Here is a 144,179-nt window from a genome sequence, read left to right as displayed (position 1 = left end):
CCAAACAAACAGTCAGGCTCCTAAACCCTGAACACTCTGTGGTGATCATTAAAGGAATTGGCGCACTATTGGCTGTTATGACAGGGGAATTCTCTAGTTATTTGGAAATATATGTTTTTCCTGGATATAAACATCTTTCGGATTTATACACCCATTTATGTTACCCTGCACCATGTAATGGGGAAAGTCAGTAAATTATAAAATGATTTTGAAAAGCTAGTCAGCACATGTTCAAAAACATATCATCACGGTCCCTGGTATAGCTCCCTAGATTTATTTACAGAAACAATTCCACAGATGGCATGTAAACTTTTTAAAGGAAGGCAAGAAGGCAGGCTTTGGACATACCTTGCATGAAATTCACACTGCTTATTGCTTTACAACTTCATATCTTCCAAATAAAAGAGAGAAATTAATATGGTAAAAGCTGAGATTCAGAAAGGTAGTGGCTAAATTGATTTCTTCTGCATATTGAGGCATATAACTCGGAACTGCTCTCTTATAGTATTTAGGAGACATGGAAAGTGTTTCTGGCATCCCTCACTGGAAATTCAATCATTTCTAGTGAGCTTGCTCAGAAAAAATAGCTTGCTCCAAAGTGTCTGGGTGTGGCTGTTTGTACACGAACTCTGTACTTGCAAGTGTCCACAAGTAAGTGTCTGCTATCACCCGTAACACAGACCTATGAATCCAGAGACACTGAAGACTTCCATGAAAATCGATTTTCCACTGTTACTTTATGTTTTAAAAATGTAGACTTTAGAAAGTCTAAACTGGTCTTCTTGGACCAGTTGATCCAGTTTCTGTGGAGAAATCCATAATAATGCTTTATATCTTCCACAACATGCCCTGTGTAATTACTGTTTTTCCCGTGTCTAAAAATCTAAGAATAAAATTAAAAAAAAAAAAACAAAAACTTAAAAGGTAGGGGGAGATATTTAAATAAATATCTCTGTTGAGGTTGTGGTAGTTTATATATATTCTATTGAAGGTTGTTCTTTTGTGCTTTCTTTTCCCTTGAAAATGCTGTTAAGTCTTAAATATTAGCAGATGAAAAGACAAAGCCTGTTTCTTCACTGCTTTTCACCTTATGGAGCTGTGACGTGAAACAAACAAGCAGGAGGTGTCAGACATCACTTAATCATGATAGGAGCACAGTGAACTTCCTGCTGGGCAGAGTAATGCCTGTTCCAGGTGTACATTAATGGAGAATCAAATGAATAGCAGTCCAACATGTTTATTTGAATTATCTCTGGATGGATTTTCTATTAGCTATTTCTTTGTCATTTTCACCAAGTAACTTTAACACCTGCACTGTATTACAGAGCAGAATATATATATAAATCTTTACCAGGCAAGAGAATTGGTGCCAGGTACATTTCTAAGACAATGCCATTTCCACAACTTTTAACAGAAGAACGTTGCCTCAGGGGTCTGTGTACCATGGCCCACCCAGCTAGCACCATATCACAACCTGTGTTAAATCATTTATAATACAGATGAAGCTGGGAAGAAACAGTTATATTGCTATCATCCACCACAAGCTGGAGTGTAAGGAAAATCCCATCAAGCCCACTCCTACCTGTGCTAGATATATCACCTTTGAAACAACAAAATGTACTCCTGTTGCACATTGTCACTTTCACTGGTTCTGAAAATCACATGGTTGTTGAGATCACAGTGGTAGCTGCCACAGGGAAGCAACAGCTTATGCCAAGCAATTCTTGTATATTACCATACTTGTCATATAAAGACCAAAATTCATAAACAGTGAACTTCACAATTATCATATTTTAGGGAAAACACTTTTGCAGAGTTGCTGGTGCAGACTTGGGAGGGTTGTGCTGCTGACACTCCAGCAAGCTTAGAATGGAAACGTAATTTTAGAATTTAACTTAAGGAAAACTTTTGATTTATTATTATTTAATTTAAGTTTGGCAGGATCCAGTTTGGGAAGAATGCACATAGGTTCCATATTTAGATAGGATATATATGTGCATGTGTTTATATTTGTATACATATATAATTACATTAATCTAGTATCTACCTCTGCTATAAGGAATGCATACAGCTGGGGTTTCAAGTATGCTGATAGATAAGGCAAACCTGTTTTACTGTGTAGTTCGATTGTTCAAAATACAACTGTTTTTACACTGTGTTCAGTGTTATGCAACCTAAACAACGGTATGCTTCCTTTATGTATGACGTTTTTGAGTGTTGGTATTGACATCATACTGATTTCTTCTCTCTCTCTCACTCTTTTTTTTTTAATGACATTTAGTCCCTCTCTTATCCTCTTATCTATTCTCTTGTCTAACTCTTAGAAGTATATTTTTTTGTTTGTTTGTTTGTTTGTTTGTTTTGTCAATTCAAAAGGAAAACCAAATCCCTCCTGACATATTGGCATTTGAAAACTGCAAAAGATTTTATGAGCTTTGCGCATTGATATGCCACAACTGGTGGTATACAACACCTCCACACAGTAGTGACAACCTCGTTCTGTCACTGTCTGAGAGGATGAAGGAGAACAATGAAGATCACTTTATTCTTCACAAAACACAACACAAAATATTTCTGAAATATTTTTTGTTAAAAATATACTTCAATAACAAAATACAATTCAACATCCATTTTTTTGAAGGTAATCTCATTATTCCTGCTTAGTCAATTTTTATTGCACAGTCTCTATGATGTAAAGTGCCAGATATGTCAGACAACCTTATAGCAGCCCAGAAGATTGCTGAAAGCAGAAACCTATGATGAAGAAGTGAAATCACCTTTCTAGGCATTTTTTCTAGGTTAATTCTCATCCAAGCACTGCCTAGGCTTACTCTAGCCTAACTCATTAATTTGCACAATGTGCAGCTCTGACTTTCCTTACAGATACCCTTATCTGTAGGGAATTGAAATGCCTAGCGTCTGTTTACAGTTTTGTGTTAAGTTTAATCCAGGTTCATCAAGATCCACTTTGTGAATTCACAGACTGCACTAAAAGAACGCTTTGTCCTCTTTCCAGAAGACAGACTCCAATACATTTAGCATGCCGCCAGCTAGCCAGACATGTCATGAAACAACAGCAAGCTGTGCTGGAGAGACCTTCAGGTCATCCTGAGTACCCTCTGCCTCCTTCAGCAACATTATCAACCTCCTACACCTTTATTGTTTCTGCATAACTTCTTAAATCTAGAAACTCCTCAGCCTTCCTTGGTGATCTACCCCAGTGCTCTAAAAGCTCTCTGTAATATTCACGAGGCTTGTAGAGACAAGGGAATGATTTAAAATAATCATTGGCATGTATGAAAAGTAACAGGGAAACTGACATGCAGGCACAGCCAAATGCTTGCCATTAATATGTGTAAGGTTTGGAAATTGTATGCCTGTTCTCAGACCCTCCCCTTTGCCTTTCTGTATAGACACAAAAAAAGCCAGCTGGAACATCTTGCAATTTTGTGCAGAAGATCATCTTACAAAATAGTGATCTGTCAGACTTCTGCCAGAAAGGCAGACCTCTGCTAGGTTCTCTTGTTCCAAGTCATCACCAAGTAACAGGTTTCAGAGAAAGCTGAAGTTTGCAGGAAGTAAACACTTTTTAAATTTATTCCTGAATATTAATTAATTAATTTTAATTAAATTCCTGAGGCTGAGGTGAAAATAGTTTGAGGTTTCTGACATGAAAAGTAAAACCAAAAAGTAGAATGCTCATAAATAAAGCAAGACTTAGAACAACAAATGGATTAATTAAGTCAGGTAATCTGTTCTCCCCTTTGAACTAGTTAACTGTGCACTTGCAGCCAAAGTTGGAAGAGAAAGGGACAAGCATGATCACAAATAAAAAGGAGAAGCAAGAAATACAACATAAATAAATGAACAACTGCTGCTGCTGCATTTTTCCTCAGTCCAGGCACTGAGTCCAAACCTGAATACAGATTGGAAAAGAAATCAGTAAGCCAACTTGTCATTAAAAGAGAAGGGAGATACCTTAAATTCATGCTGTTCATTAGAAATTTACTTTAACTGTTTCTTAGTCATACAATATATAGTCTGAGTTAGACAGTGAAAGTAACCCTGTTGTTTGCTGGTGGAGATCTTCACAAACCAACTCTGCAAAGGCCGTTTACTGAATGATTTCTTTTGCAGATTTGTGTTCAGTTCTGAGGCTGAAGGAGAAGAGTATTGGAAAAGACAGTGTGACTGCTGGCTTCTGGTGTTTTCTGTTTCTTTTCTTCTATTTCTTTCTTTTGCAATGTGTTGAAGATTTTCTGAGTTTCCATATTTCTCCTGTTTACGTCTAAGATCGTTCAATTCAGAAATTTAGTAACAGGACAGGATTTGCCTGAAAAATCCATTTTCTGGTATGTCTTTTTTTTTTTTTTTCTTAATACAGAAATCAAAGGATTGTCTCCATCAGCAGTAATTTATTAGAGCACAAAAATATTGTCTCATGGTTCTGTAATCTTACCATTTTTTTTTCTAAGTAAAACCTGAAATATGTTTACTGTCCTAAAAATAGTTTGCTTTTTTTTTTTACAAGTCAAGTTCATGATATCACCTTGTCATAGAATTAAGTCTGAGCTGCAAACATAATTATAGATCCAAAATATATAAAAGTGTATTTTTGCTGATTTTTTTTTTCATCCGTTTTGTTTTCATATAGATACCAAATCCATATGGAAACCTTTCCAGAGGTTAACCTCTCCAAATGCTAAGCTAAGTCATTGTGTTCCTTGCTGTGTTTTGGATGTTAATGATGTCTTCATTTACTGTAAGTGAACTCAAGAATCCTAAGCTCAAATCTTAGTCAAGTAAAAATATGCAAATGTCACTTTAATATACCATCTTACACTTGCAGATCACAGTTTTACATCTGCAGATATAGACATATAAATTTGGAATTTAAAAATTTTTCCCTTTTATATCTTTTCAGTAAAAATCAAAAACACCCAGTACCACTATTAATTAGAAAGAGAGGAAGTAGGATTTAGTAGAGAAAAAAAAAATGCAAGCAAATATCAGAGAATAATCTTTTTGGTGGTTTAGAATTTGTGGGTGAAAAATTGCTAGAAAGATATGATGCAACTAATAATACTTTATCCTCAGTACTCATGGCTCAACAAGGCAATCAGTTTCTTACTAAGCAGCTTTCTCTTCCCGGACAAATTCCAGATCCCTTAAGGTGTAGTAGAGTGTCACTGACTCAACACATAGAACTGCTGGAACAACACAAAATGACTAAGAAAAATGGTCCATATGAGTTCTCCCTGTTTTTGTAAGAGGATTCAGTATAGGCACATGATTTTCATTTATCACCTATGTATATGAATATGGTTCCCATAGTTTGAAGGCTCAATCCACTTGGCAAATCACTGGCTTTGTGGGTGTTGCCATTTCTCCATACATAATAAACCTTTTCATGTGAAAACATCCAAAACTGTAAAAGCAAAGACTGATTATTTACAAGAATCAGTGGTGATATCTTTTCCAGACAGATAATTCATCAACATACCTAAACTTTCCAGGAAAATTTATACTGTCCAGTTTAAGATCAAACCAGATGCTTTCTGTTTTTCCAGAAGCTTTTTTTTTTTTAACACCTTTTCAAGAGAGAACACATCATCTACTTTCACTACATTCAATGTATTTTTCAAGAAACTGAACAAATTTCAACAAATGTAGAAAATCTGTTATATGTACCTGAATCCTGAATTTAACTAAGTCTTTTGATGTTTATATATTTTGTTCTTTTGTTGCCTACATCAATCTTGCTCTGTCAATTAACTGACCACAGAGCCCATGACCACTTGCTAAATAATGTGGAAGTTTGTAACAGCTGCCCTCTTCATCTATTTAGTCTTTCAAATTTTTTTTTTTTTTTTTTGGTACTTGGTCTTCCTATGTTCTTTCATGAATTTATAAGCTTTCTTTTTAAGTTTTCTCCTATGTAGCAAATTAATTAGAAATAATCTCTAAAAAAATAATTAAAAATCTGTTTTCTGCTATTATGATTTCTGATAAATAATGTCTATATCTAGTTTGATACCTTTTAGTATTCTGGGGACACTTCTATGATATCTATTTAATTAATCTGTTACAAAATACAATTCTTCATGAATTCTTAATCCTGAAAAGGGATGTCTTTTACAAAAAGAATTCTGATGCATTTACATTTCAGCAGCATTGATAATCAACTGAGACATAACCCAGTGAAAAAGGTTGTGAGATTTCTTTTGAAAAGATTACAGAAAGAGGATTGCTTGGTTGATAGCACATTTGGATGCTTTTGTGTGTCAAAGTTTTTCTGTTGTAGTTCTCATCTTTGCAATAGGCCTGGAAACCACTAACATTGTCATAGAAAACTTAATGCACAATGACAGCCCATAAACTGTCCTGCAGCACATACCTAGGGCTATTTTTCAACATCTGTGTATGAACATTCTTTTTTCCTTTTAATTTTCTTTTCTGCCTGAGTTTATAATTTATTCATAAAAGACATAGCAGAGCACAAAAGCGCAGACGTACACTGGAAACTGATAATGCAGTTTCTTACACTAAAAAAAAGGCAAAACACATATGATAGTCTTGGCTATCTATCATCATAGGCCAGGCAATATACTTCATCTAGTAATTCCTGCACTGAGTTTATAAAGTTTGTCTTTTAAACATTAACTGGTGTCAGTGAGTTAACAATAAATATCATCAGCCTTCAGTTGATCATTCTGAATTATCTGAATATCAGCATTCAGTTATTTTTAATGTGAATTCACACAGACAATCCCACTAACCAACCAACCAAACAAACAAAACACTGAAAAGTGGTTATATAAACAATTAACAATAGTCATGTATTTACAGGATATAACAAAAGACGGGCCAGGTATCTGTCAGGAGAAGGCAATGCCATATTAAAAGAAGTTTATTTTATTTTATTTTATTTTATTTTATTTTATTTTATTTTATTTTATTTTATTTTATTTTATTTTATTTTATTTTATTTTTAATTTGGCAATGGAAGAGTTAATTGTTTGAAGGGTTAAAAAAAGAGCAATGCAATTGCATTGAAACCAACAACATTTAGACATGTGCATCTATAGGAAGTTTGCTTATGCAACCTTAATGAAATTATTGTGTCCAAAGTTCTTTTTAATAAAATACCTCACATAGGGTTTAATTGTGTCTTCAAGATTTTAGCTGCTGTATATCTAATACTTCATATAGCTATGCTCAGAAGAGATGAAAACAGATAACTTTAGACTGCTAAAATGTTCAAGGAAGGTTCTAGTATGGGAAAAGGCTTTTTGTTTTTATTTCCTCAATTTTCAAAAAAGGAAGACTACTGAAATCCAGTTATGTATGGCTGTGTCCCTGGGATGAATGCCAACTAGTGGCTCTGTCTCTTATCTTCTCCTTGGACTTCTAGGGCTTTGAATTTAGTCTGTGAAAAGTTAGTAGGAAACCAAGTGATATCACTTGTATGCTTTAATCTAGTCTACCATTTATTTTCCCTCAAAAATACTACCTCTGAATCATACCTGGTTTCTCACACTGCCATGGTGGTCCTAGGCTGGAACAGAAAAATGGTAAGTTATGTTCTCATGTTATTTTGGCCTACTTCCCTGCTCTTAGCAATGAGTTAGGCAAAAACTCCAACATCTGTATCCTTTATCCTTTCCCCCATATACTTTCTGAGATATTGATCCTTCTAAAAACAGAGAGAAAATAAAAATCTTGGTTTAAAATTTTGAGGATCAACAAACCATCTCCAGTCCGTTGTAATAAATTATTTGAATGCAAAAACTTCTTCAGGGTATAAAATGTGTTGCTGAAGAAAGCCAATATGCAAAAATTTCAAGAAATGGTCTGTAAAACAAAGCACAAAAACCAATTTTAATCTAAGTCAGTTCCAAATAGCAAAACTGTCATAAAGTCAGTCTATCCACAAACCTTTTTAACCTGGAATACAAAACTTTAGTTTTTCCTGAAGAATAAAAAAATCAGCAAAATTTTATTTAATCTGATTTCAGTATAAATGCTGTTGATCCTTAACCACACACATAAAAGCAGCTGAAACTGTCATACAGCTTTACATAGAAAAACACTATTGTTTTGGTGTTTCTATGAACATCTGCCCTGAGGTAGGTCTACAGGTCTGGCCGTGGACAAACAAGTTTGGGAGAAAAAATGTTCTGCCTGTGCTGTAGGAATATGATGTGCTTTCAGGAGAAACTAAAGTAGACATGGGATTGCTAGATCCTATCTTCTTAAGTGTCCCAATATCCAATTGCCACAGGCAACCTGAATAATACAAAACAAGAAGTAACATAAAACAAGTGTAAACTGGTCTAGAAGAACAGGGAAAGAAACAGGGAATGAGTGTTTGCATCAGTGGTGGCATGAAGCTCTGAGTTGAAGCTGGCCTGAGCCTGGGAATCCACATATCACAGGAACTCTTTGGAAGCTGTGTTGCTTTGTGTAGACATATGATGTGAAGGGTGTCTGCATGTATAATTCAAAACCCATATTAACCAAGCCTAGGTAATGAAGACTTGACTATGATCTTGTCAATAATCATGGGCTTAATGATGAACTTCCTTCCAACTATGTCAAGAAGGCCTAAGAAAGCTTTAAAGTACAAACAGCCTTGACTTGTCTCTTAATTCCATCCTTACAAATGAAGGTTTCAGGAAGGGTTAATTTTGAGTGAACTCAGCTGGGAGCACCTCACTGTCTTCAGTGAGGTGCAGAACATTTACAATAGCAGGGAACTTGGTCAGTGAACACAGATAAAAAAAGCTCTTGTGCAAACGGAAAACAGTCTTCACTAACATATAAATTTTATTTAAAGCAGCAGCCTTCTCCTTCTCTTATTCATGTAGCTTGCCTACATGATTTCTGAGAAATTGTAATTGCTTTACTAACTGAATTCAAAAGAAAGAGAGCTATTAGTTTTTTCTTTAAAACTAAGAAAGCTGAGACAGATAGAAAATGAAGATTCCTTTTCCAGGCAGATGGTCATAAGTAAAAGAAGAGAATTACTGCAGCATGGAAGTTCAGAAATTTTGAGTGGAAGGGCTTAGAGCAACTTTCCAAGGAACCCTCTCAGAAAACAAAATGAAAAATAATTAAAAAAAAAAAAACACTTAAAGGTAACTGTATGAATATACCTGCATATTGAAGATTATAAAGGTTCTCACTCCATTTGTTATTCTTTTGAAGGTATTGTTTTTTCTCTTACCCATTTCCCAACTTTCAAGGAAGAAACATCACAAGGTAAAGAAATACATTGCATTCTACTAAAATACTGCTTACTGGAAGGCTTCATACAAAACAGGCATGAACATATTGTTAGCAACAATATCCAAACAATGGACACCATTATATGTTCATTCCTCTAGCTTTCCTTTTTATGTAGCCATGTTCATCTGCCAGCCAGCTATTCAAGAGAGAAAATTCGTTAGAATATCCTTTATAATGAATCTGCTGAGATCACATTCGTTACTATTCTTGGTAACTATTTCAGCAACATAAAGCAGACATCACTCTGACTTACCCTTCTCTGTTATGCTTGGGGGTCTATTGTACTGTTAAAACAGAGAAAAGCAGTAAAACCACACCTATTTTAATGTTCATATAAAATATCGATCTCTGTTGGAAAAAAGTTTTACATTTTTAATGCATTACATAACATTCCTAAATTTAGTGGCAGAGGTTGCAGTTTACATTATTTTAATTTATTTGTATTTTGCAAATGAAAAGAGAGTTTCTCTTTGGTTTTTATAAAAAACTAGCAAAACTGTTGAATTGTCCGCATCTTCTGGGCTCAATAAAGAGCAAAAACGTTCATTTAATAACCAAAGCAGTTTAAATTTCTTAATCAGTTCATAGGTATTTGACAGTCCTCTTCAGTTCCTGGATATAGACAGGGACCTTAGCTCCATCCTGGAAAAAAAATCGGTATGTACCATTTCCCAAGAGCCTGATTTGTATAGGCAGGTACTACAAAATGTCCAAGAGATCCGAAGGATCAGGGGACTAAGCCTATGAAGGATGCTGATGAGGTCATAGCCTCAATCCAAGCATAGCTCTTGTAAAAAGTATATGCTGGTGTTGGAAGGCTTCAGCCCTTCTTTCTGACTCTTTTTTCCTCCTCTGATTTTTCTCCCTTTTACATTTGCTCTACTGACTTAGAGCTGGTACTTAACAGATGTTAATGATATCTCCTTTATAAAAGGCAATGGCAAAGGTGAAGCACAGCAATGCATGGCAAGGCAAGGCAAGGGAATTTTCTTCAAAGAATTGCACAGTATTTCAGAAGGGAATTAAACCAAAGGTATTGATATCCTTGAGTTGCGGCACAATAAATGTAGTTATCTGCTTATCATTAGTTTTACTAAAAGATAAAAACCTTTTAAAGCTTTTTCCACTTCAACTTCTGTCATTTACACTGCCCCCGCTTTTCTTTTCTTTTTTTTTTTTTTAAATCACTGTCAGCAATGTACATGAGAAATACTAAATAGATCAAAAGGGAGCTTGGCACAAATTTTGTGGAAAAACACTACACAGTGCTTCAATTAATTAATAACTATTTTGGAGTGGGTGGAACTGTGAGATGCAGATGTCTTTGTGTGCTCTAAAATTCAAATATGCAAAGTTTTCTTTAATTCAGAAGTGTTTATAAAGAGAGGAAAGTCTGTAAGATAGTATTACAGCTTCTTCTGAATATTTAGTGGCCATGTTTATAGATGCCTGGTGAAGTACTATCACTATAAGTGCCAGGTAATCTGCATAGTGATGTCATAGATTTGACTAAGCTACAATTACTGCTTTTCAATATGCTACAATTGGCAGCCCTCTGTCAGGGCCAGAGGCCACATTTTCTGAACAGAGTGCAAGTACCTAGGCAAGCCCTAAGATCAAGGACACTTGTACTGCTTGCTTCTGTCCCATAGATGAAAGATGGAATGAGTTAAATAATCCTATTTGGTCACTGGACCACAGCTGCAAGGGATCTAGTGAAGTCAATTACAAAAATCTTCTTACCATAAGATATGTGCCCTGTGTAACTCATTCCTAATTTCTTGACCAAGCTTTTAGAAACTTTATGCATTACATACTTGTCTACCACTCAGCCAAGATCAGACAAACATCAGGAATCAAATTACAAAAACGTCAAAACAAATTACTTCTCTGTAACCCATGACTGAGTCTATCAGTAATAGATAATGACAGGCAGGGATTCAAAGTTAATGCCTGTAAAGAATTGGCCTTCTCTATGTAGTCCATTTGTTTTCTCCATTCGTTTTTCCATATTTATTTATTCCCTTTATGCGGCTTGCTCATCTGTGCATTATTCATAGAGGCTGCGAGCTCTCTAGGGTGAGTCCATCTCTGTAGGAAACATAGCAGAATAGGGTCCAACCAGGTTTTGTAGCTGCATTGCAAGGAAAACAAACATGACTAATAACAGGATTTAATTGCATTGAACATTTACATCTTAAGAACTAATAAAATGATTGACTAAGCTATTCTATTTACTTAATGTAGTATAATCACAGATTTTGTTGTTTCTTCTCTGACAAGTGTACTCCTCCATATGTTGAGATTCTGGAAATCCCACAATAAAATGCAGGTATTTCAGATCTTTTCATGTTATTTAATGAGTTCAACCCACAGTACAAAAGGATTTTTTAAGGCCTGCAATATATGACTGGTTCATTACAGAAACCTAAACATCATATAACAGCATTTAAGGAATTTACAAGGTAAGTGGGAGTTTCAGTATCTTGTTCTGAGATAAAGCTGTCTTGTTAGGAGAGAAAGATTGTTCACTGCACACTCTAGACAATGGCCTCATGCTTATGACAACCTGAAGTATCATAACTATTGATTTCTGTAGTGACTGTGTGAAAAACTCTATAGCATTAAAGTATACTTTGGGAGAAGAGCATCACCAAGAAAGAATAGTTTACTGAATACTGAGTGTAAGACACCAAATAAAAGGTCAAGAAGAGAAAGGAAATTCACAAAACCTTGTAACATATTTAGATTACGTAGACATCCCTTCTGTTCAGAAATAACACCTTTTGTGTAGACTTGATTTGCCTACAATGACTGCCTTTATTCCCTTTCAATATATATTCATCACAGGTGGTCATTTCTGTTAAAGAAAAAAGAAAAAAAAAAAGACATGGAGGAGTCTGGTAAAGATTTGTTTAATTTACATTTCGTATTTTTTATGTTGCCCTTCTTACAGAACACTATTTTGGAAAAGAGGCTGGTGGAGAGCAGGTCACCATTACTCAGGGACAGGCTTAAGCAAGTCTAGCAAAATGGGGTCTCACTGGGAGGCGATGGTAATGTAAATAATAATAAAATGCTAACAATTCTGCCTACCAGTCTTTCTTCTTCAGGATATTACTGTAGTGCATCTGAATGTTCTTTGACTGGGCCAATATTTTTTGCTTCCCTATTATGGGAACTATTTCCTACACATTTGTGACTTTCCATTAAGAGAGACATTAAATGATTGAATACATTTAATCTTAGTTTTGGTCAGCAAGAGTCAGTAAATTGCTGAAGATTTCTTTTTAATTCCTGGTTTTACAGAAGCTTCAAATCAGCCAAGAGAAAATACTATACAAAACTTTCTTTCTGCAACCTTGGGAAAGCCATACCTCTAGTCATTTACCTACGTGTTAAGAAACCATCCAGATGTGGTTGCCATAAAATTTATAACCAGCACCTACATTTAATTAAAACCTGACTACAACAACAGAGAAACAGTGGGCTTTTCCATGAAGCCAAGTGGAATCTGTGCATTCTGGTTTATAATTCAATTTTTATAGTGCCCTTTTTAGAGGAGACTCCCTTCTCTTTCTTTCCTGTCTGTCTTCGATTATTGCTGGGCTAGTGCCATTATCACAGTCTGTGCACTGGAAGACCAAATCTGCATTTACGCAACACCAAGGAGCTGGTCCAGCTCCTCAGTCACTCCAGACTTGCTTCTGACAGCATGCTGGAAGCACAGACCTTGCACAAACTGCCAGTAAAAGCCAACCTTCCCAACTGCATTCTTTTTAAAGCCACAATTGTTCTCATTCATGACTGAACAGCTCAACCTTCAGTTTAAATGAAAAAAAAGAAGTCCAGGCTACATTAAACAGCTTCCAGACATTTCCTCCACCCTCAGAATATTTCAGTTCTATCATAAGGATAGAAACGGGTATGGTTGTTATTATTCTCTCCAATACAACAAAACCTCTCCAATGAAACCCAGCACAATATTTCTTTAATCATTTAAAAGAAACATATTCTGTATTAATACACAGGATTTGAAAGACATAGTAGTAAATACACACAAGGCATAATTTTACTGCTAGATGAATAGGTGATGGATTAGGTCTGGTGACACTTCAGCCTCTTTGGTAATTTTCATTGTGATCCCACATTGTTTTTCTAAGTTACATTCTGGGCTACAAAACAATGCAAGTGGTTACAATTTATTTTCATTTTACTTAGTGTTATGCTAGAAGAACAGTCAGCTCCAGGAAGATGTCATGAATGGAAGTGTTTTTAACACAATGACATCTAGTTAGGCCTTTTCTCCTATTTCTTGAATATGTTTCTTAATTTATCCTTTTGCTATAGTTACTGCCTAAAAATATACTATCATCTTCCAGTGTGCTAGAAAAAAAAAAAAAAAAGAGGGCATGGTTGTTACCTGGGAAACACAACAACCTGAAGTACAGGGTAACTGGACAGTTAAATTGGGGAACTAAAAAATCTGTCTAATTTAATAATAATAATAATAATAATAATAATGTATTTTATTTCACCTGCTTTCATTTTTTTGACATTTTTGTATTAGCAAAAGAAAAATAGGGATGTAGCACTTAGATTAATTATATTCCCTGATACAAATGTAGACTTGATACATTTAAAATCAAATAAAAATGTTTTCTCTGCAGTGAACCAAGCCACTTGACAGAAATGCCCAATATCAACATTCAAGTGTACTTTAGTGTTTTGTGCCCCTGTGGAAGTGACAACAGAGAGCAAAACACTGAGACCTTCCTCCATAACACAGGGAAAAACTAGGTAGATTCAAGCACAATTATGAAAAACCCAATCTTGTGAGTAGGGAGGCATTTACAGGAAAATGCTGAGTCTTCAGTCCTGCATTCTGGTGTTTAAGTGCCTTTATTATGAGGAAAAACTCCTTAAAAACCAGAAGCCTCTGCTAAAGGTAAACGCAAAGCATTTTTTCATTAAGTACAGCCCATGGAGGACATAAAGACAGAAAGTTTCTGTTGAGCACATTCCTGGACAGAAATAATCCCTGAGTGTGGGAGCACTGAAAGTCTCCTAACCTGGAAGGATTCAGACCCAAAATGGCCACGAAGCCTGAGGAGGGAGCAATCATCAGGCTCTGCACTCAAGCTGTGCATAAAAATCCCTTAAAGCACACTACAAGAGGAAGCATGAAGAGACACAGTGACAGTGTCACTTCGTAACATAATTATTAGGACATTCAGCTGGGAGGCACAAGGGCAGTTATGAATTTATTTTTGCTATCAAGGCTGCAGAGTCGAATCCTGCAAAGTCAAACAGCTGCAGCAATAAGCATTTCTGTGAAATGTACAGGCACCCAAGCAGGAGATACATACAGCCCTGGAGGCTGAGCTACTTGAGGTATCCAGTAGGAAATCCCAACACTAAGGAGTTGTCCTATGTCACTGGGACATACTCTTGTCCCAAAACATCAAAATGTTTGTTCTGACGAATAGAGAACCTGTCACAGATATCTCTGGGAGATCTTTTTTTGGTATGATCTGCCTAAAATTAATTTTGCCCTTTATGGACAAAATCGAGGAGTTAGCATCCTTCATATCTAATGGCCCAGTGCTTCAGTATCTAGATAGGAAGTCATAAGGAAGAACAACCTTGAGGACCAACGTCTCTTCTTTTTTTCTTTTTTTTTTTTCTTTTTTTCTATAAAAGCAGAGTTCCATTCCCCATTTGCTCAAGTATTAAAGCATTTTATGCATAGTGTAAGTAGCATTGACTAGTGAGCAGGCGAGTTCTTTCCTCAGTGGTACATCCACCAGACAGGAGGTGATGTTAGTTCAAATCTTGACAAGCAAAGAAGAAATTGAACTGGATACTGCACAATTTGGATGAATTTTCCCTCTACTATAATACTGGAAAAGCCAGGACCCACTGTTTCAGCCACAGCCTTGAGAACATATCTATAAGACCAGTCCCTTGGACAACATTAGCAGAAACATATTGAGTTCTGCTGGGACAGTCATGGACTAAATGTACCTATTCTGGCTTGACAGTGGAAGTTACATGCCTATGAGGTACGGTGGCAGCTGAAGGAGAGTTCTGAAAGTTTCATGAGTGCATGATGCTGATGGGAATTCCTTGATGGTAAGGAGATGTAAATTGGCTTAGAAAATCTGTACCAAATAAGATGAAAAAAATCTGCTATTTTAATCCCTCCCAAAAGAATAAAATAGCAAAACATTCTCTATCTCCACCTAAATTAATATGGTGGATCCTTATTGTTTTTATTTGGTGGACTAATAATTACCTTATCCAAAAACACTCTTCCCTCTCACCCGTTCCTTCCCCATTGCCTGTTTCTTCTATAAAGCTGGGAGAAACATCGTTTGTTCCCACAGTACTGTTCCTTGGGTCATATCATATTCAACCAGTGTCCCTCATCCAAATTTGAGCTGCACACGTCTTTGAGGTGCCAGAAGCCTAAAACCTATGGACAATGTTAAATAAATAAATAAATAAATAAATAAATAAATGATTAGGCAAAGGGACAGTGGGAGAGAGGGACGATGTCTGCAGTGAGCTGAGAATTGATCCCCTCCATTTCTCTCCACGCTGTTAGGAAGGAGGGATGCTCAGAGTGGTTTCTTCAAACTGTTCTCAGCCCTGGTACTGCTAGAAACGGATATCTGATAAATGCAAAGCTCTGTCCCCCTTCCCTGCTACCCCTACCCAAGCTCTTCTCTGGATGCTAGAAGGGGACAAATTCCCTCTTTTTCTTTCTCCATGCCTTCCTTCTAGTAGGATGGATGTCCCCTGGCCCACTCTTCTGCCTGTAGCACCCTTCAGCAGCTCTGATTAATGTTGCCAGGTCTGTGTGCAAGGACTGGCTTCTTCCAGAAAAAAACATAGACATGGGGCCAGTTGTTCTGCATGCAAGACCCTGAAAGGTAGTAATGTCTTCAGTATGTGGAAGTTGATTAAGTTCTGACTACAGGGAAACATAACTGTCTGTGTACTTGGAGGTAGTAAGAAGAGAGGTTATTAAACATGGTATGAGGGAGTTTATTAGGAGTAATAGGATGGAATTGAAAAAGCAAACACTTGAACATATGGAAAAACCACCTGACAATAAGATCAACTCTAAGTAAGGAAGGGTAGCATAAGGAATTGGTAGAAAACACATTTAAAATTAGACTTAACACCAGAAAATGTGCTGTGGGGAGCATGCCTGTGCTGGCACAGAGATGTGCCAACTGATCTAGTAAATCTCTTCTCTCTGCACCTACCATTCCCCAATCTGAAAATAGGTTGAATCACAACAGACACAGACCCTGAATAGTGAGACTTCATGCTATCTTTGATATCATCAGCATAAAAATTTTATCTCTTTAGTACATGTTACTTGCTACTGGACATTTTATTGCAGACTGAAGTTACAACTGCCATAAATTTGGTTTGGTTTCTTGTGCCCTTTCCAGTCCAACTGGCAATGTCAAAGCAATGGTGAATTTTGGAGAGGGTGTGTACTGTTGTATTTCTGTTTATTTCAAAGTCAGACAAAACCTAGGAGTGTAATCCAGAGGTTAACAATCAAAGCCCATTCAAGAGCATCTGTAATTCCCTTGAGACAGACATTTGGTTCTGATTCAAAATGACAACTTGCCAGAATCATCTAAAAGATGAAGAGAGAACACTGGGAAGTGTGAGTCCATGTGAGTGAAGGCAGATCTGCAAGTCATGAAGATGAAGAAAAACAAGGGAGACGAGACTGTCTTTTTTTGCAATAACAAAAGCCAAAGATCACCTTACCAGGAGTGTCATATTTATTTCCAGACTTGCCATCACCAGTGGTTTTGTCTAATGATTTTATTATGCATCTAGTCTTTTCTGGATAGGGGATTGTGTGTGAAAGGAAACCAAGGTGTGTGATATTAAAAAAGAAGGTCACTAAAACTATGCCTAGGGTGTAGGAAGTACAATGAATATGTTTAGCCTTGCTTTCAGCATAAAGGGAAGAGAGCTGTCAGGAAAGTGTGGTTTGGTTATTTTTACAGCTACGTGGCTATTACTAAACACAGCATAGACACCACTGACTGGAAATACCCACCCACCACCTACATATTTATTGTGAAACCAAGGCAATAGCAGAACACACTGAGGCTGTTGTTATCAAGTCAGCTATAAATATCAGAAATCCTCTCATCCCCTCAAAAGCTGTGTGATTCAGCTAGACAGAGAAATCTCAATTCTCAATTGGTGCGACAAGGCATATATAGGTCTATGGAGGCTTGAATTAACTATCAGACATTGCCTCACGACACAAAGATGCATAGATTTTTCCACTCTCCTTTTTGCAATCTCCCTGCTTAATCCCACACAGCAGTTTCAGTGAAACCTGATAGGTCACTGGTGGGTTGCTTCCTACAACTCCTGTTTTCTTCCTCTGCAGTATCAAATGTGGTGGCTAAATCAGGTTTAAATGTCTGGCAGGCAAATACCAGAAAACAGCAGAAGTTTGTGGGAAAATATTAATAGCCATATTGATTTTAATGACTGAATAATGCTTTTTAGGAGGTAAACATGGAAATGCCTAAATCTATTGCTGAAATTCTGTATTTTTAAAAGGTTTTCTGGTTTTAGGACTAGATATTTACGTTTAAAATATATATATATATGTAACTCTATTTTATGTTGTTGCATTTTTCTACCCTTGTATATGGACTCTGGGGGTGTCTGACCTTTTGTACAATTTTTGTATACAAATCAAGAGTATTTTCCTGTGTAAACACACATACAAATGAGGCAAATGGAACCATTTCTGTTCCCAGCCACCTGCTCGATCTCATACTTTCAACAAAGAAATTACACAGCTGAATATAATCTCAGTGGAATTTGATGCATTTTCATAATAAAATCTTGGCTAAGAAATTCTGAGTTTGTATTTATCATCATAATTTTTATGGTCTTTGGCAGCAGTACATAAGGAAATCAAGGAAGGTCAGCTTCAATATTTCCCCCAAATTATATACATTTTCATTGTGTGATTGTAGAAAATATTGTAAGTAAAATACCATGGGGACGTGAAAAAGTAGTTAATCAATATGTCCAAGACACAATGGCAGGTGCACGCTAAAAAGCTTTGGAAAAAGATCATAAGTGAAAAGAGAAAAAGAAAATCAGGAAATAGCAGAAGTTTTGGTTAGCTCTTCTGCAAGTGACAGAGAAGACCACCGTTTTTACCTCATGATTTTGAGTTATGTTTTCAGTGAGTTTGTAAGTGTAACAAATTTGTCTTCACTAACTACTATGTGATCTGAAACATCTCATCTATTTTCCATTTTCATATTTTTCACATACGTGAAAGGATGTCAAAACGGGATACTCTTAACCATTATAGAATGCATTCCTAAGTGATTGTCAAGAATTCTCTCAAATGTGCAGAAGTCTTTGGTGACTCAGCTCCATCATATTTTTTATTTTTCATTTTAACAAAGATGTATAGGAATGGAAGCTACACAGTGTCCTTTTATTTATTTATTTATTTATTTCCTACTGTGCTCATGAGTCATGTGGTATTACCAAAAGGTCCATTAGAGAAGAAAAAGGGTTTGGAGGTCAGGAGTCTAGGAGTGCAGGCTTAACTTAACATTTAATTGAGTGACCCTCAACAAGTCATTTTATCCTTCTGCCCATCCCACTGCCCTCATGACAGTGATTTGCAATATATAGGACACTGAAGTTTCTTGGTGGGTGGCACTATTGTTAATTATTTGCATGACATATCCAAGAGCTCTGGCCACAAAGTCAACCCATCTGTGTTGAACACAGTACAAAACAGATAAACACACACATACAAATTGTAAAATCATGTGTTAAAGACAAAGCAACAATAATTCATAATGCAAACAACATTAATATTATCTGTCTTTCATGACTCTTGCACTAGAAAATCCCAAAGAAATAAGAGCATTCACAATTAGACAAATAGATGAAACATCCACTAAAAATGACTTAGTCACAACAAGTTCCCTGCTCACCAGCAGATTGTTTTGAGAAGCTGCTATCTGGAGTGCTTGAGGCAAAGCAGCTGTTTTCAGCTACCCTCCTCCACAGCAAGTCCTGCATATGTTAGGCTAGGATACGTGGAGGCAGCTAATGCCTGTATGAAATCACTCCTGAGCGATCAAACATCTGAGTTTTGGTTTATTTCATAAGGCTTTTTTTCATTAACAAAGCCAAAATGTCATACTCTGTTACCATAGTCCTTCCCACAAAAGGATTATAGCTGTCAAGTTTATCAGGGTTCTTTTTTTTTTTTTTTTCCCTAACAGTGCCCACATTTCCTTCTCTTTACAGTATGGTAAAACATTAATCTTGATTTTCTACTAATCAGTTCAAGGATTTTAACACTTAATACTTTATGTGTGGAAAGCAAAGAACTGTCAGCATGATATAATTAAATTCTCTCTCATTGACCCTTAAAATGTTTAACAGCACCTCTTGCAGTCACATAATTACAGCAAATTGCAAGGAAAGCTTCCAAAGTCGGTCAAATCTCTTGAATAATAACTGCATTCTGTATTTGCGAAACCACAGCTGTTAGCATTGCTGTCGAGATATATTTAAAAGACCTTGAAAGAGCAATAACTGTATAATCACAGCAATATTCAGTAGAAAATCCTACTGACATCATTGTAGGTTTGTTAGATAGCAGATATCTCACTGCAAAGTATTTCAATTTTCCATTCAGAACACATTATCTATGATTTAATAAAAATGAATTATTAAATGTTTTCTCTCTGGCCTCAATAACCATATGTATACAAACAGATATCAATTACAAATGTTTCTGATAAGCAATATTCAGGGAAGTATCAATGTCCTAGACCATGAAAAATGAATACCACCTCATGCCATTCAGAAGTAAGATTCAGGAACAGAGGTATGTAAAATTAAATATCAAAACAAGCTTTAAGGCTGCCCATCCTTCTCATAAACAAGAAAGGGAAGTCAGGGTGTCAATTGTCTGAGTCCTGAGAGTCCACCACTTACGTATGAGATAGTGCCACCTGATGATATTTGAATTATAGACAATCCAAATGAACATTTTTCCCTTTTAGTGTTAATTTAAGATAAATAAGCCTCAGTTTGAATCCCTATATATAGGATTTCATGGACAATTCCATAGTGAAAATATATATATATATAAAATCATTTTTTCTTTACTCAAAAGCCCTCTTTCACAAAGCGGAACTTCCACGTAGTGACAGCCAGCATCACAATACACACCAAAAAAAGCCACAGATATCATAATTTAAAGTAACTGTGAGAAGACATTAGTTTTCCATCTGCATCCTCTGCTGGTCCGTTTCCTGGCTAGTGACTTCCCAGAAACTCCTTCCCTCTCTGAGTCCTCCCTGCAAGACTCACCATGCACAACTAATTCACTAACCAGTCAAAGCAGAGGACCTGCTTTTCAGGGGACCTCAGGGCTGAGCGAGAGCAGCCGCCCTTCTTATTCACACCAGCAAAGCTCTGTTCTCCATAAATCTGATTTCCCTAGACCTTTCCTGCTGATCAAAGTATCGCCCAGTGACAATGTGGAGCAGAAACAGAGGTTTCTTGGCTGCTGGATACAGACATGACAGCACTCGAGGTTAACAGATGTTTTTGCTTTATCAGAAAATGATCTCAGCTTCCACCCTCTAAATTTCTCCTTCTAGGGGAAAATCAGCCCAAATCAGTGGAGCAGATATTTGAGAAGTGGGAGGACAGACGTGTTGCCTTTCATCTAGGCACCAGGAGGAGCCCAGGCCAGCTCTGGCACTTCCCTCTCCCCTTAGTGCTGTGAGCATTCAGGACAGGCGAAAACCATTTTTCTCTTTCTTACTCCACGGTATGTTCAGGGTGGTTTCCAAGGCTGTGATATGCTTCCCCATAGAGCAGCTGGGCTGGGGGCCAGCAGTCCAGCTCACAGTCCAGAAATGTGATTCTGATTTGGACTTTGTTAAGGGTAAGGGAATTGCGCTTTAGCTTCCTCGGTGAAGAAGGGAGCCTGGCCAAAGACTTTGTAACACAACTCAAGTGCAAACCCCAGGGCTAGAGAGCATAACACGATAGAAGGAGTTTGGGCCAGCCTCGTTTATGTCACTTGCAGCATTGCTATGTCCTGCAGCTGTGCCATGACTGAATTGCATGTAAATGCTAATAGATCACCTCTGTCATGAAAGGTCACAGGGACCGTTCGACATACAACCTGGAGTCAGTGGCTCACACCAACCTCACAGCTGTCTGCCTATAGTTTGGAACAGGATTAAAAGTGCTTGGGGAGCAGGGAGAGAGGCTTGTGCTGGTACATCCCACTCATGGGGGCCTTTCTGCCAGGAATCTCTAACTGTAGGAGAGCAGAGGGGCAGGTAAGCTCCCTGCTCGAGAGCATTGGCTCTTGGCAGGCTCGGAGGGATTGTGGGTGGGTGGGGGACTGGGAGACTCAGGAAGCCCTGCAGCTAAGGCTTGGCTACACAGCTTTAATTATTCAAGCTGTTTGTGTTTTGCTTATTTTCTTGATTGTTATATGATTATAGAAGAGATTTATTTTTAATGGTTTATTCCTTATCCTCCCAATTTCCTTAGAAAGAGAGGAACAGAAGGAATTTAATAAAAAAAAGAAAGGAACCTGAAGTACGTCTAAAGTCTTCTGTCCTATAGGCTCTGGATTAGAAAGAGGTTAAGTTACTGAGAGTACGAACTCACAGCTGCAGTTAGGGTTCTGAGAAAGCAAGGATATGTGTTTCCTAATTAGACCATTGCATTGTATAGAAATAATCTCCAGTTCAGGGACGGAGCCCAAGTCTCTCTATGAGGCTCTAATCCCCTGAGCTTTTGCTAGCCTTCTCATCCAGTCACGCTAGATCCTTGCCCCTACAATGTCACCCAGCTTCAAGAAGACACACTGTGAAATGAAAGCTGAGAAAGAAAATGATGCTCTCTGGAATTCTATTTTCATTTCTTGGGTAAGTAATCACTTTCTCTTACAAAAAATGACAATAACACAATTTTCTTGGGAGACTGTGCTTTCATAGTTAACTCTACCAACCTGTAAGAGAGGACTTGAGGCTTTTATTCTCAATCAGAGGGAGACTTTCAATGTGCATGTCCATCTGCCAAAGCCTAAGGAAGGAGAGGAAATTCAGTCCCGTGACAGCAGAGTGCCCATTATTTCTAACAGTAGCACTTTCTTTCTTTTCCACAGATCCACATCTAATTTTTGACAGTTTGCCAATCATCCAGCAATTATTACTATATGGCTAACTGAGTACCTCCTTTTGGCAATTCTCCTCAGGCCAAGAAACCATCTTCTAACTGTGCTAGCCGTGTGAGCAGAGTGGCATTTTGGAGAATCAGGATCAGTTCTTCATTTGCAGAAATCTCTAGGAAATTCATAACTGCATGTCTGCAGGCTGAGGCTTCTATCAGTGTTCTCCTCTCAGGAATCACACTCATATCTTCACTTTGTAAGTTCCTAGAAAACATGGATCTTTCTTTCTATTTTCCCAGGATTAGATAGGATCTAGATATATCTCAAGGTAAGATCTGACATTTTATACTTGGAAAAAAAAAATATATCTTTATGTAGAGCAAGTACAAGTCCTAGATTCATTTACTGAGTAAGAATCTAGATCACTTTTTTTTTTTTTTAAGCGTATCCCTTTGGGTATTCAAATCCCATTTCAAAATTTTTCAAATAATTGTCCTATAATTTATGCTGACCTATGCTTCGCTTCTGACCTTTACTGCTATCAACAGACTTTCATTCTGCAAACATGTGGGCACAGCATTTCACCTACAGGAAGAAAAGAGAGATGGAGCAGGTAAGAAACAGAGCAGAAACTATCTTAGGGCTCCCAGAGGAGTTTTGTTCAATTACCAGCAAAAACTAGTTATTAGTTATTAGCCTGCAAAACCAGTTGCTTGCTTACCCTCTGCATAATTTTTCTGTTGTTTTCTCTGTGCCTGGGTATGGAAAAAGATTTAGTACCTCAGACTCTAATAATTTTTTATTTCTTCCCCCCCTACAGTATTTCTACATAATTTTATCCCAAGAGTACTGGAAAACATAAAATCTCACACAGCAATCAAAGCTTTAAGTACATGAACATACTGAGACGCAAAGGTACCGGGTACATTTACCCAGAGGAAACACAGCACAGGTAGAAATAATGCAGGTTCATACTATAAAAAGTTACTACAGTTAATGACATTAAGCTATCTATTTGTGTTTGGAAGTAAATTCCAACTTACAACTCTGATGCTGCACAATGGATAACTGATAGCTAAGAAGCAGAGTCAATTTTTACACAGTAATGCATGTGTTTATTTAATTTATCCACAAGTCAATTAAAAGCAACCAACTGAGAGAGGGCTGCAAGGAGAGAACACACAACTGTGCACTTGCATCCTCCAGAGCCAGGGAAATGCAGGGTTCCTGGCAGAGCAGTGAGCTTTGCTGCCTGCAGACATGGGCAGGGTGAGCAGCACCTCTCCCCCAGCCCCAGCTCCCTCCAGATGCAGGGACTCGTCTGGAGACCAATCTGTGCCATTCAAAAGGCCTGCTCCTGGGGAGCAACATGCTAAAAAACAATTTTAAAACATTTTTCCTTCTTAAGGAGGTTGCTTTTCCATCCAAGAAGAGGCAAACTAAATCTCTCCATTCAAGTCCTTTCAGCCTCATTCCTTTTTAATTCATTCTGGCTTTGTGACAACTTCCCTTTCCTACCCTGGTGCTCTTTTAGATCTGGTCTCTTCCCCCAGCTAGCTGTCAGAGCTCTGCTTTCTCTCTCTGGCTGCTATTTAACATCTCAGTGCAAACCCCAGACCACAAGCTCTACACCACAAGTCTTTTTCTTTTATTTTTTTTCCCTTGGACCATGCTTACAGACTCTCATCTTACAGAAAGAAAATGGAAAAAGGCCACTCCTTACTTTGGCTCCCATATTTCTGCTACTGTTATAGAAACGGTCTGCTGAAAGACAGCAGAGACACCCTGGTGTTGGGTTCTTGCCCCCGCGGTGCTGAGCAGCAGCATTTCACTACAGAAGCACTCTTAAAACTATCCTTCCAGGCTGTGCACAGGTGGTTGGCAGTCTCCTAGTGGGGTAGCTGATCTGTGTCATCTAGTGGCCTAACAGCCCTCTGCCTTCCCTGTGCATTTGCACCTTAAGGCACTGCATTGCAGGAGAAGATTTACTTTCCTTCTAGTTTGGAAAAGACCTTCAAGATCATCAAGTCCAACCATCACCCCGATCTACTGAGTCACATCACTGAACCAAACCCCTTCGTGCCATGTCCACATATCTGGGCAGCCCGTTCCACTGCTTGACCACCCTCTCCATGAAAGAAGTTCTTCCTAATGACCGATATAAACCTCCCCTAGCACAACTTAAGACCATTGCCTCATGTCCTATCATTCGTCACCTGAGAAAAGAGACCAACACCCTGCAACCTCCTTTCATGTAATTGTAGAGACCGAGGAGGTCTCCCCTCAGGCTTCTCTTCTCGAAATTAATCAGCCCCAATTCCCTTAGCTGCTCTTCATAACTCTTGTTTTCTTGTCCCTTCACCAGCTTTGTTACTCTTCTCTGCACCTGCCCAAGAGACTCAGTATCCTTCCTGTAGTGAGGGGCCCAAAACTGAACACAGTACTTGAGGTGTGGCCTCACCAGAGCAGAGTACAGGAGGACAATCACCTCCCTGGTCCTGCTGGCCACGCTATTCCTGATACATACCAGGATGCTGTTGCCCTTCTTGGCCACCTGAGTACACTGCTGGCTCTTATTCAGCTGGTAATTGACCAGTACTCCCATATGACCCATACTCCAATACTCCATTCTGCCAGACAGCTTTTCATCCACTCTTCCTCCACCCTGTAGCGCTGCATGGGGTCGTTGTGCCCCAGGTGCAGGACCCAGCACTTAGCCTTGTTGAACCTCATACTGTTGGCCTCAGCCCATCAGTCCAGCCCAACCAGAGCCCTCTGCAGAGCCTTCCCACCCTCAAGCAGATTGACACCCATGCCTAACTTGGTGTTGTCAGCAAACTTACTGAAGGTGCACTCAATCCCCTCACCTAGGTCACTGATTAAAATGTTCAACAAACTGGCCCCAGTACTGAGCCCTGAGGAATACTACTGGTGACCAGCTGCCAGCTGGATTGAGCTCTATTTGCTCTATTTCAGCCCAACCATCCAGACAGTTCTTCATGAGCAAACTGTACAACTGTCCAAACCAAGAGCAGACAGTTTCACCGGGAGAATACTGTGGGAGATGGTGTTAAATGCTTTACTAAAATCAGTGCAGACAAAACCCACAGCCTTTTCCTCACCCACTTAGCAGGTCGTCTTGTCATAGAAGGAGATCGGGTTAGTCAGGCAGAACCTGCCCTTCTTAAATCCATGTTGCCTTTTTCTGATCACTTGATTGTCCCACATGTGCTATGGGACAACATTCAGGATGATCTGCTCCATACCCTTCTCTGATACTGACGTCAGACTGACAGGCCTGTAATTCCCAAGATCTTTTTTCCTGCCCTTCTTGTAGATTGGAGTCACATTTGCTAGCCTCCAGTCAATTAGGACCTCCTCAGTTAGCCAGAAATACTGGTAATTGAAAGTGTCTGGTCGAAAATTTCCACCAGCTCCTTCAGTACCCTTTGGTGAATCTCATCTGGTCCCATAGACTTATGAACATTCAAAACATGTAGGAGGTCACTTACAGTTTTCCACTGGGGGCTTTCCATAGGGGCTTCATCTCTCCCTGTCATCATCTTCTTCACCCAGGGGTCTAGGTACCCTGAGAAAAATTGGCCTTACGAATAAAGAATGATGCAAAAATGCAATAAATATCTCATCCTTCATCACTAAAATCTCTTAGCAACTTCTCTGGGAGACTATTGAAAGTGAAAAATAGAAAATTTCATTCAGGTTTGTATTTTGCTTTTTTTTTTGTTGTTGTTGTTGGTGGTGGTGTTTTTTAAGGGGGTGGATTTTGCTTTTTCTTCACTGCACCTTGGTGTTAGTCCACCCCCTTGGTGCTATTTTTCCCTTCAAAATGACTGATTTACACACAGAGCTAACAGTCATTGTTTCATTCAGTTAAAATTGAAATATTATGATGTTGACCCACTATGACTGGCTTAATGAAGATGGACCGGCAGACATGAGAAGAAATCTATTATCTTGCTTTTGTGAAGTGCTTTGAAAGACCTGAAGTATTACAGAAAAAAAGCAATGCTTCCAATCATGTTCAAGTACAAGCTAAGCTTATAGGTGCCATTAGTTTAATGATAAGTCTATTTTTCAATGAGCAAGGACAACCTAAAAGGATAGCAATGCATATCAGCATCACAGTCTTCCTAAATCAGATGTCATAGCTACTTGTATGACCTCAATATACAAGAGTGAGTCTTTAATGATTACTCAGTTAAACAGCTACAGAGTTCTCATCTGAATAAAACTATGATTGCTACCCTAGGTTAGAACTTCTTAGAAAATATCAGAAAAACAAATTTACCTTGTTTTTGGAAAATGGTCCCACTGGATGACTCCCCGTTACATGGACTATATTTTGCGAGCAAGATGTACCATACTGACTAACGGTAATGATGCTATCACTTACTTCTAGAATCACTAGTGTTTGCAAACATAAACATTACAGAATATATATTTCAATTTTAAAATATAAACTTCAGCAGACTCACACAGATAAGAGAAAAAAAAAAAAAAAGTCCTGTGACCAAAGTCTCAAAACTCTTGAGCCTCCTTATGCTCTTAAATCCATACTTAGCACCTCAAAGGAATGGTTGATACCCTTTGTAAGTAGAGACACAGCTTCTCGAGATGTCAGTGCAAATGTCTTCCTTCTAAGGAAATTTTGAAGCTTCTTGGCCATTTACTTAAATTTTCAGTGCAGTCTCCATCTCCTGATTCATTTATATTACTCTTTTAGAATCAGGACCATCAGAAGGAATCAGAGCTCTTGGTGCATTACAGATGTACTTGCTATCTCACTGTGCCTTACTGTGCTTTTATTGCTATGTATTATACTTCTAAGATTTTGATTAATAGCATTAGAATGCATACTTTATTCAAAACACCACAAGCTGAAAGCGGAGATCACTTCTATGTACAGTAGTATAAAACTATTAAAGTGTTTTTAATAGTGCTGTAGCTCATTTTTAAAGAAAAAAATCTTTTTTTTTACAAGACACAATGGATTATAAATTCATGTTTTTCATATGAGAAGAGGGCATTCTGTGATCTATGAGTAAAAAGACAGTTCATAGGGGATTAATGCTTGCCAAGGTAACTAAAGAAGAGCCCAGCTTTTCATCAGTTCAAACAGGAAATGAGAGAGGAAGTCTGTTTTGTTTTCCTGTGTTTTAAGATCAATTCTTTAACTCCAAATTTAGTAGGGTTTGGAACTAAGCCTGGTTGAAACAATTGAACAATTTTCTATTGTTTAAAAATAAATACAACAATTCTGGAATATAATATCATAGTACTTCTGTGGTTATTTTATTCCTTAGCTTTTTCCTCCAGTCACCAAAAGGCCAAGAACAATTCAGTTCGGTTCTGTTAATTAACATTAGCCAAATACTTCTTGACTCTGTCTGGAATGTTGTTGGCTTTTTTTTTTTTTTTTTTTTTTTGCATTACATGACATTTCAGAAGAGGGGTATTAAAAAAAATGGTGTTATTACTGTATGTACATAAACAGATTGCTAAATAAACAAGGTGTGTGTATATATATATATAAATATGTATATATATAAGTCATTACTTGGAAAGGGCATCAGTCATCTTCTGTTTTCCATTAAATATATTCCAGGCCAATTCCCATGGCATGTTTTTCAGTTGAGGAAGAAAGACGCACTCTCTGTATTACTAAAAGCTAAAGTATCAAAAGGAATTACTCTGTTGACATGAGGAGCCCTGCAAGAGCATTATGGTAGTTATACAGCTGGGGTGCTTGAACAAAGTGGGGTGGGTGCGGACAGCTGTACATCTTCAGACAGATTGCAAGGGTCTGTCACACAGCCCAGGGAACAAACAAATGCACGGCTGCTGCAGCCTTTGCCTTGAACGCTCTTCCTGCCTGAGGTAACTTTTTCTCTTCCAAGAGGTCTTGCTGTGCTCCATTCCTGCCTGCCATGATGAAAGAGTTGGCTGGCAAGCTGACCACAATCCTCCTTGCACTCATGGTTCCTGGAAGGGCTTTTTGGTGGTGATGCACTCTCTGTCTACACTCCAGTTAGCTGTACAGGAGCTTCTTAGCGCTTATGAATCATCCAGACAGTCACAGCTGGTGGAAATGCAAGCACAATGTTACATGACTTCGCTATCTGCCAGCTTGTCGCATCACCATAGCAAGGACCGGGTGGAAATGTTTCTGGTGAAACTTCTTCAACTGACAGAGGCATATTTTGAGCAGCATCCAGTACTCTTTGGATACAGCACATATCCAGCAACACTTAAGCACACCCATTTTCTGCCACTCAGTTTGTGAAGAGCTGGGTCCTACACTGGTTACTGCCCCCTCCCCAGGCCCAAGGCCATGCTACCCTTCTAGACCCGAGAGAAACAAGGCTGAATGGCATGGCCATTTGAAACACTCCGAGGTGAAAAAAAAAGAGTTTGTGAACTACTGGAAACTTGGTTCAACACATGGAACTGGATGAAGTAACACTCTTCCTACCATGAGCTGTTTGACACAGAAGATCAGGTTTCTTCCAACTGAAAATCCAAAGCTGTCTATAGAGACCACAAATTAGCACCACCTTTAGCAGAAGAACTTGCTTGTCATGAGCTACGAGCATGCTGCGGTTGATGTTACAGTGTAGTTAATTTCATGACTACAGGCCTCCATGAAGTCTAGAGAGGCTAAACAGCCCTCAAAAATATTTAACACAAGGAACTGAGCTAATTCCTTTTCTCGTTTCAACTCTGCTGAGGTTTTGAAGCTAAAGCTGTGAGAATAATGAATTTATTAGTTTGTTGGTTGTTTGGAAAACTTTAAAACTGAACTAATTTAAATCTAGAATAAATTATTTATTCTTTAAAATAAAGTAAATTTTGCATATTTTATTTTCTTAACTTCTGGGAACAGTTCCAAAAATGTCATTTGGGATGCATGCAAAACATTGATTTGAAATGTTTAAGCAAAAGACAAAACTTTCCCCTTCCTTTTTGGTCTCCTCCACAAAATAATTCAAACGAAACCTTGAGTCCTTCTAGTGTCATATAAGACTCCAGCTACAAGATTCATGTAGAGAACTTTCAAACCAAGGAAATGTTTCCTCTTCCATTTCTGAGATGCTACTATTCTTTAGTTTCAAATACTCTCTCTACCCCTAAAAGCATGTATCTGCCTTTAATCAACTACTTTATGGGTGGTGGGGTTTTTCAGTTGGTTTTGCTTTATTTTTATAGAAGTAAGAGGAGAGATAGTGTCAAAGGAACGGAGCATTGAAGATCTTTTATGTTGCATACTCCATTTTTAAGTTAAAAAAAAATGCTATGGTGATACCATGAAAAAATGCAATGCAGCTTTTGTTTAGCTTTGTTTTTGTTTTCCCTCCTTGCCATAGATAAACAGATAAACATTTGTTATGTACTGTTACATTTCTGTTAGAAAAGTTTAGAGGTTATATATTTTTTCACTTATCCTCTTACCTAGAGACACTCTTTTTTTTTTTTCCCAGCCAATTACACATGAAACCACTTACTTACTTCCCCCAATTCCAAATATGCAAAATTAGATAGATTGGATAGATGAAACCAATTACATTAATACGAAAATTTGTTTTTATTCTTAAGCATTGTATCTTAAGACCTTGTCTGAAAGAGTTTTAATTAAAACATACTAGTGGAAATCCTTTTAAAGACACCAGCATGATCAGGCTTTCTTTTTTTTTTTTTTTTAATGCTTTGGTCTATTTCTCACTCATAGCCTTTCATATGACTCATAGTAGTGCGTTGTTTCAGTCTGCAATTCATTGCTGCTATCTCCCATAGCACCTTGACAAGAACCAGGATCTTAGATTTTTCTGATAGAATAAACAGAAGTGAACTCCTCTGCATGTCACCCTCAGGGCAGTAGGGAAACAAGGCTTGAATGTGAAGCAAGCACTTCCAAAACAATACAGGAAAATACAGCTATGGATGTCTTTAAAGTGAACTAGCTAAAAGAAGCCAGTAAGTGTAACAACTTTTTGGCAATAAATGAAACTGTGCTGTAACTCAAACCTGATTTTCAAGGTGGCTTTTATTTTTCCTTCCAATACATCATATGCTATGGCCCTATACAGAGAAAAACAAAAACAAACAACAAAACAACAACAACAAAAAAAAAAACTCCACACTTTTGGTCAACATATGTTCTAAAAGTCAGTGACTGTTTCTGTAATCTTCTTGCAGCTTCTCTCTTTTTAGCTGCTTGAACCTATGCCAATCTAAGATCAACCAAAGAGATTTAGAGAGAAAGAATTTATGGACTGAATTATTTCAAGTACCATGAAATGTCCTTCATTCAATGTATAGAAGACACTAGAAGCTTAAAGATATTACAAGGTAAATTTATCCTCTTTTACTTTTTTATTGTATTCACTACTATTGTTGACAATTTGAAAACAGAAAAAAATAGACACAGACTCATGGCAAGTTAAATAACTATAAAGAGAGTATGTTTCTGTAGAGCTCAAGATTTTAACACTAGAATAATAAAAAAGTCTTTTTTTAAAGAAATATATTTGAATGGCTGACAAAAATTATCACTCCATGGTTTGATAACTGAAGTTCATATTTTATAGTCGGAAATAAAGTAAGAAATTTGTAACTGTTGCCTACCACCACAAGCCCAATGGAAGTTTGTTTCCCAGGATGATAGGTTATCATTTGTGTGAAGCCATTTTACTCTGTGCATCCCTGGGTTCAGCTGCTGAACTCGTTACCCATGCAAAGACATCTACTCTGCTGAAAATTTGCTTATACTGGAAGATTTACTCTTTGACATCTTTCTTGCTTAATACACATCCAGGAACAAAAGCACCAAAAAAAGCCCACTATTTTATAACTTTAACACATCTGTTGCTTAAAAAATGTGACATTTCAAACTTCATGCAAGTTAATATATTTCATAAAAATACTTACTAATTTTGAATGTAGATAAAAAAGATACACTATTAACTCAGCTGTTCCTTTTCCGCCTAGTTAAACACTTCTTTTGGGGGGAATAAACCAGGTTTTTAGACTTCTGTCAAAGACTTGCACTTCAATGTGATATGAAAGGTAGAGTTAAGAGTACTGATGAATGACAACAACTCACAATTCCTTTTCAGAAATAACTGACCCCCAAATTGTGGCATAGGAAAAATGAAAACCCCAACATGTCACTTTTTTTTTTTTTTTTTGAGAGCACACCAGTAAGATCTGTCTAGTACAGCAACAGAGGAAGGAAAACTTAAGGATCACTCACTATGACCTGGACTGAAGTTTCGAGAAATGCCTTACAGATATCTCGTCTTCACTGTCAGACAGACATACAGCTGGTGCTCTAGCTACTTTTTCTCTATTACATAAGTTTTGACGGGTGGGTGGAAGAGAGGAATAGTTTCCAACTTCCTCTCTTTTTATTCTTATTCAGTACTTGCCAGTTTTAATCCCCAGATGAAGAATTTAAAACAGCCCACCTTCCTGATATTTATTTGTTCGGATAGTATTACCCTATTTTCAAAATTAAAATATTTTACGTCAAAAGATTTGTTATTTTAAAATATCTTATTCTTAAACTGAATTCACAGAATTTCTTTATTCAATTGCCAAGTCAATGTAGTAAAGCACTAAAATTTTAAAAAATTAACACATTAATTTCAAACCTGTCATATTTTGCATGTTAATCATCACCAGCTGTATAAATAAAATCTAAAATAGTTAATTACAGGGACAATCTACAGAGTCTCCAGACTTCACACACATGTTCACAATCCAAGAATACATTATCTCAAAATCAGGGGTCAACAAGAAAACCTGACTAAAGAGTAATGGCCACTCATGTATGGATGGCCTACCTTGAAAGAAAAAAAAAAAAAATCTCCCTTCCTCAGCAGCCAGGAAGTGAAATTAAAAAGACCTGTACCCTAACAATGCTTACTCAAGTGATCCATCACCAAACTTTCCTTCCTGCATCACCAAAGTTTTGCTGGGGATTACATGAGTCACAGGCCCTTCATGTCAAGATATTAAAATGGGTTCAGAGTGTGCTATTTGAATTTTGTGTTACTTCACAGCATTTTGCAAGTCTTGCTTTCTAGTGGCAAATACTTGCAGAGAAAAGAAAAAGGACAGTTACTCTCAGTTGTTGTAATTCATTTTTAGCTCAAATAAGCAGACCTAGTGTTTTTCATCCACTGTTCAGCTCACAGCAGGGAAATATTTCTCATAGATCACTTGTGTTAACTGGCTGACTTACTACTGCTACATGCATGATGACAGACTGGCAGGAAGAAGCGAGTGTCATGGCACAGGAGTGCAGCACTGTTTCAAAAGAGAGGCTAATTAAAAAAAAAACACAAAAAAAACAAACAAAACAAACAAAAACAAAACACACGCACACACACACATATATAACCAACATACACAGCAAACCACAAATGCATTAATGTGGAACGAACGTTGTGGTTCCTCAATAATGCATTTAATTATATACAGCCAGCTAAATTTTATTAACACAAAGGACAAAACAATTTACATGCTCCTATTTATTTACCAGTAAATATTTACCATCTTTTTTTTTTCTTTTCCCTCCAAAATGTGTGACTAAGTTGGGTAAAAGCTTGACCAAAGAATAAGAATGGAAAATTGAGTAATTTAATCAGCACATCTCAAAAACAAACAAACCCTATTAATCAGTAGAAATGAAAGGTGCCACTTATGAAGGTTTTACTCTATTAATAAAGTCTAGCACCCCTACTTCAGTTAAATATTTTTACAAATATATCAATTACAAGATGCTCCTAGATAAAATTGAAATTTCTTTTTAATTGAGAAATTAAAATCAGGTCAGAGAAAGTATTATGTATTACACACACAATTTGAAACGCTTATTTATAACACTTCACCAAACTTAAGAAGCATTAAATGGCTGAGAATCTTGTCTTACCAAACCTAACTCAAAAACTGAGTTAATGCTTAAATTCCTAAGAAAACTGGACTTGAAAGCTGCCGTGGAAAAGCTGAGTCGTTCTAAAGTCCAATCTTAATATTTGCTATACTGTTTGGTCACACACTTAAAGCTGCTGAAAGAGAACAGATTTGGTCCTGCACAATGAGAAGGCTTATGATAAGAGTCTGAGCAGGACAAGGATCTCAAGGCTGACACACTGCACACTTGAGCAAGGTGCTGTTTTCTTCAAGTGATTGACACGAGGAGCAGCATTTGAAGCATAGCGCTCTCCTATGCACAGCTTGTGCTTGCACAGAAGTGAAGAGGATGATGGCTGTAAAGCATTTTTCTCCTTCTCTGACTCAGGGGTTTTAGTCTCAAGTATTTTCTAATCTAGACTAATTAATGGCTAGAACTGAAATAAACTCTGGCTTCTGAAGCTCTCTCATTTTACACAGTATTGGGAAGGAGGGCAGATTTTACAGCTTGGCAGCCACCACAAAGAGCAGCAAAGAGGCTAGAGCAGGCATTATTTTCTCTACAGCCTTTAATGATAGAGCAAATAGCACATGTACAAACAAAGACTATTCAGGCACAATTATTTCTTGAATGTAAATCCGATTCAAGCTTTCTTGGTTTTCCAAAATAGCTCTCTCTTCCATTTTTTCTTCTTTATTATCAAAAAACACAGTATGGACAATGTGCTGGAGACAAGAAGGAACAAATCAAAGATCTGCTTGGTTAGTTGTTTAAGCTGAAACAGACTACGCTTTACAAAAATTCCTGTGATATACCCTGATAAGCTAAGTGAATCAGTGCAGTAGAGACAGAGCATTTCTACAGTGCCTTAGAGCTTCACACAATAGAAATAAAAGATCTCTGCATTTTTGGTACTTACAGCAGCAGGTTACACAGCAGTTTTGGGATTTCCCTCGGAAACTGCAGCGGCCTGTGGTCCTAAGTTACAGGTTCAGCAAAAGGTGCTTGCTCTCAACTGCCACAACTCTCTGTCACTGAAAAAAGCACAGCAAATCACACAGAAGCAGCCCAAACTGGTATAATTGCTCCATGTCAATCTAAGACTTTTCTTTTTTTTTTTTTTTTGATTACCCACTTCACACAAAGTATAATTATATTCAGGTTTTAAAATTTAAAAATTACAGTTACCACTTCTAACCAACGAGACTGCTACATCATGTTTTTAAGACAGCAGCTGACATGGTTGTACCATAAAGAGGGGAGAGGATTTTTTCTTTTTGACACTCACAATAGTGAGAGTGTCATTACAGCAGGCAGGCCATGTTGGCACGACTACATATTAGCAGCAGTGAGGGGACTCAGGGCGCTTCTCTTCCTCCTCCTCCATCCTGTGCTGGGTGCCTGTGGATAGGGGTGGCAGGGCTGGGCACTGACATGAGTGTCTGTGGTGGTTGAGGACTGTGCAGGGAGAGATGGGGGTAAGGTGGGACCCTGATGGATGTGGGGGTATGCTGAGGGATGAACAGGGGAGGTGCTGTGGCACAGATGTATGGTATGGGGGGGTTCTTGGAATGCCCGAGGGACGTGGGGGGGGCAGAGGGATTTGCAGCTGGCTGGGGGATGCCTGGGCTGAGCAGGGGAGCCTGTGGGATGGAAGTAAGGTTTGGGGGTCTCTTGGAGTGCTGGAGGGTGTTGAGTGGAAGGTGAGGGAGCTAAGGAGCTCTGAAGGTGGGGGATGAGCTGGGGCTTCATGTATTTGGGATCCCTTGGGAGGGAAGTAAGATTTGGGAGTTTCGTGGACCACTGGAGGATTGTAGGGGGAGGGAATGAGGAAGACTTGGGACTCTAAGGATGGCTTGAGTTGGGCTGGGGCTGCCTTGCGGTGGGCTAGGTGAATGCAAGGGTTTGGGATCCTACGGAAGTAACGTTTGGAGGATCTCTGTAGTGTTTGAGACTCATCAGTAAAAGAGCGCCCTTGGTGAGAGGGGTGGCGCTCAAGGTGTCTAGGTTGACTGAAGGGTGTGAGGAAGGTTGCTCTGGGGGCTTTTGGGACTCCTACTGAGGGGAAGAGAAGAAGCAGATGAGCTAGATGTATGTAATATGATGAGCGGAACAGGGTGGGAAACAGTCCTATGGTTTGTGAGCTGCTGAAGAAAAGAGCTGGTGAGTTTCTCAGAGACTTCAGGATAGAGGTTGTTGAGAAGTGCACATTCCTGGTGGACACAAAGCAGGCTAACAGTGTCCTGGGCTGCATTAAGGAAAGCATTGCCAGGAGAACAAAGGAGGTGATCCTTCCCCTTACCTCAGCACCGGTGAAGCCACTCCTGGAGCACTGTGCCCAGCTCTAGACTCCCCAGTACAAGAGAGATATGGACATACCAGAGAGAGTCAAGCTAAGGGCCACAAAGACGATCAAAGGACAGGGAAAGGCTGAGAGCTGGGACTGTTCAGCCTGAAGAAGAGGAGGCCCAGAGGGATCTTATCAATATGTATAAATATGTGAAGGGAGGTTGCAAAGAAGATGGAGCCAGGATCTTTTCAGTGGTGCCCAGTGACAGGACAAAAGGCAAGGGGCACAAACCAGAAGATCGGGAAGCACTTCTTTACTGTGCAGATGACGGAGCACTGGTTGCCCAGAGAGGGTGTAGAGCCTCCTTGAAAATCTTCCAAAGCCACCTGGACATGGTCCTGGGCCATCAGCCCTAGGAGTCCCTGACTGAGCAGGGGAGGGACCAGACAGTCTCCAGTGGTGTCTTATAACCTCAACCAAACTGTGATTCTGTGATGCAAAATTCAAATAAAAGAAAGCAATACTTTCCATACCTTGTCGCTAGATATAATTAACATTTCTAAAAATGCATGCTTTAGCAAGTACACCTTTGCTTTAAGGAAAATTTGCAAGAAGTTGGATAGATTCTCTAGAACTACGATACTGAAGCTTAATCTTATTGTGCATTCCTATTCTGCATGCCAAACCCTAACTGCAACTTGCAGTAAACAGGTTTCACACTCCAAGGAGGATGTGGGGAGTGATGGTGGACAGGGTTCTCAAACGTCACTCTTGGCCAGCTTTAACTATTGTTACAGTTGGTAATGTCTTTGTGATTTTTTTTTTCATAAATCTGAAAGATGGTAAGAAAAAAAAAAAGCCATGCACATAATAGTTATTAATTGGGAAAACAAAAAACTCAAGAATCACAGCACCTGTTTTTACTCCTGACCTATCCAGCTAAACAACAGTAAAATTCAGGACTAAGATTTGAGGTAAGTCTAGGACCCAAGGGAATGGTGTCAAGCTGTGACAGGGGAGGTTCCGGCTGGATATCAGGAAGAGGTTTTTCACTGAGAGGGTTGTCACACACTGGAACAGGTTCCCCCGGGGACGCAGTCACGGCACCAAGCCTGCCAGAGCTTAAGTAGTGTTTGGACTGTGCTCTTAGTCATATGGTCTGAATTTTGGGGTAGACCTGTGTGGTGCCAGGAGTTGGACTCAATGATCCTTGTAGGTCCCTTCCAACTCAGGATACTCTATGATTCTATTGCTCATACTAGAGATTCCACGTACTTCTAAGAATGCAACTTTCCAGTATAGACTCCTCCCTTTCCAGTCCAATCACATAAACATTTGTTAGTGAAGTGCCCCTCACGCTGATTTTCCACCCTACTTACTACTGAAGTTTCCTGTTGTCACAGTTTAGAATTTTCCTGGAGAGAAGTAGAAAAATATTTGGGTAAGCTGAAAAAAAAAAAAAACACAATTCAGCTTGATGAAGCTTTACAATATTCCTGGTTTACAGGATAAATATGAAGATTGACATGGATTCACATGCAGTATATTTTGGAGAGTAGGTAGAAAGAAGTAGAAGAGAGAAGTGAAAGCTATAGATTTCTACGGAGACATGCTTTTTACTATCCCTGTGAAAAGCAGCTTGAAAGTCTGAAGGCAAGAGTTCACAGATGGAAGAGTTTGATATCTGAATATATACAGATTCACAAACCACTGGGCAAGATTCAGAGCTGCAAAAGTGACAGTTGCTTTCAACCACTTCTTATTATACTGTTACTACTTAACAGTGAAATCAAGAGCTAAGATGTGGGGCTAACACTGAATTATTTAGCACGTCATAGAATAGAGGATTCTTGTCAGACTGTTTCAGCATTTCTTTTTACAGTAAAAAAAAAGGTTAATGAATCATGCAAATGAGATGGATTTGGGGTCAGCGAGTAATACTACAAGAATATGATCCAGGGAAACAAAAATAGACCAGCAAAACTTACCTGCCCTTCATTAGTGAAAAAACATATTTAAAATGACCTTTGTTGGAGAAGATTCTGAATCACAGGTAAATCCAAAAAACATACAGTACTCAGCTTAAAGTAAACGAACAAAAACTCTACAACATGACAAACGGCTGGGGTAAGAAATAGATGCCAAACCAAATTCTTTACAAATACCAAATTCTTGAATGTTAGCAAGTGTCCTGGGTATGTTTTAACTGAGCAGTTTTTTGATTCATGTCTAAGACATGACTAAAAGCTTGCCAGGGCTTATTGCGGTGTTCTTCGCTTTCCATTACCAGTTTTTAAAAGCACGTGACAGTGCTTAATGAGAGAAAAATGCCAATGCACACAATATAGATTTAAGCCAGGCAGAAATAAAGCACAAAACTGTTAAAAACCCCTTAAACTCGTCCCTACTGTATCCAGTCAGTTCTATACCTACATATTTACCTCTGCAAGATTAACCTATCTAGTGGGTAAGAAATAAAATACAACTGGACCAGCAGAAGTAATTTAAAACCAACAGCTAAATATTTTTTGGTAAAAGCAGACTTTTGAAGTTCTTGATAAAGATGGAAAAAAAGATTTAGTTTAGTGTGCCTGACATCATAAGAATATTTTTGGTGTTAAGAAATGATTGCAAAGATTGAAATGAGTGTTCCGGACAGCGTTCAGGTCATTAAGTTGTGAAAATGTCAAAGCAGCTAGGGTCATTTAATCACAGTTTAATGAGAAGTCCAAGTCAACGCTTTTCAGTATCAGATCACTACCTGAAATTAACTGGAAAATGTACTTCTTGGTACTACTTCTATGCCAACTGAAGTATTTTCCACCACTTGTGTCTTGCTCTGGAAAGACTTAACTCCTGAGAAGAAGGAACAATTGTTTTTCTACTCCTCTCCCTTTCATCAATTTTTGGATGAAGAACCTGTACCTCCTCCCACCATAAATGGAAGCAAACTAGGTTTAAACATTTAAAAAGTTATAAAGGTTTATTAAATGAATCCAGATTTGACAGATATTACATAAATTAAACAGCAATAAAATTTTACTAGGGTTTATGTACAGATCACAGTGATTTTCATTGTGCAATGAGGGCTGACTTTGTAACTTTGAACAGTACTTATACATGTGAGCTACAACAAGCAACCAGCAACATACAACATTAGTCCAAGTTAACCTCGCAAGTCTAGCGTTTCAAACTGGTTATGTAGTACACAAATGCCTGCTATCATTACCACTACTTTCTACCACAACAGAGTATTTATAAAGCAGTCAGGTTTGCCATAGAAAAGTGCAAAACATGGGAAGTCTGTACACAGTACAGTACAAAAAGAAATCATGCTACAGTCATTGAAAGCTGAAAAATAACTCTATAGCATAGGAAGCACTGCATCACACCTCTTCTGAATGGTAAGCAGATGGGCTGAGGAACAGCCATATCTTAATTGCTATCAAACCTGCGAAATCCCTGTTGATCCATTTAAACATAGTTCAGTACCTATATTTTGATCAATTAACAATGACTTTTCTACAGTGGAAGATCACATTAGTTAAAGCTCAGTAGCACACATATTCATTGATCAAGCTAATATACAGGAAAATCTACAGCATGTTCTCCATTTAAATCATGAAGCATTTTCATCATTTGGTTACAAGGCAATTAAGTTTACAATGCACATTTATCACTTAAAACCTCGAATTGGGCAATTAAAAATATATTTATATAAAAAACTCAAAAATAAAGATTGCTTTTTTAATGTTTAACATTCTCGTTCACCAAAGCAGAATATGAAAGGCCTATGGGCTCTTGCAAAAAAAAAAAAAAGTCCTTACGCAAAAGTCTATATGCAAAAACACATGTTAACAGAAGCAATCATAATAAAATGAATTTCAGAGAACAGAAACTTCAATGGAAAATAAAAAGTGTTCTAGCTTGCTTAAAAAAAAAATAAAACCAGAGTCCTTAGTGCAGTGTGTATTTGGGAACTTCTACTTGAGCACTCAGACAGAACTATGTTAGTGGTCCATGAAGTCCCAGCAAAGACTTAAAAATAAAACCAACTCACTTGTGCAAATAAATAAAATGGGAAGGTAATAACAGCTCATTAATTTCAAGATTATAGAGAAAACTGATCATTTAAGATAACATTTCAAAAACAAGGTTTCTTATTATTTTAATTTAAAAAAATTGAAAGGAGTTTTGTACTAGAAAGCATGTTGACGAGGTCAGTAGTTAGGCATATGTACACATGGCTCTGAAAATAATGTGAAGTCAACAGATTAGCATTATTAAGAAGATTTTACTTGATTCTTTAGTCTCTATCATAGCGAGTGCATCCACTGCCAGCAATGGATAAGAGTTGTAGAAAGAAGATGTACTATTTTCTGTTGTTCAAACACTCAAAACTTCTGACCACCAATGTAGCACATTAATCAAAGGCAACTTCATTTCCTCAGCTTTGAAGACCTAAACTCAGTGCAGTTTTTAAATTTGAAAAACAAAACAAAGCAAAACCCTCATATTTAGGACACTTGGTTGTTGCAGTACATATGTTTTTAAATAAAAAGCTGCTTTTGTAGTACTCAAATTCCATAAAATACTGAAAGCTTACACTTAAAAACAAAAAAAAAAAACCCACAAAATTGTGCTTTCTTCTCTTAGACAATGTAAGCTGTTTTTACATACTTCAGTTCCTCCAACTGGTTTGGAATAACTAACTCCACAGATACAAATAAAGTAGACCAGATTCATTTCTCGGGAGAACAAGGTAATTTTACCATGTTATAAGTATAATTTTCTATGGATTTTCCTGTATTTTATTATATATAACTACACAGCTTTCACTGATCGTCAGCTGGGGCCATCAACTTGTGACACTTCATAACATCAGGATGACTCTGTAATGTTCCAGAGCTACTGCTCTGAAGTAGCACAATTTTGTTACATATTGTACATTTTTGCCAGTTATACAGTCTCTTTAAAAGGTTAAATTTGATAAAGAAATAGATCTAATAAGCTAGAAGTTGTAAGCTCTCAAAGTACATCTACTATTTTACTACACCTCTGCACTGTTTAAAGAAAGACTTTCTTAAACAAAAGAAACTGGAGGTAACTTTTCCATCATGAGACCCCAGCTGTATATCTGTCGTAAAGTTATAAACACGTTAATTTTATCAGCTATTAGTAAAATGCCTTCTTTATAAGCATTCAGAATTTAGCTCAGAAAAATTAATCTTTGGCCTACATTTCTTATGGCATTTTGGATAAATATAGAAAACTGTTTATAGGAGAAACTGTCTGTGTCATCTAATTAAGTAGTTTTATGTAGAGCTCTTAGTCACAGTTGTAAAACTCCAGTGAGCTGATGAGCTCTGGGGGAAAAAAAGAAAGATCTAAGCATTGTAGCTTTCCTAAAAGTCAGATAAAAATACAACATCTAATGCATTTACTTTTTGAAATCAAAGCACTTCAAAATCAATTTCCCTGCATTAAAACAAGAATCATGATATGAAATATGAAAAAATCTTGAATTGTATACAATTTACCTTCATGTTTACGCGTATTCATATACACAGATACATACAGATGCACATACTGTTACTTGGTGCTACTTAAAATGAAGCAGTCTTGCAAATACTTCCTAAATACAGTGTATTTAATCTGCTAGAAAGCTGTTAGTAAAGTATAAAAAAAAGATTCCTTATGTCTAAGGTTTGAACTCTGTACATGTGGAATTCCTGGCAGTGGAGACTTTAGGACATTTCCAAAAGCAGAAGCAGAAAATTCAGGCTCTAATATATATTTAGTGTTACCTCTTATATTCAGAAGTCCCAAGCATTCAACAAGCATGTCAATAATGGAAAAGGTCTGTTATGGCTCATGCTTTACATGTGAAGAAGACAACAAGCCTGAGAGAACACAACCCCTTAAAAGCCAGTGAGAGCCCTTTTATGAATATGCACTGAATTGCATGTTTACAGATAGTTGTTATGTGAGGAATTACTTTTCCAGACAGTCTACTTCACTCAATATCCTGGTTTATAGAGACATCACTGTAACAGAACTTCATTGATTAGCCATTAAGATGTATCTTAATCAACAATAAAACATGCCCTTGTCTTTCTGCTTTCAAGTACTATGGTTGCAAGTGTGAGGCATTGGAATTTTTAGGTACAAATCTTATTTAAAACTTAATTATTTTTATTTTATTTTTTACAAAGAATTATAAAATGTATATAAGATGATGAAAAACTCATTTTTCCTTTTAAGATTTTTATCCCTAGAGAACTTCTTGAAAAACATTATTTGAAAAATAAAAATTGTAGACTCTGAAAAATACAAAAATTTACATCTTTGCACAGTTCCTGTGCTTTAGTTGTATTGTATTCATTATATACATATACACTAATTTGTGCTTTTAATTACATAAGTTTAGTATAAACTTATAAAATTAAGTCTATGAGTTAACTATGCAAAAAGGATCTGGGAATAGCAGGAAACTTAACTAAACCATAACTTAAAAAAAAAAAAATCCTAATATACCATTTTAGTCAGTCTACTTCAGAGTAGACTATCAATATTACAATTTACTAAACTAATGCCGAATGTTTACAGCTAAAAATTATTCTTGCCTGCCTCCAATTCCTTAGATATTTAAGATATTCTCATATTCACATCTGAATGCAGTATCGTTCTCATTCACAAAGGTGGTCTTCATTGAAATATGAAATCCATTTTTCTTCAGACTTACTCTTCGCTTCAGTTTCCTTCCAGTTTCTAAGAGAAAAAGAGGTGAAAAAAATATAAAACACAACACAGTGCATGTGAATTGAATGTAAATTATCAGTCTTTCATTGCTGTAAGACAGAATCCAGGGTATAAAATTATTCTGAGGAACAAGGTTGTCAGATTAAAGTCTTCACTCTTAATACAAAAATCTCGCAATCAAGAAATGAACGTGACTGTTATGTGCCAAATCAATCTAGATATCTGCTTTTAACAAGCTATTGAAAAAATTTTAAGGATGAAAGGACTTCAAAAAATATCTCTAAGTGGATCACTATCACTATAGAAACAGCAAAGCCTATGATATAAATTATCTCTATCATTGGGCAGGCTTGCTTTACAACATATTATTTCAAGTTTACTTTATATCGTCTATTACTATGGCCAATTCATATTGGTTTTAAGAGCTGTATGAAAGCATTAATCACTATTATTAATCAGAAGATGTAATTCCTGTACAAGGCTCTCACTCACAGACTTGCAACGTTTTGAAGCGAGCTCCTGACATTTGGACATACCTCGTCCAGTGCATATGTAGCATTCAGAAGTTCTTGAAAATTTCTAGATCTTTAGGGGGTACTGGAGGCATTTTATTCCAGTCATCTTCAGGATAAGCTTCAAAATTGGAAGTATCTCCATCATTAGATACTTTCGGCACTATAGGAGGCTAGTCAGAAAAAGCGCAAAAAGAATTTAGTACGGTTTCTCAATCAGCCACACTCCATCACATTAAAGCAGATGTTCTGTAAAGAACTAAGAAAAAGAATGGGTGGTGGTGGTGGTAGGGGTGGTGTACATACTGATAGAAGTTCTTCTCTTTCACCAATATTGATTGGTGTGAGAGAGAAAAGCTTACAGCAACACAGTCAGGTTCCAAAGCTTTATCTGCAGTTAAATACTGTGGTTAAAGGACACTTATAATGCAGATACTTATTTATTTATTTAGCACTCAAGCTCTAGCTGCTTTGGAAATGGAAATTGACTACTTCAAAATATTATTGCAATTAAGCTTCCAGGCACATTCTCTTACAGCATAATCTGCCACTTTCTTTCCTCACTCCTTACCTCTCTGATCAGCTGGCAAGGAGCTTAATCACCATCAGATCCTTCTCAACTAAAGAAGGGTCATGATAGCAGTGAGGGTAATTGCTTTGTAATTGAAAGAGAAAGCCTCCTCTTCTCTTCATTGCTTTCAAACAGGCTGATTGCTTTGAAAGAGGCTGAAATGACTCACTTGTGCTTGCCTCACACTACCTAATGTGCTTTTTCCTAGCCTAGCAGTAAATCAAAGCATGTAAAGAAAGTGCTGCACTGTAAAAAAAAGTTATTTCACAAGGATGTCTGTAAAAGCATCTTAATTCAAATGGATCTTTTTAAGAAAACTGGAAGTGCCAAGGGAAATAACTGTTTCTATCTCTTTCCTCAGAGGATCCTTTGGACTTCTAGCATTGCTCGCTTCAGCTTCAGCTGTAGTATTGCCCACCAGGTTCACTGTACCTCTAGTGCCTTGTCTTCTATCTAGCATCAAGACTACTCTGACTCTCTGGCCACAGGAAGGAGATAAACCGCCTCTCCAGGACACTTAATCAATTAGAGGATTTACCGTAGGATAAAAAACTTTTCTTCTTTCAAGAGACCTTCAGCTTTCTATCCCCTTCTCAGTGACATGGAAAGCTTAAATATCATCATAAGCCAAACAAACCACTCTAGGTTGAGAACACCTTAAGGACAACCACCAAACTGGCCAAGAAAAGTTACATGACAGGAAAAACTACAAAACAAAGCAAAACAATATTCTCCATTTTCTCAAAAGCCTGTCTTCCAGTCTTCCGTCTCTAAGATCTAATCTGATTTTTTTGGCTTCTTAGTTTGAAACAATGCCATTAGCAGGTTTCCAAATGGAAAGAAAGGGTCCTTACAGACAGTAATGACCAAGCTTCAACCAAAAGCAAAGCCCTGTTTTGGCAACATGGCAGCCACAACATACTGCACAGATACTTAAGAAGATGGGCAGAATCAGCTCTGTTCCAGAAGCTCAGCTTCTACTCGTGTTTAAGCAGTTCCAGAGAGACAATATGAACCAGGGGTACTCAGGACAGTGCTCCAGATCCTAATCCTTCATAACCACAATCCTCCAGCGTACCCAAACATTTTTGATACGTGCAACTGCAAAAACAACTTGAAAATGTATTTTCAAAGGTTCCTACGCTGGGACAACTACCCAAACTGACAGAAGACTTCAGAAATGCTATTTCTAAAGTAACGGGAAGATGTAGCCTGGCCTAAATCCACTTCAGTCTGATTCTTGCTTTCCAAAAAGCCAAAGAACCTCAAGGCCTATAGAGAATGGATCTTCAAGAAAACTCAGAGATATCTGCTTCACCACAGAGGATGCCTGATATTCCTGCCTCTCTGTAAGCATACTGACAAGAAAACAAGTTTTGTGAAGTGGTACAGAAAAAGAGAGAGAGAAATTAAGACTGACAGAATTATTTTCTCTCCTCTCTCCTAGCCTTCAATGTTATTTGCCTAATACTGACGTTTGAGATCTTATCAGGACTGTGAATCAATGTTTCATCTGTACAACAGGACAATTCAGACTTTTTAAGAGAGAAAGTGGAGCACCGTATCCATTATTTCATATTTTCCACCTTTTCATCAGTATGTAATAGACTAAGATTTTGAAAACTGACTCTGCCTCTAACAATAACAAAGTAAATTTCTGAGCCAATTTATGTCTTTGATCTGAAGTATAATTCAACAGCATCTCAACTTCTAACAGTTTAATTCAATCATCACAAAGAATAAGAAACAACATTTTGAATTCATAATCTGAATGCTACAGTGACTTTTTTAAAATAAAAATTTTGCACAACGGGTGTTTGTATCCAAGAATAACATTCTGGTTTTTAATACTATTTGTTTGCTATCTATTTTGTAATAGAGTAGATTGTCGTAAACTTCAGAGTTGAAATACTTATAAACATATGATCTCACGATTTGTGTTCTTTGCAGTTTTTCATGACCAGAATTTACAGTAAATAATTTGAAAATTGTGTCTTAATTACAATGCCACTAGGTAAAACATCAACTGGATATAGCAATCCCAACATAAAAAAGAAAAGAAAAAATCAGCTACAGTGTTACTTTAGGATGTTGTCTACAAGAATACATCAAGAACATTTTCACCTCTAAACTATTGTCCACAAACACAATTTAAAATAGCTACCCAGAAATTCATTCTAAGAAACTCATGCAAAGAAAAGTAAAACCAAACATGTAATCAGTACTGCACTGACTGTATATGGCAACCTATATTACTAAAAATCACTGCTATAAGAAACCGTACTAGTCAGAAATTTGAGGAAGGAAAGAAGGAAGGCAGTTTTACTTCCAAAGATCTTTAAAAAGCATTTTTACAGTGTTGATAGCTTTTGCAAACATCTGCCCTCATATAACACTAGAATTCAGTGCTGTTAAAAAGTATGTTAGAATTACATTCATAAATCCTTCTCTCTCACCTTCTCTCTTCCTCCTACTCCCATATGCTTTACATTTTATTAAAGCATTTACCTGAGTTGAACTTGGCAGAAAAAAATAAAACTCAGAGTAAAATATTTCCACATATATACACTGAAGAAAAAGAAACAACAACAACCCCTCATTCCCTACAACAGCAATTACATACAAAACCCTACAACTGAAGATTAAAGCTCATTGTATGTAATGCTAATCAACTTACTTGAGCAGAACAAACTAGGGTTTTTCTACCTTGCTACCTGTAAGAGTATCATAGACAAATTGCAAATAGACAATCAAATAATATCATTCTGTACTGTAAAAGGACAAAAACGCATATAATTATTGATGTTGGCATATACTGCTCACGCATGCATGTGAACACACACAGAGCAACAAATCCTCAACAGAATAGTTTAAATGAACAATTTCTTGTTGTCATGTCCTGTCCAGTATTTTACAGAATGTACCTTTAGTCTCCTTTGAGGTACAGCATCCCAGTCTATAGACCTGAACCATCGATGTCTCTTCACATCATCTGCTCCATTCTTTAAGAAAAAAAACAAACAACCCAACCATTTAATAAGTTATATGTATGCCAAGACAAGCATTTCATCCTAAGAACTGCGGCATCAAAACAGGCTAATGGCTCATTTAACTTTATCTCTTTTTTTCTCAGGTGATAATCAATAAAAAGAGTCTACAGGATAAATTTAGTGTTACTTCCCTAACAGATCCTGAGTTCCAGCAATAGTCTTTTTTTTTTTCTTTCAGCATTTTTCTGACACAAGGGGGATGAAGATTAGCCATTAAATACCTACAAAACCATTCACTGCAGTTCTATTTACTTGTTTTCTCATGTGTTTTAGAGAATGTCTTTTAGTCAGACACATTTTCTAGAGTAAGAATTATTTTTTACATTAATCAAGAAAATAACCGTGGGTTGATGGTGTGCAAAGTAAACGTCAAGGCCAGGAAATACTTCTACCAAATATTACAGATGTTTAGTGCTGAAAACAAGATATTCTAAATACTGCTGTAAAAGTACACATATAAAGCCATTTGTTTTCATTTTAGATAAACGGTTAAAGGCCTTATTGTCTTGTAATGATTACTTTCTCTTGGCTAACTTGATTTTGTACAAAAAGAGCAAAAACATCATCTGTTTTTCAAGATAAAACATTGTTCAAGCACATACTCATTCTCAAGGATCTAAGCACTAGGGAAAAACTGCAGGTTCTCTGTCTCAGGCCTTGTCACAATTTTAATGCACAGCATTCAAGCTACCACCACATCCAACCCCATGGAACAAAAAATATTGTACTTTTTCTTGTTGTTGTTTATTTTTATTTTGTTTTTCAGTTTTACATGGGTTGGGACTATCCGTGCACCTATCCAAAAAGGCAATACGGAGAGTAATTTCTCTCTCATTGAATGTTTCATCAGAAAATGTCCAACCAGATATAATTTTTTCTAAACCAACTTTGGTTACAGAAAAGGATCAGACTTAATACTGGCCCACTGCCACCCAGCCCCAAAACCCCACTTCAAATTAAAACAATTTTTGATTTTGACGTTTTAGCCATTTATAGTAAACAAGCTAAAAATACCTTAAATAACCACAGACTAAAAAACACAAAGGCAACCAGCCGCATTCATCCCCTGTCACCCCCCCCTCACCTGCCCCCAAACATGTTTGATTAAACCAAGGTTTGTTTTCCTTTGAAACTATCAAAAGATAAGAATTTTCATCGGCCAGTAACTTCCTAAATTTTGAGTTTGTGAAGGTCTGATGTTAATCTCCCTCCTCCCAGTAGAAAAATACTGCAAAAAGTTTGGAAAGGTAAGGAAAATACTTATTTTCCAGCTTTTCTTATTAATTAGTGTAAGTTTGTGCTGTAAAAAAGGTTCTGAAAAGGAACTTTGGAAAGTGGGTTCTAGGGTCTGCACTTGCATGTTCAAGGAACCTGGGTGACTACATCTTTTACCTTCTTCAGCTATGTGCAACCTAAATCATGCTTTGCAACAAAAATCAAACTTCTGACCAATCCTGGCCAGAGGAATGGAAATTTTAGCTGTCTCTAAACAACTAGAAGATTACAACAGCTAATTTAGGTATCCACAACATTGTGACCACAGCAACCAACAAACACAGGACTAATGTATTCTGCTAGAAGGGTGTATTAACCTACAGTAATTTTTAAGGTGCTTTGTCTAGTCTGTTAATGTACCCAAGCTAGTTCACATACAGCTAATTTCTCACAGCACAACCAACCACCGCTGCCACATAGCCGCAAAATCAAGTAAGCTCATTGTCTTCTTGACATTAGAAGCAGTATTACAACAGGTCACCTCACAGAATTCACAAGATTGCTTTTTGTGTCGCCTTGGCATATCACAGGTAGAGATGTATTTCTGAGGTACGTTGGGATGCTACCTGAGACCTGTGGGCATAGCTTTGTCTTTTAAGCTATTTCCTCCAGAAGTCAAATTGTAACAGGAAGTTATTTGCCCCAGTGCAGCCCCACAAACAAACTGTCAAGACAATGACTATACATCACGGTACAGAAACAATTTCTATATTCTTAAAATAATCAAGCCTCTAATTTGTTTAGCGTTCCTTCTGGGATTAAACAACTCCAAAAAAAGAATGAAGTTATCTGGCTCTCTGGAGGACTCACAGGACATAGCACTGTGTGTCTAGTCTAATGCAAGTCTTCAAATGTACAAAAACAAATAGAATTGGTTGGGGGAGGGGGGGAGGGAGGAGGGAAGGCAGAGAAGACTATCATGAAAAATAGAATTAATCCAAACATTATGAGTACAAATTCCAGAAATGAGGAGTTAAAGTTTGCATTTAGGATTGCACAAATGAAGTCATGTATGGGAAAATGTATCTCAATTTCATGCTTATAAAAACAAAAGCTATTCTAAATCTTTCCTATAGAATTCTTTCAACCTTGTGCATTACACCTAACGTTTTATGCTTACCTTCATATTTCCTAACCGTCTTGTCCTATCAACCACAAGCAGCTTCTTAATAAGGTCTCTGTAGTAAAGAAAACATGTCCTCTGTTAAATATAAGTAATGTGTATTTGAATGTCATATGGATGTTACAGAACATAAGCATGCTTCACTTTGGCTAGTTAATACTGTGTATAATTTACCCATTCATTTATTTTGTATTTCAGAACAGTTAAGAGTCAATCATAAAAAGGAGTAAAGTGTTCTAAAAGGAACTTGCAACATTATCTCAAGTTTTTTTTTCAAACAAATAACACATTTTTCTATTTCCTCCTCCCCAAGTAGTACCGTATCTTTCTTTGTATTTTTGTATTTTGCTGGGCATTCCAAATCTCAAAATGGATCTCAAACCTATTTGGCAGAACACAACTCTAATATATACATATATTTATATATATAAATATATATAAATATATATGAAATAGATAAAGTCACACCCTCAACTTTATACATTCAAATCTAAATTCTGCAACAGTTAAATATTCAGAGAGAACATGGAAGAGCTGGTCATCTGTCTAAAATTAGTAAGATCTGTAAGTTTTCATTTCACTGAAAATAAGAAGCTTCCTCTGAGAATCTAGTTTATTGAACAATTCTACATTAACCTAAGTCAACCTTTTAAAAAAGATGAAAGTAAGTTTAGAAACACAAAGACTTCCATTTTAAGAGCAAAGCACTTTAAGCGCCAAATAACTCCAACACAAATCAAAATGAGCATCACAATTTTCTGAGTGAGCTTGATTACTTAGAGTTGGGAGAAAATGCATTTTCGTATTTCTCAAATATTTATCTTCTATATCAATTATTATTTTGCTATATATTTTAGCACAGTATCATTCTGCTTTCTTAAGCTAACAATGTGATAAAAAAAAGTTTAGCTGCTACCATTGTTTCTACAGCCTCAAATAGACCTGAAAGATGAAATACTGCATGACATGCTGCAGATCTAGAAAGTATGTCTAATTCTGGTTTTTAACTCTGCAAAAGGTTAAACAAGCATGTTTGCAAGAAAAAAAAAGGCAAGCATTAATGGCACACCTTTCCCTCTCCACCCTTGGTTATAATACCTACTATCCCCAAACAAAAACAGTATTATGTCTTGTATCCTAGAAATCGCTCAAGTTGTATGCATGACGAACATATGAGCTCACAGAAAATGTGCTGAACTGTTTCAAAAGCTGTTGTATTTGGCAGGGATATAGTTCTAAAACTCAACTAGAGAAAAATTCAATTGACAGATACATGGAGGATAAGGAAATCAAGGCAGAAAGCATTTTTTAAACCTTCATGATCATTTCAGAAAATCCATGTTTGGATTAGGTTAAATCATGTGACTAACTTCTTTTATATTGACCTTCTGGGAAATACCTCCTTCTAGTTCTTCATTAAGAAGACTATTTCTTATTGGAAAGGCTATAAAAATGGCTATAAACAGTCTTTTCAACTGAAGTAGGACTGAAAATGGATCCAGAAACCCAAAACTAGATTCACAGCCTATATGGCCAAAGCTAAATCATGGAGCTTTTCCAGTATAACTAGAAAACATTCATCAGAAATTCATCTTGGAAAAGCAAAGCTAAACTCAGTGATATGTGTTCTCACTAAAGATAAACACATCTGCTGCATTCAATAGAACAAATATCCATTAACTTGAATAAAGAGATAGTTGAGTGCTTCTTTACTTTGTAGTTTCTCTAGAACAATTTTGGAACTGTCACATTAAAATCAGTTGAATAAATATGTTGCTGTATATTTGTGGGGAATGATTCTACATCAAGGCCATTCCAGGCTAGCAATCATTAAACTGCTGTAGCACTGATGTTTCATTTGGCATTTTTAAAATCTGTCTTTGCAAAGAGAAGCTTACAAAAGCAGAAAAGAAAAAATATAAAGAAATAATTCACAAACTCACTAATAGACAAAGAAATAGGTGGAACATAATTAATACTTAAGCTTTATCGGAAGTGAAGTAATGCAAAACTCTGCTGACGACGCTAATTTCAGAATTTCTAGTTCATTAATTTATCATCATCTTTGTAACAGAAACTGCTCTCAGCAGAGATCTGCACTAGTGGTCCAGTGTGTTAAGGACTTGTATATGGGGCAAAGGACTTATATAAAACATCTGATCAAATAGCAGGAAAGTTAGCAAAAGAGACACAGTAGAAAGCAATTTGAAAAGAGACTAGCTCAGGCCAGAAGAAACAGCAGATCTTACAACACTGCAAGAGACAGCGATCACACAGCAAGAGGGAAAGCAGAAGTGGTACAAATTTGAAATGTAAAATATGCATGTGGAGGGGCAATGGGGAAGAAAAGGGGGGATAGAAAAATGTTAACAAGTAAATTTCTGTAGTACATCGAGGTAGGGAAGTTTCCCAGGGTTCAACAACAAGACAGACAGTTTTGCTGCCTAAAAGCAGAGTTTAAGTTCAATTGTTATAAACACTGTATAGCATTAATACTTTGAAGACAGCATGGATGTGACAGATGGGACACAAGACAGTCCTCATACTTGCTGAGATACCAACTGTTAGGAAGAAGAGAATGAAAGCAAAAGGGTTGTAAGGAAAAAGTAGACTGCCTTATTGGGAGAAAATAATCTTAGCAAGTGCTTTAAGCTAACAATGCAAAGATGTTAGACTATTCAGTTCTGCATATTGTGATTTAAAAGAACTTTTAAATCACAAAAACGGTTGAAGAACGGTTGCTGGAACAAGAGAGACAAATTGTGCTCACAACTCACAGCAGGAAAGCAGGTGAAGCCAATGGATGAGATCACCCAAAACTGAAGTGTTAAAAGAAGAAAGTCCAAGCCAGAATCCCACGAGACCCCTTAAAGGCAGGAGTGTAATGGGAATGAACTGCCAAGCACAAGTTGAAAGAACATCTGGATAAGAAAAACTAGCAAAGAGGTATATCAACAATTACGTTGATTAATGTATCCTACAATTCATTGATGGTCGTGTCTAGTCTGAAGAGCAAAGCCTGCATATACATGCCTACTATCATAACTAGGAATCTTTACAGCATCAAGGTGTCCTCTGGATAGTAGAGCTAAGTGTTGGTCTGTGAATGCTGAGTCCAAGCAGAAACTAACACATCTCTACTTTTAAATGCTTTCACAAGCTGATAGTGGTAAGACCCTAATTTGAGCTGTTCACCTTCTGGTCACGCTCTTGTACTTTAATGCACACAATATGACTGGAGATGCAGTCTTTTTCCTAAGTCAGACTGGGTTATGAAGACCAGACAAGACTATCCTCATTGGAAAAAGGATAAAGATAGTAAGGAAAAACTCTTTTAAGAACAGACACGGATGACAGATGCTAATCATCATAATCTGATGTAGATAGGCTTGATTCAGTGAACCTGATGATTCAGTGGAGGCTTAAGTAATCTTCCCCAGACTATTAGGTTTGCAAGAGAATTCCTGAAAGTTCAGAATATATAGGACAGATTTTATTAGATTTGCCATACAACATTTTATCTATCAACCTAGTGGTAACATTAAGCAAGTGCCATCTCTACAGGCCACTTCAAAAAGATTAAGCTGGGTATGTAAGAATAACTTCCAGCCTTCACTCATTCAAGTCATCTCTGCTTCTGAGTAGAAACTTCATGAAGTGCTTCACTGCACTTCAGAGCCTCTAATATTTACTAGCGATTACTTCTATTATGGAACCTTCAATTAGGGAATTTTTAAACAGGGGAAAAAAGCATTTTATCTGCAACGTACTTGTAATGATTGAAAAATATGATGCTTGTCTATTTTTTATTCATTTTTAAAACTTCATATCAAACTGGGGCCCTGCTATTGAAAGTGCAGTTTTACATTGAAATTTAGAAGTATCAAAGACTTCAAATAGTTGTGTCAGAAGTGATTTAACTGGTACTTATACATACAAAGGAATAGTTTAGTGTCCTCCACCTGCCCATTTAATTTTTATTCATGCTAAATTACCTCCTCATTTTTTCCTCCCACACATAAACCTAGCATCAAAGAGCTTTGTGCAAGGTGGAAAAGTATTTAATATTCAAACAGAAAAGTATGAGACAGATACAACCAGCCTGAATTTTATCTCCAGCCTGAAATCTATCAGACATAATTTTAGATCACATTTGCTTTTGCAGTTGAAGTAAAACATTTTCTAACATGGTGTTCCAGAAAATCAGAATCTGGTATCTGATCTATGAAGATCCTTCAGAAATAATGCTCAGGAAGTATTCAAAACATAAAAGACAGTGTTGGGAGTCGCAGACTTACTTTACATATAAATCCAAATGCCTCGGGAAATCTATTTTGCCAGCAAGAATCTTCTGATATATACCAAATGGATTGTCATCAAAAAATGGAGGAAACCTATTTTAATACAACAAATTTTTAGAGGTTAGAAAAAGAATTTGCAAGAATCCTACAAACATTATGATGTTATAGTAATTCTCCTCAGAAATAACTGATCAGTTTTTTTTGTAAGGCTTCAATCATATACTAACTTGACAAATTATCAAACCATACTGAGGCTGTTATTGCAAAATAGAAAACATTTTTGTACACATTCAAAATAGAATTAAGAATGAAGAATTACAAGAGAGCTATTTGTTACATTAATACACTCAAAAAAAAAGAAACTTTCAGTGTTTAATTAAAAAGTGTGTCTGCATTTACCTATAAAATCCAAGGCTATACTTTCCAAAACAGCACCACCATTTTTTATCTTGTACTGTAACCACAGACATACCCATATTAACTAGCCTCCATCCAAAGTGTCAAAGACCCCACATATGAATGGACTGTCCAATGCAGTTATTTATTGTGCTTCTTTAATTCAAGTACAGGTTTTGTTAGAGAAGGTTTAAAGGAGACAAACTGTTCAGAACCTGAAAGTCTATCAAAGTGTAGCTACCTTTTTTGTGTTGGGCCAGATAAAATACTTATTTCATAAGCTCTCCAGAATGATCATCACATCAAGATGCAATTAGAATTCTACACTTCTTATTTTCTAAAGAGTTCTCTGTAAAGTTACAAGGTAACAAATACACTGCTTCTTGTCTCACACCTACAGTAAGAATTGAGATAAATTTCTGATTCCTGCAAGAGTCTTGGAGTGTACATCAGTACATGCTCAGCTTAGACCAAGTGCCAAGAGGTTTTCAGAATCACCATTTTAGAAGTTACCATAGAAAATATTTTAGGGGAATGGAATAACTAACCATTCATTCACTAATCTCAATCCCACCTTGACTTCCATAACATGACCAAAGTATCCCTTGTATGCTTCTGTCTCAAAACTTTTACAAAGTAGAAAATGGGATTTTGAATATCATCTCTATTAACTAGGTCCAAACACTACTATGGTCCAACACTTAAAATGTTAGGGAGATGTGAAAACATTTTATAAATACTTTCTAAGACAACTAAACTGTGTGCAAATGCACAAGTACAGTGCTTTAGAATCACTGGTAGCACAAACAAGGGTGAACACATTTCTTCATTTCATATTCTTTCCTTGATTTTATGTTGCTCAAAGTAGCTTATTCCTCAACAAGTACTATACTTTATTCCTACCATGTAAATGTTTTCAGAAGTACCAAGTGCTTCTTTGTTTAGCTGATGGTCAAGTGGATTAGCATTTCCTTTTATATACTCACAGACAGAAGGTCATACTTCAAAGCACAGAAAATCATAACTACCAAACTATCTGGTTAAGAAAAGACTGAATAAATTTTTCTATTGTTCAGAAAGCTGAGTTTCATTAAGAAAAACTGAATAGTCTCAGCTGGAAGGAAACTGGATAATATAAGAGTCTCAGGAAAAATGTGTGTTTATAAATTCTTGCTTTGACAGAAAAGAACATGGAAAACGTGATAGATTTTTAAAATGGGTAAAATTTTTGCACACCAGAGACTATCATGTGAAATTTCTTTGTTAGTCGTGCAACATCTATGTCCTTCACATTCTCCAAAGCAGTGAAAAATAGTAGACTCAATTTCCAGTTTTGTATCTGGTACGCATATTAGCAAATCTAATTGCATAAGTCAATTAGAATGAGATCTCAGAACTACGTAGCATGAAGGTGACAGTTTCAGTAAGCAGACTGATGTGCAATGCAGATTTTTTTTCCTCCCATCTCCGCATATTTTATATACTATTGAGATGTATAATCAAGAAGAATAAGGAACTTACGTATGCTTTTATATATTTATATATGTTAAAATTGCTCATTGAAAATCCTAAATTACTATGTAATGAATTCTTTAAAGAAAGCAAATCACACTTAAATATGCAAAAATTTAATGTCAATACTGCTTAAAGTGTATTTGACCTGTATGCAAAATAAGATTAGCTTAGTAAGATTAGGTGGTTTTCAAACTCAAAAACCAACCAACTTGACTTTGATAATACGTGCAAATGATCAATCTGCAACACATTGCACAGATTTCTGACAAAACAGTGCAAATATTGTGCTGAAAGCTACCCTATAAATCAACTAAAAACCCCTTGAGTTTCAGACTGTCTTCACACCACAAGGCAAATACAAACAGCTGCCTTTTTTCCACAAACTGGAAAGAAGCTAAGAATTCTCTATATATGGGACAACAGCTGCAAACCATTCCTTTTGCTAACTGATGCATAACAATGGCATTGACATGGGTCTCAAAGTTAATAGATACTTTTAGCACTGAAGAAGAGATGCTGCAAAACCCCAAGGGAAAACCATACAGGTCTGAGACTATGAAACTGTAGACACAAATCATTATCTACCCATAAACAATAGACCAGCAGATCACATATATAACTACTGAAGTGAAATCAGAACAAAGTCCTCATTAAATAAGAAAATTCAGTTAGCTATGTTTCTGATAACAGTACAATCAGGATCCAACACATTTAGCATGTTAACAAGTATATTTTAATCTATGGCAGATTGTAACAGCACACGATCACTCAAGATATACAGATTTTTCAACTCTTTCTATTGACAGTTTGTTTAGTTTGCTTAGATTAACTCAATAAAGGACTGATGTTATAATCTGTTTTGGAAAGATTTCTTCTCACCCTGAGTTTTCCCTGTTCTTTCCCCTTCCCATATTTGCTATCTTAAACCTAAATGGGACCTTGCCCTAAATCTAGAATGTGCAGACCTTGAATTCCATGGGTCTCTAGGGATTAAGTTAGAGAAATAATACACTGCAGAACAGGAAAGTGCGGTTTTATTTTGTTTGTTTGTTTTTAAATAGACTATTTCCTTACACACACATCTCCCTATTCTTTTCAATTGCTTTTGGGGTTCAGAGAGTAGCTTAAGGAAATAACTACCAAATGTTTTAAGTTATTTATTTACAGTCAGTAACTTAGTCTTGAAGTCAGGTTTTGTTCACCTTCAAATAATTTTCCTGTTGTTGAGGTTTAACCTGGCAGGCAGCTAAATGCCACACAGTCATATGCTCACTCCTCCTGCCCCTGCCCGGTGGAATGGGGGAGAGAATTGAGGAAATAAACAAAACAAAAACTCATAGCTTGAGAAGAACTTAAGACAGAACTGGAAAGGAAAATAATTATGATAAAGGAATACACAAAACAAGTGAGGCACACTGCAATTGCTTGCCACCCACTAACTGATGCCCAGGCAGTCCCTGAGAAGTTGCCACCCACAGCCAACTCCCCCCAGTTCTATTGTCCAGCATGACCCCACACGGTATGGGATACCCCTCTGGCCAGTCTGGGTCAGCTGTCCCAGTTGTGTCCCCTCCAAGCTCCTGGTGCACCCCAGCCTCCTCACTGGCAGGGCAGCATGTGAAGCTGAAAAGTCCTTGCCTCTGTGTAAGCACTGCTCTGCAACTACATCAGTGTGTTATCAGCATTATTGTCACCCTAAATCCAAAATGCAGTCCTGTACCAGCTACTAGGAAGAAAATTAACTCTATCCCAGCTGAAACCAAGACACCCATTTCTTAAATCTTTCCTTAGTTTGAAGGGATTAAAAAATACTAAAACAACTAAAAAAGCCCAAACAAACAGAAGAAAAAACACAAAGAAATACTTATGACTGTTTTTGCATTAAAAGTCTTGATAGTAAATACCCAGCCACATCTTGAGTTGTTAAGTAAAAGTGCGTTAAAACATTGCTGCTGACAATAGCCGTGAAAAGCTTGTAAAATGCTAAAAGCAAAACCCTTGTATGATATCCTGCCCTCTTAAAGAAAAGATGGATAATACAGTCTCTGCTCCCCCAAGCCCCAGTCCATGAAACCCCAAAATCTTAAGAACAACCAGATTTTGACAGAGGCCCCACCCAAACACTAAAAAAGTGAAGCACTGAAGCATATATACATCATTATGGAGAGCATATATACACACACACCTTTATTAAAGCAGAAATACTGTAGTGATACGCAGGCCGTTACAAAACCACTTGCAGCAGACAGCTGCTCTCTCAATCAGCCAACGTAAGATCTCAGTTGCCTTTTAGAAATGCATAATTTACCTCTATCAGTTAAGAATCTCAATAGCCAAAGTGTTTGCATTAAGCTGGGAGAACTAAGATCTCATCATACCATGTCAGGACAGAAGATTCTACACTTTGAAATGTCTGCAGCTGCTCCCCCCCCCCCCTTTTTTTTTTTAGGTTAAGTATATGACCATCATACTTCAGTGCCGTGCAGTTTTGAGGTCTCACTGACTCCAGAGATGAGAACTTGTTTGAATATCAACTGTATTCTGTATGTTAACTTTGGAAAATATGTTTCTATTACTACTGTAGTAGAGAGAATCCTACCAACCTCAGTAAGGCACGTAAAGGAAAAACACCCAATTTGCACTTACACTGGGACTGCACAGACAGAACAGAAAGCTGATATTCAGGGGTCCCACCAAATCCTGTAGCAGGAAGTGAAATCGGTGACTTCAGGTGGCAGACTAACTCCTGTGCTAATGTTACAGCCCCAGACGCTTTTGTCTTCCTGCTGGCTAGTACTAAGATTAGTGGCAAAAAGGCTGCTGGGAATCTCATGTTCCCTTCATCCTGCTGAGAAGGGAACAAGAGACTCCCACCCTTACAGGTTGCTGTGGAAGAAAGAAGAAGCCTGGCCTCTGCACAGATCAGCCTACACAAAGTACCAACTTCTTATTAGATCAGTCAGACAACCCTGCCTGGGTCAGTATTAACCTATTAGTACCTTTCCATGCTTTTTCTGCACACAAATTGCCTTGAGATTCTAAGCAAACATATGTGCAAAACCTTTAGGACTTTAAGAAAGCAAGCATCAGGCAGCAGTGCTGCCATGGGATACAGTTTTGATGGTGTTAGGTGGGCTCCTTCACATCAAACCTGCGCTGTAGATTGGAGCTCTGAGGCAATCATCCATCAGGACTTGCTTGTCCAAACACCACAACCCTGAGCTGATGCCACTGCATATAGAAAAGGAAGAACAAGTCCATGGAGGATGTTTTTGTTCCGACTTCGCTCTATGCGGTTGGAGATCATAGAGTCATAGAATCACTAAGGTTGGAAAAGACGTTCAAGATCATCTGGTCCAACCATCACCCTACCACCAATATCACCCACTGAACACCTCCAGGGACGGTGACTCCACCGCTTCCCTGGGCAACCCATTCCAATGCCTGACTGCTCTTTCTGAGAAAAAATGTCTCCTAATTTCTAACCTAAACTTCCCCTGGCACAACTCGAGGCCGTTCTCTCTAGTCTTATCCCTAGTTACCTGTGAGAAGAGGCTTGACCCCCAGCTCCCCACACCTTCCTTTCAGGTAGTTGTAGAGAGCAATAAGGTCTTCTTGAGCCTTCTGTTCTCCAGACTAAATAACCCCAGTTCGCTCAGTCGCTCCTCGTAGGACTTGTGTTCCAGAATGAAAGGTCATAATGACAAACTGGCACACAGCCAGCATGTGCGAAGACACCAAGCACACAAGAATCAGTACCCTGACACTGAAAAGAAGTTGTAGAAACTATAAAACAAATTGAAAATATACCATTTCTTTGGAAGCTGTGAAAACCTTGCTTTCAGCTGCACTTCAAGTCCAAAACAGTTACGTATATTAATGACAGAAAAATCTCTCTTTAGTTTTATTTTGTATCTTCTGTGAATACTGCTATGAAACAAATTTCAAAACACCAGAAACAACATTCTCCCCACCAGTTATCCCAGTAGTAATGCTGATATGTGGTGGTTTGTTTTTTGTTTTTAAACACAGCTTCCTGATTCCTTTCGTAAGAGACAGAAATGAAACTGATGACATTAATAATAAATTTCACCGAAATTTGCTCTTCGGAGTATCACAAATAGAACTAGTAAAGAATCAGAACCAGTACACATACACTTCGACACAGTATCCTTGTCGTATAGCAATTGTTACCACTTACCCTGACAACATCTCAAATATAAGAATTCCCAGGGCCCACCAATCCACAGCTCTTCCGTGACCTTTGCTTTGGATGACTTCTGGTGCAAGGTACTCAGGAGTGCCACAAAGTGTCCATGTCCTGGGGGAGGAAAAAAAACAAATGAAACATAATCTCTAACAAGATCTGAGAAGACTGTTGTGATGCTGTCCAGTTCTCCTGGTACAGAAGGTGAAATACGGAAATTAAGAACTTCTTGACTGCAGGAGACATCAGTGCGCTGAAGTTTCCTGAGTGCTATAACCTCTATACATTAGGTTATACATAGCTTTGAAATTATTAACAACAGTAGTTTTTACCCTGGAAGCAACAGACCCCTGGGACTACTTCTGACAGGCCCAGAAAGCTGCAAGATTATAGGCCACCAGGAAAGATTTTTGTTTAGAAAAGTAAAGGGAGAAGGGCGGAATAAAAAAGTAGTAGCTTAAATCAGTAAATAATAAGATTCCTTTTACAGTCTCTTATTAAGTAAGATGTTTTTCACATAGTATTGAGATATAACCTATTATCACTTTCACAATAACCATTATAAGGTAAATGTTTTATATTTTCAATTATTTAAAGGATTTACAAAGTGTTGATAAGCAAGTGTGAAATGTTATATTACCTTTTTTTTTAATATTGTTTAATGTCTTGTTTTTACTCATAGGTTTCTTATTAAAAGACCAGAATAAAAAAAAAGTTTTATTGGTACTTAATTGAAATGTTTATTTCATATCCTACAAATTAATGAAACAAATTGAAACTAAGCAGTTAATGTTTACAAAAAAAAAATTAAAAACTGAAATAGAATATTCTGAGACTATTTTTTTCAGAAATGTGAACTTGTCTTTGTAAGAATACCTGTGGGGGATTTGCCTGGCTTCATGATCTTGACTTATTTTTAAATACAGGCTACAGAGAAAAACGAGAAACTGATTGTTTTATTTGTGAGTGCAATGCAAATATATCCAAGGCATCAAACTGATAACATGGTCCTGAACAAATGCATTAACATGAATGGCAATCACCTTTAACAAGTAATACGCATGCCTTTCATCTTCCAGTTTTTCCTTCTACTGTTCTGCTCAACTTAAACCACCTACTTCCCAACCATAAGTTCATATTCAAGATCCATATTTGTGGCATATCAAACTATGAACTATTTTTTTAAAAGGTTTAATCAGAGCTTTTTTTTTTTCCCCCTCAGCCTTGATTCATGTACAAAAGTTTAGAGAAGAGGATCTGTATAGTCAGTCAAAACTTAAAAACTTATGATGCATGGAGTTGAATTTATTTAGGCATGGTTTTAACATGGCAAAAGCAAAATTACTCCAGCTATACTGTCTCTGTTACTGACATTCTGTGCATTCCAATGCTCCACAGCTCTTTAAACTACACTCACTGGTGTATTGAATGAATCTTCAATTTTTCTCATGAAAGGGTGGCATAATTTATATTGCTAGAAAACAAACTCATTTTTCAAATGGAGCATATTCAATAAAATTCTTATGTACAGTGCTGCTTTACACACTACTGCCATCTAGCAGTTGCTTAGATCATGACTAGATAATTAAGAAAACCAGCAAAACTTTGGTACCTTTTAGAACAAAACTGTGACAAACACTCCCTCTCCCCAATTTAAGACATCGTATTAAAATCCATGATACAAACTGTTATTCATGATGACATAACCCGCCCTGCAAGCAAAACAGCTGTCAGCTTTACTCTTGTATTTGGGAAGCAAGGCTGTACAAATACAGCAGATAAAGCAGGCACATTTATTTTAGTAAATAAGCCAGGCACTTGGCAGGACAATGCCCCACAACAGTCATCCTTTCCTTCCCCAAAATTAGTATGAAGGCATAAATTCATAAATTCAGCAAAAGTGAAGTGTGTGGTGAGTTTCATCCTTTTATCAAGGTCATTTAGATAGAGAAATCTTACCTAATACTTGACTATGACTCCTAGGACCCATATAACTGGCTGGTGACAATGTAACTAAAATGAGCCTCTGTTACAGGTGTATGAGATCTTTTTATTAAAGGAAAAGGAAAACTACAAATTGAGGAAAAAGACAATATAACCTGAAGTCCCTAGCTGCACCAGGAAAACAAAGTTATTACCACCAGCAGGTCACCTACTTCCCTTAAATTTAATCAAAAAAAATATGCTTACTAAATACACGAAAACTTGGAGGAAGACCACATTCTTTGTCAAGCTCTGTATTTGTACCGTTTGATCACAGCTTTTATTTCCTCTTTGGTTGGTCAAGAAACAAGCTACTTAGCATTTTGAAAAATGCATGAAGTAAATTCTGTAGAAAAGATCAAATTGTCTTAAGTATTACTTTTATTAGCAGCATTTCATGACTGTTGCATATTCATCTTTTTGCAGATCATCCTTTTGCAGATAAATCATGAAGCAGAAAAATAGACTGTTTCCTTTGCAGTTGCTTGAGCTGCTACAAAAATTCCACCGCTCTGGGTTTTCAACATAAGAGCTGAAATCCAGGTAAGCAATAATTGATAAGGTTGAGCGTGTAATTTTAAAACAAGGAAATGAAACAAAAGAATCTACTCTGGTCACAAATATAAGCTATCAAATAACATTTGTTGGACTTGTTAATAGCATTACCTAATAAAGTTAAAAATCTGGATGGTTACTGTGTTCTACTGTTGCAGGCTATTTAGCCTCCTCCTCTGTAGTCCCTACCAAGCTTCTCACACACAATCCAGAGATAATTAACACTGTCCTTTTTGGTGTTCTCTTCTGGAGGTTTCTTCATAATTATATTCAATGGAAATTCCTTTGTTTCCAGCCCTCAAAAGTTTGTTCTGCAAGACATTCTTGCTTCTACAGTGACACACAAGGCGGTTACATAAAAACAAGACTTGCTGTGTCTTGTTTTGTTTTCTATATTCAAGTCTTTTGTGCAGAATTGTCACGAGGCACATTCAGTTTAAGGAGTGAACAAGTGTCCCAAAAATCTTTAAGCTTAATCATGTCTCAAGTTATTAGTTTTTTTATTTTGTTTGTTTGTTTTGGAGGGGGCAGGTGGGGATGGAATTTAAGCAATCTAAAATTAACAGTGAACAACATTACCCACCCCACCCCCCAAAAAAAGAAAAAAAAACAAAATTGGGAAAATCATAACTTTGCACTGAGTGTTTTGTAAGTTTTAAGTAATCTGTGCATGAAAAATGTAAAATTCTATGAACTTTACTTTTGTGCTTTCCTCTGAAAGGTCATTTGAGTTATACTATACTCTTGAGTTACTTGAGTTATCAATGCTCTGACTGATAAAGTCCTTGTTCCTTCCAACTCTGTATTCTGCATTTTATATTATCTGTTGTACATTTAGAGGTAAAGCAGCTACAAATATAAAACTACTGTAGCATTCTACGTTTCAATTCAACACAAAATGACTAACACCCCTACCTGACACACACACAAAGATGGGATGCAAAAGAATAAAGAAATGGTAGTGATAACTACCATTGATTTGATGTCCTGAAATTTGTTTGAACAAATTAACTCTTACACGGATTTATCTTTCAGATTGAAAAATATACTTTAATGTGAACTATCACCCTGTATAAATGGTTACTCCTACTGTGCCTTAAATTCACAGAAATCCAAATTAAGAATAACCACTAAGTGGCAGCATCTACATCTAGTAGAAGTAGGAAGTTATAAAAATTAGTACGAAAATGTCTTATAAAGAGAGCCTGCTACTTTCTTACATCAGAGCTGCCTCACCCTCTTCCTGCAAAAAGTCATTTTGATTTAAAAACTATTAAAAAAAAGAAGGAAAGCTAAAATTTATAAACCAATCTGCTTGCCCAGTAGGAACTGAATTCAAGCAAATGTACAGATAGTAAAACATCATGGATTTAAAAGAGAATGTTAGACTTCAATGGTAAACAGAACCAGCATATTTATTAGTGCCTGGCATTCTTCTATGCTGAGGCAATGCAGTACTGTGAGTGTGTAACACAGGGATGCAACTTTTATGACCACCGTACAATGATTTGATCTGTCCTGATTTTTGCTTCATAAGGGATCCAGTAAGAATAGGTCTCTCGGATCCACCTTCATTTCAATTTGAGCCTGTCAATTTCCCCCATATGCTGAACTGTAGCAAAAGCAGCATCAAATAGGTGAAACAGGCAAGCATAGAGGACGAGCATCTATTTGATTCAAACAGTCACCCATTTATCTCAACTAGAACAATTGGATTTGGTCTCTCTCATGAGAGGGTGCTGGGGCATAGCACCATACCTCGTCACGGCACTTTTCTAACATGCCAGACCAGTTTATTTTCCCTTATTTTCAATGTAAGGGAACTTCTTGCTTCCTTTTAATAACAAAACAATCCTGGTAGAGTAGTTCAAATGGCGAGAACAGAGAAATAAATGAAGGAGAAAAAGCTCTGCATTACCGAAAAGCTTACATACAATAAAATGGACATAAACCGATTTCTAAAATACTCTCAGCATTTTTTTGGTGTGTGTGTGTGGAGGTGTTGAAGCAGGCCTTATTTGTTTCAATCTAGATACTGCAATTTCATTTTAGCAACATGTCAGTGAAAAGACAGTATCCAGTTGTAAAATGTTATTACTGCATTTCCAAAATCTCTCTAAAAGGAAATCTCAAGGACAGAGCAGTTACAAAATATATAGAAATTCAACTTGTATAAAAGATTATGTCCCATTTAATGTATCGATATACACATCTCATTTTTTTCTCATTTTACTTTAACAAATTCTTTTTTTTTTTTTTAAACAAAAGGACTGCTGTAAACCTAAAGGCACAACTCTACTCACATAAAAACATTTTTCTACAGTAGCTTGTCTGTAATACTGCTCCTAATTATACCTAAGGTCTCATACTGATTTCAATAAAACCCATCTTCTTTATATTACAGGATTTGACATGTATGAACCACACTGGGAATTAGACGAAAATCGGAGCTCTGAAAAATTTTTTTTTCTTTCAACTATAATTATGTTTTCTGTATTAAGCCATAATAAAAACGTACTTACCTATCCACCAGTTTTTTAGCAAATCCAAAATCAGTAAGCTTGATATGTCCTTCTTTGTCTAGTAATATATTTTCAGGTTTTAAGTCTCTGTAAACTATTTCTTTGGAGTGCAGGTATTCTATTGCACAAATAATTTCTGTAGAGTAAAACAGTCCTGTGCTGTTGTTGAAACGCCCCATGTTGCGCAGGTAACTAAAAAGTTCTCCCCCTGGCACATATTCCATTAACATGTATAAGAAACGCTCATCGTGGTAGGTCCAGAATCTGTAATAAAAGTATTGTTTTATTGAATAAACAAATTATCTCTGTGATTTGCTTCAGAAGCAAATTTCTGTAAACTAATCTCTATTACCCCAAGTATGTACATAATACGTTTATGGTTCCTATTGTGCAAATATTAAAACCCCAAGAATCTAGCAAGATTATGTAAGAGCTGTTCAAGTAGCTAACTTAACTTGAAAAGTAAAAACACAGAGTTAAGAACGTGCACTGCACTGGCTTAGAAAGAAAATTCAACTGACAGACTCCTTTCCTTTGTACCAAACAGGTATCTGCTAGGCACCTAGTAACTGACTTTGTATACTGCTAGTCTGCTAGGACCAGATGATTCTCACATACCTTATATTTTATTTAATGAAATATTGCCAAAGTAATGGGGAGGATGAGCAGAATCTGCATTTGGAAAGATGTTTATGACAGTATGTTCACAAAGAGGACACCAGAGAGCTCTCCTTCCCTTCTTGTACCCTTCCTACACAGTAATATACTACCCCAACTGAAGTGAGTAGTTTACTCACTTGTAAACTAGTAAACTACAAGTGTCAGATCACAATGCTTGCTCTTCTCCGATATCTTTAACAAATCAATAGAAAAACAAAGCAGGATCATTTCTTTACCTCAGATCTAACCTAATGAAAATTACCTTCTGTTGCTCAGACTATTGCCTTTCTTTTAAGAAATACTGTGGTACCTTCTTTCCTAAAGTGCAGTAAAGAACATCCAAGGAAAAAGAAAATCACTCCACGTGGCTTTCAAATGCTTCATTACAGAATACGGGAACCTTCTCTCCCACATTCCTAGAACTAAGCTATTCTTCTTTCTACCCACATTAACCAAGTCATACACCACACAACCAAATGTAACTTCACAATTCAGAAGAAAACCAGTATTTGATAAAGCTTGGAAGAATATTTTACTATTTTAAAACAAACAGCTAATTATTATTATGACAGTCAAAAAAAGTATCTTCATCTACTTTCTTTATCGAAGAATGGAAGTTACTTCAGCTTCTAATAAATGTTCCTGTAGTATCACAAAAATGTACAGATCAAATATATATATTTTTTTCCGTCATTAGCTAGTTCCTAATCAAGATAGTGAGTCTCAAGAAAGATAAGCAGGGCAAACTCAGCTTCCAAACCCAAGAGTGAGTTTTGCTCAGTAAGATTTTCTTTCTTGATGCTATCACTAAGGGCAACCAAACAAGACAGATTATTAGACACCAGCTACAGCTCCTCCATGGGTTCGAAGCGAAACAGAGTGAGGCACAGGCTTTTGTATCTCCTGTTACAGTCTTCAACATCACTAACTGGCTACTGATCATGTTCACAGTATGTTTCTGGACTACGTAAAAACTCTCTTTAGATGTTTTTAAGGAGTTAGGCAAAGTTACAGCTACAAGAAATGAAGAAAGAGGGACAGGAGCAGGTAAAATGAAGCAAACCATGTATGTAAAAAAATGATGTACAGGGGAGAGAAAGGGCAAAATCTGAAAAAGAATACAAGAAAAAAGGGAAGACCCAGGCGTTATATCACAGTACTTGTACTGGAAGTCACATCTTCAAGCACTGACTCTTAAGGGATTGTCTATACACAAAAACTGATGTGTTATTTATTATGTATGAAAAATGGAAAAATAACTATTATTTGTAATACAGATTGCTTTGTGTTGTATTTTAATATATATAAAAGGAAAATACTACAGAAGCTGAGATTAGAATAGCATACTTGGTTTCATGTAATTTTAAAGTCTGGCTTCTCTATATGAACTGTGGAAGCTATTGTGAACTCTAACAGTCTAATAACTTATTTTAGCTTACAGAGCTATAAAACATGATTTTTATTAATTCTGATTTTCTTGAAAAATTAAAGATACATGTTGAAATTACAGTGCCATGTGAACTGCTGCACTCAGAGTTATGATACTTCATTCAAACTTGTCAGTAATGGTTGTACAGGAGTCTCCAATGACCAGCTGTTACAAGAGCACAAAACATTTCTAAGAAACATTTTAAGAGAGAAGTAGATAAATACCTTCTCTGTTTACAGAAAAACTGATTCAGAACCTCCCTATACAATACTTCTTAAATGTAACAGGAAAAGGAAAAAAAAAAACAACAAAAACCTAACAATGTAAAGTTAAGGTACGGGAATGGTGAAGGTCAGAACTAGATGATGGACAGCACTACTTAAAAAATTCCCATCATAAAGTGCTACAAAATACAGTATTATGCTGCACTGGCCCACATTCCTTGAATTTGCAGCCAGAGGAAGATACTATCCATGTTTCAGGTGGTGATGAGAACACAAAAAACAGACTGTAAATAGCATGGTTTAAAGGCACTGAAGCAGAAAAAACATTTTTGTCTCTTTGCTGATCAACTACAGACAAAAATTTAATGATAAAAACACATGTATTGAGTAGGAGAGGAGCAGGCTGGAAAAACCCTCATTTGTCATCAAGTCAGTGGTAACTGTCCATGAACGTTTGTTTAACATAAAGCACACAAATATGAACATGACTTAAAATTTAAATAGCTCATTCCAGCTAGGTTGCTTTGAGTCTCCTTTGCCAAGCGACACAGACAATTATAAGAGCACAGCTGATGCAGCATCACATGAAGCATGTCAGAAAGGGAAGAGAGCTAGAAGGCAAGAACAGTTCCTTTGCACACAAATGAACTTGCATTTGAATTGTGTCTTTCTGTTGCCAACTTTAAAATCCAGCATTTTGGAAACAAAGCAAGAACAAAAAAAAAAAAAAAAAAAACAAGAAAACAATCAGTTTGGATTTTTTGACCACTGCTTCTGTATGGACACCAATCCTCATGACCCTTTCTCACTTCTCACACAAGTTTCTCTGTTCCCACACTTGCACTGCTCTAGATGCATGGATGTACATTTTTTCCTCTCTCTTTTCTTAAAATAGAATTTACGTACATAAGTATACAAATAAAATCCTGTTCCTCCTGTTCTGCCCATATTTTAACCAGTCTAACCAGATGTACTCTCATCTTGCTTTCCTGCATGCATCACAAACTCCACATCCCTGAGAACTCATCTTACTGATATTAAGCCACATGCAGGATTTATGAATGCTAGCTGGAAACTAATAGCATCATTATGCTGGAAAAAGCAACAGCACGCAAGGGAAAAAGCCTCCTCCTCAAGAATTATTCTAGAGCTCATTCTGATAAGCTAATGTTAACATTTCTTTTGTTTTTCCCTCACTTGAGAAAATCTCTATTGCTGTCTGAAAAAAAAAAGAAAAACTAGAGAGCATAAAAAGCTTGTAATAAATTATTGCTTAAATGCTTAAATTGTGATTTTTGTATTTATATTTTTAGTTCTTCCGTAATAAATATTTTACTTTGAAGTCTACTTTAGATTACTTAACAGAAATTAAGCATTTGTTGTTGGTTACGTACATAAGAACTTGCAATAAGAGTCTGGAATGCTTAGTTTTAACTGCATTTCATATACTACTTTAATAAAAAAACCAGCAACTTACAATCTGATCAAAAATGGGTGATTGACCTCTTTCAAGACTGACTTTTCATTGTGCACATGTTGCTCTTGCTTCAGTCGAATGACATCTGGAATGCTCATTACTTTCAGTGCAAAGTAACGTTTGGCCATTTTTTCCTTCACAAGATGAACACGCCCAAATGTACCTGTGCCTGAAAAGTTGAAGAAAAAACATCAGTGTATTATTAAAAAAAAGCGATTTGCTAATTAAAAACCTACAGGACCTCACTCACATTTTTTCATAATCAATATTACATTTTTTTAGTTGCTCCCACACTGTTTTCCTTTGGAATTTGTCAAGTTTTAGCGATAATGGTGTAATAACAATAACGATACTGTGATACTGCCATTTTTTGGATAGATACTGGAAGCACTTCTTGCCAAGAGAAGTGGTCCTCAGAAAGCGTAAGGAAGATCTAAAAAAAACAAGTCAGTAACAGAGAAGACTCAAATGTAACCAAAACAAATGAAACATGCAACACTGTTCTCAAGTATAGAAGAAAGGCTTGGAAAAATCTTCAATTTCAAAGATCAGTTTTAATTTAGGTAGTAGCAAGGCATGTAATCTCAGAGACTCAGAAATAGCATTCAGCTTATCCTATATACACACAGCACGTGGCATAAAGGGAAAAAAATCATTACTGACCAAGAAATTAACGTTCAATTGTAACAGATTTAAGTTATTGTTTACTGAGTAAATATTAACTTTCCATATATTATTTATTACAACAATGTAGCTAAATCCAGTAGTGTTTGAAATAATAGGAACTCATAACAAGAGTACAGAATGTAAAAAAAAGAACAACAAAAAAAGAAAACAATATTAATCTACCAAGACTTCAGTGACTGAAAACAACTGTCTGCAAATAATCAAGTGAGGAGATCATTCCCTTAAATGTGTACAGAGCAATGAAGTGATTCAGTAGGGGAAGGGAGTGATTGGAAAAAAAACGCTTAAAAGTGCTTATTGGTATATAAACAACAAAAAATATCTCCTTGTAGTGCTGATTTGTTATATTGCATGGTAAGAGTACATTTCAGGCACTTTTTTGTAGTTAATGCATTCCTTTTTCAATTCACTCTTAAAAATATAAAAGGCAAATAAAAAACATTCAAAAAACATTGTCTTTTGAATAATGTATTATGCATTTCTCTTCATTCAATACAGTAATCATTAAATTTCCTTTTAAATGCCTTGCACTCAAGACAATTATACATAACTGAACTGAGAATTATTTTTGAGTTTGAAAGGAAAATTAAAACTATTATGTTTAGCCACAGGTCCATTTGTGAGCAGCACACTATTACACATTTCAAGATGAACTACTTCAGCTCTCTGGGTGGTTGCTCATTCTTTTTTTTGCTCTTTAAACAATGTTATGTAGGTTCCACTGAACAGTACAGAAGAGATTTTTAATCCTATTCTCTGACAGAAACATGTCTCACTATAAAGTGGCATTCAAACCAATTGCTTGTTGTAAAAGGCCACTCTCTTGCTCAGAAGTACCTTCCAAAAAAAAAGTCAAAGTTTTATACTCACGCTCACTAGTACTGCCTTGCACGTACTGTAGGAAGGCAGCCCATTGACCTGATGCAGTATTATTAGCAAGCGCGTTAGCTGATTTCAGGGTGGGTTGATTGGTTATGATCAACCAACTCCACAAGACAACTTTCTAAGATGTGTAGCCAGTGAAGGGGATGAATAAGTACATGGAAAGGGGAAGGGTGGGAGGAGGAAAAAAAAATAAAAGATGTTCCAAAACTGCATTAAAGTGGCAATAAATAAATAAATAAATACATGAAGATTTTGCCTCTAACAGATTCAGGAAACTTAAGTTTTGGGTCTTCACCCCCCCCCCCCCCCCCCCCCAATTTTTTCCCCCTCACTATATGTATTTACACTTAAAACATTTACACTTTATTTAACAGTTATTCTTTCAAATTACTTGTAATATTGTTTAAGAGCATGGCATTTACTAAAAACAGAACAAAATATTCAAACTACAAACGAGGAACTAACAACTTCAGCAATCCAGTTCTATAAAAGTTGCAGCTCCGCTACCAATAAAGTTTTCAAAACCAGCTTTTGAGATAAAATTTCGCACTCCACAAACCCACCAAGGATTACAGTTTTCCAGAAGATTATATCAAAGTGTTTTTTGTTTTGTTTTTTAAAACACTTATTCCCACCCGTCCTGAATTACAGTTCTTTAACCACAAAAACTGTAAACAGGTCTCAGATAAAGCTTGCTGTTGTATTGAAGTAACCCACCAGGTTACCCTGGAAAATTTATCATGCAATTAAACCCCTTAGCAATGCAGTCACAATACATGACTATACCTGTAAACAATCTTGTTTTCATGGACATGAGCTTATGAAGTTTAAAAAAATACATTAAAAACAGAACATCCAAGCACAGCCAAATGTTCAGACTAAAATACTTATTATTTATATCTTTACTGGATGCATACATGAAAAAAATAACTTTGGTCATTTCAGAATTAGGAGCTGAAATGCAAGTTCAAGTACCTGGAAAAACATTTTGAATGCAGAATAACTAGTCTTATCATACATCTACACTAAAAAGCACCTTAAAAACTGTAAGTCTTCCAAATGCTGACTCAGGGAAATTAACAGTACCAGCCCTGCAAGTAAATGCCGTTTTCATACGCATTTTGATACTTGCATGAATAAAATACTCCCACAGACACATTCATGAGGAAAAGTAGGAGGTGAACACATAACTAATTGTTTCCTGGGTCTTTAATGCCCTCATGTTTCATGAAGCGTCCCACTTGTCCTAGAAATTCTTATTTTAGAACGTTTTATTTTTTCCAGCAGTACGAGCGGCGGTGCTCGGAAATAGTAATAGTAACGCCACGTTCCACCACGTTCACAGCAGGACCCGTCAGGGACTTCTTTAGCAATGGCTCTAAATTTGGAAACACGGCCTCTTTAAAAACCTTCCTGCCGGGAGCTGCAGCGCCTGGCAGGCTGTTCCAGAAGGGTGGCAAGACCTCATCCAGGGAGCCTCGGGGAAAAGCCGGAGACCACACAGACCGAAGAGAACCTACAACCTCCCGAACCAGTTTTATTGTTTGCCTGGTTGCACGCAGATTTTCTTCAAACATCTTCAGCCTAATTTCAAGCAGCTACGGAAATCAAGCTGACAATCCTGAATCCCTCTAACTCAGCAGACCAAGAAGTCCTCCAACATTTGTTTGCAGATGTCTCTTTCTCACGATATGAATTGTCTCCCTTTCAAATCTCAGAAAATCCATTAGGCCTACATCTGTTGGCAGTGACAGTACCCAGACGTACAACCACCACCCTTCCAGCTCTTTTGACAAACAATACACACTCTCAAAGTCCCAAAGAAAAATAGGGATGCTCTGCAATTTACAAGGAGGTTTGCTTGCACTGTTTAAGTCATTCAAGCTCCTCCTGTGGCTAAGAGAACCAAAGAGCAAACACGGGAGTAAAAGGTATTTTTCCAACATAGAAAAAGAAAACTCTTTAATATTGTGGGGCTGTTAACAAGAACTGGGCAGCAGGGAACTTGCTGAAACTTAAAAACAGCAGCTGTATAAATGCACACAAGTGTGGTTTAATTTATGGTTTCACACAGCCACATGCAGGACTAACTGTGGCATTTGTTTGTTTTAAAGCTTACCCAGTCTTTGGACAACCAGATGAAGTTTGGACACAAAAATGGGTACAATTCAAATATCTCACTTTGTTCTGGATCTCTTGCTCATGTTCACCTTCCTGCAGACATCTGGGGAGGGTGGAAGGGTGGGCAGGCTACAAGAGAGACTTGTTACGGTTCTGTAGCACAGTCAGGAATATCTAGCTGCTTTACACAGGCCTGCCTTGCCACTGAGACTAGCTGGAACTCTGCCCCCATGTTCATGGCAAGAAGCCTAACAAATTGAGGCAGCGAAGTGGCTGCGTGTAAGACAGAGGCACCGCTCCCGTAAAATTGAGAGACGGCTCTTTGAAGCAGAAAGAGGCAGGGTTACTAGTCTTCTGTCAGAGCACCGCTGCCTCTTGTCCTCCACGAAAACGACACTAAGGTCATGGAACAACTTCTGCTAATCCCCGTGCAATTTCTGTGCCCCGGTCTCCTCAAAACTCATCTATTTGAAACTGGCTACATTTGCCCCTCTGTGACACAGGCAAACAAACCTTAGAATAGAAATATTTTGCCCTTGCACATCTTACATATAGTAATGAAAGGAAATATGGTGTTTGCAGATTTGCACAATATTCTACTGACATTTATTTTATGTTCAGTTCAAAACAAGAGACTTCAGGAATTACATACCATTCTGGATGAGTCCCCATCTCCCCTCAAAGGCATCTAGCAAATGAAGGTTTCTCACCACCAGTAACAAAAGCAATGAAGAGTGCTTGTGCCATTTGCAACATGAACACAATTCCAAGATTTTCAGGACTAAGGGGGCAAACAGAACAAGCATGCAAAATGCTAACCACTAATCCAGCATAATCTGTTTACAACAGAAACAATAATTTTTTTGGATCCCTTTGCAAATTCAGTGCGGTTGCTGAACTTGAAGGAATGCCAACAATCTTCTCAATTAGGTAACCTTCTCGTGTTAAACACACAACAGGGAGGAGGACAAATACTGCGGAGGACCAGCTTAGGCTGGGTATCAAACACAAGAAGGGCATTCTCAGTCATATAAAACAAGCTGGATTCCCTTACACCATGCCAAAATACCATATCCAGCTTCCAGGATTTTGCTCTTTGAAGCCTGGTAGAAAAGAATAACGAATGTGGGAATATTTCTTATGCAATTTAAGATACTTTAGATGCTAGGAAAACCAATCCTGCCACTAAAATAATCAGCTAAAATAACTGAGTGACTAGTCATGTACTGACTATTTTGCCATTGATGTAGGCGACTGAACTCAATGTTCAGTTTGCCTCTTTGCTTGCTCCCACTAATTAGGCCCAGCTGTTCCAACTTCCCATCATTTTAATCCCCAGTTCTTTCTTAAAACTAAGTTTGCCCTGCTCAGATAGATACCATCTGTTTTAACAAAGAATAAACTAGGTCAAGTGAGATCCATGACCCTGAGGGCTGCTTTCTGAGTCCCATAGGGGATGGTCCTGATTTCCACAGATGCCTACAGAAAGCATCAGATGTATTTGCTATTATTTACAGTCAGAAGAAACGTTTCCCACTGGGCCATGGGATGGTCTTTGTTGGTAGCCACAAACAGGACAGGCAATTCTGCTGAGTGTTAAAGATATCTTAGGTAAATTGTAGCAGATTACAATCTTGCTACTGAATGTCGGATTTCTCTGCTCTTTAATCTATGGCTTGTCTTGTGATAGAACTTGAACAGACTAGCAATACATGTCTTAAAAGGTGGAGGGTGCCGTCAACAATTCTTGAAAAAAGGGAAGAAGGGACACATCAAAGGAAAGAAGCCTGCCCAAGTAACCAGAAGATTAACATTTGAGAGAGAGTAGGGGAAATGAGATGACACAAGCAGCTGTGGGCTTCTACAACAGATGAGCAAGGCAACACAGGAGGAGAAAGGTTTTGGACATCAAAGTGGCATTGTTCAGGTTTTTTGTTTTTCCAACCCACAGACCAGTGTCAGCTCCAAATGCCTTGCAGACTACCGCTCAACCTTCCCAGTGTCTTCAACACTGTCCCACAAGCCAGCTGTAGGCTGCTGCTCGTAACTCTTTAGACCACTGCTTCCACCTCCATCACCCTGGGGAGTTCTGATCTACACCTAAAAAGCGCAAGAGAGAAACAAAGAAATTTAGAGGTTTCATAGGATGCCTCATTATTCTAAAATTGTGTATCTTGTATTAGTGAATGCAGTAAGTAAATATTATGCAATTTCTTTTGCAAAGCATTTTTACATCCTTCAGTGATCATGTAGACGAGGACACAGTCTGATAAAGAGAGCTTAACAGCATAGAAAACGGGACCAAAATGCCTCCTACAGTGTTCACCATATGCAGCTTTGCCAGAGTATCTTGCTTCCATGACTTTCATTCATCCGCTGTGCTATTTCCTAGTTTACACTAGGAACCATTTGGATAGAGAAAATATCTTTCTATTTAGCAAAGATGTAGGACACTAGACAGCAAAAAATATATATACCCGCTACACTCCAAGCGACATGATCACTTCTGGGGGACATAAGGCTACTCACCCCAGAAATACTATTGCCAGTGGCATGCCAGAGTGATCTTTTATTTCTTCTGTTTTGGATTCTGGTCTCGCCCCTTGTCAACCTATTTTACAACTGAAATATCAGTATCACCAATTCTTTATTGCTCAGCTGAAGTTAGAAAGAAACTAGCATTGCATGTTCTAGGTACAGTCTAGCCCTTGACTCAAAGATTCATTTCCAACTTGCTCTGTAAAAATGTCCACCTCTTTGCAGTTTCCAGATTTCAAAGATCCTGAAAACGTGTTACTTTTTTCTTACTTAACTACTTATTATTCAGAAGTTGACAGAGATACACCACTAAAACAAAATTTAACAATTTGGAATATAATCCTTGTTCAACTTCCCTTAAGATTTGATACGCCAGAGAAGAATACCAAGCACTTAAGTCAAGTCCTGGTGTTGAACCACCCACTTAATTCTTTTTGAATTACAACCCTTAAAAATTAAAAACACAGAATCACCACACTAATTAAGACACGCCAGTCAAACTTCCTGTTTTTCACATAGTTCAGAGACAGGTTCGTGATTTCCAAAAAGAGCAATTCAACAAAACACCCATGGCAGGAGTTCCTTTCTAATTCCAGATAAATTGTTTTTGGCTCACAATTGTTTGGTCTCTGTTAAAGTACTATAAATATCAGGGTGCCATTAAACAAAATTATCAGATTCTCTTTATACTTTATGGGCCTCTGATATTTCAGAATAGAATCACAGAATATCCCGAGTTGGAAGGGACCCACAAGGATCATCAAGTCCAACCCATGGCTCCACACAGGACCACCCAGCAATCAGACCCTATGTCTGAGAACATTGTCCAAATGTTCCTTGAGCTCCGGCAGGCTCGGTGCTGTGACCACTGCCCTGGGGAGCCTGTCCCAGTGCCCGACCACCCTCTGGGTGCAGAACCTTTCCCTAACCCCCAGCCTGACCCTCCCCTGTCCCAGCTCCATGCCGTTCCCTCGGGTCCTGTCGCTGTCCCCAGAGAGCAGAGCTCAGCGCCTGCCCCTCCGCTCCCCTCGTGAGGGAGCTGCAGGCCGCCATGAGGCCTCCCCTCAGCCTGCTCTGGGCTGGGCTGAGCAAACCAAGGGGCCTCAGCCACTCCTCAAGTCTTCTCCTCTAGACCCTCCAACCATCTTTGTTGCCCTCCTTTGGATGCTCACTATGATTTTATGAATCTTCATAACAGCAAAGAGTTTCAAGCCATATTTATATTATAACCCCAAATAATGAATCCTGATCTCTCTCCAGATATCGTTTAATTTCTTGTCTGCTGTTGAGAATACATGCCTCCTACTCCCTGATCTGAGATCAGTACTAAATTTAAAACTTTGAATTGGATGTCTGAGACAGTCTAAACCAAAAGGGTTTGACCCCTAACTTGTTATGAAAAAAAAAAGCAGTTGCAATTTGCCTCTAGTAGTACATAAATAATGAGTTCAGGTAAATCATTAATACACTGTTTTTCACTTACTCTGATGATGAACTAAAAGTGCTTTTCACAGTGATTTTTTTTCTCTCACAATGAAGATAAAAGGAAAGATAGCGAATAAAACTAAGCAGGAACAAACAGAATTGGAAAAAAAAAACAGCTTTATGGCTAAGTCTAATTCACATAACCAAATCTTTATCTAAAAGGGCATTAAAGAAGTACAAACAAATGATGAGAGAAAGCTATCTTCTCCTTTTAGCTTTTAACTTTCTCCTTTAACTGGAAGCATATACAAAACCAATTTGGCCACGTCCTGGTTTCAGCTAGGATAGAGTTAGTTGAAGTAGCTGGTATGGTGCTGTGTTTGGGATTTAGGATGAGAAGAGCGCTGATAACATGCTGATGTTGTAATTGTTGCAGAGCAGTGCTTACACTAAGCCAAGGACTTTTCGGCTTCTCTCTCTGTCCTGCCAGTGGGCAGGCTGGGGGTGCAGCAGGAGCTGGGAGGCGACAGACCCAGGACAACTGGCCAAAGGGGATATCCCATATCATATGGCGTCATGCTGAGCAATTAATATGGGGTGGCTGGCCGGCGTGGGGAGGCCGGCTGCTCGGGGATAGGCTGGGCTTTGGTCAAGGCTGATGAGCAATTGCACTGTGCACCACTTGTTTTGCACACGTTATTATTAGTAGTACTATTATTATTTCCCTTTCTTTTCTATCCTAATAAACTGTCTCTACCTCAACCCACAGGCTTTCATTATTTTTTTTTCCAATTCTCTCCCCCATCCCAGAGAGGGAGGGCGAGTGAATGGCTGTGTGGTACTTAGCTGCCAACCCAGGTAAAACCACTACAGGCCAGTTACTTTACTCAAATTCAGCATGGAGATATTTAGTCTAGTTTCCCACAGGAGTGAGTTTTAACAATTTCCTATGTCACTAGGTCAAGGGCAGATTTAGACCTTTCCAAGCACCTCTGACTAAAGGGAACTTTCAAAAAGGTCTTGAAGGTTTACTATAGCACCTCCGTAGAAGATACACGACGGGCCAGGTACACGACAGATTGTTCCAGTAGCTTTTGTTCCTTCAATTGCTGCAGTTGAACATATTAGGTCTTGTATGTTCCTGACAAATTACTGTATGGACAGTAGTATAATTTTACCCTCAGAAAGCAGGAAACCTTAAAACAAATAAAGCTGACCAACCATAAAACTACAGAGAATGGTTGTGCCTCAAAACATGTTTTCACCTCATAAAAACTGATGACTGACTAAGAATAAAAAAATGCTTACAAATGCAATAATCCAGGAAAGATTTGAAGAGTCAGTTCATCCTACAGAAGTTAAAGTTGCACGGAGTCTGATAAATATCAGAGATGTGTGAAGCACCGTATGTCCAAACTTAACAGCAGTCCCCTACAAACTATGAGGCTAAATGGTACTTAGCCATTGAAAAAGAAAGTGGCTAAGCAGGTGTTAGATACGCAGGTGTTTCATCTAACACCTGCTTAGCCACTTTCCTTTTCAACCCTGAAATATATGCCTCTAAAACATTCTAGGCTATTTTTACATTAGCAGCATATTTTGGTCTCTCCTGTAACTCATCTTGCAGATTTCTTCCTCTGTTTTTTTTTTCCCCTGAAAGAACTACTTGATGCAAGTCAGTCGCACATTAATGCAAGGAAAGGATCAGGATATTCCTTGTCTGTGTCTTTTTAAAAAGCAAACGGAAAAAATCTTGCTGAAGTACAAAGGTTTATTATTGCTGGCTGAGTGTAATAAAAGCCACATTGTTTGTACTTGACCGATTTCCTCCTTCACCAGCACTGGACAGAAGCCTTTGAGGTACTGGCACCCCTTATAATACAGTCATTTCAATTACATTTTACTTCCATCTTCATCTAACGTAGTGCTAAAGGAGAAAGAAATCAAGGAGGAAATTTTGTACAGTACACAAAAATTGTATTTTAAAAGACTTATGAAACAAGTTATCTATTCATTACTTAATCTGGTATTTCTAGAATGTTTTTAAAGTATAAGATTGGAGCACAAATTATGCTGAACATCTCCTGCACGTAGACAGATCAGAGACTCTGCCCTAATTTAAATGTACTTCTGAGTTATTAGTTCTCTCATTGTGTATTTCAGGAAACAGCTGAACATGCAAATAGACAAGGAATGTTCAGTTATCTAATCCCTGCTATTTTGTGCGTTAGCATTAGTCAGGTATAGATGGTCCTAGTCCAGAAACACAATTGCTGATATTTAAACATGTGTACCAGCAATACTTGGACTTAACTAAAAAGGCCAGGTTGAAATCCAGATACACTAATATTTAGAAAGCAAATCCTATCAAATCAGCAGTGAAAATAAAGTTTAGCGGCAGCCAGTACCTACCTTAAACACACTTTATAAGTTTAACCTTTTTCACTTGGCCTTTTTACTTCCGTTTGTAAAATTTCCCTGACCTGGAGCTAATTCATGATGATAAAATAGATGAAGTACAGGCATTCACATCGAAGACAAAGCCTGGCCACTGAATAGTAGTTGAAGACCTTGAAACATCAGGAAGTTCGTTCTTTATGCTATACCTTCACCTTACAACTGATAGTTTTCAAAAATGACAAACTGGACTTTTCCCTCCTTTCAAAGATCACCACAATGGAACACGTAGCCCCATATCATCTCTTATGGCTGGACATCACAAGACACAATGGATGTGAGTCCTCAAAGGTTGCCAGAGTTCTTGTCCCATTGCAACTCACGGTAGGATCTTAGTGGAAGTCTTTCTACAACACACAGAGACAGAAGCAGCGAAGTTGCCTGCTATCCTTGTATAAGCAGCAACTGACCAGCCTCTTTGTAGCCCAAACCCAAACTGAGACAGACTTTCTCCATCTTGCAGCCTCACCTCGAGTACTGTGTGCAGTTCTGGGCACCACAGTACAAAAAGGATACGAAAATATTGTATAGTGTCCAGAGAAGGGCTACTAGGATGGCGAAGGGCCTAAAGGGGAAGATACACGAGGAGCAACTGAGGTCACTTGGTTTGTTCAGCCTGGAAAAGAAAAGGCTGAGGGGAGACCTCATTGTGTCCTACAGCTTCCTCACGAGGGCGAGTGGAGGGGAAGGCACCGTTTTATTCTCTTTAGTGACCAGTGATAGGACCTGAGGGAATGGTGTCAAGCTGAGACAGGGGAGGTTCAGGCTGGATATCAGGAAGAGGTTCTTCACCAAGAGGGTGGTTGCACACTGGAACAGGCTCCCCAGGGATGTGGTCACAGCACCAAGCCTGTCAGAGTTTAAGAAGCGTTTGAACTATGCTCTTAGTCATATGGTCTGAATTTTTGGGTAGACCTGTGTGGTGCCAGGAGCTGGACTCGATGATCCTTGTGGGTCCCTTCCAACTCGGGATGTTCTATAGTCCTATGATCTTTTAGGCAATCAACAGTCTCCCAGACACCTTAGGCAGGAACTACCTCACCCAATTATAGAACCTACCTTTGAACCAGCCAGGCAGACTCCTTTCCAAGGGGGGAAAATAAGCACTTCTGTATTGAGTCAAGCAGTTTTACACATGCACTTTACAGACTCAGAAGTACTTAATTTTCCTCTGTGGATTGTAATATGATTCTACATGTGTAGGTTTGACAGTCACACTACATAGGTTACGCTCAGATGAAACAAACTCATTTCATTATCAGCTTCAGAGTTAAACGGTCTGATACATATATACAGCATTTCATCACAGGGAAACTACTGACACAGAATATGCTATTTTGTTTAAGAAAGTACACATCCGTGAGGTTTAACAGAAAATCATTACTAGCCCACTGAATTCTTCATACATGTCACCAAAACTACACCAAATGATACCTATACAACTTTTTTTTCAGCCACATGGAGAAGAATTTGGGGATATCAGTGGATGAAAAATTGGACATAAGCCAGCAATGTGCTCCTGCTGCCCAAAAAGCCAACTGTATCTTGGGCTGCATCAAAAGCAGTGTAGCCAGCAAGGCAAGGGGGGTGATTCCCACCCTCTACTCTGCTCTTGTGAGACACCCATGGCGCACTGCACTCAGCTCTGGGGCCCCCAGCACAAGAAGGACATGGACCTATTACAGCGAGTCCAGAGGAGGGCCAGAGATGATCAAGGGGCTGGAGCACCTCTCCTATGAAGAAAGGATGAGGGAGTTGGGGTTGTTCAGCCTGGAGAGGAGAAGGCTCCGGGGAGACCTTATAGGGGCCTTCTAATACCTAAAGGAGACTTCCAAGAAAGATGGGGCAAGACTTTTTATTTCTAGTGACAGGAAAAAGAGCAACAGTTTTAAACTGAGCTAGGGTAGATTTACATCGGACATAAGTACGAAATTTGTCATGATGAGGGTGGTGAGGCCCTGGAACAGGTTGCCAGAGAAGCTGTGGATGCCCTATCTAGAAGTGTTCAATTCCAGGCTGGATCAGGCTTTGGGCAACCTGGCCTAGTGAAAGATGCCCCTGTCCACGGCTGGGCTTTGGGCCAGATGATCTTTAAAGGTCCCTTTCAACCCAAACCATCCTATGACTCCATAACCCTCAGCAGTGTCAAGAAAATAAAATTTACTAGTACAACCTCATGAATGTGCTATTAAAAAGAAAAAAAAGATGACTCATTCACCTAACAATTTTTTTTAATAACAATGTTGTTAATAAGTAGATATTACACGTAAGAAAGAAATGCTGTTTTTACAAATAATCACAGCTCAAACCACATCTAATTTTCAAGCTTGCATTCACTGATATAATCTATAATTTTGCATAAGCTATTAAAGTTTATGCAGCACGGAAGACTCTTAGAAGGTACTTTAAACTTTTTTAATGTTTACCTTACTCTTGAGCTGTTACACAGACAAAAATAGAAAAGGATTTCTGATGCAACTATGTTCTTTTCTGAAAATTTTATTTAGCTTGATCTTTGTTTTGAATAGTATGATGTACGAAAGATTTTATTATAATATGTACAAAGGACTCAATGTTGCAACTACAGCAAAATGAATACCCTTCTGAAAATGACTTAAATAATTTCTTTGCATCCAGAAATATGATCAGCATGCTGGGTAACTGAGACGTTGTATTCTATCTTCTGTACATTAAGTTTTACACAACAAGCCAAGCAGCAAACCAAAAATAATCTTCTCCTGAAAGACTATTTCAGTCTGGAACACTCACTGCAAATGGATTTTATTTTAGGTAAGGGTTAATAAGATCACTGACAATTCACAAATGGAACAAAGCTTTCCTCAGAGGGAAGGTTTTGTTTATATTCCTAGGCCAGTATCAACTGATATTCCTAAGAGACTACAGAAAGACCCATTACGTATCTAGAATTTGTTTCACATAGTCATTACCTTACCTTTCCACGTTCACTCATACTATACCATACAGAAAATAATGTAACATTGTCCAAGGGAAGGAGATGAAATCACTGTTGTTTGGCACTAGAATGGACATAATATTCTCCACATAAAGAGCTATTATGCAAGAAAGAGGAAATAAGCCTAGAATATCCAAATAAAGTTCTATCTGATATGCAACTTGAACAAATGCACTAATGCAAATATTAAGTTTCAAAATACCAGTCTCCAAAATCCATTCTCAAATAGCAATTAAATATTTCAGAAGAAAATCTCAATAAGCCTCTAAGAATAGCATTATTATTGATACAGGTAAAGAGTGAAAACATTCTTAGTATTAGTATCTAACGATACTGAAGACATGCCAATATTAATGTAACAGCTATGTTTAGTGTAAACACTTCGATGCCATGGCTGAACAGGACTGTTGGCTTAAATTTATCATGCTATTTGGGATTGTATGAACCACTATGCACTTTTTTTTTTCCTCCCTGATGTGGAAACATAAATCTAACCTTATTAAAAATTCTGTTGTTTTCTGATATCCATGCAGCCTACCACGTGACTGCAACAGTGGATAGATTTTTTTTTTCTATTTTTACTATACATTTTCTAAATAGGAAGAAAAGCCACTCTACCAACTTTTCACAGTCAAAAGCCAATTGCTCTCCTTAGTTTTATATGCATATTTTTCCTTTGAGCATTTATTAAAGAATATACCCAAACCACCCACAAATCAATTCCTTTCATGAAAATATCTTGATCTTCAAAACAACTCTGAAAAAACAAACCGTATAAGAAAATGGAAATCAAGAAGTTAATGGGCTACTACAGTAACTTTTACAGGTTAAAGAATAATGACGTGATCAATTTTTCAATATTAAGAATAGACTTTCTGGCTCGTTTGCCAATCAGTTTGTGTTTTTGTGCTGGACATTGTTTCTGTATGGCTTTTCCTTCCCCCCCCCCCCCCCCCCCCCCCCTTTTCTTCAAATATAAATCCTCTAAGGGTACAGTATGCATTTTAATACTATTAGCATTAAACACAGTTCACTAGTTTCATACATCTTAAAAACAAGGTGGGAAGCTGCAACATGTCATAAACATGTATGAACTACCCCAACAATAAATTTTTCCCCATCCAAAAGTAAGACTGACATAGAAGGTTATGGAAATAATGTCACTTGTAATGACTATTAGCAGCTCCAGAACAAAAACATTTAAAGAATAAATACTTATGTATAATATAGAATTTATTAGGTTTGAAATTATTCATGAGCACAATATGAAACAGAATTGTTCCAACAGACGCATAAGGAGAAAAGAGACAGGATAAGGTTCAAAATCAAACACCAGTGATACATGTAAATAAAATACCTTATGGTGCATATAGCTCAATCACATATAGGCAAATGTTCTTAAGATTCATGAAAGGCAGCTTTTTTTGGACAGATGCGCACAATTTAGCTTACCACAATTTACACTTACTAGGCGGCAACATTCACTCCTAAATTTCCAAGCTACTATAACCACCTCAGTAAAAGCTCAGTAAAGCTAAGCTCTTTACTTCCTGTAATATTTACATCATAAAAGTGATTTCAGACCCACTTCATACTGTTTGATAGCTAGTTCTATATAATGACCAACCTACCCCATATATAACAACACAAGTAGTATGAGAAGCCTTACATTTAAGAAAATCAAAACCTGTATTGCAGCTGTTATAGAACACTACTAAATCCTGTTAACAGCATTGTACATGCTTCTTTAAATTGCATATAATTTTTGAAACTACAGATCTCAAGTGTAATTTCCAATGACAATTTTTTTCAAATTTGTCTATGATTTCTATATTGGTAACTAGTAGGCCTTTCTTAAATATCATCTGTCAATTCAAGGCTTGGCTCTGTTAAAAAAGAAAAAGTAGCCTTCAAATTCATGTTGTAGGTTTTAAAAGACAGCATAAACAAAATTCCACATAAATCCAGAAGAAGGAAAACAGAAAATCACATTATTGGGGAACCCTACATAAGCATGTACCCTGACACAGATCTTTCCATAAAATTGACAAATTGCCATAAACCATGAAGCACTTCAGAGTTCTGCCAAACTAATTCAGTTCAGCTTTTAAATGCACTGGGAAGAAAAGACTATTTATCTCCTTTCACATGCAGCAAGTTTGGGCTGATGAAATTTCATCCTTACATCTTTCAGTGACATGCAATGACCCAGTGTTCAAGACCCACCTCAAATTGCAGAATCTCAGCCTAACGATAGACTGGATCCAGCCACCAACCCAATGGTGACTTAAGCACAAAGTCACACAAAGCAGTGCAGAGGCAAATCACTGATGTGGACACAAGAAAAGCTGAGGTGTTAAAACCTCATTTCATGACAATTGTTTGGACAAATACACTGACTCAGTACACACAGATAGCTCTCTATTCTAAGCGGAGTGTCTAACCTAAAGTATGTCTCAAACAGAAAAGCCCCTCTCCATTATCTGTGACAACCAAAAACATCAGACCAGACACGGGGCCCGGCACTGAAATTTAAAACTGATCAGTTCATGACTGGTGTTGCCCTTCTCACAAATCTCCACTCTAGACGCGGAAGTGTAACGTCTACATTTAATGTATTTAGAATACTTCATGGAAACCAATTATCAGCACTTGAGATTTATCAACTGGACTCTGCCCCAGACCATGAGAAGTTATTTGCCAGAATTTAACTCACAATACTCCGTATGATTGTAAAGAATATCAACTATACTTTCTAACAGTAATAATAGTGAAGACTGTTAGATATATCTTATTAATAGAAACAATTTCCAGTTGTATCAGTTACAGTGTTAATCTAGCCCTCTGTAAACAGCCCTTCTTCAGTGCTCTCACTTTCCAGTCCCTAAGAGCAGTTACATTCATTAATAGTCAAACAGCTGAAAATAAAACCAACTTGCTTTTTTTTTTCCATTAAGAATCAGTATTTCCGTTTACATTTTCAGTTATTTCACTCTGCTGTCCTATGAACATCTTCTTCACACATCAAATTTCTTAGCAACTTTTTACAAATTTATTTTGTTGCTTATTGCCAAGGCTGCTTCTCGCTTCTTGTTCCCATTCTCGTCCCTAATCTCATAATTAGTTAATTGAACCTAGTTTGACAGACTTAAAACTAGGATCAGTCTGCAGTAGAGAGCAACAAATAGCAAATCCAGCACCACCTTCATGGGATGGATGAAATTGCAGGTCACTGAATTCATGAGCTGTAGTTCACAGGGCAGGAGTACTTGACATGCCCTTGTAGACTGCTTCTCAAAAACTGTAGCATCATTGCTTACTAAGAGGTTCATTTGCTATTACAGTTGACATAAATATTTTCTTTTGAGAAGTGTGCTAAGTTATTCATTCTGCAAAAATGAGCATTTTAATAAAATTTACAATTCAGGAATGACACAAAGAAGCACAGTATATGTGTGCTAAAATCAGAAGTTACTGGGATCAGAAATGAACACCAAGTCCATCTATCTAGTAAGGGTCACTGGTTCAAATACAACCCAAATCAGTTGTAATTGAGTTACTGGTATCTGATGGTTAATTAGTTTATCATCTATTAACACTTCTTACAGAAGCTGAAGCATGTTAAGTTTTCAACAGCAAAGATAAATGGCATACCTCTGCCCTGAACAGACATGAGATACCCCAAACAAGGAACACTATTAGGCATATTAGATATTTACTGGCCTACGAAGTAAACTGGAGTTTGTTTCAGATGCCTGCATGTTTCCTAGGAACAAGTAACAGTCTCAGAAGACAGGACAGAGACTGATGAAATTATTATTTCATGCGCAAAAGGTCCTCCCACATCACTGATGGAAGAGAAAACTAGCATTGCAGTATCCAAAATACACCTGCTCATGAAGTACCTGGAGAAAATTCTTGACATAAAAATTGAATGTTCTTGGTAATTTGTGTACCACCAGTGGCAATCCTATTAAGTAGTATCAGTGTTTAAAAAGTCCTAAACAACTACGCTGCTGTTTTTAGTCAAGTTTACCAAGTTGCTTAGTATTTAAAATGAGAGCTGCATTTGATGTGCTTAAATATTAAGAGATGACTATACTGTATGGTAAATTATTCAAAAGTTTGCACAGAAAAGGACTTGGCTTGCTTATAAAACTAAATGACTGTGCTACTGAATGGTCTCCAAAGCAAAACAATCAAATAGTAGTTTGGCTTTTTAATTAAAAATCTCTGTTCTTCTCCCCCACCAAATGTTCCAGCATCTCTATTTTTTTTTCTTCCCTATTACCACAATCACCATTTAATTTTCTTATTTCAAGAACTATATTTCAAAGAACCAGGGGAGGCCATGCAACAAGGTTGTGTTTGTTCTCAGATAATGCTTCTGCCAGTATCACTATCAAAAATGAAAACCAATTAAGCTAGAAATCACAGCTAGACTGGGAGTATCTGGAGTTCTGTATCTTCCCCTAGGTGTTATATCCAATTGCAAGCAGGAACATTTTCCCCTCCTACAGATACTTTAAATGCCAAACACGTGAAGATTAGAGAGAGGTTTATCAACGTATTTCATTACAGCAGATAAACTGGCAATACTTTAGGCAAGAGTACCCAACTTCAGGGTTTCAGTGAATCCACAGCTGGCTCATTTCCAGATGAAGCACTACTGTGAAGTTGCTGATGTTGCACACTCATTATTAACTAACAACAAATACAAGTTCAGATATTCCAAACCAAGCACTTGTAAAATCTGTTTCTTCACATTTAATCATTTAAAATGACCAGCTGTGTTCCTAGCCAGTGGTTCTTTTTGTTGTTCTACTTATTTTGCTTTGAAAAGAAACAGTATTGATGCAACAGGAACCTACCTAAACAAAATGAGAGTTTCTCAAAACAGTGTAAGTCTCCTTATTCTACTTGCTTGTTCCAACATCTTAAAAAAATAAAAAGACTAGTAAATCCAACATTCTCAACCAAAGTTGTACATAAAGGCTTACCTATGCATTCATCACTGTTACTGTCTGCCAGCCTGCTCTAACTTTTCATCCAATTTCGCAGTCCCTTTTCACCAAATGGCCTTTTTATTAGAATATAAATAGCAACCACGAAAAAAATAACACTCAAAAAGAATATTTAAAATTATATACAGGTGAAAACCATTGTCTCCAAATATATGATTTCAAAGTATTTCATTTGCAATTAAACATTTAAGATCAAGACTCAAAGTCAAAACTCTTTGTATCGCAGGCTTTATCACCACAGAACGTGTCCTAGGAAATTCTTAAAAGGAACATGAAATAGGCACACTCCAAACTATTAAATCATGGACTGTGCAAGCATTTCCTCCTTTAACATTAGATGCATTTACCTGGAGACACATCAGGAAAAACATAAGATTGCTGAGAGACTGGCTAATTATCAACTCAGCCAGTTGTCTTTCGAGCTTCCTATTTCATAATTTTGTTTCTCTACTTATTATTACCATTTAAAGCAAGATCCTCTCAACAGATAAAGAATTCACTAATAAGTAACATCACCTACAGTATAATTCATACATATTTCATTTTAAAAGAATATTAAAAAAAACACAACTTCAAAACAGGATTTTGAAGTCTACGTCTCAATTTGCCTCCAGTGTTGGTCAGGTTGAATGTTTATGGAATTACAGCCTAGACACTTGCGTATCTCATGCTTAACTCCTGCTTGCAAAATTATGGCATGTTGCACTTCTTGGGGGTGCAAGGGAAGATGTTGTTTCAAAATACCTTTTCGAATTCAGATGTCAAATAGTGCTGTTCCACAGAATGCATGTGACCCACTGAAATCGTCCCACCATGAATTTCCAGAGCACTGTTTGCCCAGGATTACCCCAAACAAGTCATGGTGCCATACTCTGCCTAAACCCCAACTGACAGCAGTAGGAGCTAAGGAAAAACTTAGGCCTACCTAACAACAAAGAAAACAGCAACGAAGGCAAACAATCATCCCCACCTCCATCAGAATCATCTCTTAACTCACATGAAGCGTTGCAGACACCAATAGCTGAGATAATTCTAGAAACTTTCTCCACTTAGACACATTCAAAACTTATGGCGAAAGCTTTCACAGGCTTTAAGTCATCTAGAATGGATGCGCCCCGTTTTTTCTGCTCTCCCACTAATGAAGGACAGAATGTATATAACTGACATCCACAAAATTAACTAAAAAAAATACATTTTTTTTCCTAGCAGAAATATATTTCCATTAAATTTAAAATATTTTGCATTAACCTTGGTGTTATTTCTGTTTTTTTCAGCTTCTTCCTAATTCTCATTTATTTTGCTTTCCTTCTAATGGTTGTGTCTTGTGGGACACACTGCCTCTTAGCCGTATCTTCTGACAAAAAAATTTAACAAAATCCAACAGTAAGCAAGGAAAACTTTCCAGAAAGAGGCCCAAGGCATCACTGCTGCTCACTGTGAAATGACTAGAAGAGATGCAGGAAGCTTTTAAACAGAATTATTCCAAATAAGTTGCGGTACTGGGAAACTCTTACAAATATTTTTAAATTATATACCAAATTATATTATTTCAAAAGATATTAATAAATGAGCAATTTCTACAGTTATGGCTGCTGACGTTAATTTACGTGGCTTAGGATATGCTGGTAATTAAAAATGAAGGACGAGCGATGCTGCTGATTCAGTGCAACTTTTACACCCACCACTTCCCAGTGCAACACCTGGAACATACACTGCAGAAGTCTTCAGAAGCCTCTGAAATTCACAAAAATCAGGGAGAGTTTAGTGGCATCAGAGCAAAAATTCAGGACGCTGAAGTGCAACCTGACACCTTTTGCTGAAAGAAGTGACAAGAATCCCAGTTTGGAATCCAAGCTGACCAAAACCTGTCCTCATTGTTTGTTAGTTCTCTGGGAATGGGGAAGGAGTTACCCATTAATCTTCCTGAAAACAAGCTAAAATTTTAAAATGCATACTCTGAAGTTATTTCTGGCAGGCCCTGCAGAATTAAAGCTGTACAGGCTATCATCTCCTGCACTCACGGAGCTCTAGGAGCCAATACCAAGCTGAAGAGAAGAGGCCGAGGCTGGAAGCGTCAGCAGTTTTGGGGCAGGTGGCTAGAGGAGTCTGCTATTAGAGCACCGCCAAGTTTTACATAAATACAGTCAGCATCCAGCCTCTTATTTTTATATTCGCCATCTATACAACTATTACAGTTCATCCTAATTACTGGATCAGCAAGGTAAAAATCTTATACCCAGTTTAGCCTGTTTTTGAAGAGTCTATGGAGGCATAGCCCTCTCAACATCTCCCTAAACAGTTCTGAAGCATTTAATTTACTGACTGGGACACTACCTGAGAGGCATAAAAAGCAACACAAACCAGACATTTTGCTTTAATCCAGAGCTCCCTGAACCTTTACGAATAATGGTGGTGTCATTACCATAAATATTTCAGGTTACTCAGAGTCCCCAGCACAATCAGAACAACGTTTAAGCAAATGCCAAGAACTCTGTGTAAGAAGGCACATCTTAATGAAGAACCATTCCAAAGCTCAAATACTGCACAGTGGGCACCCTAAATGGACACTTTAGGTGATTTTTTTCAACAGAGCACTACCTCCTTTGGAAGCATCATGTAAATAAAATCAGCAGACCCATATTTTCCTGTTACTCGACTATGTAAGAGATTATATATTCACATTTCCCAAGTAAAAATAAATTGCAAGCTTTAGTGCTTTTTAAACATATACACAAGGCAACGCCAGGCGTACACAAGAAAAACAAGCGCAAGTTTAAGTCACAGGCTACAACTATTCGAGTTACATAGCTCTTCTGTCTTGAATTGCTTTTCCCAAGTAGTGCACTCAATACATAATATAGATCACTACACCTCCTCAATTCTTGCAAACTGCATACTGGAATAATAATAATTAAAAAAAAAAAAAAGACAGTAGATGTGACCTTCCATTAAAAGGTCACTCAATTTCCTTTAAGGAAGCTAAAAGTATCCTAAATAAGAACAGGTACTTATTACGCACTGCAGATATTATATTCATACTTCATGAAGAACTGCTGTTACAGGTAGCCAATTAGGAAGCCCTGTATATACTGTGACAAAAAACAAGCAGACGACTTTCCCATATTCTCATTCTTTCCATATCAAGCTGTAGGATTACAGAATTTATGAGTTTTATATAAATTTAGCTACATATGCACATAAATGTAGAAGTTTATTTCTAATCTGACAGAAAGCTGTAGGTGTTCAAACTGATTATCCAGAAAAGAAACAACAGCAAAGAAGATTTTAGATTAAAATTAGTCTGTTTAGACACTACAGCTTTTTGGCATAAAGGTTATGATATACACTGCAAACCAAACAAAACCATGTAACCAATTTACTTTGATTTTGGCGTTAAATAAACAGTCCCCAATAAATAGTCTTAAGATTAGAAAACTGGATACTTCTCAAAGCATTCGAATTGCTTGAGGGATGCAGTTCAGGTTTACTTAACTGTATTGTAGGCCAAACGGAAGCAGACATGCTCCCTGCTCCCTCAACACACCAACAAAGCGTAGGGTCGCACAGAAAAGCCCGCGGAACGGCACCAAGGATCAGACCAACACTCAGCCCCGCAGTCTGGCCTAACATTCCACTGCCGTGGGTCATACGCAGAAAGATGTTTGAGCTCGTAGTTTAGTCACCTGGAAACAATGCTTCCTTCATTATTTTTAATGTATTTCAGTTATAAATATATTACTGAAACACACACACTAGCGATTTGTCTGAGGTGAAGTGTATCGAAGCAGACCGATTGATCCCCTGGGGAAAAAAATCACAACTCGTTTGCACAAAATTTGCTGCCACTCAATTAACAGCCCAGCTATCAACTGCTCCAGGTTGGGGCTGGAGTGCAGAAAGAAGGCAACGGAGTGGAAAGTTTTCAGGAAGAAATGCCACAGATCACTACAATTTAAAACTGGGCAGGGCAGCTGTCAGAACTTAGCAAGAGAGAATTTTAGACTACGCACATCTGAAGAGCGACTCTGCAAACATCCTCAAACTACCTGTAAAACGAGTAGAGATATTAATACCGATCATTGAGCATGAGATGAAGGTCAGGTAAGCTTATTTTATTAATACAAAACCACAAACACAATGAGGTAAACAGTGTAAATCTAGTTTAGGTATGTCCAAAAAGGAGAACTGCAATAATATATTCTACAATGCAGCTATGTCCAAAAGAGCATACTTTGAATAATTCCAGCATGTTAGGACTTAACAGCTTCAGCACTACTCTCCATGCTTAGGCCATCTGTTGGCCTTTCAGAGAGCGAGCTTGTGTATTTACACAGATACAGTTAAACTGCTTAAATTGAATTGCAAACACAAATAATTTAGAGTTCGTTGAAACTGGGGCCCTTAAACTGCATAAAAACAAAAAGGGAGCTTAATCCTCATGAGACTGCTATTTTAGTATTTTCAGAGCGCTCTTCAGCATAGAACAAGACATTTTCTTCTTGTTCAAATAAGCTATTCAGAATAATAAATCTGTATTAGACTCTGAAATTTTATCTTTTGAGGTTACCAGTGGGTGCTGGACAAAACTGCTCGCAGGAACACTGCCTGTGTTTTACACCCTGTCCCTCCCAGCCAAAAGGAGTGCTTTATATTTATTTATTTTTTTTTTTTTTTAATGTGCTGAAAATTCTTTTTCCCCCAGGTTTATAAAACTTCAATTTTTATTTATTTATTTTTTTTAATTTTAAAATTAACAAGCAATCTAGGGCTAGCATTTGTTTTAATAGCTCCGGCATTGCTCTGTACATAAACTTCAAAGTTTCCTTTCCTTTCTTTATTTTATCTTTTGCAATATTTTTCTCAATATTTAATAGTTTTTCCATGTTTAGATGGAAAGAAGAAGGTTGGGAGCGTCCATTGTTGCAGAGATAAGGTCCTTTCAAACACCCTTCCCTGAAATCTCTCAAGAACGGAGCCTTCTATTTCCCAACTTACCATCCTACCACCACAGTGGAAATTAATTCAAAACCCTTGAAACACACTATTTACCCAAATAGAAATAGTAAAAAATAGGCAAAAACTTAAACATTTCTATTAACAGAATTAACAAAGCAAAACCACAGACATCCACAGAAATGCAGTAATGGAGCTGACCTAAGTGTTTTGAGAATTTTCTCCTGTCCTGTAACATTCCACTCACTTTCCAATGTATTTTATTTTATTAACTACTTTCACAATTTACCTGATGTCCAGGTAAATTTCATTAGCAGTCTACATTTACAGCCTTTAGAAAAAAGAAGAACTCTATTAAAACCAGGAAAATTTCTGATGTGTCCTCAGTATTAAAAAAGAATAATAATACATCGGTATGCATTTTAATTCAGAATTGAACCACTGCTCTAATGTGAGGTGCAAACAGTGAACAATGGTGATTTTTTTTTTTTTTTTTAAAGAATGCATTTGTTCGTTCTTTTGAAAGACAATTTTCCTTTGGGAAAAAACGAAATACGTTGCAATTTTGAGAATTAGAAAGAAATGTGCTATTCCCTGTCACTGGAATATCCCAGTTGCATGCTAACACATAGCACTCAGCAGAATTTTACTTACCAACACCCCTGAAGCCACTAAAAACACCTCAAAAATCATGTAGACATGGGAAGATGCATATTATGCTTTAACAAGAGAAGACATTGTATGAAATTACTCCTGAGTAGAAAAAGCTAATGCTAAAGATGTTTTATGCTGATAAGCATCAACAGTAAGGAACTGTATTGTTTAACCTAAACTAATTTAGTTAAATACAGCTTATGCCCAGACAAGTCCTTGCAAGGTAAACACAAAGTTCCCATCTCACTTCACGAAAATTCACCCTTCGTCATTTTGTCTGCGTGTCTACGCCCCTCATAACAAACAAAAGCAGTACATAATCTCCAACACCCTTTCCTTACTTCAGATACTTATATATTGTATATCACCTTTGAAGTGGACCAAACCAGGCTTAAATGCGTTTCAGCCTGGGATTCACTTCCCTAACTTTTCACAGCGTAGTAGCCCGAACAGCAAGAGGTCCATCTCCAAATAGTTATCCTCTCTGCCCACTACGAAGAGCCCAGACATGCAAACTCAGGAACCTAAGCAGAGAAAAGCTGAGTCAAGCCCCAACAGCCCCTATGATGCCAACCTCCAGTATTTTAAGTTCATATTTCCTGCCTTTGAAGAAGGGGGAGGGTAGGAGGAATGGACTCTCTATTTCTGTTTACATTTTCTGTCTTTTTCCAGCTTGGACTGATGTACAACACTTTTAATGAAGGAATTTTTCAACAGGATCTTCGCCAGGAATGTTAATTTTATTTAAGCATAAACTTTTTGTAGGGAGGGAGCATTAGGTGCTCTTGATTTTGTAGAAGAGGAGTTTTGCATACTTCTTATTCCTGAAATACTAGTACTAGTTTGATTTCAGATTATTTGCATTGCAGCAGGCACTTTTGGGTCCCTCTGGGCTAATTATAGGACTTAGATTATTTATCTTTAAGAATTTTATTTGAGTGTCGAAGCTTATTCTAATACATACCACGTCCACAACATCAGAGAAAGAATTCTGAGTTTCTATCTACAATCAGTTACATACCAAAACGCACTTGTAGATTACAGCAAAAGAAATAGGTGACAGACAGGAAAACACTAAGCCATTTACCTCCACCTTGATTTTAAACACAGAAGACAGAAAAGCAGAAATGTGAACTTTCAGATTTCACATGCTCACACTTTTATATACTCTCTCTTTTCTGACCTTTCTTTGTGAAAGACAAAAAATGATATTTGTTTCAATCCACTTTTCCCAGCCTAAGAAGAGAACAAGAACCTTATGAGGAAGGACCCCGCTGCTGCCCACTCCACATAAGCATCCCACTACTGGGAAAGGCGACAGAAGGAAGCTGAGTCACACCTGCTCGCTCTCCCTCTAGAGCATCAGCTACAACAATACTAAAGATTTATTTTGGGACAAGCATGATCTTGTGGCAGGGGAAAACGAAGCACATTCCACAGAAGAGCGAAAATAAAATCCAAGTCATTTAGCTTGATGACTAAAGTCTCAAAGATGTTCAGATGTAATGGTGAATTCGGGTCACCATTACAGTCACAACATTCAGACCATGTTTTCTTTCAAAACTTGTGGTATTTAAGGACATGCCAAGTAAAATCATTGATCATTGTTTATCACGGCAGTATCAAGTAAAGGTGACAAAACAGGAAAAAATGCTCAGACATCCCACAGCGCAGTATTTTAAGTAGGTGCCCTCGGCAGTGAAACCAAAACTAAGGCTTAGTCAGAAACAGAAGAGATGTAAGTCCCCTCCAGAAAAAAAAAAATAAATATATTCTTAGCTTAGCTACAAAAGAACTTAGTTATTCTGGTGAATAATATTTTACTTAGACTACACAGAGGGAAAATAACAAGCAGGTTCCTTCTTACAGCATTAGACTTCTGTTCTGTACCTGTTGTCCCTCTGATATAATGTCATATAAAATACATTTGGCTAGCATATTTTGTGTGCGAACACATTGAAATTAAGTATTTAAAAATATGTTGCTTCTGACTTTTCCCATGTACATTTTAAGTTTTTCCCATGCTCAGAAAAACTGAAATACTGGTTTGCCCAATTCTTTATTCCGCATTTGTTTAGTTTGAAGCACTTCATGGGAACAGCTGTTTAAAAGAATCTTTTCAAATGAAAATGTTGTTATTAAAATATTTCAATCAATTTAATAGATTTATAGAAACTGATTTACATTTATAATGTACGCTATGGAATTTACTGCACTTCAAAAAACAGGCAGGAAACTACCTCGCAGGAGAAAGGACAAGTATAAGTTTGTCACCTTTCTCCAACCCAGAGGTGCCCCCTTACCCTGCATTTTATTTGGGAACATAGGATTTCTCCTCCCACTTTCACTTACCCAAATATCTTCTGAACTTATTTTACTTGTACTTATTATTCTAGTTTACCTTAATCATTTCTTCACTATGACATAACTAAAAATGTAGTATCTCCACTCCAGGGTACATGTAAGGTGCCCAGCTGCAGACATTGGCTACTGAATTAGGAAGGATGCCCTTGTTAAATGCCCGTCAAAACCAAGGATGATTCACTAGCGTTCACATCTCTCTTTCACAGCCCAGACCAACAAATGGTTTGAAATGTGCTCAGATAAAGCTTAGTCATGTCTGGGCCATGAACTTTTAGCAGTTAAGTTTCACTGAACATGGCCAGGACATCTAAATTTTTGCTTCTGTGCAGCACAGTGCCACCACAGCCTTGGCATGGATGAGTATTTACTACTTAAGTTCAGCTGAGATTCACAAATACGTCAGCCTCATCTGAGCAGGATTTTCTGAGCATGCTGAGCAAACACTCGTAGTTTGACCTCCTTTGAAAGGAAAATTAATTAAAAAACAGAAGTGGACAAGGCACCTTCAGTAGCTCCAAAGTGAGAAAATCTATCCTTGTAGATAAGAGGGTTAGTTTAAGAAACACACAACACCAAGTACCTCAAAGGTTCAAAGCCACATCTTCAACCTCTCCGGAAGAAACCTCAAAGAAATGTTCTTCCTGTTCAAGTCCTCTGAGTGCCAGAAACCAGCATACACCCCCACTCCTGTGCCCGCCCCAAACCCGTAACTTCACTTCATGAACCAATACTAGGTTGCTGCCACAAAAAGCAAACTCTGGTAAGAGACATTCAGAGCAGAGACTAAAGAGCCTACAAACATCGGAACAAAGGTTGAGTAGTGGGATGTTTGGGAGAGAAAAATGCCCTCACAATCATTGTGCTAAACTGTACTCTTCTTTTGCTCCATTTCCTCCTTCATAGTGAGTTCTTTGCTAAATCAGTCATAACTTCCAATAGAAATCAGCAGCGCTTTCAAGCTAGCTTGCATTACAGTTGTCAGGTTAACAGAGACTTTAATCCTCTGAACCAGGAACCCTCTGAGAAACAGAACCTGGTTCCTGGCTCAGAATCCTCTGAGATTCATTCCATCCTCCAAGAGAAGCTGCCTAAACCCAAGGAAGAATACAACCTCACGGACACTAACATCCGTTAGTTAGCTTACACACTAACCACATGCATGTAGGAGCACAGAGCTTACCTCCCTCTTTTGCTACTTTCTCACAGATGGTTTCCAAGGCCACCCTGTTTCTAACCCTGGATATGTCCATAAGCAACAACGATTCTAGTAGAGAAGATACCAGAACTTCTGTCCTGCATTTCTGGGTATCCCCCTCCCTTCCATAAACGTGCCAAGTATCTCGGACAGAGCGCGCGCTGCTTTTGAGAGCATCAGCAGAAATACAACGGCTATTCTTATCACAGCAGTCAAGCTGCACGCAAGACTCTGAACTGCTGCAGTGAAACTGATGACAGTACATTAATTTCACCTACTTGTGCAAGGAGATCAGAAAAAGGAGGATAGGGTAATACTAAGTTAAACCACTGCTGAAAAAAAAAAATGTACTCTTTCAGTACATGTGATATAAACCTAAACTGTACTTAACTAACTTAATTAGAAAGATGTTTAAGCCAAGCAAAAATGAACTTCTCAAGCTAAAATACCAATCCAGAGAGTACTCTGCACGGCTTTAGCCTGCAGCATGTTTAACTAAGGGACACAGAGCAGCCCAACCTCACAGAGTAGTTAATGGCTCATATCGCAGAGGCACTATGGCCACGTGGGAAGGGCACTTCGTCTTTGAAATTTATAAACTCTACCACTCAGAGGCAGGCACAGATGTGTGCACTTTCAGTATCACTTTGAGGCTGCCGTGTTGCTTCCTGGTCAGGAGCTAGAACCCTTCCCTCCTTGCAGCTTTCTAATGAGGAGAGCTGGCATGCCTTAAATCTGTTTCAAAACCAACTCAAAACAGACCAGCTCAGCTTCTTTGTCAAGATAAGGCCTTATGTATGTACCTGTGACACTTTTGTATCCTTCAAGTTGTATGGTTTGTCTTCCTACTACCTACCATGCAACCAATGCCACAGTTAATAAGAGGTACAAGGAATGGTCGTCTTCTCAGACAGAGAGAGTTTCAAAAATATGGAGGGGAAAAGAAGAAATCAAGCTGGGGAAGCCAGAGCTGGAAGGGAGGCTGTTCTGTCCAGTGAGCAGCTATGTGGTTCTTTTACTCAATGTTTTTTTCTTTCTCTGTATCTTTACAGCAAGCAGTTTCTCCATGTTCTCCATGGAACAATGCCTTTCTGCTTCCTCAAACTCAAAGGAACACTTTAAAGAACACTCTAAGAATATATGCTGTTAAAAATCAACACCAGGATTATTTCTAAATGTCTTCATTGGCCCCAGGAACATTTCCATGACTGTTATGTGTTCTTAAAAATTATTATTTTCCTGCAGCCTGTGCTTTGCTTCAAGACATAATCCTCAGTGATGACAACTTGTATCCACAGCAACTGGTCATGATGTAACAAACAAGATTAACCACTTCTGGTGGAGGAAAAGCATCGCAAACCTTTCTGGCAGTCTCTTAGTAATCTCAATTAACTGCTCAATAAAATGCCTGTTGACATTCCAACTTGGAACTATTACCTCACAGAACAACACGCTTCAAGAGAAGATAACGTGGTCTTCACCAACCATGACACTCCTAGGCCTTCCCAACTCCATTTTTAAAGACCCTTTTAAGCCGTCAACTTCACTAAGAAAGGGCTTAAACCACGCTTGCTGGCTTTCGAGAGCTTAAGCGACATTTAAGTTTAGAGCACTTGCTGGAATAAATCTATTCAAAACTGTTTCATGGTCCTCTACGGAAAGAGACCGAAAGAAACCTCCTGTATGGCTGAACAGCCCTTCAACTCAGTCCTCTGAGGAGGGAGCCCTTCTGAACAGGCAGTCCCTCAAACCAGGTGCAAAGCCGTACAAACCCTCAGACACACCGGGCAGATGCTGCAGGAGATAACGCACCGAGCACCACCACGGCTGCCTGAACGCCCACTTATTTTAGCACACATTTACTCTACCGTGCTGCTGATCCCAGGCAGCTTTATTAAGGGTGGCAGATGCGGGCTGTAGCCTCGCTTTCCCCCCAACCCAACGACAGGCAACCAACCAACCACACACCCTGGCATGGGCGCCTGCAGCTGAGGCTCCCCGCGTCCCTCAAGGGGGTGAGGGGGGTGCCCCCAACGGCACCTGCCGGCCATTAAACGGCCGCAACCCCAACGCCGCCGCCCCGGAGCGGCCCCCGAGCGCCCGGCGGGGGGGCAGCCGGGAGCGGTGCCGGCGGCACGGCCGTAGGCAGGCAGGCACCTGGGCAGCTCCTTTGTTCGCCGCCGCGCCGCCCGCCCGCCCGCACTCACTCACCCACGGTGGCCAGGGTCTCCAGGTCCTCCAGCTTGTAGGCGGCGGGCTCGCAGGGCGAGCCGGGGCCGGCGGGGCCGGGGGCCGGGGCGGCGGGCTGAGGCGCGGCCAGCCCCACCGCCGCCGCCGCCGCCGCCTCGCCGCCGCTCTTCGCCCCCATTTTGGCCTTGGCGGCGCTGAAGGCGTCCATGGGGCTCGCTCAGCGCATGGAGGGAGCCGAGCCGGGCCAGGCAGGGCCGATCCGAGCCGGGCGGGAGCGAGGCGAAGTTTCAGCCCTCAGCAGGCGGCGCGGCCGCTCGCCGCCGGCGCTGCAGCCCGCTGCCGCCTGGGAGGGGGCGCGGAGCCCTGGAGCATCGCGGCCCCGCGGCGAGCCGCCGGGCGGGCACACAATGGCGAGGCAGGGAGAGCCCGGGCCGTGCCGAGCCGTGCCGAGCCGAGCCGTGCTGCGGGCGGGGCGGCGGGGGCGGGGTCTGCCCGCCCGGCGCTGCGGCACGGTCCCGCGGGGGGACGGCGGGGAGGCGGGCAGGGCGGGTGCGGGGCCGCACGTGAGCCGTGCCCGGGGCTCCCCTGGTGCCCGGTGTGGGGGCAGCGCGAGGCCTGCTGGCTGCTGCGAGAGCCCGGTGAGCGGCTGTGCACGGCAGGGAGCCCCAGCGTACCCCCAAACCTGTAACTGTTACATCGTCTATACCTGGGGTCGTGAGAGACCCCCGCAGCCTCGTCTGCAGTCGCGGTACTCGGGGAACGCGACGTGTGTTTTTTATCTTTTGGCTTGTTGACTCGAAGGGTTGTGACTAATTTGGAAAAACGCTAGGTCATCTCTGCTTCCTGTCAGCCTGTGAGAGGAATCGCCGCTCACGGAGGGTGACATGGCTTTTGCTCTAAAATTTGGAATTTCAGTAGTGCCCTCTCCGGAATGCAAGCTTCAGACTTCTCTTTTGCTTTACCGTTTTTATTATTTCAACACACATTATGTTCTGTAAGTTTTTAATACAAAAATCTTCGTGATTCATGCCTTGAATTGAATGTTTCAAAGATTCCTTAAATTGTGAGTTGTAAATGTTCTGGCAGGCCAGGCCATAAGTTTAGCTTAGTCAAAAGATGAACAAGCCAACAAACCTCTCTTAACGATAATGGAGGCAGCTTGTTTAAGATAGATTTCTTCAACAGATGAATGATTATTTTTCAAGCTGAGTCTATATACAAATATAACTTTGTTTTTTAGCCAGATCATTGCAAATTGAGACGATTTTTAATAAAAGATGTGAGCTAATTATGATCATTTTCACGAAGGAGTACCTTAACTTCAGTCTGTCCAAGATCAATATATGATCTTCTTAAAACTACTTTTTTTTCCTAAAAAAAAACCAGGAAATCACTCACTGCTCAGATGTTAAAGAGGACAAACAAAAACCTTTTATAAGGTATTGATTACTTTCAACTGATATTTCTATGTATGCCATGAATTTACTTGGTGACTAAATTGCTTGCATTCAAGAACTTAAAACTTCCTTTAAAATCTTCTACTGATAAGCTTTAATAGTTGGTGGCCTGTCACGTGGCTTGTATGGCAGGATATATTTAAAAAGTCTGTGATTCACCCAGGTTGGCAAACATAGGGTTAGCTCCATTTAATTCAGTGTCCCTTTCCTTATGATGGAAGTTAGCTTTGTGCTTACTGCCTCGCTAGCCTGGTATCCAAAGCATTTGCTAGCTGTAGTTGTAATAATATAATTGCAATGTTTATATTTAGAGCATCAACGTATTATTAATGTTCTTTACCACCTCTGTGTAACCTACTTAGAATTTATCTTGCTGATGATGCTGATTATTACTCACAATATTTCAGGAGAATAACATGCTGTTCTTTCCAATACAAAGAGATTGAGAATCAAAAGTCGTAACTTTGCAAATTACACCTGGAAGTAGAGCTGCCCGCTGGGTTACAGTAGTGGATATGATACTTACTTTCTTGCCCAATGTGGCCAGACTTCGTAGGAAGGTTTCCAGCCCTGTTCTCGTTTCTTGTACATATGTTTGCCAAACTTCATTTTGCACTACATACAGACACAATGGTAGTACAGTGATTCCTTGGGTGATAAGTTACCTACTTCCCATTATTTTATTTTATTTTATTTTTATTTTATTTTATTTCTCATTTTCAGGAAACCTTTGGTTAAACTATAGAAAGGATTCCAGACTTTCTACCTGACTATCCATGAGTTGATACCAGAGATCATTGCTCTGTCATTTAGAGGGAACATTGTGATGTGCATATCAAATAAATGGATATGATTTAGGCACTCAACTCTTGGTTTGTGAAGGGAAGCAGTCATTTAAATGTCTCTGTGACTGCTGACAAAAGAGTCTCTCCTGTGGTCTGAGCAGACTTGCATTTGTCTACCTGAAAGCATGTTTTTTTTCCTCCCCACAAATATATAATTTTCCTCACAAATCTTGTTAAAAGCATATCTGTACAATCATAGTAAAACTACTACAAGTTTGTTAGAAAACCTGTCCAAACCTGTAGGGAGGAAGTGAATAAGTCCTTCAATGATGGTTATTATTAATAAATAGTTCTGTATCTTCTCCTCTTGTCACATTAAGTACGGTGCCTGAAAGCCAGGGACTGATCTGAGGAAGAAGAATAACTAGTAAAGATAATTAGTACTGCTATGTGTTTTTCATTTGTTTTGTTTTGCTAAGGAAGCTCATGATCGGGCAAGTTCTGTGAAGTAAACAGGCAGGGATTTCATACAAGAAATCCCTACCTGGGACAAAGAAAGGGGAAAATTGTTCCACCCATCTGAAGTAGTTCCTTCAATGTATGGAAATCAGACCATTTGTATAATGAACAATCACACATTATGAGAATGTATCTATGGATTTGTAAAGCAACTGTCACACTTGTATTTTAATACTATTATGTTTATTTTTAAGTGTTTAAAATGATTATATAGAGTGGCTAAGTCCAAATGAGAATTTAAGCACCGAAAATAAAAATAGTCATGCAGATGTCTTCATCCCAAACTGTGATTTTGTAGCACCTTTCTGAACTGATGCCTAGCTTCGGAAGTGCATCAACTTTTCCACTTGTGGAAGTGCTGTTACCGGGGTGTCTAGACTTCTGCCTGGTCTGAGCAAGTTTGTGCCTAGCTTCTGCCAGAACTAGATTGAGATCTGGAAACAAGACATTGCTTTGCCTAAGTTTGCTGAGGAACCTGTTGTGTTCAGCATTCTGAATGCATATCTCACGTATATGCAATACTTCTCCCTTCTCCAAATGAAGCTGGGGTCAACTTTTTAGAAAAAAATGCAGTTTTATGTAATAAGAGGCATAGAAATACCAGTGTGCTGGACAAGCTCTTAGAGACAGCCGGTGATATTTTCTTCAGATGGAAGACAGAATAGGATAGCAGCGCACCAGGACATCTTTTTGTTCATTCGTTTCCCCAGAGAACTAGTTATGCACGTTCATACCAGTACATCTCATTTTGAATACTCAGGATAGCATGCTGGCTATAGCAGTCACTCAGCAAATGGAATACCTGGTCGTTTTGATCTTGGTGGTATGAAAAGGGTTCTCGTTCCAACCTCCTTCCCTTAAATTACCGAAGGCAACTGCAAGATATGTTTTCCCACATTGTGCATCCCAACTTCAAAACTGTTCCTTTCTTTGCTGTGCCCGTGAGATGAAGCTGTCAGTTCACTGCTCTGTAGAAGGATGCAGAAGTCTTAGAAATTAAATGTAGTACGAGTCGCACTTATGTATACAACTTATGGTATATAAATGTGGTGTGTTTTTACAAATTTTATCAAGGTCCTGCAAAGATTACTGTAGAATTAATAAATTTCAAAAATGATTAATTAGTATGCGCTTCAGCAAGACAAACATTACATAAACTTTTTAAAACTCAGGGGTGTCAAACAGAATAATAAAACACACCCGTTGGTACCAGCCTCAGGGAGCTAAGCCATCTCCTCAAGGAGTCCTCAAGTAGATAAATGTAGAATTTCTGTGCCAAACCTATTTTTTTTCCCCTCGATATGAGACGTAATAGTTAAAGCACTTCTAAAGTGAAATTTTAATTGTCTTTACTAAGGCACATACATCTAATGCATGAACAGAGTAAATCTTTTAATTCAGTGTTTTTTGAAATTGTATTCGGTTTCATGATGGTATCTTCATATCCAAGACTAAGGGCTTGTTCGAGGAAAAAGAAAGAGCTAAAATCTCCCGGTAGTCACAGGCAGCAAAGTCAGAAAGATACCAGGTATGGGAGTCCGTTGTATCTTCATTGATTTAGTGTCAGATTCTCCCCGTCACAATTTACACAGGCTTCAGGCTTGGAAAGGCGTGGTGCACAATGAGCTGATCCAAATGCAGGCTGCCACGATTCTCTCCTCCTCCCTCTCTCAGCTCTGCAGTCTCACCCACGCCCTTGCTTGTGCATTCAACATTTAGGCAGCTCCCTGGCGAGCCAGTTCAGGAATTGGTTCAGAGATTTACTTATGAAATAAAGTTACTAGTTTTTTAGCCAGATCATTGTCATGCACAGGCTTTTAGGGTGCTCAGTGCCTTAATCAGTGAGCTGTGGGGAATTTGTAACAGGCTGCATTTCCATCAAGCTGCTTAGTTTTTTTCCTCCACTTTCTTCTGTTTCATGTCATGTCTCCCCCCTTTGCCCCTCTAAAGAGAAATCAGCACTTTGAATATGCATAGCTGCAGTTGAGGTTAGTGTTTCTGATGAATGGTTTTAGATAGATAACTCATTCAGTCTTCTGGACAAATAAATCACAGTGGCATTGAAGCTGGCCATGGAGCCAGCGGAAAGAGGTGGGCACCTAATTTCTGTTATCAAAATTTCTTGTGTTCTGGAGGTATCTGCCCATCTCCATCAGGAAATACAGAGTCAGATTTAACCCAGGCTAGCTCCAGGCAAGAGGCTAGCATTATCTCTCAGTTCTGTAGTACTTAAGTCAGCTAAGCAAACTCTGACCCTTACTTTCTGCAAGTTTCAGCAAATCACTTAGACAAATCTCTATAAGTCTATGCAGTATCTGAAAAATGAAGGAGACACCACAGTCTCTAAAGTCTTACAAATGCTATATAAAGATGCTATAAGTATTTTCATTCATGGGTAAATATAAGTATGTATGTTTTGAAAACAAAACACTTGCAAGCTTGAAAGTTGCATCTTTAAAAATGGGATGGAACTGTGAAAAGAGAGGACTCTGTCAGTTGAATCCAGCAACAAAAATTATGGCTTTATTATCATCCATAACTGATCTCTTCTGCCATGAAATAATATATTATTTTCTTAAACTGTTCTCTTGTATTCTGTAATTCATTACTTTATTTTAATTAAAATAATTTAAATTCTGTAAATTCATTCTGTAATGATGCACCACTTTAACATTCCAAACTAAACTGATTTATCTACACTACCAGTTAATTTCCTTACAGAAACATGAGCTAAAACAGATAGAAAAACCTTCAAAAATATTTCTGCTGATACTATTACCATCTAATCACTGCCAAAAGTGAAGAAGCAGATTTTAGATTTCTTAGAATTCATTATTATAATCTTATGTATAAAATAAAATGTGCTATTTTTATTTTTTTTCCTGCTAGTCAAATATATACTTAGCCAAACAAATGTAGAGTGATATACCTGTGATTCATCCTTCTGTTTACAGTTCAGTTTATGAACTGTTCACTACATTAGTCACTGTAGACTCATTAAGCAAAATATTCCAGTGCCTACCTAATTTCTATTAGTTTTAAACAAGTGCCTAAATTCTGTTAAAACCAATGGAATTGGAAATGGTGGGATTTGATGGTGCTTTTAAGAATGGAAACAAGCAAAAAGCATGGAAGTGTTCAAACAATGGAACTGAGAATGGAACCGTTTTCAAATACGAAATGGAAATATATTCTACTCAGGCATCTTTTTCATTGAACTATGAACTTTACCAAAACAAAAAACGAAAAAACAAACAAACAAACAAAACATTGTGGCTTTTTGGAAAAGTCAAGTTAATATGATCATTACAAATCTGAGAAAACCCTGGATTATGTCCAACGATAATCTATACATACTATACATAGCTGGTCACATTCACTCCTGAAGAAAGGCAATTAACCATCCAGGGCTTTGTGGTGCGTTTTATTTTCCCCTGTATATTACTTTTGTATAGTATTAAATTTTCAACATGACAAATGCATAATACAGTGAATGTTGGGCAAAGGAAAATATGAATGTAGAGGAGAGTTCAGCAACATATAAGCCAACCAGAAGTTTATCTTGCAAAATACCTAATTACGTAACTCTCCGACTATATTTAGCAGATGATTTATGGCCTTTTAGCTGATCTTGTTTCCAGTCTTTGTGTTTGTTGGAAAGCAGTGTATCATTTCTCTGGACAGCTGGAGTGGATCACTTGGTCGTAGCTCTGATAAAAACAAACTTTTAGAAAACCAAGGTGTTGTGCACAGCCGTTCTGCTATCCAGGTTTGAGACTGATGCAATTTTACAAACTTTAGACAGATGTAATTAGGATTACTTAATTAAATGTAAAATCTGACAGCTGGGATTGAGGCTACCAGCCTCTCAGGACATAGTTAACTGCATTTAACTGATGCACTCTCAATGCAATTCCCTGCATGTCCAAGAAGAATGAAGGGCATGGTGGCTTGAATTAGAGGAAAAAGTCATTTAGGAAGAAGACATCATTTATTCTGCTAAAAATAAATAGAAGCATACTCTTTGAGCTTTGCATGTCTAGGAATCAGATCATATCCAACATGAGGCAGAGAAGCATCATGTTATAATTGTTAACAAATTCACTTTGTCAAGGCTTATACCCAGTGTTCTGGAAAGTTTCTCAACATGTTTGTCTCCTTTTGTGATATTTTACTTCATCCACTCGCCTCCTCCTCATAGGCACAGGGATATTGTGATGACAGAGTTTTTGTAGCAGGTATAAGCTACATACACTTGTTTGTTTGTTTTTGTTTCCTTTTGCTGGGATTAGCTAATAGGGACACACTCTGAGTATTAAAAGATGGCTCTTTAGACACTGATTCAAATCTAGTGGAAATTAACGTGAATTTTGCACTTACTGATGTCCAGCGTGAATAGATAATATGATTTTGTAAAAGAATAGACTATTTTTGTGAGTTTCCCCTTACAGGAAACAGGTCCTTAGTTCTGATGTTTCCCTCTCTCAATTCTTAGTAAATTTTTCAAAAGGTATTATGTGCTTTATCTATGATATGTATATATATGATTTATAACAACTTTAAGTTGCATTAGAAGTTACTTAGCCTGTGTTAACTTGGAACCCAACTTGAAACATTACCATTTAAATGTACCAAGTCTATTCCTCACCATTACTACAGGCAATTCCTGTAACACTTTTTAAGTTAAGCTCGTCTGAAATGCTGCAGATGTCTCTTTACATGCTTGTGGACATTGCTCTTGTGCAGGAGGGTCTGCCTGGCTCTGACTTCGTTCCTGTGTTGGTATATTTGCAGGTAAAGGAAAATGCTGACAGAAAAAATGCTTGGAGAATGTGCTGGGACTGTAGCTGCTGCTATCCCTTTTAAATGTGATGAGCAGTCTTGCTCATGTTGGAAATGAGAGGAGTTTTGTCAGCAATTTCACTAGCTTCACGGTTTGGGGTGTGGAGCTGACCACTAACCAGTACACCACACAGCAAGAGAGAGCTCTCATTAATTTATATTGGGAATGAACCATGAGGTTTTGTTTTCAGCCATGGTTTGTCTCTTCACAGCCTGCAGCTACCCCAGCAGAGCTTCACAAGTGCTCACAGCCTCCACTGAATGTGCTGCTTGTCCATGTCTATCTTTCCTTGGGAAGGAGACACAGCAGTCCCTCAGAGCACCGCTTCCTTGTGATCTCAGGCTGTGATGCATGAAAGCATACAGGAGATTAAGGTGATGGCTGCATGACATTTCTTTTATCTGTGCACCCTTACCTTTTTGCTATTCTGCTCTTGGATGTTCCTGACTGTCTCTCCAACCTATTAGTTAGAAATTGAAAGGAAAAAAAAATTAGGATTTGGATTGGGAAGAATGAAAATAGTAATAACATTCTTTCTGCTCGGATTTCAGAAATAAGTGGTTTTGCATGTAGTTAAATTGTTTTCATTTTGACCAGTTCCAATTTCCTTTTTTCTCTTCCCTCTATGTTATATGTGTTATGGAATCCACACAAATTTATATAATCTATTTTATTAAAAACACATATTTTTTAATGAAATATATATTTTTTTTGTTAAAACCCCATGTACATACATATATATATATATATATATAAACTCTGTTTTTAACCTGGGCTGCATTTAGCTAGTTGGTAGGTCCTGCAGTATGGGGATACGTTTTTAGTCTTTTTTGGTTACTCCTCTTTTGTGACTGTTACTCTTCAGATACTTTACTGCCTTGACCACTTTATCAGTGGTGCTGCTTTCATGTTTTAAGAAGCTGGTCTCCTCATGTTTATATACTGTGGCTTTCTTATCTGCTTCTGTTTTTACACACCCTTTCATCAGAGAGCCAAGCAGTCTCCTTGCATGGAACAAGGTTCATATCTCCCAATGACACATGCACAGCTGAAAAGGTTATTATATAAAATGAATAGTAAACTGTGACAGATGGCTTTTTATTTATTTATTTATTTATTTATTTTTAATACCCACTCCACTGAAAAGTATACCCAAATTCATTCCAGTAAAATGTAGTGTGTGAGAAATGACAAATGTAAATAATAAATAATAGAACGTTGGCCTATAATAAAACATTGGTCTATAATAAAACATTGGCCTATTGGCCTATAATAAAGAATTGTCCTGTTCCTCCTTGAAACCTGGAGCAAGATGAAAGGTTGGTAGCATGGTGGGAATCAGGACGACACTTTCAGGCAGGATTGTGGAGGAGAGGGGCTGCAGGGGATTACGGAGCCCTGGCGGCAGCCTCTCCAAGGAGAGTGTTGGCAGGGCTCCCTTTTCAGCTTCCTTCAGACCTTCTAATGGGGAACGACAGATTGAAATTTCACTGGGGACTTAGAAGCACAGCCTATAGTAACTGCTGAAGAGAGAAATTGGATCAGAACATACCATGGTTAATTGCATAACTTTCCTAGCCAGCTCTGTCCATTTTAAATCTCATAGGTGGAGTGGGCAATAAGTGCACATGTGGTAGCATGCAAATTAATTAATTTATTTATTTATCTATCTATCTATCTATTTATTTATTTAAATCAAGGCACTGTGCTGCCTAGTTTATTTAAGCTTTGGTTGCTTTAGACTTCGGATATAAATCTGATTCTAAAATTAATTGGAGAATTATGACATTCTTTTGGGATGAATTACCTGGGTTCATCAGTTGTTTTCAGAATCGGAATCTGAACAGCTAGAACTTGGGGAATATCAAAAAGAAAATTACCTTCATTCAGAAAGAAATGTAGGTAAATGGGTATGGGAATTTCACAAAGAAACAGTGGTGAAGAGACTGAAATTCTTCCCTAAAAATACAGAGATATAAATTTGAGGGCATTAATGCCTTACGAGATATTACCGTAGTCACCTGTTTCTGAATCAACACATGCTCTTTAGGTTGGAGTCAAAATCAGCTGGACAATTTGCTGACCTTCTCTCTCTCTTTTTTTTTTTTTTTTGTGTTAGTGATAGTCCCTGACTGTGCCAGCCTGGTGGATGTCACATAGGATGAGTCAGAATTTTAACAAAAGGACAAGGCAGGCAGGTTTTCAAGAGTTAGGAAACCAAGAGTTGAATATATGGAAATCAGATTGTGATGATATTACAGACAACAGAATTAAGAGGCACAGCAAATTTGGAAAGTGAAGACACCAAATGCCTCTTCAGGTTAATTCAGTATCCTGTTCTACTCTGCTATGTGGGGTGGAATAACTTTTACCTGACCATTGACAGAGAGCCCTTTCTCTATAAATATTCAAGAACTTCACCAGCATAATTTGCTGTTCTGTCTAAATTATTTCATTATTAATATTTGATGGAAAAAAAAAAAGCACAAGGATGATTTGGGCATTTGAGAAGAGATGCAAGAATAATTGGTGACATTATTTCTGAGTTCAGTGAGAAGTGGTTATCACTAGCTAATTTGAAAAGCACCACTAATATATATTTGGAAATATTATAAATATTGCATATCAATCTAATTACAGAATAGATTATGTTTGTTTCTTAAAAATCAGTAGTTATAGGCTGAACATAACATGACAACTCTGATACTTACTTAAAGTTTTTTGATGTGAAGATTTAAGCTTTAGAGAAGGTTTCAAAGGTTGACAATTTAATCTTCCCAGCTACTCTCAGGGATTTTGAGCAGGATAAAATCTTTAATGAATTTTAATGGAATTGGATGACAGTTTGATTTTTTTTTTTTTGATAAGTCCATTCAAAATATATTTCTTAGTTTGGCTTTTTCTCTTGAAAGCAAATATGAGTGTGTTTAAGTTTAAGCTTATATAAAATTTGAAGTCTGTAGGAATAAAAAAAGTGTAAGTGCTTTGTTGACTAACAAAAACCTAAGCACATACTAAACAGTAAGTGCTTTACTAGACTGAAACTCTTATAATTTAAACATTTTCTCCAGTTGAGGTGAGAGTACAGTGAAATAAGAAGAGAAAAAATTACCTTTGATCTCACTGAACCATGTAAATTATAGGCTGGGATCTGTAAGAAACATTTCTAACAAATCAGGCCAATTCAGCAGAATGAAGCTTCAAACTACATGTTCTTATTACAGGTAACACTGATTTCACTGGGTGTGAAATTGTTTTCTACAAATCAAAAAGCATGAAATAAGCACACAGAAAAGAACACCTTATAAAAATGAAGTACTATACTGATGTTTGCTGACAGCGGATAATGATTTGACAGAGGGAAAAGGTGCACTCATGATGTAGATTTGCTGGAAAATTCACTTTCATGTATGTCTTTAGCACCCCATTTTTTCCTTTTCCAAAGTTACACTAAATTTTAGGTTCACAGAGAAGTAAAAGTATCAAAGTGGAACTACTTATTCAAAGGAAATATATTAGACACATATATTTTTTATACATTTGCTGAAAATATGAAATTATGTCTTACCAAATGAATCCTACAACGTATTGCACAAATAAAAGACTAGCAAATGAGATGTTATTGACTCATGCAAATTCCTGTGCTAAGGCATTCCAAAGGATTAAAATATCTTCTAATAATCTACACGTGTGTTAATAGTATCTAAAGAATGGTCCCCCATAATGCAGAAATACTATAAGTTATCATGAGAAATGATTGTGCATTTAATATCTGAAAATAAAATTGCAATGATACAATTATCCTGAAAAGATTATTCCTTGCATAAATGTTCGTCCCTATTCTGAAAAGTGTTCCTGCTGAAGCTGTGATAATCATTCCAGAATAGGAGAATACCTCCTCTGGAGTGGAGCTTGGTAAGGTTTAAGTAGGGAACTATTTTAAAATGAGGAAAACTGTATGAGCTTCAGAGCCCTTTGAGACCTCTTGCAATACCAGAAAAGGATTTCTGTCGGTGTCTATTTGTCCTTACCCAGTGAAGATTTACGTGTTGCTTCCAAAACCAACTTCTCATAATAAGTCACTATTCTTCATTTTTTGCTTTTGTAATATGTAAACGTGAACATAAAGTAGTCTGGCACTTATTTCAGTCTATTTCAGCTTTTTTTTTTTTTTTTTAATCTAGGTTTATGCTAATGATAATCAGACGTTTTTTGAGTGGCTCATTTATCTGATATGGGGAACTTTAAAACTGCATAAGTGTTAGGATCAGAATTTATATTGCCATATTCCAGTTTGAAACAAAATATTTCAAATTTAAGCCAACCTTCACTTAAGGGTCTAACATTTTTCTTCTAGAGACATTTAATAATTGTTTGAGTGCCTTTGTGAGAGTTATGCTTTGCGCTTTCTCAAACACATGTAGTGTAAAATGCTGAACAGTATCTATGTTTCTCTTTTAGTAATCTCATCTAAAAGAGAGTTTTTTCGCTGTTTTAATTTTGAAAACAATATAAGCACATTTATTCAACTTATCACATGCCTTTTTGGACAGAATTTCATTTCTGTGAAATCAGGGAAGTTACTTGTTTTATTTTCACACTGCATTTTTTTTTCCCTTAAAGACTAGATTATTTCTGTGATGAGAGGAATAAGAAGAACCAAATGCAATACCAAAACCAGAGCTGCAGAGGCCACTGTGGGGAACTGGTAGTCACCTGTGGGTGAGTGGAGAGGAAGCAAAGGCAGATGGGGTGTAGGCAAAGCCACAACTTTACCTTTGATGAGCAGATTAGTAATATTCAACATCAAGATGGAAATAAAGGTGTGTTATCACCAGAGCAACTGGATTAAAATGGGATTCAGACCAACTTAAACAACCCTCAGTTGGTTGTTTCTTTTTCCCTCAGCCTCTTCCATTTGCTACCTTAGTTGTACAACTACCCAGTAAACTGTCCTGGCAAAGTCATCAGGCTGTAAACTGAGGTAAAAGGTTTTTTTTCTGCCAAATTGTTTCCTTGGTTTGAGTCACACACAGCTGCAAGAATAGCTCTCCCAGAAAAGTGGAAGAGGTGGTCAGGAAGAGAGAATGCGCGTGGCCCATATATGAGGGTGCTGCAGCTGAAGAAACCCACAAAAAAATGATAAACTCGCAGACATGTTTTTGTTAAACTATTTCTTGCTATTGGCTCACTACAGAATGGATTCACAAGACACGGCTCCTCCTAAATCTAGTTATCATCTAAAGCTGTCCTTTGAGACCATTATTCTAAGAAAAAAATTACCTTTACTTATATATCTTTACTTATGAAATTGGATATTTTACCTAGATGTAATTTGGTTCATCAAAATTAATGAGAATAATTAGAAAAGATACAAAGACAGTGAAACTTGTCTTGAGTGACTTTTTACATTCTTTGGACTACATTCATAGTTGACTCTTAAACTGTAGTCCATAACAATACAGTCCATGAGTTGATTCCAAGTGATTTCTTTTGTATTCCTGCAGTGAGATATCTTCCTTTTACAACATAGATGTTTTTTGATTGTTTGTTAGTTTTTTTTTTCCCTATTCTTCTTTTGGCCTTAACCTCACAAAAAGAACCCATCTTCATGTAGTTTAAAAAAGAAAAAAAAATCCAACATTCCAATATCTATTTATTTTGTTATAATGTTATTACTGCAATCTCTCATCAGAGTCAACTTCAACCTAAGATCTTGCCAATCTTGACTTCCTTTTATCATTCATGGTTCTTTACCATCTTCTGAAACTTATTCCCACAAATATTAGACTAGCCTCTGTATGATTTTCTTAACAGTTATTATCATAGTGATATTATCTTTTCTGATTTTTGATTTTTTTTCATTCTTTTTCCATTGTTTCACATGTCGTTTTTTCCTTTCATTTAATAATCTCTTTCCTTTCTTCTGTAATCGCATCTCAGTATTCATAATGTAAAATATGTTAAATCTGTCATGGTTGTTAATTTGAAGACTAGACCCTGCACTGCTATAAAATACATATGAACTTGCCTGTGTTAGGTTTTGTTCTTCCTAGGACATTTTTACTTCTTAGTATTTCTCCCTATATTTCATCTGCTTCATACTTCTAGAATACAAACAGTCTTCTTTGGATCTCTCTCCAACTATTTGTATTTTGGTTGCCTACAAACTTACTTACCCTATGGCCTATCTAGTTTTCATTTCTGTAGAAAATGTGTCTGGTTTTGGCCTATTTTGCTCATTCTGCCTCACTACTGTCTTGCCTTCTGCTATTTTAGGTTTATTTCAGCTTTGGTAGCAGCAGTTCAATCTTGAGTATGTGTCTTTAAAAATGTATTGATCCCTAGTGATTCAAGTTTTTTTAGTTTTTTGCAAGAACATAAATATTTAGCAGATTTTCTATGCCATTGTTCTTTTCTTTCCTTTTCATCATTTCACATATATTTATTTTATCACCTGAACCTTTCTTTATTATTATATGTATGTTTTTTGTTTGTTTGTTTGTTTTTTCAAAATCTGGCAAAACTTCTCTGTGAGTGATTAACTAGCTGATTAATTGTTGCTGCAATTGTTGATAAAAAGGAATAAGGTAAATATAGCAGCTGGATTTACTTTAAAAAAAAAATGAATAAGGAAAAACTTAGAATTTGTTTTCATGGTGGGGGGAAGGTAGATTACAGTCAGTAGTTATATTCACTATGGATTTTGGGACAGTGAATTCAAGCAAGTACCCAGATCACATGGCTTTTTAACTCAGGTGCACAGATGGCTAATGCAGCAATGCTGCTTCTGGGTTGTACCAGGTGAATATATCAACTCTGGTGGGCCCTGCAGTGGCAACCTTAATGTGGGAACGTTTTTAAGAAAATAACAGTGAGGACTAAGTAGAAATAAAAATTCAGCTGAAGAGGAAAAACATGCTGACTGAGAATCATATAAGCTATATTAGTCATTATAGAGTCTGCTGTTTTAATTGTGTCTTGCAGTCCAGGGTTTCTGTTTCCACCTCTAGCCTTGCTGTGCTCTTCACAGAAATACTGAAATCATTTCACAGCTAAGCTTTCTCTGGCAAAAGGCCCTGGAGAAAAGCTCCACAGAAAAGGTGTAAAATACCAGCACAAAATCAAAAGAAATAGCCTCAGGATCCCTAATCTTTATGACTCTGAGAACAACCCTCGGGTTTTGATCCCTACATCACTAGCTCTGGAAAATGGGCTACTCAATAACCATTTCTTCTTCTCTTTGAATTCTAGGCCTACGACATTTCTGTACTGGCTTAAGGAGGCTGGATGGTTCCAGAGGGGCAACCAAGCCAGTCTTTTGTGCTGCGGGGGGAAGAACTATACGTGCCAGATCTCCTCCCAAGCTGGCTCTCAAAAAAAACCAAAAAATAAAAAAAAAAGCATTCAGTTCTGTGGTTTCAGAAATAATTGCTGCCTCAAACAATGGAAGATTCACATATCAAATCATACATGTCCTGATTCTCTAAATGCTCTTCACAGTTAATGAGAATTGCGCATGGAATTCAGCCTTTGTGTAAGAAAGACCTTCTGAAGCATCTTCCATATGGCTAAACAGATAGTTTAATGCTTCTTAGCACATTCCCAGGTCCTTATTAATATGAGAATGAAGCAAGCTCTGTCAAATTGTTCACCTGAGAACAAATCTTTTGATCCTGTTGGTGAAGCATTTTTAACTAGAATTTAGAAGTTAAGCTCATTTAGGTAGCTACAAGAGTATGGTCCACACTCCTGTATTATTTCTCTTTCTCTCATAGTTTATTCTTTCTGCTAGCATTTCATAGAAACATAGAATCATTGAATATCCTGAGTTGGAAGGGACCCACCAGAATCATCGAGTCCAACTCCTGGCACCACACAGGTCTATCCCAAAATTAAGTCCATATTACTAAAAGCACAGTCCAAACACTTCTTAAACTCCGACAGGCTTGGTGCCATAACTACATCCCTGGGGAGCCTGTTCCAGTGCGTGACAACCCTCTCAGCGAAGAACCTCTTCCTGATACCTATCTAGCCTGAACCTCACCTGCTGCATCTTGACACCATTCCCTCAGGTCCTATCACTGGTCACTAAAGAGAATAGACCGGCGCCTGCCCCTCCACTCGCCCTCGTGAGGAAGCTGTAGGCCACAGTGAGGTCTCCCCTCAGCCTCCTCTTCTCCAGGCTGAACAGGCCCAGTGACCTCAGTCGCTCCTCGTACGTCTTCCCCTCTAGGCCCTTCACCATCTTCGTAGCCCTTCTCTGGACACTCTCCAACAGTTTCAAGTCCTTCTTGTACTGTGGTGCCCAGAACTGCACACAGTACTCGAGGTGAGGCCGCACCAGCGCAGAGTAGAGCGGGACAATCCCTTCCCTCGACCGACTAGCAATGCCGTGCTTGATGCACCCCAGGATACAGTCGGCCCTCCTGGCTGCCAGGGCATACTGCTGGCTCATGTTCAGCTTGCTATCAACAACAGCTCCCAGATCCCTCTCTGCAGGGCTGCTCTCCAGCCTCTTGCCCCCAGTCTGTACGTATAGCCCTGTCCCAGATGCAGGACCCGGCACTTGCTTTTGTTAAACTTCATGCAGTTGGTGATTGCCCAGCTCTCCAATCTGTCCAGATCTCTCTGCAAGGCCTTTCCATCCTCAGCAGAGTCAATGACTCCTCCCAATTTAGTACCATCAGCAAATTTATTCAAAACACCTTCTAGTCCTACATCCAAGTCGTTTATAAAAACATTGAAAAGAACTGGCCCTAAAATGGAGCCCTGGGAGACCCCCCTGGTGACTGGCTGCCAGCCTGATGCAGACCCATTTACTACAACCCTTTGAGTCCTACCCGTCAGCCAATTGCTCACCCATCGTATGATGTTTTTGTCTGTCTGTATGCTGGACATTTTGTCCAGTAGGATCCTATGGGAAACTGTGTTTAACTTTTCCATTCTTCTATTTAAATTTTGCTAGGTATATGCTCTGTTCCATTACCTCTCATGCCTTCTTTTCATGCCCATTCCACAGTCTGTATCAATTTTAAAGATAATTGTTTTTGTTTTGGACAGTAGTAGAAAGCAGCCATTGATAAATGAAGGAGCGGTATAGCAGTGGACTGTACAAATCTTTTCTATTGCCTAGGAATTACCTACTCTTCTGCCTTTTTTTAATTATTATTATTTTTCCCCCCAGGAAATAAACTGTCATTTAAAAAAATATAATCATACTAGTGATCACGTAGTGCTTTATGTTTTTTTTTTTTTTTTTTTTTTTTTTCCTTCTCAAGACTGTTTTTAAGGCTTTCTAAATTGAAGACTCTAAGTTCACATTTGGCTCCTAAATTAAGGGCTAAGTTTCATTAATGCTCAGTATCTGAAAGTTTTATCTGAGACAATTGCTGCATACCCTACAACTTCAGACAATCATACTATTGCTGAACCTCTGTGGACATAGGAACACAGTTTTATATATGATTTAATTAGAAAATATCATAAATTTTGTTTTTATATTTTCAGGAAGATAGCACATTGTTTTTAAGTTCTTAAGGATGTTCTCTCATTTTAAAGGATGGAGATTGTCCTATACATTGCACACTGGAATTGGTTAACAGTCACAAAAACTCCATGTTTCCATGCTTAGTCTTTTAAATTCTTTCTGAATTGTCTTTTTTCTTATTTTTTGTTATTTTGTTATTTTTTTCTTTCTTTCCTTTTTTTTTTTTCCCCAAAAAACAAATAAAGTGGAAGCTTATGCAGATCTTTTTATGGTCATTCAATAAATCACTAGTAATATCTTATACTTCTGTGATGATAATCACCCTTGAGGATTTTCAGAAATATTACTTAGATGCATTACTTTTCATTATTTTGGAGAAATGGGTAAAATAATGAAAATCATTTTGGTGTATTTATATACATGTTTGATCATGTATACAATTCAGAAACATGCTACACCTTTAATTTATGTTCTTTTTGTCAGATGATTCCATGGTTATTAACATGCCTTCAGATTGCTACTATAATTAGTCACTGTGTAATCTAGAACATAATAATCATATATAAATTCCCTACTAATTACCCTGTAATCTACTATTTGTTGATTAGAAGAGCATGGGATGAGTATTTCTGCTATTATTAATCTTAATGTACGTGATAATTATAGGGCTGTTACAGATTTTTCTTGTTTACTTGCTTGGCTATGTTTTGTGATATTTTGTTGTGTTAATAAAATTCTGCCTTTTTATGTTAATACATTTTGCTACCTACTCAGCCAATTTCTCCTTACAGCATGAGCTTTGAATCTACATTGTTCTTGGGCTGTTACACATGCAGGTCACTACAATAGGTCATCCTTTGTTTTCTTGGAAAAGTACCCAAGCTAGTTTTGAGGCTTAAGGATATAAGTCAACATTTATGTGAAATAGTTGCAATGCTCATGTCTAGTTTAAATATAGGGTAAAACTCTGCCCATGCTGAATGAAAAATACAGGGAACAGTTGCTCTGTGGATCAAGAATGTATACATACCTGCTCTGAAGTTCAGAAGGAGGCAGTGTACTTGGATACTTGGGTGAAGATGAAAGGGGAAAAGAACAAGGTTAATGTAATGCTAGGGATTTACTATAAACTGCCAAACAGAACGAGTAGGTGGATGAGGCTATTTTTGTGTAGCTATGCAATGCATACAAACAGCAGGGTTGCAATAGGTGGTTTTAATTAAGTTTGTATTGCTGTAAGACTAACTTTGCTTTTCATACAAGGAATAGAGACTTGTCAGACAGACACAATATTTTTATTTGAATAAATGATTAGTTCTAGCTTGTTTAGGTGTGATTCTAACTAGCTAGACTATACCGCTTGAAAATCCAAAACCAGAAGACATGTTCATGCAAGCAATCATGATGTATCTGGGATTCTAGGAAGAGGATGCATGGATGGAAGAGGAAGAAAAGACTGTCAGATGTATATTTCAAAAAAGGAGAATCAGCACATTGAAAGAGCTAGTAAGTAGGTTTTCCTGGGAAGACAGAATGAAAGAAGGATAACTAGTAGAGTAGAAAGCTATAACTCAAAGAAATTAAATTAGAGCTTCAACAGCAAAATATCCTAATACAAACAAACAAACAAAATTGAGAATTTAACAAATAAAACAAATTGGAGAAATTAGCTGAATCCAATAAAGATAAATGCATTTGGGGATCAAAAATATTGAAAAAATACAAAATTAGGAATCACTCCTTAGTTTAAGAAGACTTACAGAAAAGTATTTTCAGGATATAGCATAAAGCAATATAATAAATGTAAACCATCAGTGTGATGTGGTTAAAAAATGCAAATTTGTTTCTGGGGTGTATTAGCAGCTGTGTTATACATAACACAGATAGAAATTATTCTGTGGTTTCCATGTCTAGTGAGGCCTCAGCTAAAGTGGTGTGTCTAAATTTAGGAATTGCTCTCTATGAAAGACGTAGGCAAGTTAGAATGAGTTTAGAGAAGAGCTAAAATGCTAAAAGATTTAGACTATGATTTCTGAGTAAAGTTTAAAAGAACTGAGTTAACTTAGGCATTTTTCTACACTGTTAATAGACACATTTATAAACGTTAATGGACACAGTATCCAAAGGTTGTACGTAGTGGTATTCAATTATTTTCCATGTCCACTTGAGGACAAAATTGGATGAATTTGCAACAAAATGGCTGTAAGTTAAATTGAAAGAGATAATTTTCTAAATACATGGATAACTAATTCTAAATACACTGGATAACTAATAACTGAAACAAGCTGCCTGTTTTTTGTTTTTTTTTTTTTTTTTTTTTTTAATTATTGGAGACTTTGAAAGAAAGGCTAGGTGAACGTCTGTTAAGGATGGTCTAGCCTGTCTTAGTAGCAAGAGATAGGCTAGGTAACTTTTTGTTCTTATGCTGGTCTGACATTTCGAGCATACTTTTAAATTAATGACAGTAGAACCTTTGACTTACTCCCTGAACACTTCCAGCATTTTACCCCCTGAATGAGTTGGATGTGGCTAGGAGTGGAGCTACAAAGTGATATAAAACTACTGCTGGGGTAATGGGGACTAGGAAGCAAAGAATTTTGTTCAATACATGGTAGATGTAATGGTGGAATATACGACTGAGCTGTATGCCTTCTTACCTCTGACCAGCTTTTATGCTGGATCACTCGACCACAAGATTTAATGAATGATCTCCAGAAACTACATAATTAAATAGAAAATACTCTGAGTGTATAGTATGAAATTGCATAGCTCGGCTACATCATGGTATTTGAAAATTTTTATCATTATAAGCAATTATAGGGATTCAGATTGATGCTAACAATTTAAAATAATTTCCACTTGAGTGTCTTCTTTCACATTCAGATTATAAGTTCTCATTATAATTGACTGATTCTAATAAGCTTGTGTGTGATACATTATCAATCTTATTTCAATCATTGTGAATAATTGCAGAAATTAACATAAACGAATAAATCCAAAAGAAACTATAGCTTTGGTTATCAGATAATGTTCTAAACTAAAAACCCCACCCACCTTAAATATTGAAGAGGGATTGACTTTCTAGAAAATGCTTGGAAAAAATGAGCACTAGAGCTTTCCTTACCTTAATTTTTTTTAAGTGTAAGAAGATTTACTTGCATCTCCCTATAAAGTCAATGTGAGTCATGAATTATAGAGAATCTATAGGGCTAGCCTTGTATAATGGAAGCCACCAAAACATAACCATTGTTCTAATTAAAACAATGTTTTAATAGCCCGTTCAGATCATCATCTGCTTTTAGAGGGGATCAGAGCTGCTATCCATGAATTTTCTATTAGCAGTTTTTTATCAGTTATGAGATTGAGTATGCAGCAATGTTGTCTAACTGGGAGATGTTTTAGAAATAGAAAAAATAAGTGTCACCCAAATACATTTTTAATTACAACAGTTCTTATGACAAAAAATACATAAGATAACAGTAAACATTGCATTACTAATGGAAAATAAAACTGCAATATGTAACACCATACAAATTGACTTGCTCTGAATAGATAGAAAAATGATAGGTATACACAGTGGCAGCCTTTATTGCAAGTAGAGATACACTTACGTGCTCTTATACTGTAAGATGTTGTGAATGATCACACTAAGATAACTGTCTAGCATAGCTTTCCCATTAGCTTCTTTTATGTAGAAGCAAAATTTAGGGATATTCATCTTTAAGGTAACATAACTGAGTCTCTTCAAAAGCAACACACTCATTAGTACCAGGGTACAAAAGTAATAAGAGGACACATAGCCCTGAATTGCAACTCGATCTGTACATATAGGGGTTGTTCAGACATGATATCAATATTCAGAATATTTCTTCTTTTTGACTATTTGCTCAGGGAAATAGAGTTGGCCCACCACACTAAATTTCTGTCATCTTTTCCTGTCCCTTTTGAATCCCAATCCTGTTATTCTATCTTTTAAAGAACTACAGTATACAAACAATGGGTAGATTTCTTATATTTCATCATGAAAAAAAAATCTCATTATTTTTTCTCCATAGAAATAGGGTGGCTTGCATCATTGCTGTGACTGTCCAGGCAGTATAGATGATGCACATACCACCTAAAATTATGCCTGAAAATTACAAAACTATTTTGCTTTAAAATCTGTTAGAGATTTTAATCCATGAAGAGAGATAGGCTTCTAAATTAGGCTTCTTGTCCAAACCAGAGGATCATTTTTTCTCTAATCTGTATTAATGAAATGGGAAAAGTCAGAAATCTAGCTTAAAAGTTTGAAGCCACAGGTCAGATGAGAGATGAAAATCTCTCTGAGTCTCAAATACAGACGTGTTAAATCCTGGACTATCAGCTGGAAGTGAAGGAGGCGGCTGTGATGTACAATTCATCAGAACCAGGACAGGGAAAGGAAGGAACCCAAGCCTGGAGGCTGGGATCACCAGGGACAAATCTAGTTATTAGTGAAGCATTGAGACAAGGTGTACAACACTGTGGAAGTGAGAAGATTACAGCGGGAAAATAATCATTGTGCAGTCATGAAGAATGGGAAAGGGAAAACCAGTTAACTCATGAGGAAAAGCCTGGTGTGGAACAAATTGGAGAAAATGGAAAAGAATAGGCAGAGATTGCAAAATGCTCTGGGATCACAGTCATGTGATCCTATTCAGCAATTAGAGTTCAAGCAGACACTCCTTTAGTGTCACAACCCTCTGTTGTAGTTCCCCATTATACTGACAATCTATATGGATTATTGACAAGATACAACAAGTTTTGTTTTATTTTGTTTTACTTCAGTTTGCATTTCAGAAAATGCATACAGAAAAGGTCCCATTAAGGAAATGCAGTTTCCAAGCACTCAAAATGAAGACATGCACGACAGAGGTTTGCATCCTGTGATATAAAAGGTATTACCTTTATTTGCATGATCACATACAGGACCTGTTCCCATGGACCTGCTCTTATAATGAAGGTGATTGTAATCATAGTACCTTAAGACTATTTTTCATTGCAGCTGGAGACTTTCAAAAATGAATGTCTCACTTCCTATTAAATAAACACTATTTACTCTATGTTCTGCCATTATTCACTGAATGTATGTTGTGGTTTAACCCGGCTGGCAGCTAAACACCACACAGCCGTTCGCTCACCCTCCCCCCTCCCTCTCTGGGATGGGGGAGAGAAACGGGAAAGTGAAGCCGGTGAGTTGAGATAAAGACAGTTTATTAAGACAGGAATATAATAATAACAATAATAATAATAATAGTGATAATGATAATAGTATTAATAATAATAATGTGTATGAAACAAGTGATGCACAATGCAATTGCTCACCACCCGCTGACCGATGCCCAGCCTATTCCCGAGCAGCCGGCCCCCCACCCCGGCCAGCCACCCCTATATATTGTTTAGCATGACGTCAGATGGTATGGAATACCCCTTTGGCCAGTTTGGGTCAGCTGTCCTGGGTCTGTCCCCTCCCAGCTCCTGCTGCACCCCCAGCCTGCTCGCTGGCAGGACAGAGCGAGAAGCCGAAAAGTCCTTGGCCTGGTGTAAACACTGCTCTGCAACAATTAAAACATCAGCATGTTATCAGCGCTCTTCTCATCCTAATCCAAAACATAGCACCCTACCAGCTACTATGAGGAAAAATTAACTCTGTTCTAACTGGAACCAGGACAATGTAGCAAAAGAATACATGAACATGTAATAATATCCATGATAATGTAGTGGGAGCCTGAAGCAAGATGGCATAGGTGGTCCAGTTGATTCCTGGGACTTTGATTTTGTCCATTGAGTTCTGTTAGTTTGGGCTGTTCTTTGCCTTGACCTTAGATTCAGCACTCTAAAACTGCCCCTGAAAAGTAGTATCTCTATGGATACTACTTATATGGGTAGTATATCTATGCAATATGGTTTTGTTTGTTTGTTTGTTTTTATCCTGAATATGAATCTTTGCTTTTAAAAAGAAGCTTTCTAATCCAAGTTTCACTATTATACTCACCCTTGCTTCTAGGCAGTTTCATACTAACACATTTAATCCACTTTTGATTATTTCTATTCCTATTTATGTTCATCCCTGCTTGATAGTATGATGGTCCTAGACAATTCCATTTTTATAATACACACATTTATTTTCATTCAGGATCTCATATTTCTTTTGCAGTACATAATCTCCTGATATTGTGACATAAGAATACTTTTCTCCAAATGCAAAAGGTTTTAATATTTCTCTTTTGATATTTTTAGCTATTTACTTTCTTTCTATTCTAAACCAACCTACAGTAAAGCTTTTCAATAAAGCTATTAATACTTTGTCTGGCAGAATCATTTTACCTTGCTGCCTGGTTTATATAGAGCTTGCTGCTTAATCAATGTGGTCATAGAGTTTTTACAAGTCACATTTGAGATATGCATCTTGATTACATCTAGAGAAACAATGGCAAGATTATATTCTTATAAACAGCTCATCAATGCAAAGCAGGTTTTTTGACTTGCCCTCCCCCTAACATCATGAGTGTGAGAAACAATCTGTTTGGACGTTTAGGGAAAAAAGTCCCTCATGATTCTCCCTCCTCCTCCTCCCTTCCCCCCCCCCCCCCCCCCATTAAAAAAATATAGGTAACTGAAGGAAGAAGTAGCAGTAATTGAATATAAATTTCCATAAAATATTTGTAAGACCAAGTAGAATGTGAGAATATAAATGAATAAAGAGAGATGAAAGACACCTGGTAAGATAAAGGTGTCTCATGAAGAAGGAGAAAAAGGGGAAAAGACAAGTTTGGAGGACTCTGACTGAAGAGTATGGAGGCCTCAAAATTTGCAAGATACAAATTTACCTTTTCCTTTTTCCTGAATGTTTCTTCCCTATAAAAGTTAGTGAAGAGCTGTCATGACACAATGACACGTACTTGGAGTTATTATGAAAGCACAGTGAATCAGAAATAGAGTCTAGAAAAAAAAAAAGTGGTTTCTTAATATATAAAGGCATATTGTCCTCCTCCTTCACCTGAATGTCTCCTTGTCCTCTTGTAATGATGCCCCTGAGACTCACTGCAAACAAAAAATGGGGTTGAAACTGGATGATCTTTAAAGGTCCCTTCAAGCTCAAAGTATTCTATGATTCTGATTCTACGAAATTTGCTCCCATCATGAGCTAGTCCTTCATTTAGTATAGCCTATATCTAGTTCATGAACTACTTTGTTCAACTCATCTTCCACAAAAAATTAAAGTTTCAAAGGATGTGACAGAGAAAATGTTCAAAAATAATCAGAATGTAATGCAATTTCACTCATGCTATAAAAATAGCTACATGCAAACCCTGTGGACACTGCAGAAATGAATTATTAAACAGTGCCAGAATAATTCTCCCACTGGTAGATTTGCAATGTAGGAAAAAAGAAGATGACTGGAACTATTGTGATAGCAAAACATGACTGAAATGGAGACAGACAGACAAACTGACTTGTTGATTATCACTACTAAGAAACTGTTTAGTGAGTTGTCTGTGTGCCAAATGCTGCAGGTAGAGTAGAATACAGTTTATTCTATATTGCTTGCTTCCTCTGTTTTCCCACTCTTTCACCTGTATTAACCAAATGATCTGGAAAAGGCAGCATATGTTTTTAGTAAATAAAAATGTTTCTGTCTTGTTTCTCCCACAAGTACACTAGCATATTATGGAGTAACCTATTTAACTGTTCTTGACAAAAACTTGCTCATAAATTTGTCAGAAGCCAGGAAGGTGACCATGGCACATTCATGACATGCTACAGTATTCACTTCCTGTTAGAAAGCTGGAAAGTTTTCTGGAGAGGTGAAGATGGTTTAGATGCATCTCAGTAGACCAAGCAGTAACCTCTCCTTGGAGCAGTAGCTGCCTATGGGTGTCACTGACAATTTTGATACAGTAGATACACAGTGACTTCTGACACACATTAGATTTGAAATGTGTGGTAGGCACCATGCAATTATGCATCTATGTTACTTGATGTCCTTTCTTTGTTGTTTTCCACTTTCTTGCACAGCCCTGTTAAAAAAAGGTATGTCTTCTAGTATTATATTTGTTAGATATCATTTATATTAAATTCAGCAATACAAGACATTTGAGATGCTAAAAGAAACCTGAAAGCTGGCAATTAGATGAGGGATAATTGGGTCCTCAGGCACCTAAAACAGCATAAGAGAATGTTAGGTTTTCAGTATCAAGGGAGCAGTTTGATTCAGAAGGAATGTAGTTATTCATTCCCTGACTTTGCTGACCTGGTACAGAATTACTTTAAATGTGCAGAGAAAAGATGTGAATATCTTTAACCTCAGCACACTACCGTTTACCAGAAGCTGTAGGTCTGTCCAGTGTGCATGATATAACACAAAAATCAGTAGTGAAATAATTGATGTTAAGAGAATTGTCACCAGACTTCAGCAATAACATCCTGCCGGGAAGTACGAGGCAATTTATGCCATTTTGAACCAGTGTTCCAGACTGTAAACTCAGAGAGACACCACTGGATTGATTACACACTCTTATGTTTTAAAGCACTGTGACTAGAGACATTTTAAATATAAATTGTGAATCTGGAAGATAACTGTATGGCAGTTTAAAAATGAATCTGACATAATACAGCAAAGTGCCCAGCTTCATAGTCATAGTATTCGCATTCCCTGGCAATAAGACTTAGGCAAAGTGGATGGGATATATCTGGCAGTCATTACCCTTGGCTTTATGTAGGCAACAGAAAAATGAATGTCATTGTGACAGGTCTCCTTGACCATGGTGAAATTATGGATCTTATGGCTAATTACTCTCAGGCCACCAGAGACTTAAAAGTAAACTATATAATGTTCCGAAACACTTTATGTTTGGACATTGCTCTGACAGAGAAAAAACAAATCAGCAAAATCAAATGCTTGTGCTTGGCTTGGTGGAGATCCTGTGACCTCAGTAACAGGTGACCAGCTTTGTTACCTGTCTGAGCAGGATTTTAAATCCATAGTGTTAGATGAACAAGCTTGAAACTTTAGGTCTTGTTTTTTTTTTTTTTTCTTTTTTTCTTTTTTTTCTTTTTCCTCATGACTTTGCATTTCAGTGTGATCTAATTTTGCTCCACTGGCTAAGAACTATAGCAGTGGCCAAATACCAGGTGGTTTCTTTTTCACTCCATCCCTTTTCTGAAATTAGGAGAGAGCTGGCTAGTATACCAAAGTGTATTTTTGCCTCCAACAATGCCTGAAGTTATCTGGTTTGTGAAAAGAATTAATAGATAGAATATTAAACAATTTTTAATAGCTAGATAAAAAATATTGCCAGCATGCCAAATCTTGTCTTGAGATCTGTTGTCCGCAAGTAGAGTAGGGACAGCATGTACTAGGCTGGGAGGTGTTTTGGACTAGCAGCTCCTGAAGTGTTTTGTGCACCTGCAGGCCTGGAGCAAAGTACAATAAAGTCTGATAGCTAATGCCAAAGAACAGGAGGCACTGTGTTTTGATGCATACCACCTGTCAGTGTCATCCTTGCTAGCCCTTTGAAGGAGTGCAAGGTGAGCTGCTTCCATATCTTTGCCTGGCTGGTTCTTCTGGCCAAGGCAGAAGCAGGTAGGGCCAGGATCCTGACCTTTATTTTCTCATCCTTTTCTTTGTGAGAAAGCTCCGGCTGTTGTCAGTTTTAGCCTCAAACAAGCTTCTTGAAAAGAAAAACACCTTGTTTTCTAACCTCTATGTCTTTTATTGGATTGTTGTAGCTTAAAGTACGGTGTTAGGCTTATGATTCAAAACAGGCAAGACTGCCAATCTCGGAACCACGTGTCAGAATTCAGAATGAAGATATGTTATTATTAGACATTTTTGTATTCTCTTAGCTACAAGTATGTTGTCTTTCAAGGCCGATGTTTACATTAAATCCCTTATCAGTGCCAACAAAAGCAAGGCTTGCCTCTCTGACAATAGGAACCCTGTTATTACATCTTGATGAGTGCTAGGAGAAAAATGTCTCCTGCTGCCGTTGCTCAATTGGGCAGAAACAAACAGTGCAAAAGGAAAACATGTGACCCATCACGGCTTATCTCTCAATGTGACCCTATCAAGAAAGTAGGGATGCTTTTGCAGCCTGTCACACTGAAATACTCCAGTGTCTCTGCCTGTTGCTGTCGACAACATGCTTCCTCAAGATTGCTGCCCAGAGAATGTTCAGTAAGGGGTTAATGCAAAATAAAAGAGATGGAGAACAGAAAACAAGATGAAAGAAATTAAAGTAATTAGTCAGCACAAGTGCTGCCAAACACCTTTCCAAAAATAACAGATTTTACATTTCTTACAAGCAAAAGCAGAAGTCTCTCTTAGTGACACTGGCTTTGTGGTTGGAGAAATATAAATAGGAGGAAGCAGTTATGAAAGCCCTTGAAAGGAGAACTAGAAAGCACATGAAAGACCTTGGAATCATTTAATCTGATTACAAAGAAGTAGTCTCCTTAACATTAAAGCTAATGTTAATATTCTCAAAATTAATTAAGAAATTAAAAATAATTAAGGTGAAATAGGAAACAGGCAGCCTCACTAGTCTGTTGACCTATATTTTTTGTTCTCTTTTAAATGAAAGAGCTATAGAAACCAGAAAGATAGATAGACTTGACTTTATTTCTTCATTTGCCTAGTGTGGGCTACAAACCAGTTGTCTGCTTACCCTTTCTCAATTGGTTCACCTCTTTGTGAAGAGAAATGACAGAAAATTTCTTCCTCATGTTCTTTCTGTTTCCTAACGGATTGTGTGCAATTGTTCTTTATTTCGGGAAAGAAATAGAACAAGGCAGAAATGGTAGACACAGTGCAGTCTTATTTTTAGGTCACTGGTTTGTTTTGGCACAGTTCAAAACTGACAGTCAAGTCTTTGGATATGAACCAGCCCTTTGAAACCTTTTCTGAGGTTTCAATCTGAAGAATCCTGCCCATAAACACTACCCACCCTGTTTAGTTTGTGCCCACATTTCTCACATTATACTGAGGCAAGATCCACTGATTTTCTGTGAAGAATAGAGCTTACACAGACCTGCTAGCTTCCCTGCCATATGAAGAGGTATTTTTAACAGGCTTTTTTTTTGAACATAGTCTGAGGTTTGAAAATTCATTTAATTCCAGATGCAAAGCAACAAAAACACTCAGAGTTGGCATACCTTTGGCTGAGTCTTTGACCATAGATTACTTTGGCACAAAAACAAATGGCTCAGATATACTAATTAGTTAGTAGGGAGAGATTTCAGCTGCTCAGCATTTGTGGGTGTGGGTGTAGTGTGTACATGGGAGGTATGATTTCAGATTTTTCTAAGGTATTCTAGGGGTTTGGACTAATAAATTATTCAACAGAAAGGATGATGTATGCTTCAGTTTTTAATGCAAGAAGTTCTGTGTCTTTTGCCAACAATAAACTTTTTTGTAATATCTAAAAGCCTTAAAAAAAAAAAAAAAGAGAGAGACTCATAAAAGCAGTCTGGAGAGGAAAAAAAAAACAATCAACAAAAAAACAAGCAAACATAAAAATGGGGAAAGAAAAAAACCCACTCCCAAACTCATGGTGTAAAGAAGTATTAATATCAATAGCAGAGTGAAGAATGCAGAGACATCTGACAGATGAAAAGTCACTGTACAAAACGAGCTCTTGTTTTCTCCAGTTATGGAGGACTGGCAGGCAGATGCAACCTTAGACAGGAATGGAAGCTAAAATGAGGGGTGTGCTCTAAGTATCAGGTTGCAGAGAAGCCACAATGTTATGCCATAGCCTAGATTTACTGGGAGTCAAGCAAGGGGCAGCCTAAGGTCAAATAAGGACTTCTGGATTCACAATGCTTATACTTGCCTAGAGCTCCTCAGATTACAGACAACTCCTCAAATTAGCTTCTCCTAGGTGGGATTGTGGGGAAAATACAAGTGTTTAGTTCCAGAAGGATTAAAAAATTAAATATGAATTAATTGAAATTATCAAGTAATTGTAAACTACTAAATCATAATAAGATGAACCATGAAATGTTCCTAGTTTTTCCATTAAAAGTGCTGCTTGTGATAGATGAATGGAAGCAGGCAAATGTAGCCTCTGTATGCATCTACTCAGGAGATCATTATGCTGCCTCTTATTCTGGGTTTGCAGCGCATTCTGATTTCTCTGTCTAGAGGTGAGCTTAAGCCTCATGCTGGGTGATTGAAATGGTTAAAATTTGCTGCTGCGATAGGCCTACGTGTTGTGAAGGCAAAACTTTTAGGCTTTGTGCTCTACGTCCTTTTTGTCTTTCCATAGTAAACTTTGGAAAAGCAAAACAAAACAAAACAAAACAAACAAAAAAAACATGACAGGAAAATCAGTGCAACAATTTGCTGTTTAAAGTGCAAACCCCACTTGACTTAAATGGAACAATTAGCATCAGTAGAGTGATTTTCATTCTGTCTTGTTCATGCTGTAGTCTAAGGTAATGAATTTTGGTTAGTTAGATAAAATGAGTTCTAATAAACTAAAATAGAACTTAGTTCTGCTAAACTGACATAGAATAGTGGTGCTAAGATATTTCAGATTTTCATATACAGCTAATAAGCAATTTTCAGCTGTAAATAATACAAAGCTCACTATATCACAGCTGCACAAAGGGAATTTAATGGTCCTTGTTGACATATTGGACTATTGCTGCTTTCTAATACAGCTGCAACGGTCTGCATTGTTGATTGCAAAGAATACAGCCATTTACAGTATATATTATACTGATCAAGGTATGCCCACTGCGTCCCAATGAATCTTTCATTCTTCTCAGGGAAATATTTGAGCTATAACCTCTGAAGTAAGTGATGAGCACTTTAACACACTGAAGACTTAAAGATAATGGAGAAACAATTTTATTTTGTATTTTTGCCTCCTGTTGCCTTTTCTAGAAACAGTCATTCAGCATCAGCACATGAAAAGCCACCTTTGCTTTCAAGGGATTATCAGATCAAATCCAATTGCAAGTTTGTAAACCATTTTCCTGTTAAAAGCTATCATGGCCATGTAATCGCATTAGTTTTTGACTGGCTTCTATCTGGGCAAGGCAGAATGCCATGATTGATGCTGAAACTTGGCACATGCTAGCTCAGGCCAAAGAGCATTTTTAAATGGATTATCCACAGACCAGCTCTTGATACAGGATCACATGGAAATCCACAGCTGTGCTCACCCATCTCTATGCCTAATGCTTTTTAATGGCTATTCAGTGGAGAATTACTTAAAACTACTTTGTAGAACTATTCTCCATCTCTTGTGTATGTGTTTTGGCTTTAAGCTTTCTTTGTTGGTATACAGTGGATCTGCCATACCATCAGATACTTCTTTGTTTGGTCTGATTATCATTACAAGTCTTAAGACAGGCAGGGCCATGAAACCGTGTATTTAAATCATGTAAATAATTATGCAAAACATACTTACATATTCACAAGCTAGAGGAAAAAATTACTTCATGAAGTTATATAGATTACTGTCTAGAAAATACCCACATGGGTATAGACTAACTCATGCCAAAGACACAGAAGAGATCAATTTGTGGTCATGCTATTAAGATACAAGGGTGACTGTTAATTACATTTGTATTTCCTTGTATCATTCCTTCCAGTTTAGTACAGAACAAGGTCTGTTAGCATCAGGGATATTCTGATATACCTCACTGCAGCCTAGCTCTAGGATTCCTTAGTAACAGTAACATTTCCAGGGGGACTGAACGGTATCAGCCCCATTCCCTGATGTTTACAGCGGTGCTTTACCTTTGAGATAATCTCCAAGCTTCCTTTTTAGCATTCTGCATTACTATAGTTTTAACTGTGGTCCTCATGTAGGTTAACCTAAATTACATATCTAGATCCTGGCAGCTTCAGCTGCCTTTACTTCCCAGGCCACACCTATAGACTTAGAGCTCTTTTCCATGTTTTAAATTGGAGAAGAGCAAAATTACATAGGAGACATTAAAAAAAAAAAAAAAGAAAAAAAAGCACAGGACAGTACAACATATGGAGCTGAGTAGCAGGTGTACAGAACATAGCAGGCATACAGAAAGTCAGTATGCTGGTAGGGTCTTGGTGATATGTCTGTACTTCAAGGGAAGTGTGTGAGAAAAAGGGCATTTTAAATTCCTGTAGCAGTTTACTTATTGAAAAAGCCTTTATTATGCTAGCTCTGTGATCACTGCCCTCTGAAAAATTACCCAAAGAATGTATTTGGAATTACCCAGTGAACTTTGTTCTGTGTTGCCAGCTTATTTTGTTTGAACTTCATGCATGAACATGCCCATTTCTCAATATAACACTCTCAATTTTCTTTCTCTTCTCATGTAATTCTGATGCTGCTTGAGAGAAAAAGCAAAACGAGCCATTTGCTCTTTACACTTACCTTGTTCACATGTTAAAAAAAAAGCACCACCACCACCAACAAAAAACAACAATAGGACAGTTAGGCTGTTTAAGGCATCCAAGTCTTTAATTAGATCTTGCACTAACCATGGTAAAAATAGCTTCAGAACTAGTGTGTTTATGTGAATAATTTACATTACTCTGTATGCATATAAATGAAAACACTTAACTTACTGGTTTTACAAGAGTAGAAAACTTATTTTCAATCCAACATTGCAATGACTATAAATACTTCTACTTTTATATCTCTGGCGTATAAATCAGAGAACAAAATTAGGTGAAAAGATGAGAGAAATTTGACTCAAGAAGTAATGTGATTTTTCAGGTTTCTGTGGGTGGATGCTCTGGCAGATAGAATTGGATTAAGTTTGTCTTTTGAAATACTTTCAAAAATATTTTGAAAAACTTTCCAAAATATTTTGAAAACATTTATGTTACAGTATAATACAAATACAAATAATTCAGAGTTACATGATAAACATGATTAACTTTGTAGTGGAAGCTATTCAGAATGATTTAGGCTAAAACTATTGCCACTCTGTTGAATTAAGAAGGGGATAATATCACTGTAATAGTTATTTTGTTAGTGCATGTCATAAGGGTTTGTAGTTAAACAATCTATGATGAAATTGCATATGCCTGTTTTGACAACATGTTGTTTTAAAAATAAACTTTCATCATTATCTCCAGACACCTACGCACTAGCAATCTATAGATAATTTCCACCCACTCCTCCAAAATGACTGTGCAAAGAAAATTATGTTTTCTTCTCTGTCCTGGATCAAGACTATATTTTATCCTCCAAATTACCTTTTGGAAAACTGCTCTTTTTTCTGCCTTAATTAGCTCTGTTTTAATATGCACACAAGTAGATAGATGGATAATTTGATCAAAGAGTACCTCCATTTAAACTATGAATGTGAATCAGAGTTAGATTCTTCAAGAGTTTTTGCATGTATGCATACATGAACTATTGTTAAAGATTACAGCTAGTAAAACTATAGTGACTTGTTTGACGCAGAGATACATGGATTTCAAGGTGCCCTTGTGAGACTGGAGACCAATCTTGCAATGAATGTGATATTATCTAGTGCTTATAAAAAGAGCTGATTATGAGTTTTCACTCATGTGTCAATACCTCTGGGAAAACATCAGTTCAGCCACATGCATCCGAGTCCTTCCACTCTTAATTGCAGTAGGAATGATTTTCCTTCATAATATCTTTTAGTTTCTTCAGTTGTATATCACAGGGAGTTAGGTACTCTGTATGTAAATACACAAAGAATAAAGTGCATAGCAACAGCAAGTGTGACCAGGTTTGTTTGCCATGAGGGTGTTATAGTTCAGTAACAGATGCATAATAAACAAATGAACCTGGATTGAGAGTGGACAAGAGTATGAGACTGGACCAGGCTCCCTAGACTGCGGAGTGTCCATTTGCGTAGCTATTCTAATCTGGGCCTGATGAAGCCAGAGCAACCTCATCTGGATTGGAAGTTTGCTGTTATCTGGGATCTCCAAAGGTCTCTTTTAGTATATGCTTCTGTATGTGTATATGCGTGTACTTAAATATTCTTGGCAAAATCAGAAGTCTTATGATCAAACTTCAAAGATAAATTTAATATCTGAATCGCCAAATCACAGAATGGTTGAGATTGGAGGGAATCTCCAGAGACCGTCTGGTCCAACCCCCTTGCTCAAGCACAGGGACACCTAGAGCAGATTACCCAGGACCATGTCCAGATAATTTTTGAGCACCTCCAAGGAAGAAGACCCGCCTTTCCGGGCAGCCGGTGCCAGTTCTCCATCACCCGCAAAACACAGAAGTGCTTCCTGGTGTTAGGAGGGAACCTCCTGTGTTTCAGTTTGTGCCCACTGCATCTTGTCACTGAGCACCACCGAAAAGAGACTGGCTCTATCCTCCCTGCACCCTTGTTTCAGGTATTTAGACACATTTATAAGATCTCCCCAAGCTTCCTCTTCTCCAGGTTGAACACTCCCAGCTCTCTCAGACTTTCCTTATAGGAGAATTGCTCCAGTCCCTTCATCCTCTTCATGTCCCTTTGTTTGACTCCCTCCAGTATGTGCATGTCTGTAGTATTGGGGAGCCCAGAAATGGACACAGTACACACAGGACACAATTACTCCAAGTACAGCCTCACCAACACCGGCAGAGGGGAAGAAATCAGTTCTGTCTAACAGGTGAATGAAAGTAGTTGCGCTTATTGTCTTTCATTACGAGTCTCGATGTCTCATCCTGTCCTCCATGGACAAGCATAAATGGCATTGCATTACTTGCCTTAAAAAGATGGTCTTAATCTAATATTTTGGGGTAAATGTTCATGATGTTTTAAATTTAGGCTAAAATGGTATATACTGTTGCATTCACCAGAGGGCAATTAAGCCCAATTGGGTATTCAAGTGCTAGTGAAAAAATGACAATTTGATGCCATAATACTCCTGCTCTTGCTTAAGATTCCTCTGAAAGTATTTAAGACAAAGAATCCATACTGTTCCTCTTTATCATGAAACACAGCAAAATCTGTTAACAATTTTCAGTTCAACGTTCCTACTAGATTGAGATATTCTCACTTGTTGTCTAACATTAAAAGACAAAAACAAAACAAAGCAAAACAAAATTAGATTGTGTTTGGAGCTGTTATGGAGTGAGTCACGGACTCATGTGTAAAGAAAATGAGCCTAACAGTCTGACTACCTGTCCCTTACCATTGGGACAGGTTGTTGGACTTCTGGCAACAACATTCAAAATCAGTTTAATGAGTTTGATTTGCACGAATATGGAGAGAAATTACAAACTTGGCCCTTGCAAGGGAGGCCCAGGGGTGCCTTGTGATCCCTGTGTTAAATAAGTTGTCATTGGCAAAGTAGAACTACGCCTTTCCATCTTAGTTTGACAGAACTTTTCAGAAGAAAAGGCATAGTAAAAAGGCAGCACCTTTCCTGCTGCAATGAAATGGCATACACATATTTTAACTATTTTGTAGGAAATGAATGTTGTATTGAATATTCTTACTTGTGAACCCACCTCTACTTGACTGCTGTTTCTTCATTTTACTACTTCAGAAATGTTCATTCAGTGAAATCTCTATGAAGAAATGGCAAAAATCTTTGACCAATCCAAGTATACCATATGATGCATAGTACATGCCAGAGCCTGTTTTATTTTCCAGTCTTCTGTGTTTTGAAATAGGTTCTGCTTTTCAATTCATTGGCACAATAAACATCATGACTCCTCACAGCTGCTACAATATTTCACAGCAATGCATATTACTACAGACCCATGATTTGTGCCTTATATGCATGACATTTTTTTTTAATCCTCAATCAATAGGATTTTATCTACTTAACCATTACAAAAGAGCACCTCTAATCCATGTCCAGTAGGCATAAACATGTCTAACATTTTAATGAAATGGTTTTTTTTTTTGCACATTGAACCTATTTTTTTAATTCAAAAACAAACAAACAAAAACTTTGGATTTTTATTCATATTCTGAAAAATTCTGCATTCTGGTCTGCTGGCTCTATATTTCTCGTGTTAATTTTCAAGAATTTAATATGAAACCGCATCCTATTGCACAGGTTTCTTAAACTATCCCATACTGAGACATATTTACTAAATCTTAATGGATTTAATAGTGGCTATGAAATATATTTAACGTCAATAGAAGTATACATGCTTACTTTATAATCCATTTTATTGGGTTTTGTTCTAATGCACAGTGCACAAGGAAATAAATAAACAGTGGGTTTTAAAGCATAAAGTCTAAACAAACACCTAAATGAAACATTGATTAATTATTCCACTTAAGTCTAAGATGCTCCCATAGGAATATATGCAGCTGTGAGGCACTTGTGAACACATGCAAATAACTGTTTGTGTTTTCTATTTGTTTATTTGTTTGCTTTGGAGTCAAAAAGCTCATTTTAGCCTCTGCAATGCTTCAGTGGAACCTTCTGTGTTTCTTATTTGTTTTTAATGCAAACAAAATGGTGGTCTTCATACTTCAAAATAGTTTTCAACTAACCTACTCCTAAAAGCAACCCCTTCTAAATCTGTTTAGCTGTTCTTGTGCTAATATGCAAATTCATTTCCGTAAGAGTTGCTTTAAAATAGCTTTTACACACATAAATATTTGTGGTTAGAACTGTATTTAAGCAGCTAAAAAGCCCACAAACAAGCCTCTATGTGGAAATAAAAATCACAAGTAGAGTACCTTTATTTTAATCTAGTGGATATGAATTCATATACTTTACATTCTGTGTGCTTTAATAATTGGGAACATAAAAAATGAAGATTTCAGCAGTAGAAATGTATATCCATACCGCTGTCTGACACAAAATACGCGCAGCAGTGATTATTTTTCTTTGATCATCAATGAAGCTTCACAGATTTGAAATATGCAAATACTTTGCACTTTTGTGCAAAGACAATGCAGCTTACTTACAACTCTTCAACAGGCTGGTTTGTACGGAAAATTAATCTACACTGGTTTGGTACTGCTAATGAAGGTGTATTTGATTTTCCCTAAGTACAAAGCTATAAAACTTCGGGTAAGTGTGTGCATTATGCAATCATATATTTAGATGATCAGACAACTACTAATAACATGAATTTAAGCAGGGAGAGATAAAATGTGCTTCTCTTGAATAAGCAGCTACATACAACAGTTCCATAGATGAGGAAATACTTTAAGGAAGATAATTTTTTCCTGTTCCTCTTATCCAAATAACTTAAGACTTTGTCAATGGCAGAACATGAGAAATTAAAGGGACAGCCTGATAAATTGTAAAACAGAAGAATCTCTCATATTTGGATAACTTATTTGCCCATCAACAGTCCTTTAGGAGGCTAGGAGATGATCTTGCAGATTTTAGCATTAGTTGTAGACATTTGTAAGTTATTTTTCATTGTGAAACTCTGAGTTAATGGAAGTAAATTTCCTTGTACTTTGGCCAAGTTATCAGTTTTAAAACTAGATTTATACAGAGAGAGTGCAAATACACCATTTTGAGTAGTTGACAAGTGAGAACTATTCCCATATTCTGCTAACAGTAGCGGTCAGCTTGGCTACCAACCAGCAGAAAGTTCATAGGAATATATTCATAATCCCTGTTTTTTCACAGGTTGATTTTTCCTTCTCTGTTCATGACTCTGCAGAACTAATATATCAAGCAAACTCTACAACGCTTTCCATGGGGAAACTATAAAACACCGGTTTAAAAGTTTTTAAAGCCAAAACCATATTTCTCTTTAAAAGAAGTCTGGATATATTACCATACTTTGAGACCAACTGGAATCATATTGACATTTCTTTGCAGCAATGAGGGAGAGTGTCTGTTAAATTCTTTTGTCATTCATAGCTTGTGTAGGGCATACTCTATTATATGAAAGCGATCATTCAGAGATCAGAATTATCAATTTTTATACAGAACACATTTTCTGTACATATTTTATTTCACAAATTGTTCAGAGATATCAGAGAAAACTTGGAAGAAACTTCACGTTATGAGCTTGCTTAATAGATAGAAGTGTTACTGTACTGCAGAACTGTTTGCTGGGTATTTGACAGAAAAATGCTATTATTTGTGTGAATACCTGGGTAATCAGGTGAGATGATTGAAAAATTTAAAATTGCACTGATATTTCAACACTCTTAATTCTGAAGGTATAAGAATTCAAGCAAAAAGGTCCATGAAGTCCATTCACAACTTATAAACTTATAAAATATTGTGCAGATTGAATAGTGACTGCTTCCATTGAAGTTTTCACAGTCAATTCCAAGAATTGGCAAGATCTAATTCCTATCCCTCCAACACCAACTGGAATGATGGGGAAAAATAATATTAAAAAAAATATTTCAGAATCTGATGCATATTTCATAAATAATAGCATTCTTTGGAGAAATGGCTTATTAAGAGTTGGTCTCCCAGTAGTGATACTAAAATATTTTATATCCCTGGCATGAACGATTTTTCAGAATATAGATCTTTGCCTAGCACTGGGGCATTATGTTTAATTAGTCTATGTCTAGTAAAAATGCTAAATTCTTTGGATATCTAAGCATATAAGTCTTATAAATGACTTGTGTTCCCACAGTTTTATTTTGGAAATGGTGAGAAAAGATTATTTTAATTTATACAGATTAGAATTTATTCTATCTTTTTTTCTGATTAATGTTAACTAATGCTGTGATTCCCAAGGCTGTATACAAAAATGACAGGACTTAATTGCATTGGTACTGCAAAATAAGCACATTCATTTCAGTGTTTGTGTGTAAGAGATATTTTTTTTGAATTATATCTTTTATAGGACTCATTTAGTTGACATACGGTAAGCAATTTTCCTCTGACTGCATAGTGCTACATTTCAGAATGCATTTAGAGGCAAAAGAACAGAGGCAGATCGACTAGTAGATTTAATGTTATTTAAACATGATTAATGTACTTAAAACTTGATATATTTTTATTATGAATAATAACTGAATAATTGAGAAGAAAGATATATATTTGTGTAGAATAGTTTCTACATTTATCTCTCAGCTTTACAATGGTCTGGCTACAGTGCAGAGGTGAAGTGTGTTCCTCCTAGTCTATCCTATACTAAGGTAGCAAGACACTTTACCACAAGAAGGTGTTGTTGAGAAAAGACTAGAATCTCATACCTCATCTGAATATGTTAAATACTGGGGCGTTATAAAAGCTGGATGGTGACATGCATGGCAAAATGACATCTTCCTTCTTCTGTTTTACAAAGCAGGACCTCTGCTAATTTGGAGGTGATGGCCAAGAGATGATTCTGGTTTGAATCCCCAAAAAGGTTTAATGTGTCCTACTAGGCAGCTTCAGGCAGTTTCCTTTCTAGAGTGCTGAAATGTCTATTTTTCTTTTCTTTCTTTTCTTTCTTTTCTTTCTTTTCTTTCTTTTCCTTCCTTCCTTCCTTCCTTCCTTCCTTCCTTCCTTCCTTCCTTCCTTCCTTCCTTCCTTCCTTCCTTCCTTCCTTCCTTCCTTCCTTCCTTCCTTCCTTCCTTCCTTCCTTCCTTCCTTCCTCCCTCCCTCCCTTCCCTCCCTCCCTCCCTTCCCTTCCTTCCCTCCCTCCCTCCCTCCTTCCCTCCCTCCCTCCTTCCTCCCTCCCTCCCTCCCTTCCCTCCCTTCCCTCCCTCCCTCCCTCCTTCCCTCCCTCCCTCCTTCCTCCCTCCCTCCCTCCCTTCCCTTCCTTCCCTCCCTCCCTCCCTCCCTCCTTCCCTCCCTCCTTCCTTCCTCCCTCCCTCCCTCCCTTCCCTCCCTTCCCTCCTTCCTTCCTTCCTTCCTTCCTTCCTTCCTTCCTTCCTTCCTCCCTTCCCTCCCTCCCTTCCCTTCCTTCCCTCCCTCCCTCCTTCCCTCCCTCCCTCCCTCCTTCCTTCCTTCCTTCCTTCCTTCCTTCCTTCCTTCCTTCCCTCCCTCCCTCCCTTCCCTTCCTTCCCTTCCCTCCCTCCCTCCCTCCCTCCCTCCCTCCCTCCCTCCTTCCTTCCTTCCTTCCTTCCTTCCTTCCTTCCTTCCTTCCTTCCTTCCTTCCTTCCTTCCTTCCTTCCTTCCTTCCTTCCTTCCTTCCTTCCTTCCTTCCTTCCTTCCTTCCTTCCTTCCTTCCTTCCTTCCTTCCCTCCCTCCCTCCCTCCCTCCCTCCCTCCCTCCCTCCCTCCCTCCCACTAATTAGGTGTCTAGTTTGAAGTCTTAACTACATGGGTGGGTTAAAACATAGTCAAGCTACTTTGTTCCCCCTCTGGAGTGTAAGAACACACACAAGGACAGGCCCATGTCTAGACCAGTAGCCAGCTTTTCTAATGACTAAACTCAGAAAGCAAGCACGAGACTCTCAGGATGGCTTGTAATTAAAATAAATAAATAAATAAATAAATAATAAATAATAAATAAAAAATAAAAACCGCATGTTTAACCGTATCAAGACTTACCTTGATGAGTAGATATTGCAGTAATCGTCTGCTGCCTATTACAACCATCCAGACTTTGACCCAAAGCTGAAACAGGTTTGAGCTAATTTTATGATGTATGAATTTGAATTGGGACTTTTGAGGCATCTTAGCCATGTATGCATGTACGCATGTATCCATGTATCCACGTTTGCACCTGAAGGGAAGGTGCAAGGGAATGGAGCCAGGCTCTTTTCAGCGGTGCCCAGTGACAGGACAAGAGGCAATGGGCACAAACTGGAACACAGGAGGTTCTGTCTGAACATCAGGAAACGTGTCTTTACTGTGTGGGTGATGAAACACTGGAACAGGTTGCCCAGAGAGGCTGTTGAGTTTGAAGATCTTCAAAAGCTGTCTGGACGTGTTTCTGGTCAACCTGCTCTATGTGCGCCAGCCTGAGCAGGAGGTTGGACCAGGCGACCTCCAGAGGTCCCTTCCAACCTCAACAATTCTGATTCTGTGACTTTATGATGTGTGTTTTCTCAGCTGGATTTTAGAGTTATGGCTTGTTTCACTGAATCATTATTACAGAGATTGATATCTAGTCCTTAATACTATGGGGTAGCAGGAAATAACCCAAAATAGGCAAGTGATACTATTTTTATCTCATAATTTAAATAAAGATATAATCTCAACATTTGGCTAGGTTTCTTGGGCATGAATGTGTCTGCTACATAGTGCAATCATTGGAACTAAATATGCTGGGCAAGTTGGAACAGAGATAAGGACAGGAAAAGGGATGGGGTTTTTCCCTTCCAAAGGCGTGGCAGAGAAATGGTTTTCCAACAAGTAAATTCCAGATTCATGAGATGTTTCCAGTCTATATTTATTTTCATTTTTTTTTAATATATATATATATTTTTAAAATTATTTTCTTAGCCATTTTTGTGTTGTAAGACCAACCTGAGCTTTACATTAACTATACATTGGCAGAAATACTTTTAAACTAATCTATAGAGCATTATTAAAAAAAGGTAGACTGTGAAGCCAGCATTTGGTTATTGTTGAGCTGCATACATGAAACAACATCTCTACATTGCAAATGTCTGTGTGTTGTTTTTTTTTTTCTGTATAATTATATGGCATTTATATTGTAGAGCGTATTTCCATCCTTGAATATATTTTTTGAATTTTATGAAGTATTTTTCATTGTTGAAAATTCTGATCTCAAATACTGTCTGCAATTTCCTTGAAATGTTTTTGTTCTTCAATTGTTTGCATGTGTTCTTAGTCCTAATTCTGTTTTGCTGTTGAAGTCAATGTATTAAGACTGTTTTCTTCAATCACTTGCATAGCCTTTTCTTGAAAATAACAGAAAACAAAAGGTTCAGTAGATCAGTTTAACAATAATCACTTCTATAAAACAGTAAAAGTGTTGCATCTATCTGCCTATATAGTTTTTTTTTTTATTTATTTTGTACTAGAGCTGAAAAGAGCTCTTAATGCTCCCTCACTCAGGTTTTTACCCGTATATATATTAAAATCCTTAGCTGTACATCCTCCAAAATCATCTCAGCACTGCAGTCAACAAAGTATGCCAGAAGTAGGCATGTGAAAGTCACCAGCACAGAGCTGTCAGGCCAGTCCTTGGCTGACAGAAGAGTGATCTACCACATTGGAGGCAGAGACAGACCCAGATAAGCAGAGGACATGGCTCATGTCAAAAGTGTCATAACCGCACATCTACTCCTTGTTTTTGTAAACATACCAGTTTTATTAATGTGGATTAGAGTTTATTTCCAGCTATTATTTTCCTTTAATGTGTTTTGTAATTCTATGTTTTGTGAAGTCTGCAATCCTTTCAGAGTTTAAGAGACTGTGTGATTGCCTGAGCGGTGCTTACTGGCTCTGGTAAAGACATTTATAACTCTGCAACACGACCGCAAAATGAGAGTGATTCATGATAATTCTGCTTGGGTAGCATTTAGCATCCTATTCCACCTGCTACAAAGAAGCAAAATTGGTCACATAGAAACAGGCCAAAAGGCACTAGGGGGTTAAAAAATTACAGAATATTATCTTTTTTGGACTTAAATAAGACTTGAGCCAAATAGGTGGACAGGAAAAATAAAGTTGCTGTAACATTAAAAAATCTATTGTACATGGAATTTATCATTAATAATCACCATTGTACAATGATGATTTAAATACTATTAGGCCAGATCATCACTCCTTGTATATCGTTATTTGTATACATATACTCCAAATGTACACATGCACACCAGTTTGAGAATCTGAGGAAAATACAGGCTATGTCAGAGTGCATTGATCATACAGAAGAGGCTCAGAGGATTATCATTCTTCTACTGTATGAGAGTGCATAAGGAAACATTTCTTGCTACATTCTAAAATTTGACCAAGAGTCAGGGTCCCATGAAGTGGTGCTTTTTGTCCCTGCGGTATCCAGGATTTGCTGAATAACTTCACAATTAAGTTATTCATGAGCAACTGGGTTTGTGTGGTGTGGTTTGTGTTTGCATATACACGAGTTACACAGAACGTGATGCAACACAGAAAAACGAAACAACCCCTATCAAGTGCAACCAGTGCAACAGACTCCTAACAACAAAAAAATGGTATAGTCTAACTTTGCAAGAAATGTACCTATTGAAGAAGTATATGCTTCACTGGTGAGCGCATTTGAAAACATTTGGCTGTGGATTGGCATACTTATTAATGAGATCCAGTCTCCACATCAAAGGGAAAACTCTGGTTTTCTGTTTTTGTTTTCAACTCCTCTCCTTGGTCTCAACAGTGCCAATGCAATGCAGACATTGGATGTGCTAGATTTTTACTTTATGTGAAATGTGTAAAGATATGAAAGAAAGGGAATAGCTATTTCTCCCCAAACATAACATAAACAGTTGATTTTTGCCTGTATTCCCTTGAAGAGGATGAGGTAAAATGATGTAGTGACAAAATTATTCTTGTGTAGGCTGTGCTGAGGAGACTTAATGGGTAATGTGCAGTGAGGTGAGAATAGAGCTGCTGCAGGTGTGCAGTTTTGCAAGGTGTTAATTAGAAAGCAGGTGAACATAAATAAGGAGCACAGATGGTACTTACAGAGGTGATTGGAAACCAAGGCACAGTGCAATTCAATGTTTTGTAACATAAAATGATAAAAGGGTCCTGATTCTTCTCGTTTAAATGAATCAGTCACAGCTGAACAAATTGACTCCAGAGAACACATTTAATTATAGGTCTTAGAAATCAGTAATCATTATTCTACTATGAAACTCTGACAAGGTTTCCAGACTGGAATCAGAGAAAAGCCTTTGTTGTTAACCTGCCCATAGGAAAAAAATTGTCAAATTTTAAAATGTGTTGTGGGAAAGGGAATGTTGATGAAGAGAAAGAGATTATTTTTCAAAAATTTGTGCAATAGATTGTTTAAGATTAAATTGCCATTTGAATGCTAGGTGCCCAACAAATCCAACCTAATACTCCCTGGGAAAAAAAAAAAAGTTAAAAAAAGTTAAAAAAAAGAAAAAAAATAAAAAGTAAAAAAAGTGGAAAAAAAAAAGTAGTTACCTTTACCTATTATTAGGAAATCTCATATTTGAGTTTTGAAGACTGAGAAAAATGTTTCCATCAAGACAATAAAATGGAGTTCTAAACATTTTCATGACCCAGTAATCAAACAGAAAATTGTAATTGACCAATTAAATACTTAATTTTGATTATCTGAAAATATTGAATTCCAATTTTCATATCTATTTTAATAGAAATAAAGTTAACATTTAAAATCATATTGCAAATCAGAAAATCTCTTTAAAATAACATTACAATATATATAAATATTTAATTGAGGATATAAAATTGAAGACATGAATTCTGAACTATAAAGTTCAGAAAATGTAGAAATACAACATTAAGTCTTCTTTTGAACCCTTATGCTCTGCAGAATCTGTTTTACTTTTACATGGGGATCAATTTTGAAAGGAATACTATCAGTGTGCTTTGATGAGTAGGCAGAGTGTAATTCCTTTGGGATGTACACTTTCCACATAGTATTTTGACATTCAGTTTTCAATTTCACCAATAGCATTTGGTGAAGATAACACAATGAAATAAATAAATGTATATTTACTCCTTTTCATTTCTTAGAGTAACTATGGAGAAATATAATGTTATAGTTAAAATATATACATATATTTGCTGCTGTCAACAGAATTTGATTTACTCAAAAACCTATATAGTTGCCTATATTTGAATGCTGCAGATGCCTATTTTGTGTAGACTGTTTTTAAATTTGCCAAATTGCTGTGCTTAGATTTATTAGTTATTTGATTACGTTTTTTAAATATGTACTGCTTTATTTTCAGAAACTAAACTTGATTACTCAGATGAAAATATATTTATTTTTGTAATAGTTCCATTAAATAATAAAAGTCACCGTGTTTTCTAAGTGAAGATCTGAGGCATGGAAGGTTTTCAGTTTTGATAAAAATAAATCCTTTTAAGGAAAAGTAGGTACTGGAATAATTTTCAGAGAGAAGTCAAAAATTTTCCTTAATGAAATATTTATAAAATTAGGTCAAAGAAGTGGTAATACCAGGCAGAAATCTATAAGGAATCCAAGAGAATCACAGAATCATAGAATATCACAAGTTGGAAGGGACCCACAAGGATCATCGAGCCCAGCTCCTGACTCAAACAGGACCACCCAAAAATTAGACCATCTGTCTGAGAACATTGTCCAAATGCTTCTTGAACTCTGGCAGGCCCGGTGCTGTGACCACTGCCCTGAAGAGCTTATTCCTTGAGGAAGCCGCAGGCTGCCATGAGGTCTCCCCTCAGCCTCCTCTGCTCTGGGCTGAACAAACCAAATGGCCTCACCTGCTCCTCATATATCTTGCCCTCTAGACCCTTCACCATCTTCATAGTCCTCCTTTGGTTACTCTCTGATAGTTTTATGTCCTTATATTGTGGCACCCAGAACTGCACACAGTACTTGAGGTGAGGCCGCAGAGCAGGATGATCCCTTACCTTGACCAGCTAGCAGTGCCTGCCTGATGCACCCCGGGTACGGCTGGCCCTCCTGGCTGCTAGGGCACACTGCTGGCTCACGTTCAACTTGCCATCAGCCCTCAGACCCGTTTCCAAAGGGCTGCTCTCCAGCCTCATGTCCCCCAGTCTGTACATACAGCCAGGGTTGCCCCTTCCCAGGTCTGGAATCTGGCAATAGAGATAGATGGTCTGTTTAAGTGGAGTAGGAAATATTTTGAGGTATCTTAAGTCCCTGGTTCTTTTCATATGGTTATTTTTAGTTCTGTTAGTTAGGCAGCTGACTGAGAATGAATGAAATTTTAATGACAGATAACGTAATGACTTTCAGGATCTGAGTATATGTGATTCATACAAAGTCACAGAAGAGGTACCTAGAAAAACAAGGAAGTGAGTGGCATGCTCCTGAGGCCCAGATTAATACTCACTCCATTGCACAGCCTTTCCTCCTTCAGTTAATTTAACAGGGCTGGTCATGTTTCTAGTTAGAGGGACATTAAATCTTTGCCTTGTGATTGAGTACGTGTTCAATTCACCTTCAAGGTCTTATATATGAGGAATTTAAATAAACTCTGAAAATTTTATCTATGGAACATATATATATAGTGCCTGATTCAGATATATTCTGCAAGTGATCTTAAAAGATAATGGCCAAATGAAACTCATATTTAATTATTTTCCAGTTGCTAGGACAAAATAATAACATTAACAGTACATGCTAACATGGAGTCTTCCACCACAGGACCTCAGAGAGTTAATGCCAGCTAATTAACTTAATGATAATTCAGAAAACCAAGGGAGAGTTTGGTGCCAAATGTTAAAATCAGCAGAACCACACAGTGAGGAGGAACACAAATGTAGTCCAGAAAGCGGAAAGTACTATTTCTATTACAGTCAAAAGGAAGACCACCATGAACTCCCAAGCCTTCCTACTGAATCCCAGGAAAATTAGATCAAATATACATTATTTAAAAGGCTTTTCTCCATAGTAGTGAATACAATCATATTTATAAGCTAGGCACAGTTACCCTGAACTCAGAGAATTTCCCTGAAGCCAGTGTCAGCTGTGTGTTCTCCAACTCTCGAGACAGGGGCATTAATCAACAACTTGATTCAAAACTCTCATAAGCCAACAAAAAGATCTTTGAAGTGTAAGATTTTTAATCAAGACCTATTTTCAAAAATCAGGAACATCTCTTCTGAGCACAAATAGTAACTTCTTACTTTAGGGTTTGAAAACAGAACAATTTTGGATACATGTTTTTCCACAAAATCTGCGAAAATTCATCCTTAAAACATGATATTTCATACTGCAGTGATTTTACAGGGAATTAAAATGCAAAAAGTTAAAATGATGCAAAGGTACGCTATACAGACCATCAGAACGAGTTTTGCTCATCCTTTTGAACATTCAATATTTTTAAGATACAATAATTTTGCAGAGAAAAACAAAGCAATCCCACTGAAATGTAAGTGATTTCTATAGGATAGGCAATAAATGAATTAAACATACCTATGTAGTGTTTTGGCTGTTAAGACAGATACCTCACGCTGTAACTCACTGGAGGTTTTTGTTCTGGGGAGCCAGTTCTGCTTTCTCCCATGATCAAGGATGGATTAACAAGCTGTATTCCACTACCATTTGTTAAGCACATGATAGCTACAGTTTATACGCAGAGCTTCTGAACCTGCTGAAAAGTGACAAGTTTTTAATTCTCACTAATACAACCAATAACACGGGTCATTTTATAACCTGTGAAAGCTGAGGATCGTCCTGTATTTTAGTCTGTCCTCAGCTTCTCAGGAGCATGTGCATGTTTATATGTGTCTTTAAGAAGGTCAGAATGCAAGATTGTAGTGTGTTTGATTTTTAGTA

At 37.6% G+C, this 144,179-nt stretch overlaps 1 protein-coding gene and 2 long non-coding RNA genes across 5 annotated transcripts; 2 read left to right on the top strand and 1 right to left on the bottom strand.

Moving 5' to 3' along the window:
- Nucleotides 1-38,722: 38,722 nt before the first annotated feature.
- Nucleotides 38,723-98,264, bottom strand: PRKX (protein kinase cAMP-dependent X-linked catalytic subunit). 2 transcript variants are annotated; one of them, XM_048081150.2, is made up of 9 exons: nucleotides 97,817-98,264; nucleotides 68,329-68,497; nucleotides 64,539-64,802; nucleotides 59,473-59,592; nucleotides 53,358-53,453; nucleotides 49,057-49,114; nucleotides 46,536-46,613; nucleotides 43,065-43,213; nucleotides 38,723-42,537 (listed from the first exon to the last, which is right to left on the bottom strand). In XM_048081150.2, the coding sequence occupies exons 1-8, from the start codon at nucleotides 98,001-98,003 to the stop codon at nucleotides 43,088-43,090; spliced, it is 1,098 nt and encodes a 365-aa protein (XP_047937107.2). In that variant the 5' UTR covers nucleotides 98,004-98,264; the 3' UTR covers nucleotides 38,723-42,537; nucleotides 43,065-43,087. The 2 variants fall into 2 exon arrangements, with proteins under 2 accessions (XP_047937107.2, XP_066838855.1); XM_066982754.1 differs by lacking the exon at nucleotides 97,817-98,264 and adding an exon at nucleotides 68,579-69,044.
- On the top strand, nucleotides 59,004-64,569 carry LOC106035734 (uncharacterized). Its single transcript, XR_001206951.3, has 3 exons — nucleotides 59,004-59,137; nucleotides 61,888-62,004; nucleotides 64,421-64,569. It is a non-coding gene; the product is annotated as an uncharacterized lncRNA (long non-coding RNA).
- A 219-nt stretch (nucleotides 98,265-98,483) lies between the features above and the next one.
- Nucleotides 98,484-116,911, top strand: LOC106035674 (uncharacterized). 2 transcript variants are annotated; one of them, XR_010826520.1, is made up of 4 exons: nucleotides 98,484-99,234; nucleotides 105,611-105,773; nucleotides 110,023-110,121; nucleotides 112,654-116,911. It is a non-coding gene; the product is annotated as an uncharacterized lncRNA (long non-coding RNA). The 2 variants fall into 2 exon arrangements; XR_007169902.2 differs by lacking the exon at nucleotides 98,484-99,234 and having other exon boundaries at nucleotides 103,217-105,773.
- Nucleotides 116,912-144,179: the final 27,268 nt, after the last annotated feature.

This window comes from Anser cygnoides, chromosome 1 (genome assembly GCF_040182565.1).
Source record: "Anser cygnoides isolate HZ-2024a breed goose chromosome 1, Taihu_goose_T2T_genome, whole genome shotgun sequence".
Lineage (NCBI taxonomy): Eukaryota > Metazoa > Chordata > Aves > Anseriformes > Anatidae > Anser > Anser cygnoides.
This window is presented reverse-complemented; position numbering and strand designations above follow the sequence as displayed.

Bases quoted from the DNA above. Each gene is read 5' to 3' on its own strand.
- PRKX (XM_048081150.2), bottom strand. From the start codon at position 98,003: ATGGACGCCTTCAGCGCCGCCAAGGCCAAAATGGGGGCGAAGAGCGGC. The intron at 64,803-68,328 runs GTAAGTTGCTGG...CTTTTATTACAG, and splicing joins CACCCATTTTTGATCAGATT to ATTCTGGACCTACCACGATG. The intron at 46,614-49,056 runs GTAAGCATAAAA...TTTTTCTTAAAG, and splicing joins GACGGTTAGGAAATATGAAG to AATGGAGCAGATGATGTGAA.